Source organism: Gopherus flavomarginatus, chromosome 24 (assembly GCF_025201925.1).
Source record: "Gopherus flavomarginatus isolate rGopFla2 chromosome 24, rGopFla2.mat.asm, whole genome shotgun sequence".
Taxonomy (NCBI): domain Eukaryota; kingdom Metazoa; phylum Chordata; order Testudines; family Testudinidae; genus Gopherus; species Gopherus flavomarginatus.
Window position 1 is genome coordinate 11,022,035 of NC_066640.1, and position 141,398 is coordinate 11,163,432.

General features: G+C 51.6%; 4 protein-coding genes across 6 annotated transcripts; 2 read left to right on the forward strand and 2 right to left on the reverse strand.

The window, feature by feature from the left end:
• Window positions 1-257: 257 nt before the first annotated feature.
• PRSS57 (serine protease 57) lies at window positions 258-5,947 on the reverse strand. Its single transcript, XM_050934159.1, is given in 7 exon segments — window positions 258-750; window positions 752-797; window positions 1,389-1,471; window positions 2,335-2,595; window positions 4,234-4,378; window positions 4,752-4,905; window positions 5,693-5,947. Coding segments are annotated over 7 exon segments (891 nt in total). The 5' UTR covers window positions 5,736-5,947; the 3' UTR covers window positions 258-591.
• An 8,633-nt stretch (window positions 5,948-14,580) lies between these two features.
• On the forward strand, window positions 14,581-83,186 carry PALM (paralemmin). 3 transcript variants are annotated; one of them, XM_050934150.1, is made up of 9 exons: window positions 14,581-14,826; window positions 50,064-50,112; window positions 56,327-56,407; window positions 59,041-59,171; window positions 69,791-69,902; window positions 71,497-71,518; window positions 72,570-72,629; window positions 77,355-77,486; window positions 80,747-83,186. In XM_050934150.1, exons 1-9 carry the CDS (start codon window positions 14,822-14,824, stop codon window positions 81,364-81,366), a joined length of 1,212 nt encoding a protein of 403 aa, XP_050790107.1. In that variant the 5' UTR covers window positions 14,581-14,821; the 3' UTR covers window positions 81,367-83,186. The 3 variants fall into 3 exon arrangements, with proteins under 3 accessions (XP_050790107.1, XP_050790105.1, XP_050790108.1); XM_050934148.1 differs by having other exon boundaries at window positions 14,823-14,909; XM_050934151.1 differs by lacking the exon at window positions 77,355-77,486 and having other exon boundaries at window positions 14,823-14,909.
• A 12,326-nt stretch (window positions 83,187-95,512) lies between these two features.
• On the forward strand, window positions 95,513-115,634 carry MISP (mitotic spindle positioning). The gene is made up of 5 exons (XM_050934115.1): window positions 95,513-95,703; window positions 107,628-109,866; window positions 111,232-111,449; window positions 112,476-112,514; window positions 114,981-115,634. The coding sequence occupies exons 1-5, from the start codon at window positions 95,644-95,646 to the stop codon at window positions 115,068-115,070; spliced, it is 2,646 nt and encodes an 881-aa protein (XP_050790072.1). The 5' UTR covers window positions 95,513-95,643; the 3' UTR covers window positions 115,071-115,634.
• A 7,130-nt stretch (window positions 115,635-122,764) lies between these two features.
• Window positions 122,765-131,338, reverse strand: LOC127040002 (uncharacterized protein KIAA1958 homolog). Its single transcript, XM_050933690.1, has 3 exons — window positions 131,267-131,338; window positions 129,385-130,603; window positions 122,765-124,362 (listed from the first exon to the last, which is right to left on the reverse strand). The coding sequence occupies exons 1-3, from the start codon at window positions 131,267-131,269 to the stop codon at window positions 123,515-123,517; spliced, it is 2,070 nt and encodes a 689-aa protein (XP_050789647.1). The 5' UTR covers window positions 131,270-131,338; the 3' UTR covers window positions 122,765-123,514.
• Window positions 131,339-141,398: the final 10,060 nt, after the last annotated feature.

Genomic DNA, 141,398 nt, shown 5'->3' on the forward strand with positions numbered 1-141,398 from the left:
CTGGTGCAATGAAACCCTTCTCCTCAATTCCTATCAGTCCCACGTGTGCCGGGGCTGCAAAGACCAAGCACGTGGCTGCCTCTTGCACACATGGCTGGGGAAAGGCCTATGCAGGCTCCTTGTACGTCCATGCAGAGATAGCCCCAGTCTACATCCCCTCTGCCTACACCTCAGTGGCTCCACCATGCTGCCTTCTTAGGCTGGAAATCTCCAAAGGCAGCAGAGGCAAACAAACAGGGACCGAGTTTGGGGAGGAACCCTTTATTGAGGAGCAGAAACAAAGCAGAGCGAGCAACAATGGCCATTCCAGCTTCTCCCAGTGACGCGTTTATGTCCTTGCAGGGTGATGGCTGCAGGGATACTAGAGCACTGGGCAGGTGTCAATGGAGCATCTGCCAGGTTTTCAGGTGTCATCGGCGCAGAGGTTTGTAAGTGGAACGCTCCAGCATTGCAGGCCCAGAGGCTGATACTGATCAGGGGGAGAGTGGGGCCCACGCTGCCTTGTGGTGGCTGCCTGGACCAGCCCTATGAAAGGGGTATAGGTGTAACTCAGGCCAACAATGCAGGTCGGTGTCACCGCTAGTGGCTGGGCTACACAGAGGTTTGTGAAGAAGACACAGCAGTGGCTCTTCTAGCACCGTCCATAGAGGCCTCTGTGCTTCGATCCAAAGGTTGCAGGTTTAATCCTGCCCCTGTGGGCTGTTGTATTACATCAAGCAGCATATGAGGCTGGGGTGATGATCCTCCAGGCAGCCTGGGAAAGGCCACGTGTCCTTCTGTACACCCATTTCGTGAGGCTGCGTGGGACAGGGAAGCGTGGACCCAGAGGGGTACAATGCTACTGCAGAGCTAGGCTTGTCCTGAAATACCTCAGGCAAGAGGATGGGCATCACCTCTCTGCCCCTTTCCCCTGAGCATCTCCAAGCACTTCACAGATACTAACCCATGAAGCCTCCCCCAACAGCCCTGTGAGGCAGGTACCTTTCTACCCATGTTACAGATGGGGAAACTGAGGCACAGCGTGAGGCAGGGACTCAGCCAAAGTTCACTCAGTGGCCAAGTGGGAATAAAACACAGAAGCCCCAACTTCTAGGTGCCACTACACCACATGCCCCCCACAGAGCTGGGAATAGAGCTCATGAGTCCTGATGCACATCCCCTCCCCCCCATCCTAAACACCAGACCCTACAAACTTTATAATAAAATTCACATTAACTGCCCAATAGAGAACAATCCTTCCCTCCTTTTCATAGTCCCAACATCCCCCTCTTCGGAATCCCTGTCACACAAGGAGCCCCCACAGCTCTTGGCTCCAGGATTAAAAGCGCTTCAGAACGTCGTGGACCCAGGAGATGTACTTGGAAATGCGAGTGTAGATGTCTGGGTACCTGCGATTCCCGCACCTCTGCCCAGAGAAGGAGACTATGCCGTGTACCCTGCCCCCGCAGATGAGGGGGCCCCCGGAATCCCCCTACAATGCAAGAGGAAACCTGTTAGCACAGGACAGGCCTGGCTAAGTCTGGAGGAAGAGGAAAGTCTCAGGAAATCAAAACTAAGCCTGGAGCTGGCCCTGTATCACTTTAGGCAGAAGAGAAGGCTCAGGACTGGATTCCAGTGACTATAAAGGGAATTCTTTATTGAATGAGGCTCCTGGACACAGGATGGACCCTGGGGTTCTTTCTGGCTCCTTATTCCCCTGACTCCTGGCCTGGCCTTGAGAGAGACAGTGCTGCTGCCTGCACTCCAAATAGCAAGCCCCTGGTGTGGGGAACGTTTCTGTGGCAGTAGCTTTACCAGGTATGGGTGTTGTGGATGTGAAAGGCCACAGGGCACTATTCCACAATACTGAAGTCTAAAAACCACTTGGGTGACTGGATGGAAACTTGGAATTCTGGCTGGAACCAGGAGGAGAACTTCAATGTTGGAATTGGAGGGGGCATGGTACTGGTACTGTAGGTATCATGGCTGGCACAGAGAAGGCACTACTGTGGGGAAGATCACAGCAACTATGGGCTGGCACCAGAAGCAGCTTCAGGCTTCCCTCCAGAGCACTGCCATGGCTGGGTCTTGCCCCAGATCCCTAAGTGGCCCCTTCAAGGATTGAACTCACAACCCTGGGTTTAGCAGGCCAATGTGCAAACCACTGAGATATCCCTCCCCCCTTTTGGCCTGCTTTGAGCAGGGGATTGGACTAGATACCTCCTGAGGTCCCTTCCAACCCGGATATTCTATGATTCTGTGCAAAAAACCCTAATCAACTAGTGAAAACCTTAGATGGCTGGGTCTGACACCGTGGGCTCAGCAGGGGTGCCTGGAGGAGGAGAAAGCACTTACCGAGCAGACTCCCTGGAGGGTGCTGTTAAGGCTGGCGGCGCACAGCATGTCCTTGTTGACGTGACCCACCCACAGCGCCTTGCAGATCTTCCTGTCCACAATGGTCGTCTGGGTCTCCCTGAGCTCGGTGGGGATGGTGCCAAAATTGGAGGTGTCGCCCCAGCCCAGCACTCTGCAGACGACCCCAGGAGGGAGGTCGGTGTTGGGTTTGGGGAGCCTGATCCGCTTCACAAACTGGTTAAAGATGGCCGACGTGTTCAGCTGGGGAGACGAGAGCAAACGTGACCCGTGTTAATACTCGGAGGGGCATCTGTCTTGGTTGCTAGTGGCTGAATCTGGAATCTTCTTCCTTAGAGGTTTTTAAGGCCCGGCTTGTCAAAGCCCTGACTGGGATGATTTAGTTGGGGATTGGTCCTGCTTTGAGCAGGGGCTTGGACTAGATACCTCCTGAGGTCCCTTCCAACCCTGAGATTCTATGTAAAGAGGGTTATGAGCCTATTACTGTCCCCCAGCTAGTGGAACAGGCTGGGGGACGGTGATACAAACACAACCCCATTTCTTGGTTTGTCCAGACCCCACCCCTGCAGCTCTGGTTTTGTCTCTTCGAATGCACAGGAGCCTGTCTCAGCATCACATGCTATTGAAAGCAGCAGCCTTTGGAGTTTACCCAGCAGCTCCCGTTTGCTTAGGTTGCTGCCTAGATGTCACGCAAGGAGAACACATCGAATCTGATCGCTGCAGGGTTCGGGTCAAGCCAGCGATGGTGCAGCCATGCATCCTTCAGAGCCTCTGCTCCCTGCACGCACCGGGGCCAAACCCAGCCTGGCTGCAAAGCCATTGCAACTCCCCTAAAGCCCCCAGACTGGCAGCAGGCCGGAATATATTTTTTCCCAGAGCTGTAGTGCCCCCTAGTGGCTGATCTAGTTATTCCTTTCTGGAGATGTCCTAATTCCATTGCACTGGGGGCGGCGACTGATTTTTCCATTCCTATTCTGACCCACATCCTGTGCCACCTTCACCCAGGAGATGGGCTGGTACTGGGGCTGTTTCTGTCCTGCTGCTGGAGAACTATGTTGGGCTGTCCCATTGCTGCCATCAGAAATGCCCTTTCCTGCGTCCCGGGGAGCCCGGGCATTTCTGTCGCAATAGACCCTGGAAGGGGGACAGCGGGGATTGCACCATGACTGTGAAACCTACTCCATTTTTGTCCCTGTATTTCATCTCCTCCCCAACAGCCTCCCCTAAGGCCAATGCAAACCACTCGCGTTCCTTTGAACCCACCAGCTTTGAGCGGCTCTGATCTGCGCCCCATACAAATACCTGCCTCCCAGCTCTGTAGACTGCACCCTTGATGTGAACGAGACATCAACAGATTAGTCATTTACCCCTCTGGGCGGCGTTTGCTGCAGTGGGTCCATTTCAGCCCTGCTGTGACCTCTGCTGGCTTTAGTATGGTGGTCATATCGGGGGGGGGGGGGGGGGAATTTGAGCCTCATTTTCCAGTGGGGGTGGGGGATAGAAGAGTAAGAAAAAGACGATGGGAGTTTGATTCCCATCCCCTGTGTAAGGTTTGACCCCCCAAAAGAAAATTCTCTCTAAACTCTGAGAATTTTGGAGCAGCTGGAGGTTTTCATGAGGGTTGTGAGCTTCTCTCTTTCCCCCCAGGGATCTAAGGAAACTCATAGACTTTAAGGTCAGAAGGGACCATTATGATCATCTAGTCTAATCTCCTGCACAATGCAGGCCACAGAATCTCACCCACCCACTCCTGTAACAAGCCCCTAACCTATGTCTGAGTTACTGACATCCTCAAATCGTGGTTTGAAGACTTCAAGCTGCAGAGAATCCTCCAGCAAGTGACCCATGCCCCACACTGCAGATGTGACAAGGGCAACTCACTTCCAGCATGCGGATGTCATTGTGGACTGTCCGGGCGTTGAAGTGCGGGTGCATGATGGATTCCCGGATGCTGAAGATCTGCTGAGAGGCCTCCTGGTGTTTCAGGGAGTGAGCCCCCAGCACGATGCGCACGGCGGGGGAATGTCTGAAACGCACGGTGAGAGGGATTGAAATCAGTACAGGACTGGCCTGCCTGGTGCAGGGCTGTAGCCAGGAGCAGGCTGGAGAAAATAAGGGGACGGGAGCACAAAATGGGGTGCATGCCCACCCGAAAGGGGCAGGGGCTGAGCTGCCCCTGCTGGGATTTGAACCTGTGTCCCCAGCAAGGGTAGAGATTTCAATGAGGTGCTTCGGTTTTGTTGGGCTGGGGGCTCCTGGGAAGGTCCCTGAGCTGAGCAGTGGGGCAGGCTCTCCTCCACCCCTTGCAGTGACTGTCAGGGGAGCAGGGTTTATTTTACGTCCTAGGGGAATGCAGCCATCAAGGCCAAATGGGGCCCCCCCGAAGCGCCGTGACTTACCTGGGAATCACACAGTGAGCTGCCGTCATCACCCACTTGTGCCAGACCAGGAATCCCCCACAGACGTGCCGACCATCCAGCTGGATGGAAGCAATGTAGGGCCTGGAATGGGGCTTGACCTCCTTCCCCCCGATAATCCAGCTCCCCAGGGCACCTGTCCCAAACCAAACAGCTGTTTATGGGGAAGGAAAGAATCCACCCTCCAAAATGGATGATCTCGGGGTGGGGCTAGGCAAGGATTATCCTGGGAACCACAGGGCTGTGGGAATGGCTGTGTCAGAGCACTGGGGGGACACACCAGGGGCTGGATTGGGCAACCCTGACTCAGATGAGTCACCCTTTAGGGGTCAAATCTGACTCTTGCACACGTGGGCGTGGCTCCATTCACTTCCATAGGGGCTGTACCCACTGGTGGGGAGGTGACATCTCTCCCTCAGCCTGTGGCACAGACCCTACACACACCCACGGTCAGGGGGAAGACACTGGGATTAAAGCTCAGCCATTCCTGGCTCCCAGACCCAGGTGGAGGACATGAGCTCAGCCATCTCTCTAGGCACTTACGCTCATGAGCATGGGGGGAAATCCTGGCCCCACTGCAGTCAATGGCAATTGTCAGAATGCTGCTTGACATTTAAAGCATTTTTCTTCACACTTCCCTGGAAGGAGGGCTCTCATCCCTCCTTTTAAACTGGGGAAACTGAGGCATAGAACTGAAGCAACTTGCCTGAGGTCACCCAGCGCATCTAAGACAGTGCTAGGAATTGAAGCCAGGTTGACACCCTAACCACTAGGCTATGCTTCCTCCTCCTATACTTAGCCACCCATCTCAGCACCTACTTGCTCAGCCCAGGAGCTTCTGAGCTCAGACACCCTCGCCTCATGGGTCCTCCCCACTGAGCCCCTACTTCTCCAGAGGGGCATCATAGTCTGTTTTCCTTTACCTGCCGGGATGAGCACAAGGAGCAGCAGGCTGGTGTTCCCCATGCTGTCTCTGCTCCTTCACGCTGGGGGAGGATGGTGAGTGCTGATGACTGAGGCTCTGGGGGAGAGGGTTAAGTAAGGCTGGAGGGCGTGGGAGGGTCTTGCGATGCCACTATCCCACATAGCCAGGTTGCCGCTCGGCTCTTCGCCTGCCCTGCTCGACTTGGTTCCTCTTCAGTTTGCAGGCTTGTGCAATCCCTTCTCCCGGCCCCTGCGGGAAGAGCCCAAAGGGAGGAACCTCAGGGTTCATGCAACGGCAGGGGGGCGATTTAGACACACAAAGGGGGCAGGGGCTCTTGGCCTTTGCAAGGAGTGGCTGTGTTATCGAGCAGCGCAGAGGCTCCAGCCAAGGGGTTCCGCAGACGTTATTCAGGAGCTGGCTGATCACAGGGGTCCCATCTGGCCTTGGAATGGCGGAAAAGTCAAGGTCCCATTACACAGGGTCCTGCCCACACAAAGCGAGGAATAGTCCCCCGCCCTGAAGCATTCGCGGTCGAAACAGGTGCAGGATTCTTATCCTCATTTCACACCGTGGGACCGAGACCATCTCAAGGAGAGTCGGGGCTGCCAGGAACTGAAGTCTGAGCCCCAGAGCAGCCCTCCAGCACTCACTGCAAGACAGGGAGGGATGCTTTAATCTCATTTTCTAGCTGACAGCCCCTGAGACAGAAAGAGGCCAGGTTGAGTTTCAAGACAAACCCTGGTTATCTTTCAAAGTGAGCCTGGCTCAGTTTATGGGGTTTGGTGGAAAACAACCTCTCTGAGCACATGAAGGGAGGGACTGTCTCTTCCCACATGTCTGTACAGCACCTAGCGCAAGAAGGCCCTGAGCTCTCTGGCTGCTACTGTAATACAAATAAATAATGATAGAAAAGCATGTGACTATGGGAGGCTGCATTGCCTACTGGGTAGGGCCCTAGTCTGGGGCACAAGATGCTTGAGTTCTTGTCTGACCTCTGCTGCTTACCTGCCATGTGAGCTTTGCCAAGTCATTTCCCTTCTCTGTGCCTCAGTTTCCCCATCTGTAAACATTAAGATCATGAACCCAGTGCCTCTAAGGTATTTAGGCACCTAATTCCCATTGAAATCACTGGGAGTTAGGTGCCTAAATACATCTCAGGATCTAGGGCCTGGTACTTACGCCCCTCTGAGAGGCTAGAACAAGTAGAATAAACCTCTTAAGACTTTCCATAGCACCTTTCCCTGTAGTACCACAGCTCACAAATCTTTGCATTTTCCCGCCAATCCCAGGTGAGACTTGGTGGGTTTGGCTCAGTTTTACTTTATATATAAAACCCCCACTCCAAACCAAATTTAGGGGCTGGGATAAAAATGGGGAATAAGACCATAAGCATCAAAACTAGGGAGACAAGATTGCCATGGACCCCAGCCACACCCATGGAGCTCCCAAGACATCTAGTCAGTGGGTGACGGCTGCACATGTCAGCTGGAAGCAGACAGTCAGCCTGCCAGCCTCACCTCCACAGCACCGAGGCTTCTGCAGTCAGAACTTGGCTGCAAGCATGAGGCAGGACAGGATCCAGCTCGCTCTGCCAGAGCTGCACACACGCTGCAAGCGATGGGGAGGAGCCGTGATAAAGTGCGCAGCTGAGAACTGGGGACCTCAGAGAGCAGGTGGGAGGTGTACAAAGAGCCCGGTTTTACTCAGATGCTCTCCTGGCTCTTATAGGGGAAGAATTTTACATGTTTGGCCCGCAGAACAAACCTGAGCTCCAAATTTCAAATTCTCCCCAAGAAGTTGGGACCCAGAATTTTATTTCCGTTAGAGAAATAACGGGCTGCTGTGAATTTAGGTTCCCTGTTCAAATGCACCTGCAGATCTGACAACTTGGTTCAGCTCATTATAGAGATAAGGGCCAGCTGTGAAATTTGGCTCCAGCTTCCAACCCCACCCATTGGTGAGGATTTGGTCCAGTCCAGCCCATTCTAGAGATAAGGGTCAGCTGTGAAATTTGGATCCAGCTTCTAAACTCACATGCAGATCCAGGTTTTGGGGTCAGCCCATTATAGAGACAGGAGAAGTGGATGAAGGGGTTTGGGAAGTGTTTGGGAAGGGGGTTGTATTCTGGAGATCTGATCCTATCTCTGCTGATTGGCTTCAAAGTCAACCAGTGTTCTTAGGCCTCTAAAAGTGAAGTAATTCAGGCTCCTGCTCTGGACTTAAGGTTTGATGCTTTCACCATGTGGATTTCCCAACCTAGTGGTGGTTTTAGATTCACCATCTTGGCTTCCTGAGTCCGTTTCTTAAAGGAAACCGTTGTTCCGAGGGAGGGTTGGGGAAAGCCCAGACTTTCCTGGCACCCAAAATTTCTTTCTCCTCCCATGGCTGCTGCTTCCCCTGGGTTCACGCAGTATCCAGCCAGCAAGATCATACACTAGATCAAAGCGCTTAGTAGAACACGTTGCCTCAGCTCCCCGCTGGCAGAGACGCCGCTGTTTATTACGCACTTAGCCATTGCTGTTTGTTTAGATACTATACACACACCCACAGCCAACCCAAATTGCAGGTTACTAGGCCATCTTGGTGCTGGTAGGGATAGAACTCAGGTCTGCCTGTTTTTGCAAGTGGCTGAACAGTTCTGATTCCCTCCAGTAGAGGCCAGGGGTGCCCCATAAAAACGCACCCTCCAGTCCTTAAAACTGAAATGGTTTCAGTTCCCAAGGAACCACTGTCACCTGCTGGGGGGGGAGAAAGGGATGTGCTCTCAGGCAGTCCTGGGGAGCTAGATGGCTAATGGGGGACGGGAGAGCTCTCAGTGGTGGAGGTGGGGATGGACCTTAGCACTGCACGCCCAGGTGGGGCTCTGATTTGTAGCCGAGCATTGTCCTAGGCGCAGTCTCAGTGGCTGTCCAGCTGGGCTTCGTGGGGGAGAGAGTGGATGTCCAGTCGCCTTGTTAATAATAATAATTCTTCTGTCACCAGAGCAGCTGGTTGCCCCCGCTGAGGTTAGGACGTCAGTGGGCTTGGTGCTCTGCAGGACCCTGGTGAGGATGGCGCCTGCCCCAGAGGGCTGGCAGGATAAATACACAGGAGTGGGAAAGGAAATAAAGGCCTTTCCTTGCCCCAGGGCACTTGGCAGGGGAGGGGTAAACACCCGGTCGGCACAGGGGAGCGTCCAGCAGAAAAACTTGGAAGAGTCTCTACCTCCAGGCAGCCAGCTGAGGTCCAGTGCTGGCTAGTAATCACCTGAGAGCCGTCGGCACCCGACTTGCTCTGTGCCATTGCCTCTTTGTGGCCATCAGCCCTCCAGGAGGAGCAGAAGCAGGGACTGCTGTCCTGGGGAGGTCAAATGAGGCCCAGCTGGGACCACCCGGAGCATTAGCGACCCACCCCTCCTGTGGGGGCACTAGGATCCCGGTGGTGCCTCCCTTCACCACGTGTCTTTGCAGGGAGGAAAACGGAGAGGAGGGAGCCAGGTACTCCAGCCGGGTGGAGCAGAAACAGGCCTAGCAGGTACCCATCAACCATTCCGAGAATTTGCTGCAGTTTTGATCAGGCTTCTTGTGCTCTCTGCTAATTACTAAAACTCCCAACGTTTTCCTGGGGGAACTTGCCTTATTTCAGCACCTCTTGGGTGCGCCTGCCAGCCGGGGCCAGTTTTGGGCCCTGACTCTCTGTTTATGGCTGAACTTCCCTCTCTCGGTGCAGTCGTACTGGTAGGAGGCCCTGGTGGACGCGGTGTTACCTGTCGTGGTAAAAACAACCTTCCGGGAGCAGTGCCACAATGCTCCATCCCTCCGACGGTGACTGCTTGGGTCACAGGGAGCAGAAGTTGAAATTGCCTGCATGTTTTTGAAAGGCCTTTCTCCCTGCTAGCCCATGGGTCCGCGCAAAGCTACAGCTGCCTGGCCCAGGAAAGAAATCCTGGCTCTCCTCGGCCTGGCGGGGGGGCAGTGCAAACAGCTGTGTAATAACCACAGGAATAAAGACATAAAATCAGACACTGCAGAGGGGATGCAGCAACCAGGGTACGACTGGAATGAGCAGCAATGCCTGGTGCAAGGGAAGGAACTGGGGCAGTCCTCCCAGAAAGCAAGGGAGGTCGCCCAGAAAACCAAAGGCTGCACCCTCCAGCCTTGCTACTCCTGTGCGGAGCTCACAGTTGCATTTGCTGGGGACCCCCGCCCCCCATGGGTGACAGCGGATGCCTGGTGAGAACCGGAGAAATGAATCCAGCAGTGGCCAGTGACAAAGAACTGGCTGAGGAAGAGAGCATGGAGGATGCAGACCCTCTTCGAGAGCCAGCTGGCCCCCGGCCCAAAGGAGGAACCCACTGAGGAAGGACAAGGGAGCTCCGGTAGCTATTTTCTTTCCTGGCTTTTTAAAATAAAAAATAGCAGAAACGTTGTTTATAGGCCCCGAACATGAATCTCCCCTCTTACCCCTCTTGCCCGCCAAATGGTGTCCAAAAGTGGAAACAAGGAATGGCCTTTCGAAGTGGCCAGTTTATTTGAACGACATGCCCAGCAGGCAGGCAAAAAAAAACCCAAAACAACCCAAGAGAGAGCCAGGAGCCATTTGTAAAAAGCCAGAAGCCTTTCGGAAATGCCCCTCGCCCAGCTTGTCCTAGAATTTAAGGGAGCACTAGATCATCTAGCAGAATCTCCTTTGTATCACAGGCCACCAGCATCCACCCAGCAACCTTCCCACGCACTAAATCCAACCATGGGAGTTAGACCAAAGTATTACGGCCCACCAGAGATCCTGGCAGAGCGACGAGCACCAATGCCCGAGGTCCCTGCGATGGCAGGGAATTGGTTAAGGGAGATGTACCCAGGTAATCCCAGCAAGTGACTGGCCATCACGCTCCATGGAAGAAGGGGGGAAAGAAAAAAACCCAGGTCGCTGCCAATCTGGCCTGGGTGAAAATTCTTTCCCGACCCTACATATGGTGGATCATTTAGATCCTGAGAATGTGAGCAAGACCCAGCCAGCCTCGCACAGGAGAGTGAGAATGCCTGGTGCCACCTCAGAGCCCTGGTCCTCCCCATCAAGTGTTCCACCTCCAGCCATGGCCATTCCTGATGCTTCAGAGGAAGGAGACCAACCGCCCCTACCCCCCACCATACATGGGGTGGGGGAATCCCTTCCTGACCGCCTGCAAGTGGCCAACTAAAGCCCTGAAATATGAGCTTTAGGAACCCAAGTCATAAACCAGAAGGGCTCCCCCAGGGCTGCTGAGCCCTACCCCCACCATCTCAAGAAAATCCATCATACAGTCACACTCACCAGTGTATCCAGCTCTCTCTCAGAACTGATTAAGTTCTTTGCCCCCACAACTCTCATTGGGAGGTTGTTCCAGAACCTCCCTTCTCCAATGGTTAGAAAACCTGAATTTGTTCGTGGACTGTTTATACCCATTTGTTTTTGTGCCACCATGTCCTGTGGGTGCAATAGTTTTTCACCGTCCCTGGTATTCACCTCCCTCATGTATTTATAGCATGATCACATCCCCTTTCAGCCTTCAATTTACTACGCTAAACCTGCCAAGCTCTTTCAGTCTCCTCTCATAAGATAGGACCCCCCTGATCATGCTAGTAGCTCATCTCTGTATCTGTTCCAGTGTGAATTCATCTTTCTTGAACATGGATGGCCAGAAGGATGCACAGTATTTCAAATGAGGTCTTACCTGGGCCTTGTTCAATGGCACTAATACTGCTCCACCTCTACTGTAAATGCCTTGCCTGATACATCCTAGGATCGCATCTGCCTTTTTCACAGCCACATCTCATTGCTGGCTCATAATTGTCCTGTGATCGACTCACCCACCCAGGTCTCTCTCCTCCTCTGTTGCTTCCCACTGATGAGCCCCAGCTTGTAGCGGAAATTCTTATTATTAAACCCTAAGTCTATTAGATCTTGCACTCAGTACTGCTGAATTTCATACCATTATCTCTCCAGTCTTCAAGGTCATCCAGATCTTCCTGCATAATATTCCGATCCTCCCCTGTATTGACAATGCCTCCCAGCTCTGTATTGGCAATACATTTCAATAAGGGCCGGCTCCAACTTTTTTGCTGCCCCAAGCGGTGAAGAGGGGAAAAAAAAAAAAGCTGCACCGCTTCATTTTTCGGTGGCAATTCGGCATCCAGACTGAGGAGCCTGCCGCTGAATTGCCACTGAAGACCCAGACATGCTGCCCCTGTCCATTGGCCACCCCAAGCACCTGCTTCCTGCGCCGGTGCCTGGAGCCGGCCCTGTTTCAGTAGCACACTCCTACTTTTTGTGCATATGTCACTAATAAAAATATTGAATAGGATTGGTCCCCAGACCGACCCTGCAGTAACTCCTCTAGTCTGACAATTCACCTTTCAGAGCAACTTGTCACCTTCTCCCCTTTAGTCAGTTTCTTATGCACTTTAAAATTCTTGTATTAATCCCCCTCTTCTCCACTTTGACTAATAATTTCCCATGTTGTATCAAGTCAAACGCTTTACTGAAGGCCACGTATATTCGATCTACTTCCTTTCCATCTCCTGTATTGAAATGTATTGCCAATACAGAGCTGGGAGGCATTGTCAATACAGGGAAGGATCGGAATATTATGCAGGAAGATCTGGATGACCTTGAAGACTGGAGAGATAATGGTATGAAATTCAGCAGTACCAAGTGCATGTATTCCATTTCCTTTCCTGTTTACCTCCATATCGTTAATCCTTTTTTCCTTTACAATTTGTCCCAAAGCCTTGGATACTACTGAGGTCAGACTCACAGGTTTGTAATGGCCTGGATTCATTTGTTTTCCCCTTTCTTAAATATAGATCTGACATTAGCGATTCTCCAGTGATCCCACCATGTGGTACTACCTCCAAATAGGTAGATTTATTAAGAATCCTTACTACCGGCCAAGCAATCTCGTGCACCAGTTCTTTCCGTATTCTGGGAAGGCAGTGATCTGCCCCGCCCTGATTGGAGTTCATTAAGTGCTTTAAGTTTTTCTTCCACCTCAGGAGGAAATTTCCATTTTTGGACACTCCTTTCCATCAGCTGTCCTGCCTTCATGCCTGTGTTCCATGTTATCATCCTTTGTGAAAACCATGCAAAGAATTCAGTTGAGTTTTGAGGCCATACCTAGATTGTCTTTAATCTCCTTCCCATCCACACTGCATGGGGCCCAACCTCAGCCTCCCTTATTCTTTTTTTATTTCTGTCACTTAAAAAACCTCCTCTGATTTATATTCATTTCCTTGGCAAACACTAATTCAGCTTGACTTCTAACAATTCGCCCTTTATCCCTACGTTTGCTAACTCCCAAATGTCGCTGATCAATCCTTTCTTCCACTCCCTCCCAGCTGTCCACTTACCCCAATAACCTTTTTGCTGCAGTTCTTCATCCAGCTGAGTCTGGAGACTTTCCCTGCAATTTTTGCCCCTCGTGTGGGATGTAAATTTCAGGCCCTTTTTGTACAGTTGAAGAAATTCCAAAGTCCACTTCACATTTCAGCCCTTGAGGTCTTCAGTAGCAGAGCAGGGAATAAACCCTCCATTTCTTGAGTCCCAGCCCAGTGTTCTGGCCACTAGGCCACACTGCTTCCCTTACTCATTGCAGGTGACATTATGGTCTAAGTATTTCTTTTCAATTGCCCGTGGTTCATTGGGTTCACATCCCAACAGGGTCAACTCCTCCCTCCCGTGGAATGGTTTTTTGGATGATTATTGGTATAATAGCTGCGCCTAGAGACCCAAACTGAGCTCAGGGCCACATTGTGTTAGGCCCTGATTATTATCCCTGGTTTCCATACAGAAAAGCTGAGGCCCAGCAAAGGGAAGAACCTTCCTTAAGGCCATGCAGGGAACCTAGCGAGGTCAGAAATGCAGCCCAGCTCTTCAGAGCCCCGGTCGACAGCTCAGCAGTGAGGAATTGAACGTTCTTAAGGTGATTGGGGTGAGAACTGAGCTTTGCCCTATTTCCTTAACCCAAATTTCCCCTCACGCGCCCCCCCCCCGTTGTGCATGGTTTTAGCTCCCTCCCTGCCACCTCAGAGGTGGCTGCATTTCTGACTTTGTACGGATACGGTGCAACGCGCTGGGTTCCTTCTCAGCTCCTGTTTCTCCACCCCAGAGGTGGCTGCATTTCTGACTTTGTACGGATACAGTGCAACGCACTGGGTTCCTTCTCAGCTCCTGTTTCTCCACTCCAGAGGTGGCTGCATTTCTGACTTTGTACGGATACAGTGCAGTGTGCTGGGTTCCTTCTCAGCTCCTGTTTCTCCACCCCAGAGGTGGCTGCATTTCTAGCACTGTCTGGATAGGGCTGGTAAAGCACGCTGGGGTTGCAAGGAGCTCACGACTTTCATTTCAGAGCATCACCACCACTGCATTTCCCAGACAAGCTTGGAATGCTGGCTGCGGTCACCATAAAGAAATCAAAATAAACCCAATAGGCTTATCATGCCCCAGTCCTGCCTTCCCTCCCCTCTCCCTGGAGCATGTATGACTGAGCAGCCTGTGTCTGCACCAGGCTTAGTCAGGGCCGGACCTGCAGGCTGTCAAGTGAAGCTTGCTTAGGAATTTGGAGATGCGTCTGGTAAGGAAATGGGATGGGGGGGAGGGGAATAAGTCCTACTAACTCAGGGAGTGCATCCCAGACTCTGCCCCGGCTGGTTGCAGGATGCTAGGTCTGGGCTGGTGCTCACCAGCTTGTCAGGCACTTGGAAGGGATGCAGCTTCCTTACTGAACGTGTCCAGGCGCTGCTCAAGGTCCCCACTGAGCCTTATGCTCCTGGAGACTCTCCGAGCAGCGGCAGTGGCAGGCGACGCCCAGCAGAAGGTGCTGTTAGGATGCTGGAGAAGGGGAAGGGGAGGAAAAAAAAAAATCCCTTCACATCCCCAGCTCAGCCATCCACCGCCAGCCAGCCGCACTCTGGACAATAACACAGCTGGGGATGCTGCACGGCCACCAGCCGCTCGCCACCTCTCCCACAGCCTGCTGCCCCTGAGCGGAGAGACAGCAAGGGGGGACTCGCCCAGGGCTGGCGTTTGCCTTCCCCTCCAGAGCTTCGCCTGGATCCGCGCAGGGCTGCGAGCCAGAGGGTGAGGCAGCCAGGGGATTGCAGAGGCTGGGAAAATGGAGTAAGTACTGCTTTTCCCCTTGCCCTGGGCATGTGGTGGAGGCTATGGGGAGACCGGGTGCATCCAGCCATCTGTCTGTCTAGGTACTTATATAGCCTTCTGCACCATAGCATCTCCCCTCTCCACTAAGCCACCCTGTTCCCCCCCCTCCATCCAGCAAAGGTTGGATTCAGGGCTCATCTGCTGCTGACGCTGCCCCGGCCTCTTCTCGGGAGCTGGCCTATTGGGGCTGGCTTCCCCCTCCACCTGCATACAACCCCCCCCCCCTTTGCCCTCGTTGGTCCTGCTTGCCAAGGTGACAGCTTGGGGCTCCACGAGGCCGGGGAGCCAGGGGGCTGCATGCCGGGGGAGGTGGGGAGCGTGGCGGGGTCTTCCTCTCCGACCGTGGCCCATGGCATTTGCAGGTTGGAGAGAAGGAGCGGAAGGGCCTGTCCGACGTGTTGCCACCGGTCGGCGTGATCACGGGTGGGTGGGAGTTGACGCATGTGAGGGTGCAGACGCCCCCCCCCCCACCTCGCCTGGATATTTTTGCAGTGGCTCAGAAATCCGAGCGTGCCCTGCCTCTCTATAGTCAGGGCTCTGTGGTGTAGCAATGCTGACTTATTGTTTGCATATGGAAGCAGGGTCCAGAGAAGCAGGCTCAGGATCAGGGCCATGCTGAGTCGGGGGCTCGGCGATCCCATAGGGAGACATGGGTGCCTGCTGCAAAGAGCTTCACGTTTAGAAAGACAACAGGTGGAGGGAGGGGGGAGAAGCAGCGAGATCAGGCAACAGAGGGACTTGGCCTGGCACCGAGCGGCCCCAAATAGGCCTGGGAATTGTGCTTTCCCCCAGGACTCCAGCGGCGGCATCCCCTCGGAACCGCTGGCTCCAGGCATAATCACCTGGAAGGGGACACAGCGGGTTCGCCATGGCTCGGTGGGCTCCAGGTAACTGGCTGGAGTGGCTGGTGCCGGTGTGTTTGTTCTAACTAGCATCTCCCCTTCCCTGCCTCAGCTGCTCAGGTCTCAGCCCTGGGCAGGACGAGCGACAGGTTTTCCTGAGGCCATGGAGGATCAGTGCCCGTTCTGGCCCCTTCTGCCGTGGTTTACCGTCGGGAGCTGGCAGGCCTTGGTGAGCAGTGCCCAGCTCCCCGGTGAAATTCTGTCGGGTTCCCATCTCCTCCTGGGCAGCCCCTGCCTCAGCACTGGTGACTGACCATCTGGGGGCCAGATGCCAGGTGCTCAACAGGTCCCAGCCACCTGCTTGCCGTTTGGGTGGCTCCCGCCAGGCCTGCAGCATAAAGGGGTGTCCCCGGGCTTCCTCTGGCCGCCCTCCCTCCATTGTCAGCCTTTGATTCTCCCCTCGGAGCTATCAAAGGAACCAGGAGGTGGCTAATCTGGGTCAGTGGCTGGTGTGGGGAAAAAAGCTGGATCCTGGGGAGGCATTTGAGATGCATCTCTGAGGCCTGAACACAGATTCTCGGCAGGAGAGCTGGCTGCATGGGGAGCCCCCAGCTACTCCATTTCCAGTCTCTCCCAGCCGGAGGCCCTGTGTGGCGTGGAACTGGGGAGATGGTTGTGACAGGGGGAGCTCCCAGATTCTCCGCTCTCAGCTTTGGCTAGTATGAGGCAATGTCGGAAGCAGGACAGGTTAATTAGCTGCTGGGGGTGCTCCAAGCTACCCCAGTCTTGACACCGTCTACCAGGGGGCACCACATGCAGTGGGGCAGGAGCACTCGCTATAGGGAGTTGGCTGCGGATGTTCGCTGCAGGGAGCGGGGCCAGAGCACGATGGCAGGAGTTGATGGTGATTTTAGTCCCAGCCTCTTGGAGCAGGAGTTGCTGCAGAGAATGGTTGTGAGTGGGTGTGGGGAAGCCAAGCTGGGCTGGGGGGAGTGTGTGGACAGCCTGTAAACTCTGACACCCATCGATTCATCAGATCCCGGCCACACCCTGGCTGGGAGCATTTCCATGGCCCAGGATCTTGGCGCCAGGCCATAAGCACCTGCAGCTCCTGTTAGCTTCAATGGCTGTTAACGTTGGAGCCCCCTGTTCCGGCTGGCAGAGAAGCGTCAGCCCGCTGAGTAGCCGATGGGCTAGAAGCCCCTGTTTTCAAGGGTTGAGAACGTTGCTGTGGGCTGGATTCCTGGCTGTAGGAGGCCTCGGCAAATGCAAGCTTGGTGCTTTGGAAAACTCCTTAGCATGTCTAAAGTGGTTTCTCTTTCAGCAAGAAAAACTAGCACGTAGGCTGCAGAAACCCACCCTTGCAGACAGCACCCATTGTAGGAGGGAGCATTGTCTAGTGGGCTGGACAGCAGGCTAGGAACCTGGGTTCTATTCCCAGCTTTAGGGGGAGAGTGAGGTCTAGTGATTGGAGTAGGGGGACCTGAAATTAGGACTCCCAGGTTCTATTTTCAGCTTGATAAGGGCTGTAAGATCCAGTGGTTAGAACAGGAGACTGGGAACCAACCAGGGCTTCTGGGGCTAAGTTTCTGCCTCAGTTTCCCCACCTGTAAAATGAAGCTAATACAGTCCAGCCTTGTGGCACAGCTATGTAGATTAAGTGAGTATTATTTGTAAAGGGCTGTGAGATCCTGTGATGCTAGAGGAGGATGACAGGGATTAGAATCATAGAACTGGAAGGGACCTCGAGAGTCCAGTCCCCTGAACTCAAGGCAGGACTAAGTATTATCTAGACCATCTGTGACAGATGTTTGTCCAACTTGCTCTTAAAAATCCCCAGTGATGGAGATTCCACCACCTCCCTAGGTCATTTATTCCAGTGTTTACTATGACAGGAAGTTTTTCCTAATGTCCAACCTAAACTGCAACGTAAGCCCAGGCCGGGCTGGGGAGAGTGTGTGGACAGACTGTAAACTCTGATACGCATCAATTCCTCAGATCTCGGCCACGCCCTGGCTGAGAATGTCCTGGGAGCATTTCCATGGCCCAAGATCTTGGCACCAGGCCATAAGCACCTGCAGCTCCGGTTGGCTTTAACGCCTGTTAGCACTTCTTGTCCTATACTCAGAGGTTAAGAAGAACAATTTTTCTCCCTCCTCCTTGAAAACTGTTATCATGTCCCCTCTCAGTCTTCTCTTCTCCAGACTAAACAAACCCCATTTTTTTCAGTCTTCCCCCATAGCTCATGTTTTCTAGACCTTTAATCATTTTTGTTGCTCTTCTGTGGACTTTCTCCAATTTCTCCACATCTTTCCTGAAATGTGGCACCCGGAACTGGACACAATACTCCAGCTGAGGCCTAATCGGCGCGGAGTAGAGCAGAAGAATTACTTCTCGTGTCTTGCTTGCAACACTCCTACTAATACATCCCAGAAGGATGTTTGCTTTTTTTGCAGCAGCGTTACACTGTTGACTCATATTTAGCTTGTGATCCACTATGACCCCCAGACCTCTTTCCGCAGTGCTCCTTCCTAGGCAGTCATTTCCCATTTTGTATGTGTGCAACTGATGGTTCCTTCCTAAGTGGAGCACTTTGCATTATTCAAATTAAATTATTATTAAAACCAACCAGGCTGACTTAGTTGAGTCTTGGGAGTCAACTCGAGCATGATACGCCCGGGTGTGTGGAGGAGGCTCCTCCAGGCATTATCAGCACACGCTTAGAGAGACCCGGCCTGTCCTCACACCGCTGTAACTGCGTCGCTGACAGGCGAGTTGCTCCTGATTTGCATTGCTGTGTGTGAGAGGGGAGTCGGGCCTGCGGCAGGAAGGGAGAAATCGCCCTGCTTTTCCTGAGGCAGGAAGGATGGTGGAGTGCTTCGTTCCCTGGCTGGGGATACTGGAGAGCCGAGATCATTTCCCAGCTCTGCCACAGGCCCACTGGGTCACCATGGGCAAGTCTCTTAGCCTCTCTCTGACTCAGTTCCCCAGCTGTACAACTGGGGCAGTAGCTTTGCTCAACCTCCCAATGGCGCTGTGATCATAAATACACTACAGATTGTGAGGGGCTCAGATACTCTGATGACAGGGGTCATACAAGTGCGTTGATAGATGTGTGTCCACCCGGGGATGGCTGCCTCTGCAGGTAGATTATAAATGTACCAGCTTCTAGTATCTGAGAGGGAATGTTACAAGCGGCTGCCTGGAGATTAGTCCGTTCTTCCTGAGAGCAGGAAAGAGCAGTGGTGACTCCCGCCACCTGGTTATCAGCAGGGTTTGAACCCAGAGCCCAGACCTCTACCACATGAGCTAAACGTTCACCTCTCTCTTGGCTGGTTGCAATAGCAAGCTCTTATCCTCTGCCTGGACCAGCCTCTGAGGGACGGGACACACACTTTGCAAGCACGTTATACGGGCATTCGGCTGCTCTCCGCTTCTCCCCAGCACCCTCCTCTGGTGCTCGATCCTACTGGAAGTCAGTGGCAAAACTCCCATTGAAGCCAAGAGGAGCACAATCAGCACAACAATGAGACTGATGTTAGGATGCTCTTGCTTCCTCTCTTGCCCCCTGCCTGGTGCCAGCAGGATTCACATCAGCTGCCACGTCTTCCCCATCACTTGGTCTCTAATGGGATCTGTTTTGGTTTCCATATTGTGGGGGAGCAAATGACTGTCTTGGCCCGTCAGGTACCTGATGCGCCTTCTAAAAACCTGCACAAACTTTAGGTCAAATCTGGAAGCTCTCAACTTTGCAAAACTGCCACTGACTCCAAAGGGCACTGGGACTTGAGTAGAAATGGGGTCAGAGCTCTCGAACTGACCCACTGCAATGAAAATAGCCTGGTTGGTTTCATTTAAATTCCTAGTCAGTTTCACTCTCCGGCACTAGGACAGTGCTACAACGTGTGGGCTGCAGAGTGCACGGGGGGGGTGTGTTTGGTCTTATGGTCTCTGGATTTATTTATTTTTAATTTCATGGGCGTGTTTTCTGGTCTTTTTAAAAAGCAAAACCAAACCTAAATTTGAGGGGATGCAGTCCCCCCTCCTCCTCTGGGCAGACACTCAAAGGGCACAGAGAAGCCTGTTTCTAAGTATTGTGCCACTTTACAGGTGGATTCCCTGAAAAGCAAAGTTCCACAAAACACAGTGGTTTGGGGCGAGGCCTTTTTTTGGCTCAGAGCCATATGAGGTTTGAGCCCCGCTTCGGCCAGAGGTTCATTTTGAGTTGGAATAAACCCCCAAACTTGAAGGCAGATTCCCTTGACGCCTCCTCAGTCCATCCAACTTTGCCACAAAGCTGCCCAGACCCAACCACCCCACTGTTCCTCACAATCAGGCCCAGGTTTGACCAAGGCTCAGTCTTGTTTCACGAACCGTGGAGCACTTGGTATTGGAGCCCCAGTGCAAGGAAGCACTGAAGCATTTGAAGTCAGTTGTCACGGAGTGTGGGGGAGTCCGGCCCTGCACCCCTCTTCCTGGGACCCACAGTGACTCTCAGCCAGCCAGTAAAACAGAAGGTTTATTGGACAACAGGAACACAGGTTACAGCAGAGCTTGCAGGCACAGTCAGGACCCCTCCACCGAGTCCTTCTGGGCTTTCAGGGTGCTTGGATCCTAGCTAGGATACCCTGAATTCCGCCCACACAGCCCCAAGCCCAAACTCAAACTGCTTCCCTCCTGCCACTCCCTTCCTTTGTCCCCTTCCCGGGCAAAGGTGTTGACCTTTCCCCTCCCTTACCTAGCTCAGGTTACAGGCTCTGGCCTCGTCCATCTCCTAAAGTCCTCCCCTGCTCTCCCACTCCCCACACAGACAGTCCCTACTGCATCACATCTCTCCCCCCTTCGAGACTGAACTGAGCGGGGTCACTCTTCCCAGTGACCTGGGGAAGTTCAGGGTCCCCTCTCCGGGACAACGCATCCGCTGTCAGGTTGGCACTTCCCTTCACATGGACCACGTCCATGTCATAGTCCTGCAGGAGCAGGCTCCACCTCAGGAGCTTGGCGTTGGCTCCTTTCATCTGGTGCAGCCAGGTCAGGGGAGAGTGGTCGGTGTACACGGTGAAGTGTCGCCCAAAGAGATATGGCTCTAGCTTCTTAAGGGCCCACACCATGGCCAGGCATTCCTTCTCGATGGCCGCGTAGCTTTGTTCCCGGGGTAGCAGCTTCTTACTCAGGTACACGATGGGGTGTCTCTCCCCCTTTTCATCCTCCTGCATTAACACCGCCCCCAGTCCCGTGTCTGAGGCATCGGTGAACACCATAAAGGGTTTGTCAAAATCTGGGTTTGCCAGAACTGGGTCGCTAACCAGAGCCTCCTTCAGCGCCCGGAAAGCCTCCTGGCACTGCTCAGTCCAGATCACCTTGTCTGGCTTCCCCTTTTTGCACAGTTCAGTGATGGGGCCGGCTATGGCACTGAAGTGGGGCACGAACCTTCGATAGTACCCCGCCATCCCAATAAAGGCCTGGACCTGCTTTTTGGTTTGGGGAGCAGGCCAGTCTCTGATCACCTCCACCTTGGCTGGTTCCGGCTTCAGGCAGCCGCTCCCCACCCGATGGCCCAGGTAAGATACTTCGGCCATCCCCACCTTGCACTTCTCAGCCTTTACTGTTAACCCAGCCTTTCGGAGTCGGTCCAGGACTTGTTTAACCTGGGACACGTGGTCCTCCCAGGTCTGGCTGAAGACGCAGATGTTGTCAATATACGCCACGGCAAAACTCTCCATCCCCCTCAGTAGCTGATCCACAAGGCGCTGGAAGGTGGCCGGCGCTCCCTTGAGGCCGAAGGGCAGGGTCAAAAACTCATAGAGCCCCAGAGGGGTGATAAAGGCCGATTTCAGCCTGGCATCTGCGTCCAGCGGCACTTGCCAGTAGCCTTTGGTAAGATCCATAGTGGTGAGGTACCGTGCACCTCCCAGCTTGTCTAGGAGCTCGTCAGGCCTGGGCATAGGGTAGGCATCAGATACGGTGATGGCATTGAGCTTTCGATAGTCCACACAGAACCGGATTGACCCATCCTTCTTGGGAACCAGCACCACTGGCGAGGCCCAAGGGCTGGAAGACGGCTGGATCACCCCCAAAGCCAGCATGTCCCTGACCTCTCTTTCAAGATCCTGGGCAGTTTTACCAGTGACCCGAAAAGGGGAGCATCTTATAGGGGGGTGTGACCCCGTCTCCACCCGGTGGACAGTCAAATTAGTGCGTCCAGGCTGGTTGGAAAACAGCTGTCGGTACAGATGCAGCACCCCTCTGATCTCAGCGTGCTGGCCCGGGGTCAGTTGCTCAGAGAGGGGAATCGCCTCCAGGGGGGAACCAGCTTTTGTCCCAGGGAATAGATCCACTAAGGGGTCATCTCCCTGCCCCTCCCAATGTCCACACACGGCCAACACCACATTCCCCCTGTCATAGTATGGTTTCATCATGTTCACATGGTACACCCGACGGTGATGTGCCCGGTTTGACAGCTCCACCACATAGTTTACCTCATTCAGTTGCTTGATAACCTTGAAGGGCCCTTCCCAGGCGGCCTGGAGTTTGTTTCTCCTCACGGGGATAAGAACCATCACCTGATCCCCGGTGGCGAAGGCACGGGCCCGTGCCGTGCGGTCATACCAGACCTTCTGCCTCCTCTGGGCTCGGGCCAGATTCTCCCTGGCCAGGCCCATGAGCTCGGCCAGTCTTTCCCGGAAGGTCAGGACATACTCCACCACTGACTCTCCCTCGGGAGAGGCCTTCCCCTCCCATTCGTCCCTCATCAGATCTAGGGGCCCCCTCACCCGCCTTCCATACAACAGTTCGAAAGGTGAAAACCCGGTAGATTCCTGGGGTACCTCCCTGTACGCAAACAGCAGGTGAGGTAAGTACTTGTCCCAATCTTGCGGATGCTGGTTCATAAATGTTTTTAGCATCATCTTCAGCGTCCCGTTGAACCTTTCTACCAGCCCGTTGGACTGGGGGTGATACGCTGAGGCCCAGTTGTGCTGGACCCCACATTTCTGCCATAAGGACCGGAGCAGGGCCGACATGAAGTTGGACCCCTGGTCCGTTAAGACCTCCTTGGGGAACCCCACCCGGCTGAAAATTGTCAGCAGCGCATCTGCCACTGTGTCTGCTTCGATAGAGGACAAGGCCACCGCCTCGGGGTAGCGAGTGGCAAAATCCACCACCACCAGGATGTATTTCTTCCCTGACCGGGTCATCTTGCTGAGAGGTCCCACTATGTCCATGGCCACCTTCTGGAAAGGTTCTTCTATGATGGGTAAAGGCCTCAAAGCCGCTTTCCCCTTGTCCCGGGCCTTCCCCACCCTCTGGCAGGGGTCACAGGATTGGCAGTACTGTCGGACATGGGTAAAGACCCCAGGCCAGTAAAAGTTCTGTAGCAGCCTCTGCCTGGTGCGCCGGATTCCCTGGTGCCCTGCGAGAGGGATGTCATGGGCCAGGTACAACAGCTTGTGACGGAACTTCTGGGGAACCACCAGCTGCCTCCTGATCCCCCATGACTCTACTTCCCCTGGGGGAGCCCATTCTCGGTACAGGAACCCCTTCTCCCACAGGAACCTCTCCTTGCAACCTCTCCTCATGGTCTGTACCGCACTAAGGTCAGCCCGGTCCCTGTGCTTCCGCAAGGAGGGATCTTTCTGCAACTCGGCCTGGAACTCAGCAGCTGGGACAGGAATGGGGACCGGCTCTCTCTTGCTGGCTGGGTCTGAGGCCGCAGCCTCTCTGCACCGTGCCCCTGGGCGTTCCCCGCTCCCTGAGTTAGGGTCCTGCACCTCAGGTCGAGTACCTTCCCCGTTTTCGGGGTGCAGTGCCATTTGCCGACTCTGACTACGAGTCACGACCAGGGCACTCTGGGTGTTACTAGGCCAGTCCTCAAGGTCCCCTCCCATTAACACGTCAGTGGGCAAATATTGGTGTACCCCCACATCTTTGGGGCCCTCCTTGGCCCCCCATTTCAGGTGTACCCTTGCCACGGGTACCTTGAATGGGGTCCCGCCCACGCCCATCAGGGTCAGGTAGGTGTCGGGCACCATCCGATCTGAGGCCACCACCTCAGGCCGGGCCAGCGTCACCTCTGCGCCCGTGTCCCAGTACCCAGTGACCTTCCTCCCATCCACTTCCAGGGAAACAATGCACTCTTTCCGGAGGGGCAGCCCCGCGCCCACCCGGTAAACCAAAAACCCGGAACCGGGAGCATCCATAGGTGGTATGTTGCCAACCCCCCTTTCCTGGGAATGTAGCCCCTCCTCCGATTGGGTTTTTACCCAGTCCACCCTCTGCGGGTTGGGTCTGCTTGGTCTGTCCCTGAGCTTGGGGCACTGGGCCCGTATGTGACCTCGTTGGCCACAGCGATAGCAGCCCATATCTCGTGGGTCCCCTTGAGTGGGTCGGAGGGACCTGCCGCTGGATGTTCCCCTTTTGGGGGGGTTCTCCATAGGCCCCCTTTGGGAGGTCCCATGTTGACTCTCTCTCTGCGTTGAGGCAGGCCTGCTCCTTCGAGACTCCTCCCTGCCATCCCCTGCCCGACTGTCCACAAATTGGTCGGCCAGCTGGCCTGCATGCTGCGGGTTCTCCGGCTTCTGGTCCATCAACCACAGCCTCAGGTCGGACGGGCACTGCTCGTACAGGTGCTCCAGTATGAATAGGTCAAGCAGGTCCTCTTTAGTTTGGGCCCCAGCTGTCCACTTGCGGGCATACCCCTGCGCCCGGTTGACCAGTTGTAGGTATGTGACCTCACGGGTTTTACGCTGGCTCCGGAACTTCTTCCGGTACATCTCAGGAGTCAGCCCAAACTCGCGGAGCAGGGCCTGTTTGAACAGTTCGTAGTCCCCTGCCTCCGCCCCTTTCAGTCGGCTGTACACCTCCACGGCTGTGGAGTCCAGTAAGGGGGTGAGAACTGCGAACCTGTCTGCAGGGTCAACCCTGTGCAGCTCGCAGGCATTCTCAAAGGCCGTCAGGAAGGTATCTATGTCCTCCCCCTCCTTACGCCGGGGCAGCAAGTGCTTATCAAAGCTCTTTGTAGGCTTGGGTCCCCCCTCACTCACCGCAGCCGGAGCCTCACTGCTCCTCAGCCGGGCCAGGTCCAGCTCATGTTTACGCTGTTTCTCCTTCTCCTCCCACTCACACTGGCGCTGGTTCTCCTCATGTTTACGCTGGTTCTCCTCATGTTCACGCTGTTTCGCCTTCTCCTCCAGCTCTCGCCTCTTTAACTCGAGCTCCTCCCGTCTCAGCTCCCTTTCATATTCCAGCCGCATCCGCTCCACGGATGCCGAGCGTTGCCGGGAGGATCCCCTGCTGGGGGGTGGGCTTCGCTGGCAGGATCCCCTGCTGGCCGGGGGTGTCACGGTGCCCTCGGTATACACTGGGCTCCTCCCCGCCCTTCCTCTACGCCTAGGAAGGGGGGGTCTCGGGAAGCCCTCATCCGCCGGCTGACCACTCCCAGCGGGGACAGACACTGGTGCCTGCGCTGCATCTGCCCGGGTGCTTCCCTCAGAGACAGGGCTCCGTTCATTCTTGCAGTCTCCCTGCTCCAGCTGGGAAATCAGCTGGTCCTTGCTGAGCCTCCCTGGGTGCAGCCCCCTCTGCTTGCACAGCTCCAGCAGGTCGCACTTGCGCCGCTTGGCATACATCTTCCTGCTGGGCACTCACAGGCCGGGGTGCTCGCCGCTCCCCACGGTTTCCAGGGGGACCCCTAGTGCACCAGCCCTTCTTGAGGTCACCACCTCTCTGCCAGGGTCGAGCTGCAGACTCCTCCGCCCCTGGGACCGCTCGCTGCAATCCCCCGGGGGACCCTGTTACTGCAAAGTCCTTCTCACTGGGCACACACTCCCAGGGGTTAACCACCCCTTCGTTTTACTGCTCCCCAGTCACTTACTGCAGGAAGCGCCGTCCACGGGGTGCAGTATCTCCCACCGCTGCCACCAGTTGTCACGGAGTGTGGGGGAGTCCGGCCCTGCACCCCTCTTCCTGGGACCCACAGTGACTCTTAGCCAGCCAGTAAAACAGAAGGTTTATTGGACAACAGGAACACAGGTTACAGCAGAGCTTGCAGGCACAGTCAGGACCCCTCCACCGAGTCCTTCTGGGCTTTCAGGGTGCTTGGATCCTAGCTAGGATACCCTGAATTCCACCCACACAGCCCCAAGCCCAAACTCAAACTGCTTCCCTCCTGCCACTCCCTTCCTTTGTTCCCCTTCCCGGGCAAAGGTGTTGACCTTTCCCCTCCCTTACCTAGCTCAGGTTACAGGCTCTGGCATCGTCCATCTCCTAAAGTCCTCCCCTGCTCTCCCACTCCCCACACAGACAGTCCCTACTGCATCACATCAGTGAAATTTAGAATAATAAAATGTTGGGCTAGAAGTGACTTTCCCATTTGGATCATCAAGAGGTCATCAAATCCAGCCCCTGTGCTGAGGCAGGACCAGATAAAGCTAGACCATCCCTGACTGAGGTTCCTCCAACCTGTTCTTAAAAGCCTCCCATGACAGGGATTTCAGCCTCCCTTGGAAGCCTGTTCCAGAGCTTAGCTATCCTCAGAGTTAGATCCTAAATCTCCCTTGCTGCAGATTAAGCCCGTTATTTCTTGGTCCTACCTTCAGTGAACATGGAGCACAATTGACCCCTGTCCTCTTTAGAACAGCCCTTAACATATTGGAAGACTGTTCTCAAGTCTCCACTCCATCTTCTTTTCTCAAGACTAAACACGCCCAGTTTTGTTAACTTTCCAGCACAAGCCTAAAATTAAGCATCTGCTTAAGGGCTTTTTTCCTGAATTTGGGGTCTGGATTTGTAGCTGGGGCCTGGGGTTATTCCGGGGACTTTTAGAATGAAAGTTTCATGTAAAGTCATGGCAGCTGTCTGGGATTTGGGTCCTAGTTTATTTGAACCGCAAGTTGTCAGGCAGGGAGGGGTTGGCTGAAACGTTCCCTCACTCACTCAAAGGCCTGGAGAGCGCCTCTCAATGCTGCTTTTTCTTCCCTCCTCATGGCACCATCTCTGCTCTTAAGTAAATGGAGATTTTATTTCCCCTCCCCCAACTGCTCTGATTTGCCCCTGCTCTGCACCCACTGTGAATTCCCTTTGCCTTTCTGACCCCATCTGCATCAGTGAGTCTCATTAGAATCATATTCTCTGCACCTTCTCCACTGGTGACTCCAGAGCAGAGAGTCGTTTGTTTCATATGGGGGAGGAGGGTGTGATTTTTGCTGTTGAAGGCTTTGAAACTATGTGGGGAGGCTGTGGTTTTGCAAAGGAGCCTGGAGTTTCCTGTACCAGGATCATCCATTGGATCCACGTGGACAAACCTTTACTGAAGTCAGTGGAGCAATGAAGCTCTGGAGAAGTTGAGACCTCCAGCTGGGTCCCCATTTCGTGACCCAGGCCTGCTGAGACAGACCAACAGGTGTAGGAGTTATGCAGAGGACAGATGTGACAACTGGATGGATGGCTTCCCCGCCTGGCACACAAGTGGAGGATGGAGGAGAAGCTGTGAGGGCTGGATGGGAATCAGCAGCAGGAGATGGGCCAGCTGTGAATTGTGTTCAGATCCCCAAAGGGAGGGGGCCCAGCGGGCAGATCAGCACCTCCTGGCACAGCCCCTGTCTACCCCTGAACAGACCCGGTGGCATATTTTGCATTTTGCTCATTTCCAGCATGTTTTTATTTGAATGTCACATTTTGGCGGGTTATTTATTTAATTCATTAACCTAGGTTTTAAGAAGCTGAGTGAAACTGACACTGTCCATCTGATGTGGAGAGGGACTGATCCCACGGGGGGTCCCAGAGTCTGAGGATTTGGGTTTGGGGGGTGGGTTGATCCCAGCTCCTAACCGGAAATCTTGATCAAGCTAAAGGCTTAGCTCTTGCGGGGGAGGGGAGTGCTTTGTGTTACAGTAACACCTAGACCTCACCCCCCAAATGAGATCGGGGCTTTTGTCGTGCCAGGCATTGTGCACACCGTGGGAGACAGGCCCTGCCCCCAAGGGCTTACAGGACTCAGCTGACAACAGGTGGGAGGAGAAAGAGGCACAGGACATTGCGTGTCTCACTCCAGGTCACATAGCAGCAGAGGTATAGCTAGGAATGGAACCTGGTTCTCCTGATTCCCAGCCCGGTGCTCTGGCCCTTAGAGCACACAGCCTCTCCAGGTGCTAGCTTTGGATAACTGGGTAGGAGTTTGGACTGAAGCCACTTCTAGGGGAAGCAGTAAACCCCCGCCATGGACAAGTCCCCGTCCCTCCAAACGGAGGTTTCTCCCTAGCCCTGGGAAGTGTGTGGTTGTGGCTCGTGGCAGCAGACGGCTCACAGAAGGTTCAGAGTTCATACGCTCACCCAGGAGATGGGATGTTTCTCTGAAGCGGAGCAGCCCAAACCTCAAAGAGCTTGAAGGAGCGTAGGCTCCCCTGGGAAAGGGCTGGCACTGCCCCTTCTGGTCCTGGCGCCGGTGGGGAGTCGCCGTCTCTTTCCCTGGGGGATGGATCTGTGCGGTCAAGCTCACTGGATCTAAACTTCACCAGGGCATCAGGGAGTCCCAATCTGGGTGGTTTTGATCTGGCTTCATCTCTATCAGCTGCAGTGCCAGCCAGAAGCAAGAGCTGCCGTGGGTAGAGGGATCTAAGCTTTCTGGAACCCCAGACCAGGAAAAGCAAAACCAGGGAAAGGAACTGCAGGCAAACAATCCACTGTGGCCTCTGGTTGTGGGGGAGAGGTTCATCCCAGCCTAAGACATCCCAGAGGGGCCTCATTTTCAGAGTTTATCCTGGTTAAAGCTAACGTAAAAATTGGAAGACGTATGAAACCTCATGCTTCAGGGCATAAGCCAGTCTCTAAATACTAGGGATCAGGAAGTTTCTTGCTACTTCCACTATAGCAGTGGGCACTTGCCACTCTAGGGACTAGACAGGCCGTGGTTCTGATCCAGTGTGGCCATCCCTATGTTCAGAAGAGCTGAAATTCCAGTGGATGCCTTGAGGAGTGTGTTACGTCTAATCAGACCCAGGTGTCTCTGGTTGGGCTCCCCAACAATAAGATGCTAGGCCCAAAATCAGCACCCACATTGGTCTTAAATTCAGCCAGGGCTACCTCACTCAAAGGATGCATCCGCAATGCCGTGCCAGGGTGGGACTGCACCGTGTGTAGACATACCCAAGCTGGCATTAATGTAGTTAGCTCTGGTGCCAGACCAGCGAAACCACAGCAGCACAGGCTGTGCAAGCCCACCCCAGATCCCTTCCTGATTACTTCCCTGGCTAGCCCACACTGCCTCAGCTTCACTGCTCCAATACACAAGTCAGTGAGATTAAAACTGGCTCGGGGGGGTGGGGTGGGGGGGTGTGTGTGTGCAATACATGAGTGCACTCACTCTGTGCTACCCCGAGGGACACACCTAGTTCCCATTACCGTAGCACCAAAGCTCTTCACCTGGGAGTTGGGGCAGGGAAATGATCCCCATTGAACAGATGGGAAACTGAGGCATGGCGTGGCTAAGTGACTTGTCTGAGGTCACATGAGCTGGGCCAGAGCAGGGATCTGAACTCAGGTCTCCTATCTCCAAGGCGAGCACCCTACACTGGGCCCTCCTTAATTTCCCAGCCCGGAGTTCTTGAATGAGGTGGTGACAGGGTTAAGAGCTCGCAGCTGCAGCTCGTCTCATTCATAAACACTGTGGGTGTTTCTAGGCAGGGCCTAGCCTGAGCGAAGATCCTCTTACCAGAGAGGAGCTGGAAACCCTGGTGTGTCAAGGCCCCTGGAACCATTTGGAAACAGCTGTAATTTCCCAATCAGACTGGCTCCCAGAGCCTCTGGCATCAAATATTCAAGGACTCCATTTTCTCCTGGCACGCCCGGCCCACATCTGAGCTGGAGAATCAATCAGGCAACTCTGCTCTGCTCTGCTCTAATGCATCCTGCACTTTCAGGATCCTGGGGCCAGCTCCTCTCCCTCTCCCACCCACCGAAAGGCAGGTGCTCGGGGATCAGGGATGCTGAGCCCTTCTAGGTTGTGGTAAAGAAAAGGGAAAGCAGCAAACCAGGGAATAGCAGGAGCAGCTGATGGGAGGTAACCTGCATTTCAGAGCATCCTTCATCCCCAAGTGTCTATATAAGTAATTCCCATTGAGATGCTGCCACCTCTGGGGCAGGCAGCACAGAATGCAGCCCATTTCACAGGGGGTTCAAATGACTGTGGTATCAGGTTCATTAGTGTTTGTGCAGGGTGGAGGTTTCTTGTTGTCTGGACCCAGCTGAGGAAGAGCTGAGTTGACCCTGCTGGGATTTGAACCCACAGAGTCTGGGTGCAGAACTGCTGTTGTGAACACTAAGGGCCATGTTTCCTGGGTGCTGAGCTTGCCAGGTTTTCAGACAAGCTCCGCTCCCAGTTAGGCCCAGCTTTGGGATTTTCAAAGGACCCAAGGAAGTTAGGCTCCCCTCCCTGCACCCTGGGGGTAAACTGCACTGAGATTTGGGTGCCTCATTCCCTGAGGCTCCGTTGAAAATCTCATCCTGGGGTTTCCAAAAAGCTCAGCACCTGGCTAGCCCCCACTCGTGAATGTCTGGCCCGGAGGTGTGTGAGCAGCAGAGGCAGGGAAAGCAGCTAACAGGTTATTGATTAGATGTTTCCGCTGTGGGAATTTGTCCAGACTCCAGCAAGAGGAGCTGTTCTGGGCCCCGTCGGTAGCAGCTCTGGATTCTGCATGCTGTCCTATTTAGCTACCTATATGGTCCCCATCACCGTGGTATTTGAGCCCCTTGCAGGCATTACCAGGTTGATGTTCATCACGCCCCCGTCGGGCAAAGCAGTGCAATTGTCCCCAGTGTATAGATGGGCAGTGTGGGCCCAGAGAGACTAGGTGACTCACCCAAAGTCATACAGAGAGTGGGTAGGTGTCTCCCAAGGGCTAGGCTAGTGGCCCAAAAAACTGACCCATCCTCTTGCTCCAGCCCCAATGGGCGCTGGATATGGTGCGTTGCCGGGCGTGACAGGGCCACGGGGACGGGGGTGGGCGCTGGATACGGTGCGTTGCTGGGCACACGTGACAGGGCCACGGGAACAGGAGTGGGCGCTGGATACGGTGCGTTGCCGGGCGTGACAGGGCCACGGGGACGGGGGTGGGCGCTGGATACGGTGCGTTGCTGGGCACACGTGACAGGGCCACGGGGACGGGGGTGGGCGCTAGATATGGTATGTTGCCGGGCACACGTGACAGGGCCACGGGGATGGGGGTGGGCGCTAGATATGGTATGTTGCCGGGCACACGTGACAGGGCCACGGGGACGGGGGTGGGCGCTGGATACAGTGCATTGCCGAGCGTGATAGGGCCACGGGGATGGGGGTGGGCGCTGGATATGGTGCATTGCCGGGCGTGATAGGGCCACGGGGACAGGGGTGGACGCTGGATATGGTGCGTTGCTGGGCACACATGACAGGGCCACGGGGATGGGGGTGGGCGCTGGATACAGTGTGTTGCCAGGCACGTGTGTCTGGGCCACGGGGACAGGGATGGGTGCTGGATACGGTGCGTTGCTGGGCACACATGACAAGGCCATGGGGACGGGGGTGGGCGCTGGATAGGCTGGGCACACATGACAGGGCCATGGGGACGGGGGTGGGCGCTGGATATGGTGTGTTGCTGGGCACACGTGACAGGGCTATGGGGACGGGGGTAGGCGCTGGATATGGTGTGATGCTGGGCACACGTGACAGGGCCACGGGGATGACGGTGCTGGATAGGGTGCGTTGCCGGGCACACGTGACCGGGCCACGGGGATGGGGGTGGGTGCTGGATACGGTGCATTGCTGGGCACATGTGACAGGGCCACGGGGATAGGGGTGGGCACTGGATATGGTGCAATGCTGGGCACATGTGACAGGGCCACAGGGATGGGGGTGGACGCTGGATAGGGTGCGTTGCTGGGAACACGTGACAGGGCCACAGGGACGGGGGTGGGTGCTGGATATGGTGTGATGCTGGGCACATGTGACAGGGCCACGGGAATGGGAGAAGTTTGAAAATCTCTACATAGGGCCTGTGCGTTGGGGTGGGGCATCCTTTATTTTGACTGTGACAAACTGATCAGTGCATTAATTGGGGCCTGCTGCAGGGGCAGCGTCTCTGGGATGTTTTGCTGCTGTGTCCTAGTGGCTTTTCCATCCACTGCCTGTCCCGGAGTCTTCACCCCAACCAGCTGCCCCTGCCCCAGCTTAGCTCTTCCAGGGCTCCCTGGCCCATGGGCACTGCTCTTCCGGCCCTCCCTTCTCCCACCACATTAACTCCCAGTGAGACTTCTGCATGGAGTCCATCCACGGCCAACAGTGCCCCAGAGAGAGGTCGGGAACCCTTCTGAGTGCCCACAAAAGGAGCTTCTATGGGTCTCCAGGGTGCGGACAGTGCTGGGGGTCTGATTCCATCCCACCCCCCCAGACAGATCCATGCCCGCTGAGTCCTGTCTGTCCGCTGGAGCATAGGGAGCGATGCTGTCCACTGTTCCCCCCGCAATCCATTCTTCCAGTGCCCCAGCATGCTCCTGGGAACTAGTCCTCCTCCCGCGTCCATTTCTTCAACATTTTAACCCCCTCTGGAAAACCTTGGCTTCAGGCCCCATTTTATCTGCACTCTTGGGAGTTGGGGCTTGGAAGAACGGTCCTCTCTTGATCCATCTCTGCGCTGCGGTGAACTGGGATCTCTCCTCTTGCCTGGCCCTGCTGATTTTGATATGTTTGCTTTTGTTGTTGATTATTGTCAATTACTCGCCTCTCCACACGGCCTCCTCCCCCACACCCCCAGCTGTGCATCAAAGGCACTGGTGAGTCGGAGCAGTGCTAATCACCGCCTTGTCAAGGTGGATTTTATAGACTGCTCTGCAGACAGACCCGTTGTGTTGAAAAGCAACTGCAATTTGCTCCACCCCAGCAGCAAAAGGGGTTAGCTCTCGGCAGAGTTCGACAGCATGGGGCCAGATCCTCAGCTGGTGAAAGGCGGGGGAGCTGTATCCCCTTCCATTCTGCTAAACTGATTTACCCTAGCGGAGGATCTGGTCTATTGCATTTAAACCATCAACTGTTGCCAGGGCCCATCTACACTAGGGCGTGCAATATTGCGAATACCAGTGGAGCCAAACCAGTGTTCACAAGAAGGGGGGCTTTTGTGCAAAGTTTCCCTTTGGGAGAGCAGAACTGGCCACCAGCTCTTTTCCTGGGTACGGAGAGCAGTCGGCTGGGGCAGGGCTGGAATGCAGGGAAAGGGAGCTGGGAGAGAAATCTGAAACAGCTCTTTGCACATTTGGCCGCTACAAAGGGAAAAAGCAGAGGAAGGCAAATAAACATTATTGTTCCATGTCACGGGGAACGAGACAAAAGGTCATCGATTTTCCTTCTGAGCGTGGAAAAAAGGCATGGTCAGCATGGGTGAGAAGGCCAGGCAAGTGCAGTGTGTGTGTGTGTGTGTGTGTGTGTGTGTGTGTGTGTGTGCACGCACACACATGCAGCTGGAGACTGACTACAGGAGTGTGAGGGAATGGGGGATGGATTATGTGAGCTGGAGAGGCGGGTGAAAGTGGGGACGGGGGGCGAGATTGTGGGGATGAGGCTGCGTGGACGGGTGTGTGGGGTCAGCAGCGGGTGAGCCCGTGTTTGTACAAGGCGCGGTGGGGAGACAGAGGGGTGGGTGACACAGGGGGATGTGAATGTAGGCACTGGGTGGGACTTACGGTGGACACACGCCCTGGCCCCTGTAGCACAGCCTGGCAGTTCCCGGGCGGGCAGGCGGCTGGGTGGAGCCGTGCCCTCGTCACCGCTGGGTATATTTGTTTCCGTAGCAGACTCCTCGCTCAGCCGCAGATCCACCTGCCTCCCCTTCTGCGCATCAGCCGGGTCCCTTGGTGCCTGGTTAAGCTCTGTTACCATGACGATGTTGCCAGGGCACCCGCCTCCCAGTGGTGTAAGCTATAAATCACCAATAAGTGGCTTCCTAATGGGGAGAAGCGGGTCCACGGACACCCCCACCCCGCTGCATCTGCTCCAGTGGGGCTGATTCCAGGCCTATCAGAAGGGCTGAGATGGGGGGAGAGAGCCCAGTCCTAGAGCCCAAAGGTGATTAGTGATTTGCACAATCGTTTCCCTCCTCTCTTCCCCCGGCTCCGATTTGCCATCAAGAAAACGTCAGGAATCGGGCACTTCTTGCGGGGGGGGGGGGGAAGCGGCACAGGGACTGGCTGCCAAGGCAGACCCACGCTCCCACGTGCACCTGAGCCAGCTCCAGACGGCGCCTCCTGTTGTTCTCTTCCCCCCACTACCCAGCTACCTCCCCTCCCTGCTCAGATGCCTCTCTCCTTCCTACACTCCCCCACCCTTCCCTTCTGCTTCTCCAGCACCCCCTCTCCCTCTTCCCCCATCCGCCGCTTCCCCACCTCCCCTCTCCCCTCTTTCAGCGTCCTGCCCCATCCCCTCTCCTCCTGCTGCTTCTGCCCCAGGATGGAAAATTTCCCTAGGAATCCTATCAAATGGCGTGTCCATGGGGGACACCCTTAGCTACTGATGTGTCATCCCCATTGCCACCTCACCCTGCTGGGGACGGGACGGGGAGCTGGCAGCCAATGCATGAACGTGTCACCGGGTGTCTCTGTTTCCCCCTCTGTCAGCAGGTTGGATGGGTTTCCTGGCAGGCTGCAGGGATCTTGATGAGAAGCAGAGGCCAGGCACCACCCCTGCCCTGACACAGCACTTCCAGTAACCCACCTCTCTTATAATAAAACGGTAATTAACTTAGCCAGCCAGCAGCTGGCTGGAGAACAGAGGGCAGCCTCCCTGCTCAGCTAATTGCTTCTCCCAGCCCTTCAGCTTCTGGTCCTCCTCCTCCATGTCATGTCCACATGGGGTAGGCAAAGTCCATAGGAAGGATGTCGATGGATTTGCCTATAGCTGGATGCCCAATCTATGAGATAAGGCTGAGATGGAGACAGAGGGGTCGTCCCGTCAGGAGGGTGGTTCTGTTGGGAAGGGTGTTGGCTGGCTCTACTGTCAAACATGGCAGCTTTGGTCCATGGGGTGTGTGTGTGTGTGTGTCTGGGATCCTTCTCCCTGTTTTCCTTCACGCTCCGTGGGACTTGCTTCCCAGCTTCCCACGACACTCGGCCACGCTTGCTGTATGATGAGAATTTAGAGGATCCTAAGTGCAGGCTGCGGATGCCAGTGAACGTAGAGGTGCCAATCCTCCGTTCATCTCTGCCAGCCACAGATCCGATCCAGCCGCTCCAGCAAGCGGAAGGGAAGGGAATATCTTGGCAAGGTTTCTAATAGCGGTGGATTCTATTTTGACTGAATACATTTGGATCCAAATTAAAAATCCAGCAACTGTGAAGTTGGGGGTTGACAGTTGCCATCTTGACAGACCAGCAGGGGACTGAACTGGGAACCTTCAGAGCTAACAGCATGAGCTGTTAAGCTTGAGCTAAAATCCTCACTGGTGCTGGCACAGAGGCGCCCTGTAATACACATTCACCCAGGGGTTTCATTAACACCTTTCCTGAGCAGTAGAAAAGCTCCCAGATTCCCATTAACTTTAATTAACAAAGTTCCTAGCAACATAAAACAGCACAAAGGGGTTCTTGGTCCCTAGGGCTTCGCAACTGTCACTATCCTGCATGGGAGAGAGAACCAGGTCTGCCTGCTCCCATGTTGCAGATTCCTACTCGGATGAATGAAAGGGGAATCCCCGTGAGGTGTTAGCAGTACAGGACCTATGACACACAGCTAAGCAGTTCTGATGACATCTCCTAGAGCAGTAATTCTCAACCAGGAGTCCGTGACCCCTTGGGCAGCCACAAGTAGGTTTTAGAGGGGCCACCAAGCATGGCCGATATTAGATTTGCTGGGACCCAAGGCAGAAAGCTGAAGCCCCACTGCATGGGACTGAAGCCCAGGGTCCTGAGCCCTGCCACCAAGGGCTGAAATGGAAGCCTGAGCAACTTTGCTTTGCAGGAGGCCTCAGGCAATTGCCCTGCTTGCTTCCCCCTAACGCTGGCCCTGGCTTTTGTATGCAGAAAACAGTTATTGTGGCACAGGTGGGCTGTGGAGTTTTTATAGCATGTTGGGGGAGGGAGGCTCAGAGAGAAAAAGGTTGAGAACCCCTGTCCTAGAGGACAGTGGTCCGTGCACATACTCAGTAACTAGTTCCATTTTTTATTGCCTGGATCTGATTATTAAAGTCATGTGTATAAAAAAGCTGAAATAGCTGAGAATTATTGGATGGGAACAGATGGCAAATCCCAGTGATGACTGGAGCCAGTGAGATTCTAACCAAAAGCTCTCAACCATGCATGTTTTCATAACCTCACACTGACTCAACAGACATTCTAGGCTTCAGCTGGCACACAGAGTGACATTCCTGGAATCGTTTCCAGAGCAGGGGCTCTCAACCTTTCCAGACGACTGTACTCTTTCAGGAGTCTGATCTGCCTTGCGTACCCCAAGTTTCACCTCACCTAAAAACGACATGCTGACAAAATCAGTCATAACAGCACAAAAGCAGCACCGCACATTAGCACTGAACCATGGCTGACTTTCTCATTTCTACCATATAATTATCAAATCCATCAGTTGGGATGTAAATATTGTACGTACATTTCAGTGTATAATATGTAGAGCAGTATAACCAAGGCATTGTCTGTATGCAATTTTAGTTTGTCCTGACTTCACTAGTAGCCTGTTGTAAAACTAGGCACCTGTCTAGATGCGTTGCTGTACTCCCTGGAAGATCTCTGCGTACCCCTGGTTGAGAACCACTGATGTAGTGAGTTTCTTTCATCTTGAAAGACGCCCATCATTTAACAATTTCCCCACTTCAGGTACCTCTAAAATGTCGCTGCCTCTGGGGTGGAGCATGGCAGGTGTGTAATTGTGCCACTGCCAAATTCAGGACAGGAAAGGCACAAGAATAGTGTATCCTGGGGAGCTGTTTGGTTGGTTGTGGGGGGGTTGTAGTGTAGGGGGGCAGGTAGGTAGAAAGAAATTACCCAATTGCCCAGAGAGAACAGGAGTACTCGTGGCACCTTAGAGACTAACAAACCTAAAAAACCCACTTCATCGAATGCATAGAATGGAACACGCAGAAAGAAGATATTTATACATACAGAGAACATGAAAAGGTGGGAGTAGCCATACCAACTGTAAGAGACCAATCCATTGAGATGAGCTATCATCAGCAGGAGAGAGAAAAAAATTATGCAAGGCAGTGCATTTAGCTGTGTGGAGTGTCATGTTCTCTGTATGTATAAATATCTTCTTTCTGTGTGTTCCATTCTATGCATCTGATGAAGTGGGTTTTAGCCCACGAAAGCTTATGCTCAAATAAATTTGTTAGTCTCTAAGGTGCCACAAGGACTCCTGTTCTTTTTGCCGATACAGACTAACAGCTGCTACTCTGAAACCAATTGCCCAAGACTTCTGAAAGTGCCGTGGGCTCTTTAATGATGAGAAGCAGGTGGGCCCTTGGTTCTACATCTCACCCAGAAAGCAGCAGTGGACTCTGCCCTCCATTCCCACCCTCCTGCCCCCCCAGCGACTTGGGGTGGGCACTTGCGGAATTGCCCAAGGACTGACAATATACGTAGCGAGCTCTTTGTGCTTATCAGGCTTGATTCTCAAGGACCCTTTATGCTGCTCAGAGCCCATAAAAAACCTTGAAAGTGGGTGGAAATGGCCCCCTGAGAATCCCCGCCCCACACAGGGGGTCTCCCTAGCTGGTATTGGGCTGATGTAAGAGCTCTGCAGTGGCCTTGCTCCCAGACCTCCATGTATGGGGTGGATTGTGAGCATGTCCCAAGCGCCCTGCCATAATCTGACCTTGGCACGTGCCTCCCTTGCTGTAAAGGGTTTGAAGCAAAGTTCTGGATCCAACGATCTGACAATCTAAGGCAAGAGATTACAGGTGGATACGGATTGGGCAGCACAAGGAAACAAGGCATGAGGGCCTGCAGTTGTCCCTGCCTAGCTGTCAGGCAGCCAATGAGCGCAGCTGGGCCACAGCAGAACCACCCGACTGGCTAAGGTGGTCTGCTGGCTGACCTTAAACCGAGCAGCTGTGGAGGATCAGGGACGGCTCAGTGTATATGTCTGTGGGTTCTTAGCCTGCTCTGTACTCACCTTACTCCAAGCCCTGATCCAGCTCAGACCCTGCCCCAGCCCTGCTCTTGCCTTCCCTGACTCCAGGTAATCCAGTTCCAACCCTTGGCCCTGGTTCTGACTTTGTCTTGACCTGGGCTCTGGCTTTTGGACTCCGATGTTAGTTCTAAAGGTGGACTCTGACTCTGCCTTTATCCTGGGATCTGGTGTTTGGGCTCCGACCATTAGGCCTGACTTTTGCTGCGACCATGGGGCCTGACCACCTATGACCCGTTCTCCTGACAGACAGGCGATGCTGTCACTCAGACTCTAGTGCAGGAGGGAGGCTTCCAAATAAAACGCGGAGATAGATTTCCTGGTATCCCATTTGAATCCCATGCAGCCACATTTTCCCTTTACAAGTGGCCTTAACTTGAATCTTGAATTAGGGAGCCTCCCTCTCAACTGGAGAGACTTAGCAGGATCACATTTGTCTGCAAGGCTGCCACATGGGAAGGGACAGAGGATCTGAGCTTAAAGGTGACCTGCACAAGAGGAAAAAATAATTGGTGGGTGGGTGTTTTGGCTTCTTTCTGCAGAAAAAAGACACTGAAAAATATTTGGTTTTGTGGTTTTTCCTGCTTGTGTGGTGGTTTTTGCCTTAGCTTTTACCCTCTTTGGGAAAGTAACTTTTTGTTCTGTCTATCCAGCGCCTAGCACTGTGGAGTCCTGGGCCACGACTTGGGCTCTTAGGTGCCACCGCAATACACACCATAATAATCAGCAATGCTGTAAATGGACCCACCTCGTATGATTTGTGAATAAATCTGTAACAGCACAGTAAATCCACCTAGTGCTACGTGCAACCGACTCATCACGTCTTGTCCTGCCTCAGTTACAATCTGCCGAGACCGATTTTTACATTGCTGGGCATCAGTTTCGGCTGGTCACCTGCCCAGCTGCTAGTAGCTACAAGGTTTCTTTGCTGATGCCGTGGCAAAGATCAATGTGAATGAAGAAGGGGAAAAGTGCTGGCTAAAGGGATTGTGATGTGGAGACAGGGAACAAAGTTCAAAGGGGCACGTGGGTGAAGCAGTCTAGTCTAGCAGGCTGGGGAGAGGGGCGCAGCAAAGTGTAACAGTACTGCTCCACCTATATAAAATGGGTGGCGATCCCAGGATGGAAAGCCCAGTAGAAAGGTAATATAGTAAAACCCATGAGCTGTACCAGCCCCTAATTCTGGATTTCAGAGGTGTCAATTCTCGAGTCTTGCAATATTGGGTGTTTTTTTTTTCTTAAAGCCCCAGCTCCTGGAGGCTTGTGGTGATGGGAAAAATCTCAGCTTTCGTTTAAAGCAAAAGAAAAGAAAATTTCTTTCCCTAGTGGTGGTGGAGAAAAATGTGTATCAGTCAATGTCTACACTGCCTACGTCCCACAGACCCAGGCTGACTGACTTGCTATTTCCAAGTCTACGCTCGAGCCTTCACACTGGTGCTGGGTCTCATGTCTGTGCTAAACGCGTCCACACTGCACTACGCCGACCTTCTGACTCGTTCACACTGCAGACTGACAGGGCTTGGAGCCAAGTTGCAGTGGGACATAGACTCTGACCTACCTCCAGAGCAGGGTGCTAGGACCCAGCTCCTGAGTGCCGGCTGACCCATGTCAGACTGATTTGTGTGTGGGCAGAAGAGGGGGTTGGGTTCAAACATGGGTCGTCGGCCAGGCTTAGCGTGCAGTGTAGACACACCCTAATGGCTCAGACACCAGAAGCCAAATATAAAGAACCCAACATTTACTCTAGTTTAAAACAAAAACAAAAGCCCACATGATTTTTGCGGGGGGTGACAATCCTGGGATTTCTTTGCCTTGGATTGCAGGAAACTTTCTTCCCTGGGCTGTTGCAATTACTGGCTGAGATTGCTGCACTGACCTTTCTCCCTGCTCTGTGCCAGACAACAGCTCCTATCAAAAGGAAGCATTTGTAAGGTTGCATCAGGATTTATGTATGTTCAGACATCACGAGCTGTATTGGAAGTTGCGTAGAAGACGGGGGAGGGGGATGCAATCCAGAAAGTCCCCAAGGGGGAGTGGGGGGAAGGATCAGCTGTTCTCCACCCCTGTTGTTTATGTTCTGTAGCTTCTGCTCTTTACACAAACACTGGCCTTGGCTCAGTAAGCCCGGAGACTTGGACACCATTCCCCTCCCATGATCTCAACTAGCCAGAGTTCAGCAAGGAACAATGGGGGAAGAGAAGGGGACTGACCGGGCCTTGGAGCCGGGGTGTGTGTGTGTGTGTGGGGGGGGTTGTTTGTATTTAAAATGATTGAATTTTGAAGTTACTCATGTAGCAGCCTTGGAACAGAAGGTAGATTGCTAAGCAAGCTGAACAGGATAGGTGGGCTAGAGGGGTGGGGGGTGTACACACACTTCCCCAACACAATCCCAGCATTCCTTCAAGTCTCACACAATTAAACGATGCAAAAATTAACCCTTCTATTTTTATTTATTTTTTGCATTGATTTCACACCCTATAAGCATCCCAGAGCAGGGGAGAGGAAGGCGAGTTGTAAGCAGGGAGAGATTAATGGGTGGGGTTTTTTGAATAGCTCCTTCTTTTTCCCTGTTGCTGAGTCTGGTGACTTCACTGCAAAGCTCCCCCATTGCACACACAGCCCCAATACACCCACCCCTCACACAGACAAACATACGTGCAGGCACGTCCCTCCATTCCCGATATATCCTCTCTCTCTCTCCCATCCTCGCCCTTCCCTCCTCCTACAGCACATTTGTCGTTCTTTTCCTCCCACGGGGATGTGTGTGTATGCATGTGTGTAAAAAAAAAAAAAATGTATTGGCAAAACAAACACACACACACACACACACACACACACACACACACACACACATATTCTTTAATGAGACTTCTTCCCGTTCCCAACCCCCCCAGCCCCAGCCCCATCAGCTGAGAGCAGAACCTGCATTGTCTAGCTAGCAGCTGAAAGAACAGAAAGGAAGCAGGGAGGATGGCAGCCGGGGAAGAGCCAGCGAGATGGGACCAGTAGCCAGCTCCAGGCTGGGAAGGAGGGTCCCAGGTGTTCCTACCTCCTTCCAGGCCCATTCCAGCCTCTCCAGATCCTGCTCCCTGCTCGATCCTGGATGCAGCCCCACTGGGTCCCACTCTCCCGCCATCCCACCTCAGCATGTGCGAGTGTAAGGGGGATGTGTGGAGGCGCTATCCCCGTCCCCCCAGTTCCATCATCTCTGGGTAATGCCTAGTGGGAGCTGAGGGTGCTCAGCACAGGATTGGGCTCCCAGGACCTCCTCCTTTGAGGTGCTCCCCATTGGGATCTGAGAGCGCGCCGAGGCGTCCAGGATCGGGTCCTTAGCCCTTGGCTGGGCCGAGAGGAAGCTGATATTTTCAGTCATTGTGCCCAAAGTAACAGCAGCATCTAGGTTGCCCAGAAACGGGATGGAGCTTCCCGGCATCTGCTGAGAGGCCTCGAACAATAGTCCCAGCTAAATCCCTAGCACTGGGACGGGGCTTTTCAGCTGCAAAGGGCTTAATTAATGGATCCACCCAGCTCGCCTCACTTGACCCATCTCTGTGCCATTCCTCCAGCCCATGGCCTTGTAACAGTGACCGTAAGCGCTTCTGGATGGGGATTCTCCCGGGGTATGTGGACAGGGCCGGCTCCAGCTTTTTTGCCACTCCAAACTGTGAAGGGATGGGGAAAAAAAAAGGGAAACCCAACTGAGCTGCCGCCGAAGAAGGGGAGTGAAGGACCCGCCGCCGAATTGCTGCCGGAGACTCAGACATGCCTCCCCTTTCTATTGGCCGCCCCAGGCACCTGCATCCTTCGCTGGTGCCTGGAGCTGGCCCTGGGTGTGGATCATCAACAGAAGTAGGGGAGGATCCTTCTCTTGTACATGTCACCATTCAGCAAACTGCTGCTTCCACAAGGGGGGCAAGTGCAGCGCCGACAGACCCCGGTTGTCGGGATCAAACCGGGGACCTCAGGGCATGAGTCTCTGTGCATGAGCTAAAAGCCACATGGCTGTAGAGCAGACTCCTTAATCTCTCTCACTCAGTGGTCTTGGTGTCCCTACGTGAGCCAGAACCCCACCCCCAGGAGGTGTGTGGGCAACACAGGCCTCCCCCCTCCAGTCTTCTGACTGTGGGCTCATGCCGTCTGCATCGCTGCCCTGCAGCAGTCACGCTGCAGAGATTGGACTGAGCCAAACTGACCCTCTTCCTTTGCTCGCTGTGGGGAAGTTCTGATCCAGTAGCTTGGGCCTGTCTGTATAATAGGTCAGACCACAATCACACACCCACGTGAGAATTCAGAGACTTCTCACTTGACTACCCAGCGGTGAGTCAGACCCCAGGAAGACCTTGGCAGAGACGCCGCGACTGTATCACATTTGATGCCAAGACGTGCCTTGTAAATGCGAATAGCATGAAATCAGCATCTCCCTGTGCAAGCTCGGCTGAGCTGGGATCCGGAAACTGGTGGTACAATTAGCTGTAGAAAGACCCTCACGGGCAGATGCTGCCTTGCAGAAGCTGGACGGGATCAGCCAGCAAACGCACAAGGCTTGGTAACGGGGTCTCAGATGTAGCCAAGTCATTGCATCGCAGGCTGTTTAACGTTTGTTGCCAATGTAGTGGAAGAGAGAGAGGCATTTTACTTGCACTAAAGAACGAACAGGGAAATCTTTACACTCCCAAGCCCCGGCTGCTTTATCCACTCTGGGCTGCCTCAGCTCTGTGTATCGCCGGCTTTTGGGGGGACGTTAAGAACCATGCAGGCCTGCCCATTCCCATTGTCAGCGGAGGCCATGATCCATCCAGAAGGGATTTCTCAGTCCTAGAACCAGATCATGCTGTTGCCAAAAGCACACTATTGCGGGGGAGAGGGTTATTATATATTTTTCCCTCTAAGGACCAGATAAGGGGGTTAGCAACTGGGCTGGGGGTTCTACGCGGAGCCACTGCTGGAAAGACTGGCTCCTAGGGGAGCTGGCTAGATTTGTAACTGACAAGGGAGGAGAAGTGATTGTGCAGCTAATATGATCTCAGTGGGCTGAAGACATCAAGTTAGTTTATAATGACACCAGGAATTGGAATCCTTTCAGACAGCACCTGTAATGTGAGTCCTTCTTATTCATCTGGATTATGATGGTAGCATGTAGGGATCAACCAAGATCAGGGCCTTGTTGTGCAAGGTGCTGTACAAAGACGCCGTGGTAGCAGTCCATGTCCTGAAGAGCTGAAAGTTTAACTGGACCAGACAGCAGGTAGGGGAAAGAGATTTAACACACAAGCAGAGGGCTTGCGTGCAGCTTAGGTGCTAGAACTAGGGGTGCTCCCGCACCCCCTGGCTTGAAGTGGTTTCCATCATATACAGGGCTTACAGTTTAGTTCAGGGGCTCTCAGCTCCCCTGGCTTGCAGTTTGCGCAGCAAAGCAAACTAACGATACAGGGGATTTGATCCCAGTCACCTTGTGCCAAAGCACAGCAAAAAGAGCCCTGTATAAAACTACAGCTGAGTCAGGGATCAGGTTGCAGTGTGGTAAAAGGTGACTGTGACAGACCCAGACCAGTGGGGTACAGGAGTCTGGTAGAGGGCAAATATACTGGTCAGTGGATGAGTAGATTTCTGTTCCCTGAGTGACCAGTACAGGGGCTGCGCTAGAGTAAGCAGGAACCTGCTAGAACCAATTAAGGCAGACAGGCTGATTAGAACACCTGCAGCCAATCAAGCAGGCTAATCAGGGCACCTGGGTTTAAAAAGAAGCTCACTCCAGTCAGGGGGGAGCCAGCCAGTCAGTGAAGGGTGGGTGTAAAAAAAGATATATATATATATATATATATATGGGGAAGTAGCCCGGGGAGTTGTAGCTGTCATGCAGCTGTTCCAGGAGGCACTCTAGACAGCTGCAATCCACAGGGCCCTGGGCTGGAACCTGGAGTAGAGGGTGGGCCTGGATTCCCCCCAAACCTCCCAACTCCAGATCCAACACAGGAGGAGTTGATCCAGACAGTGGGGAAGATCACTGAGGTGAGAAGCTCTGCCAGTAAGTGCAGACCCCACCAAGGTAGAGGAGGAACTTTGTCACAGCACGTTGACGGGAGGTAGCTGTGGTAAGGCCTTGACCTGGCCAGGGTTTTCATTGGAGCTGGTTGGAAAATAACTATTTTTCATGAAAAACTTCAAAAGTAGGGAAAAAAATGTTTAATCTTGGCACAGATCTTCTTTGTTTAGTCTTCAACTAAAATGTTCAGGTTTTCTGACAAATGTTACCCAAAGCCAAACAATTTTTGCATTTTTGGTGCTGGAAAAGGACAATTATTTTTTTGTTTCCACCTTTTACTAAAAACCAGGCAAATGTCATATGCAATGAAAATGTTCATTTAGTTGCCTAAACAAGTAGCAAGGGACAATTTTTCAACCACCTCTGGTTTTAACTCTGTTCTGGGGTGATGGTTAGGTTCTGTCCTATCAACATTAAAGCTTTGAACCAGGATATAACTGAATCACACTGGCTTGATGAATAGATTTATCGAATTTAAGGGGAAGGGACTGTTAGGCTCATCTGGTCTGATCCCTGACACGATCAAGAAGATCAGATGAAGCAAACCTGAGTTTGCAGGAGTCAGATGAGTGGGGGAATATTGTCAAAGCAAGTTTGTTTTTTTTTTGTTTTTTTTTTTTTGCAGGGAGTGGTGCTGGGGTAGGAGGCACCCACAGCGAGCGTGGTTCAGGGATGTGGCTGGCATGCGGGAAGGTGCCCTTCTCAGGGCTGTGAGAAGACTGGAAAATGTGGAGGAAAATTGGCGGCCACTAGTGGCTCCTGTGTGTTGTGGTCACTGTTTGTTGTGATGTGACTCTGTGATGCTTTGCACTTTGAGGAGCAGGCCAGAGAACTTCATCCAGTTACTCCTGTACTGAACCCACTGACTTATGGTTGATTGAAATATCCTCCAACCATGCTTGCTGTTGTGTGCAGCGTAACTGGGGCTGCAGGCCAAGGTGTCACAGACTAGACACCTGGAATCAGTAGCCCCTTCTAGAAACTGGGCTGCTTTGTCAGCTGAACTCTGCAAGAGGGAGCCGGCTGGCTGCACGATTCTATTCCCCTGGAAACATATTAGTGTGAGGTAGGGTGTGGGTCACTGTTTTCCGTAGCTCACTTCACTGTAATGGGTTTTCCTTCTGTATCTCATAATGGGGATATGAGAATAAATGCTCATTGTATTCCCCACCCTCTCCCCTGGGAACAATTCCACCCCCAGGCCTATTAAACATAACTACACTCCACTGCCGGGTCGTTTTATTACTTATTAGCGTTACAGCAGCACCTGGTGGCTCCATCCTGCATGGGCACAGTGAATGTACCTGCCCCAAAAAGCTCACCACAAAGGAAGGATTATTACCCCCACTTTATAGAAGGGAAACTGAGGCACGGGAAAACTTCTCCAAAGGTAGCAAGAGCAGGGCTGAGAAATGAACCTGCTTCTCTAGGCTCCTGCCACAGGGCTGTAACCACTGCCTCATTCTTCCTCTCTGTCGTTGAGCACCTGATCTGGGAGTTTTCGGTAAGAATCGGTGTAGCATAGGCTCAGAGGTGAGGAGGCTGGTTATGAGGGAAAAAGGCCCAGTAACCTAACAGGCTGGAGTGTGGTGGCAGTGGTGGGCAGAAGTGGTGGACGTTATCAGAGCAGCCAGGAAATCCCGCCTCTTCTCCCAATGGATTTTGAAGCCTAGCCACTGTAAGCTTAAGCCCCAGACCTTAGAGGCCACTGGTCTCCTCCCTTCTGGGGTGCCAGCAGCAACACTAGCGCCTCCTGCAGGCTGGTGCTATCTACAGCGGCAGCCTGTTCTTTCAGCGAGCGCATTTCTCCTTCCCCTGTGGTCCATGGGGAATAACTGTTCATGGCCCATTTTGATTAAACCTTAAAAGCCAGCCAGCCTCTCCCAGCCCTAGCAGGGTGGGAGCCAGGCAGCTGCTCCTGGAAGGTGAACGGCGGGTGGATGTCACATGATCCCCCGTCCTTCAACTGGCCTGGCACCGGGGCTTGCGTCCAGGGCAGGAGCTCCTGGGACACACGTTAATGTATTTGCCCTTCACTAGAGGCATAAATTAAGACTACAAAAGCTTCCCCCCTGCTGACACATGCACATGGTCTCCCTCCCTCTGCCTGATCTGGAACTAGCTGGGCCCTGGGGCATCCACCAGCCGATAAATATGCAAGGCTGTGATTTCAAAGCAGGTCTTGTGATCTAGCTCTGGGGGTGGGGAGGGCGTGGTGCACAAGAAGCAGGGGTCCCTTTCCCTGCTGTTTCCTTTATCGCCCCCAGCGGGGTGAGCACGGATGTTCCCCACAGCCACAAATTCTGATTCTGGGCCAGACCATCCCTCCTGCCATGGCCCTGGGCTGACAAGATCCTGCAGCTGCAGCAGTGCAAGTGAGGCAGGATGGTGGATGGGCAGCTGCAGCCCTTGGAAGATGTGGGTTCAATTCTCCACTCTGCTACTGACTCCCTGTTTGACCCTGAGCAAGTCACTTCATCACTCTGGTTTTCCCCATCTGTACAAGGGAGGAGAAAAAAATCCTTCCTTGGTCCATCTTTTCCAGTGGTTCTCAAACTTTTGTAGTGGTGACCCCTTTCACACAGCAAGCCTCTGGGTGCAGACCCCTCTTATAAATTAATAACACTTTTTTTATATATATTTAATTCTATTATAAGTGCTGGAGGCAAAGCTGCGTTTGGGATGGAAGCTGACCACTCATGAACCCCCAGGTAATAACCTCATAACCCCCAGTTTGAGAACCCTTGGTCTTTTCTGTTTCGAGAGTGAGCTTGTCAGGGAGAGACTCTGTCTTCCTCGGCACCTGTGCAGCACCTAGCACAGTGCGGTCCAGAGCTCAGTGGGGTGGCACAGTCATACCAAGTGGAGAGGTGTTGAGGTCTGGGATTTGGGGAACTCCCCCAGCCCACCCACAAATTCTATGAAAACTCAGCCCTATGTATTCTGTGTGGCCCTGCCCGTAACTGTGTCGCTCGGTCACAAGTCTGCCTCCCCCGCCAGTAATGCTAATGGTCCTGGGCCTTTGGTGAACCACCCCCCCCAGGCCAGGGGGGTGTTTCCTGACTCAGCGGCGCTTCAGAAACCACCACTGGGGCTTTGGCCACATCAGCCGGCTCCACCCGTGTTAAAGATACAGCAGTAGCCGCTCCTGTGGGCACGGAGTCCTGGCCCTCCTGCTTCAGGCACCCACCCACCCGCCTTCCCCAGCCCCTAAATGCAATCTGCAGCCCCACCCCTGACTGCTTAAATCCAGGACTGAGTGTGACCCCGTGTGGTGACAAGAGGCAGTACAGGCTGGAACTGGCGAGCCACAGGACGTGTCTACACTGCAGCTGCACCCAGCCCCGGTCCACAGATTTGCGACAGCAGGGGCTTGTGGGAGCGGACTGAAAAAAGCTGTGCAAACATTGCTTTGAGGTTAGGCTTGAGCCTGTGAACAGCAACATCCACACAGCTATTTTCAATGCGTGAGGGAGCCGGCCTGGCAGATCTCACTGCCAGATGCAGTGTAGACATAACCTGAGAGAACCCCAGGATCTGTCTGTGTCCAGCAGCCTCAGTACAGAATCCCCTTTATATTCCCTAGAGCCGAGTCCTGTCTCTTCTCTGCACCTTTTACCGTGGCCAAGCAAACATCGGCTCCCCAAAGGAGCTGGGCAAAGAACTCGTTTTTCGGGTCACTGTCCAGACCAAAAACACAAATTCATTTTGGGTCCACCTCAGACGAAAAGTGTTTTTTTTGGCAAACAGAGAAGTTTTAAAAAAAAAGAAACAAAACATTTCATGTTTGAGTTTTTTTAAAAAAAAATTGAAGTGAATTTCTGAACAGTCACTTTGAGTTTTAAAAAAAAAATCTGAACATTGTCATTTTTAAAAGTCTATTTCTTTATTTTTAGGGTTTCCGTCCCCTCCCCCAGCCACCCCAATTCAGCAGACTCAGAGTTTCTTGACCTAAATCTGCATTTATTTATTTATTTGGCCAAAAAAATAAAAATTCCAACCAGAAAAGTCTGCCAGCTGCTATCCCAGCTTTGACAGGAACAATGAACCTGCGCAGGTGGGGTAATTTTATGTTAGTGTCAATGACCAACAAATGGGAGAAGCTGCAACAGAACATGTTGGGGTCTGTGTATCGTCACCTTCTCCTGAATTTGGCAGCATTTTCCAGGGGCTATAAATAGACAGACAAACGGGGACACACCTTTTATTGCTGGAGGGGTGGGGGCCAGCCGGCTTCCTGCAGGTGCAACGCCCCTCGCTGCGTGTCTGACTTTGGCAGCAGAGGAAGCCCAGGGAAGCCGGCTAAGCGGTATGTTACTGGAGTGCTTATGAGCAGGGCCCTGAGCATTACGCAGATCAGTCACAGCGAGGCGACAGGGGGCTTTCAGTGGGTCAGAGCCGCAATTTCAAGCTGTTTGACACAGATTTCTGCCGTGCCCCCCACTGAGCCTGCAGCCGCATTGCTCCCAGGCCGTGACGCTGTCCTATCGCACAGCTAAGCAGGGTTGGGCTTGCACCTCGGATGGGCGACCTCAAACCACAAAGAGGCTCATTTCACCGTGCCAGATCCTGTTGCTCTGTGTCTGACAGTGGCGCTTAGAGATCCCAGCTGAGCTCTGGGCTCCATTGTGCTTGCAAGCTGAATAGACGAGAGGGTTTTCCCTTGGCTGGAGCTGAGAGGGGTCCCATGGCAGGGCAGGCAATGAAACCAAGATCTCCTGCCTCCTACTCCAGTACCTTAGCCATGAAAGCAGCCTTTCTGTAGGGAGTGTTCGGATTTGGTTCTGACCTGAAACCTTGGGCTGTGTGTGCTGGCCCTGGCCCTGTCGTGAGACACAGCAGGTGTTTTGGCTGGGACGACTTCGAGCCCCCGGCAGAATCCCAAGGCAACCACGGGGTCTCTCTGCCCGCAGCATCGCCTGTTCTGGAGCTGTGGCAAACGCAGGCCGCAGCTGCCTGCCTGGGTGTCCTCTTTGCCTGCCCTTCATTGCCCTTGTTCAGAGACAGCGACAGACCTGATCCCAGCACTTGGTGAGAGAATCCCTAAGCACGGTGGCTCAGGGACGCAGTAGATACGCTCTCATCAGCAGAGAGGGCAGCAGAAGGGATGGATTGTCCAGGGAGAGTCGCGATCTGAGCTCTGGGACTGGTGTCCTTATGCCCCTGAGGGTCTCTTCTTTATTCCAAATGACACTCCCCTCCTCCCTTCGGGGAAAGCTCTATAGGTCTGGAGTTTAGGTTTGTCTGGATCATGTCTATCCAGAGGCTGTTTGAGCGACCACCGACCTCCAGGGTGCTGGGAAGCATCCGAGGGGGCAGCTTTCCAAGTGTTGTTTTGGCACGTCAGTTTCCATTCACTTCCTGGAGCTAATCTCCCCACAACAGTGTACTGAATGCCTCACAATCTTATTTAATGTATCCTCACAACATCCCAGAGAGGGAAAGTGCTCAGTCCCCATTGCACCAACAGCGGACGGGGGCCAAGAGAGATTAAGGGATGCAGGAAGCCCGGGGCAGAGCAGGGAGATGGGTTTGATTCCTAAGTTCCCTGCTACTGCCTGAAGCATTAGGCCTCCTTTAACTTGAGCTACACAGTTTGGCCCTAACATGAAAGGATAGCTCAGTAGTTTAAGCATTGGCCTGCTAAGCCCAGGGTTGTGAGTTCAATCCTTGAGGAGGGGGCTGGGGCAAAAATCAGTAGTCACTCTTGCTACTGAGGGTAGGGGGCTGGACTCAATGACCTTTCAGGGTCCCTTCCAGCTCTATGAGAGAGGTATATTTTTATTTATTATGCAGTACACTGGAGCAGGCAGGGAGTTGGCTAAGTCCAGCTCAGGGACACTAAGCCTGCAGTGACAGAGACATTGAAAAGGCTGCATGGGATCCGGTGGCGGCACTGGGAGACCCCCATGCATAGGCTGCCCAGCCAAGAAGTGCTCTGATTTCGCAGCGAGTGCACAGATGGGATGAACAAAGGGAGAAGGGAGGGCTGCAAAGGAAGGGGAAAGTTCAGCCATTGTCTGTGTGCTGTGTCCGGTTTGCTGCGGGCCACAATGATTCTATTCACGGACATGCATCCACAGCATGGGAGAGTCTCCCATTCCCCAGCTCGTCTCTTGTCCTGTGCGCTGACGCTCCCTGCGTTCGTTTGCTCTCGTTGCAGGATCGCGGAGGCTGGCACCATTCAGCAAGAGAGGCTGCAGGCCATAGCGGTAAGTGGTCCCGTCCCATCTCCTTCCATCTTCGTTATCATGCAATGAATCCACTGAGCCTCGAGCCGCGAGTCTGGCTGCTGGTAGCATTTCATGGCAACGTGACTGGCCCCCCGCTCCAGACCATGTGGTGGTAACGTCAATGTGCCAAGGCCCAGACCTGGGATGCAGACTGGAATGAGGGATGAACAGAACGTATTCGTGCAGCAGCCGTATAATGCTAGTGGGATCCCTTTCTTCAGGCTGAGTAGCTCTTTCTGTGACCCCAGGGCAATGGTCTGTTAGTTCTGATCTAAGTACACTGCCCAGGGGGACTAGATATACCAAGCGGGTGAACCCTGGGCGGGGTGGCAGAGGTGGCTGCACATGGGGGCTGGATCTTGCATATAGTTTATACAAGACTGTAGGCTCACTCAGCGCTCAGGGCAGCAGCCTGGCTCCTGATTCCCGATTGTGCTAAAGCCCCTCTGGCAGCACAAAGGGATCTTAAAGTGGGTGGAAACAGCCCCCTGAGATTATTACAACCCCACCATCACCACCCGCAGGAGACCTCCCCGCTCAGTGCAGAGCTGGCTGTATGTGTGAGGAGGTGTCATGTTGGTGGGGCGAGGCGGGGCGGCCAGAACATTAACGCTGTTCTCAGTTTCACAAGGCCCGTTGGAGGCCATAGGAAGCGGAGCGTACTTTAGAGTGACCCCGGGGCTGCTCTCCTAGGAAGCCAGGCAGGGCTCTGAACTGGCTCAGAATATGGGGAGTGCAAAGGTCAGCTTCATCCCCCTCTTTCTCCCCACTGTCTCTGCCTTACATGCAGGAACAAGGGAACAGAGCAGCAGACTCCCAGTCTTTCCAATCGCTGCCCCTCATGGGCCTAGTTATTTTCCTGTTTCTTCACACTGGCATTGCTCTTTGATAGCCAAGCATGGCCGTCCCAGAGACCAGTGCCCGGGAGGGAAGGAGAGGTGTAGACCCCAAGGGAGCCTGGGCAGAGAGAAGACAAGGAGACTCAGAAGATTAATCCTGCGTTCTTCCCGCACCCTTCCAAAAATGGTATCATCGAGACTACAGGGAAATTGTGGATGATTTACGCAAAGAAAAATAATACAAACCGCCAGGAACGGGTGTCACAGTTACCAGCTCTGGAACGATGGTTTTTGGAGCAGAGGAATGGGAGTGAGGGTTCCTGGCCTCTTTTCCAGGTTCCGCCACTGTTTCCTGCATGAGCGTGGGGAAATCGCCAGGCCTGGGTATCCCCAAGCGATAGCTACTTGTCTGGGCAGTGTGGAGGCCTAATGGATGAATTAACGAACGGCCTCCAAGAGGCTGGGGTGAAAGGCAAACGAATGTCTGACTGTTGATTGCTATTACTACTTCCCCGGCCTAGACAATGGAAAGACGCCCAGGGCCAGATCCTCAAACGTATTGAGGCTCCTAGCTTCTGGGGTCTGGGGCCCTTTGGATCAGGCCCCACAGGAGGGTGATTTCTTGCTTGCAAACAAGATCCCGGTGCCCACTCAGCGGATGGAGGTTTTGGCAGGGGCTGACTCACTCACTGGTGGCTGTCTAGGACCCTGAAACATGCCGGCTGAGTGGGTCTGACTCCAAACAGCTGATTTCCAGGGCGCAGGCATCTGGTGCCAGCCGGGCTGTGGGTGAGGCGAGAATCTCCTGCCTGTTGGCCGATGAGAGCTGATGGGACTAGAGCTGCGGTCATGGCTGGCTGGCTCCTTCCCAGTGGCCTGGAGATCTGGCGGATGGTGGAGTCAGTTGCTATGGGACTTTCGCAAGTGTGCAGAGGCATCCGGTCAATGCTTTGGTTTACTGCTGGGGGCCTGACTTCTAAAGCCCAGAGAGAAAAGGGCTGTGTAAGGGAGCAGAAAGGGGCATTATTGTCAAGAGAACAGGAAGCATCATCCAGCAAGGAGCTGAGCGCTCCCTGCAAGATGCCAAGCGCCCTCCACTCCCAAAGGATCAGGCCCATGGACATAAGGTCGCTTGTAATGGGAGCTCCCCGGCTCCGGGTGAATGAGGATGCAGATGCGGAGAGCCAGCCCGGAGGCGTGTAACTGCTGGGCTGTGCAGTCTTTGCCTGGCTGTCCTTTGAGACGGAGCCAAGCGTGATCCTCTCCCTATGGCCACATGTTGGCTTCCAGCCCGCACCTTTGTGTGGCAGCCTCGCCTGCCAGCTTTCCAGTCCCTGCTTGTGATCGGGCCGATCGCTGCCACGCAAAGGGCAGATTGTTCTGGGCCGAGGAAGAAAACGTGTGACGCTTCCTGGGATCGGGATGTGGCTGAGCCGACGCAGATGAAATAATCAGGACCGATCCCAACAATGGTGCAAGGATTGGAGGTGGCTCGGATCTTCTCCGAGGGCTGGGGAAATCCAGTTCCCATCTTGTTTCCAGGTGGAAAAAGCAAGGCCCAGCCTATGAGGCAGTGAGGACTAGTGGACAGAGGCACTAGACCAGCACCCAGGAAATCTGTTTTCTATTCTAGGCCCTCTCACTGATCTGCTACGTGACCTCGAGCAAGCTACTTCAGCTCCCCATCTGTGGACTGGGAGTAATCACCCTTGTGGGAGGTCATTCTGGCTTGTCCAGTCCTCTGTGTCCCAGCGTTGATGGGGTTAGAGCAGCACCAGTCCTCTGTGTCCCAGCGTTGATGGGGTTAGAGCAGCACTCTAGCCAGAAGTGCACTCTTGGGGTTGAAGACTTGAGAATCCTTAGGAAAGGGATAGATAAGACAGAAAATATCATATTGCCTTTGTATAAATCCATGGTACACCCACATCTCGAATACTGTGTGCAGATGTGGTCGCCTCGTCTCAAAAAAGATCCATTGGAATTGGAAACGGTACAAAAAAGGGCCACAAAAATGATTAGGGGTATGAAACGGCTTCCATGTGAAGAGAGATTAATAAGACTGGGACTTCTGGAAAAGAGACGACTAAGGGAGGATATGATGGAGGTCTATAAAATCATGACTGGTCTGGAGAAAGGAAATGAAGAAGTGTTATTTACTCCTTCTCATAATACAAGAACTAGGGATCACCCAATGGAATTAATAGGCAGCAGGCTTAAAACAAACAAAAGGAAGTATTTCTTCACACACCGCCCACTCAACCTGTGGAACTCCTTGCCGGAGGATGTGTGAAGACCAAGTCTATGACAGAGTTCAAAAAAGAACTAGACAAGTTCATGGAGGATGGACAGGTCCATCACTGGCTATTAGCCAGGATGGGCAGGGATAGTGTCCCTAGCCTCTGTTTGCCAGAAGCTGGGATTGAGCAACAGAGGATGGATCACTTGATAATCATCTGTTCTGTTCATTCTCTCTGGGGCACCTGGCATTGGCCATTGTTGGAAGACAGGACACTGGGCTAGAGGGACCTTTTGTCTGACCTGTTATGGCCGTTCTTATGTTCTTAAAGACCCAGAACTTGGAGTCGAGGTGACTGGGTTCTTTTTCCAGCTGTGGGGAGAGTAAGATCTAGTGGTCAGAGCAGGGAATTGCAAGTCAGGACTTCTGGGCTCCATTTTCAGCTCTGCTGCTGCCTCACTGTGTATGCTTGGCCAAGTCCCTCCCCGCGTCTGGGCCTGTAATGAGATTTTCCTGTCTCACTGCGCTGTTTAGGGGGCTTGACTCATTTCTGTTAATAATGGGCTTGGAGAAGGCATTATAGAAATGCAGCGTGATCTAGTGGATAGGACACCAGATTGGGAGTCAGGAGCCCTGGGATCTATTGTCCATTCTGCCACTCGCCTGCTGTGTGATGCTGGGTGAGTCACGTCCCCTGCCTGTGCCTCAGTTTCCCCTCCCACCCTTTGTCTGTCTCTATTTCATTTATAAGCTTTTTGGGACAGGGACTGTCTCTCATCATGTCTCTGTGCAGCGCCAGGCACGATGGGGCCCTGATCTCAGCTGGGCTTCTTGGCTTTATTGCAATAGAAATAATTCATAGTAATAATACTTGAGGTCCAAGTTCACTTTGGCCCTGGGAAAACAAGAATTCTGAGCATGTGTATGAATGTTGCCTGCTCTAATTTGAAGGGAACATCAGTTGCAAACAAGAGCCGTCATTGTCTGAGCAGCACAGGCTCCCATTTAGTCTGAAATACACGTGCTTCAGCCAGTGTAATTAAATTTAAAATTCTCCTGGGAGAACACGGGGGTAAGTGAAGGGCAAATATATTTCATGAAAACCCGTTACATAGTGCAAATACATTGCAGATGTCCGATGAAACCCGAGGCTGCAGCACGTTCATCCACCCATGCTTGGTCCTTCCAGCTGGGACTCCAAGTGGCTGAACAGCGAATACTACGACAGCAATTTATAGAGAGCCTCGCTGAGACCAAGGCCCCGTTGTGTCAGGTGCTGTACGTGCACCTAGTGTGAGACAGTCCCCTCCCCAAAGAGCTCACAATCTGAATAGACAAAGGATTATTATCCCCATTTTACAGATGGGGAGACAGAGGCACAAAGCAGTGAAGTGACTTGTCTAAGGGCAGGGGAAGCCTGTGGCAGAGCCAAGACTAGACCCGAGTGCTCCTGAGTCCATGTCCAGACCTTCCCTTTTTCCCCCACTAGGGCCCAAACTGGGGCAGCAGGGAACTGATTTTCAGAGCTGTTGAGCGCCCGTGACAGCAATCTCAGGGCTGCTCTACTTTATACGAGCTGCCAGCAGCTGGCCACTAACTGTGGATCCGCAGGGCTTAGCGATGCCGCTGGGCCTGTTGCAGCAGGAGCGAGACCGAACGCGTGGCAGATGCTCGGGTGATCGGAAGAGGAATGGGGAATTTCAATCACAGGTGGAGGGCCTGGGCCTCAATATTTGTTCTTTCCTTATCATCTTCCTTAATCTGAAAGGAAAAACCTCAAGCCGGGGAAAGCGGCATGTTTGCTCTGAGTGCATGGACTAGACACAATAGCTGCCTTGATATCAGCCGTTCAGATATACCTGGCTTCTGCCCAGCTCGCTCTCCTCTGTCCAGGCTCTCCAGCTCAGTCGCTGTCGCTCACAGGCTCAGGACAGCGAATCGATCTAGGCACAAACACCAATCCCAGACTGTGGGGCTTGGAAATGCAGGCCGTCGAGTCAGGCAGCCATTCCCTTTTCTCCAGGCATCAACGATGGGATTTAGGATGCGTTCTATGTGCCGTGGTCACACATTGTGCAGCTGTGGGGCATTGGCTATGTAGCTGCCGGGCACTGGTGGGGCAGCGGTTTAATGTAAATGCAGCTCTTGTGCATTGGTTGTGTAGTGCTGGTGTAGCTCTTGTGCATGGTTTGTGTAGCTGCTGTGCATTCTTTGCGTAGTTGTGCGTTGGATAGGTAGCCGGGCTGTTGTCGAGCGTTGCTTGGTCATGCAGCGGTTGTGCATTGTGGTGGTGGTGAGCGTTGGGAGTGTAGCTGTCCGGCTCGGTTTGTGTAGCTGCGTGTCGCTTGTTTGCATAGCTGTCCAGGCCTGTGAAGCGTTGTTTGTGTAGATGTGGAATGTATGTGCTGCTGTTTTGCATCGTGTGTGTATTTGTCGGGTATTGTGTAGCTACAATTTCTGGGTAAGAGAAAAATGAGGAGGGGGGGGGGAATGGAAGGAACAAACCCTAAAGGAGAGAGAGAAAAGCAGAAGAACGTGGAGGGGGAGCCTCTCTGGCCTGCCCCATCCACGCCTCCTGCATTCCACAGTGAAGGAGCAGGAGCAAGGGCTGAGACTGGAGAAATCTCAGCTGTTGAGCTGACTAACTTGCAGGGGGAGCAATCTTCTGAGTCAGTGAGAAAGGTCAGTCCACTTAAAATTGTCTCTGAAAACTTCAGGCCAGATCCCCAGCTGGTGTAGATGAGCCTCGCTCCCATTGGCGTAGATGGGGCTGTACCGATCTACACCTGCTAAGGACCCGGCCCAACACCTGCCCACTGCGTAATGGAAACTGTCCCACCCGCGACTCCCCATGAGCGCTGGAGCTCAGCGGCTTTGCAGATTCCAGGAGGGACTGACTGGGTCACTGATCCACGGGGGAAAGGGCTGGAGACCTGACCGAGGGCCCGTATTTATGCGCACGCCTGGCTTTAAACGGGTGAGCCAGCCCCCCTGAAGTCAGTGGGACGCCCCACCTTCTGAAAGCTTAAATCCTGGCACGTCTGTCCTAACAGACACGATTATCGTGAATTCATCCTTTTCTTTCCCTCCCTTCTTTGTCTTTTCCTTCTACTCTCAGGAGAAGAGGAAACGTCAGATTGAGATCGAAAATAAAAGGCGGCAGCTCGAAGACGACAGGCGCCAGTTACAGCACCTAAAGGTAGCAACGTGGATCTGGGCCCAATGCCGCAGGGCTGAACCTGAGTGGGGCCAGAGCCAACTGCAAAGCGTGCCCAGAATCTCAGCCCAGTGTCACTGAGAAGAGGATTCAGGGGGTCGCCTGGGGCTCACGAGACGTGGGGTCCGTTCCCAGCTCTGTCACAGACTCCCTGTCCAGCCTTGGGCAAATCACTTAGCACCAGATTTGTCAAGGTATTTAGGTGCCTAACTCCTGATTTTGGGGATTAAGCACCAAAATATGTTTAAAAAACTGGCCTGGAGCTTCTCTAGGCCTCCGGTGCTATCTGTGAAGTGGGGTAATGCTACTGCCCTTCCATGCAGGCTGTTGGGAGGTGAATAAAGATGGTGAGGTGCTCGGTAGAGCACAGAGGTGACACTTTTCACATGGTTAGTGGGGTGGGGGAACCATTTCCCCCAAAACTGTGCGACCCTTAAAATGTGCTTTATCCACCTTCCCCTCTGCACCCAGGTATTCAGTTCAGTGTTTCCTTGCACAGTCACCTCCTGGGGGCAGGTATGATGGACTCGAGCGGCGTTTCTCAAGCTGGGATCCGCAGATCCCTGGGGGTCCCCGAGGGTACTCCAGGGGGTCCACAGGCCCTGTTGATCCACTCCTCCCCCTCCCTCCCAGTGCCTCCTTCACACCGGGGAACAGTTCCCTGGCGTGAAGGAGGCATTGAGAGGGAGCGGGAGGGGCAGGGGCCCTGGGTCTGTGCTGCTCCTGGAAGCAGCCAGCATGTCCCTGCGGCCCGGGGCGGGGACAGGGGGTCTCTGTGCGCTGCCCTCAGCCCAAGGGCCAACTCTGCAGCTCCCATTGGCCGGGAACTGTGGCCAATGGGAGCTGCGGGGGCGGTGCCTGAGGGCAGGGGCAGCACACGGAGACCTCCTGGGCCCCCGCCTAGGAGCAGCTGCCAGAGGGATGTGCCAGTTGCTTTCAGGAGCCGCCCAAGGTAAGCGCCGCCCCCCTCACCTCCTCCAACACCCCAACCCCCCTGCCCCAGCACAGAGCTTGCACCCAAAATCCCTCTCAGAGCCCGCACTCCTCACCCCCTCCTGCAGCCTGTCCTCCTGCTCCAGCCCTGATCCCCCTCCAGCACCCAAACTCCTTCCCACACACACACCTGCACCCAAATTCCCAGCTCAGAGCCCACAACCCTTCCTGCACCCCAACCCTGTGCCCCAGCCTGGTGGAAGTGAGTGAGAGGGAGAGCAAGTGATGGAGGGAGTGGGGGCATGGCCTCAGGGAAATGGGAGGGGCAAGAGCTGAGTGGGGGAGCTTGGGCATCCCTGAAAATTTTAAATCAAAATGGGGGTCCTCGGGTTGCTAAAGTTGGAGAACCACTGGACTAGAGGGTGAGCGATTTTAATATTGCCATGTCTGGGAAAAAGCCATGAGAAGCTGCGTTGCTGCAGCTTTACAGATTCGGGGGGGTAACAGGAAAAGATCCAGGATGCAGATGTGCCGCTTTGAAGGGCTTCCTCTGAAGGGTTTCCGTAGCGGAACGAGCAACTTGGAGACCAGCCGTCTCCCTGCTTGCTTGAGCCAGGTGGCAAAGTCTGGGGACTGACCCCAATGACTCACATGCCCTGGCACGGGACATCCCGCTGGCCAGAAACAGCTGTGATCACCTGCAGACTAACCCACTGGGCTTTGGGTTTCCCCGAAGGCCTAATCTGAACACTGTGGCTTGGACAGGGCCTGGCTCTGGAGAAAGGAAAGCAGCATTTTCCCAGCACAGAGAACATCCCGTGTTCCTCACCTTCTGCACTGAGACTGCTGGGCTGTGCCCAAGCCCCTCTGACATGGGTTGGGAAGGCTCCTATGCTTTTCTGATGAACACCAGACTGTACGAGGTTTGAAACCACATCAGAAGAGTAGGCCATGGCTGTAGATAGACACCATGGTCATTGGTGGGGCTTGAATCTACAACCATGAGTACCCAAAACCTATGCTGCTACTGCTTGAGCTAAAGGAGCAACTCCTTCATTACTAGGAAAGTACTTTTGGATGAAAAAGTGTTAGCCAGATCTAACGGGTGGTTTGGTTTTCCTAGGTGGGAGGGAAGGAGTTAATGGAGAGTTTGACCCGAGTGAGAGGGAAGTGGTGAAATCACCCTCTGGATGTCTTCAGATCAAGATTAGATGCTTTCTTGGAAGTGGTTTTAGCCAACATGACTGGGCTTGATACAGGAGTGACTGGGTGAAATTCTCTGGCCTGCAGTATACAGGAGGTCAGACGAGCTGTTCTAATGGTCCCTTCTTGATGAAGACACCTGAGGATTCATGCTCACATGCTAGGATGATGGGCAGCAGTACAAATAGATTCAGCCCTATGATGCAGAGTGATGTCCTTGCTGGCTCATTTTCTGCAGGGCTGCTATCCCCTTGCTAATGTGTGTTCCTGGGAACACTCCACCCACACCCAGCGGCTCCTCTCATTGCAGGTAGCGGTATGAGGTGTCCTGGTACTGCTCCAGGAGACCCATTAGGAGAGACCCCAATGCTCAGCCTCCCCCCTGCTATGTTGGTGGTGCAGCAATGGACCCCAGGTGCTCCTTAGGGCAGAGGTGGGAAAGTAACCGGTCTGTTTGTTCCCCTCCCAACCCTACCCAGTCCAAGGCTCTGAGGGAGAGGTGGCTGCTGGAAGGAGCCCCGTCGTCCGCCTCCAAGGAAGACGAGGCCATGAAGAAGCAGATGCAGGAAGACGAAGTGAAGAGCAAGGAGCTGGAAGAAGCTATCCAGAGGTAATGGCGAAGGAGTATTTAGAGGGAGGGAGGGCAGCCCCCCGGAGGTGAGGGGAGCAAGAGGCCATTAGTGGGCACAGGATAGGTGGGAGCTGGTCCCGAGAAGAAAATAGCAGGATACCTACAGCTACACTGAGAGGCTGGAGGAAAATGAAGGTGCTAGTTGGCTTTGCACTAACAACTCACTTCCTCACCCCACCCCTGGTCTCCCTGCGTGCCCCTTCCCTGGCTGGTCTCTGGGATGTCACCAACATTTGTAGCCCCACTTGTGAGGGCCATGCAGATCAGCTGCAAGAAGCCATGTTCTTCAGGGCTAATGGCCCTGTCATGCACAGGAGACCCAGTTCCCTTTGCAAGTGGACTAGGTGGCTCCTGCTCAGAGAAACAGCCACCCGGAAAGGAACCCAGATTCAGACTGCACAGAACACACAATTCTGGAGCGTTCGTCTGGAGTCTGAGGCAGCGTGGTGTGAGCAGGCGCCTTTGAGTCAGGATGTTGAATGCTAGGCCTGACTTGGGGAGGCAGTGTGATCTAGTGGTTAAAGTGGGGTGAGGCACCAGGGCTCTATTCCTGGCCCTGCCACCGATTTTATTTGTGTGACCTCAGGCAAGTCATCTAATCTCCCTGTTTCTCCGTCTGTGAAATGGTGAACGGGTCCATCCCTACCTCACTGTGAGGTTTGTACGTAGGGCTGATAAGAGGAGGTAAATATAAGATATTACTGTAATGGGGCTAAATCCTGAGCTCTTGACTCAGATCTTACTCAAGCGAAGCCTCTGTGGCAATCACTGGGCATGTTGCCTGAGAGAGAACTGCAGGATTCATACTCCTGCTAGCAGTGAGTTTGTGCTGAAGCCCTGCAGACACCTCATGCCATTTCGGCTTCTCCAGTCCTGCAGTGTCTCGCGCTCCGGGGCCGGGTGTCGGGGGGGAGCTGTGCACAGCGGTGGGGGCTTTGGCGGGGGATAGGGTGGAGGGGAGCTGAAGGATTATGTAGCTCAACTTCTTCAGGTGTATCCAGCCGGCTGGGTGTTGCCTGGAAATACAACGGACTTGCGCTCCCTGTTTCCTGCACCGCCTCCCACACAGGACAGCGTCTGACACACACAGCTGAACATTCCCTCTGTCCGGGAGCTGCTGACAGCAGCAATTTTCCCATCCTCTCCCCTAAGCAGTGGCGAGTGAAGCCCCTTTGACTGTCTGTGCATCCGGGGCAGAGCCACAGCTCCATAGCTGTGCTACAGAGCAGGGCAGCAGGGACTCGGTTTGGTCTGCATCCAGAGCCCTCCTCCTCCTCTGTCACTTTAAAGCCTCTCTCCCTACCCATACAGCAGCCTTGACCTTTTGACTCTGGTGCGCTGGAAGGTAGGGTGGGTGGGAAATATTCCATCTAAACTGTTATTGGCCGGAAATCAGGGAATTCAATTAAATGGGGTTTTGCGCAAAAAGTTTCTGCAGGAAATTTCAGTTGAGCATCAAACCTCGATACCGTGATTGCAAAATGCTGCCCCAGTGCCTCAGAGGAGTTGCAGTTTGGGTGTCCTGGGCTCCCATTCGGCTATGTGGACCAGGCCTCTCAACCAAACTTCCCCTCCCCTGAGGCCTCCTGGAGGTATGACTGCCACGATGCACCTCCCTCCCCGCACCAAAATGAACCAGGGTTTGGAATAGCAGCCAGTGATCACAGAGGGGCGTCAGCAGGACTGAATGTAGAGAACCTGGGGCTAATGGGTCAGGACTGAGCTGCAGTGGAGAGGGTTGGTTGTATAACATCTGCCCTTGCTAACACTGGTCATCTCCAGCCCATAACTGTTCATAGAATCTCAAGGTTAGAAGGTACCTCAGGAGATCAGCTAGTCCAACCCCCTGCTCAAAGCAGGATTAATCCCCAGACAGATTTTTGCCCCAGATCCCTAAATGTCCCCTTCAAGGATTGAACTCACAACCCTGGGTTTAGTAGACCAATGCGCAAACCACTGAGCTATCCCCTCCATTTCTTAAATTCCCTCCCAGTTCAAAGGCCAAGCAGTTTGGTTTTCCCCCTGTAATTTTCTCCTCATGCAGAGGGGATTTCAGAACACACTTGCTTTGCCCTTGTGGGGGGATGCCGATAGCCGTGCGCCCAGCACCCTAGAGCACCCATCAGTGGCAATTAGAAGATGACATTATTTAAAGTGAAAATCCAATAGAGATTGGGAGGAGGGAAGGGAGAAATCGACTCCATCAGGAACTTGTGACGCTGTAATGCTTCCCCCGGGGAGTAATGCCTGAACACAGACGGCTTCGCTCTCCCAGCTCCCTCTCTAATGGCATTTGTGCTTTTCACATTGCTAGAGGCTGCGGAAAGCTTCCCAGCTAGACACACAAACTCAGGGCTGAGGGGCGAGGAGCACTTGGTGCATGGACAAGTAGTGGGAAGTCTCGCCTATTTCAAAAAGTGCAACAGTTTCCCCTTTGAAATCAAGGGGAGATTAAGCGGGGACATGAGAGCAGTCTTCAAATACTTGAAAGGCTGCCATAAAAAAGATGGAGAAAAGTTGCTCTTTCTTGCCATCAAGGGCAGGACAAGAGGCCATGGGTTCAAATGACAGCAGGGCAGATTTAGATTAAATCTCAGGAAAATGTTCCTGGCTGTAAGAACAGTGGGACGATGGAACAGACGCCCGAGGAGGCTGTGAAAGCTCCTTCACTGAAGGGTTTCTAAAGGAGGCTGGAGCCATCTGTCTTGGATGGTTGAGACACAACAAATCCTGCATTTTGGCAGGGGGTCAGACTAGATGACCCTTTAAGAGGTCTCGGGGAGGGGGCGGTCGCTTTCAGACTCTCAGTCACCTATCAGAGTACATGGAAGCATGTGTGCGATCTGATTGGCTAATGGCTTGGATAACATAGGGAGGAAGGTATGGGTTCCCTCACATGGCTGGTTTCAGACAGCTGCGATCTGGGATTTGTCTCCTCTATGTAACAGTGCGTGTGTGGTATCGGACATGTATTGTTGTTTAGCAGGTGGCATTGGCTGGATAGTCAGGAAGGAGTCGGATTTCTGTTCAGCTTCCTGGTGGATATTGAACACGGCAGCAACCAGATCTGGAGTGCTGGCTTTGCAGTCCTATATCTTAGGAGACTTAGATGAGTTAGAAGGAAAAGCGAGAAACTTTTACCCTCTCCCAGTAACCTCCTTCCTGCTCATTCAGCTGCCAAAGAGCAGAAAGAAAAAGCCAGCAGCAAAGAAGACTTGCTAAGAGAGGTATCCCAGCAGCCAGAATGCAGTAAATTACTCCCTCTCTGTCATGCTGGCCATTCATTACAGAGAATCAGTGCAGATATAGGTCAGATCCAAAGAGCCCATTGTCCCTGTTTAATGGCACAATGGATTTTTCAGAGACTGGAGAGGGGAAATGAGCTTTACAAACAGGAGACAGAAATAAAAATCTGCTGAAGGGGACACTGTCAAAATAAAAATTGTGTGTGTCCAGGCCGGATGGTGATCTAAGCTATACCGGGTACAAATCTGGAGGAAGTTCATTGACATCCCGGTTCTATACTGACAGAAGTGAGGTCAGAACGAGGCCTCTTTATTTAAAAATTCCCTGCCTGCATTGCTAATAACTAGAACTAGTTAGGAAATGGCGACAGCTTTTTATGAGAAATCGTGGAGCTTTTGGGGGCAAAAGCTCAGCCACATTTGTAATATTTCATCTGACTAATAACATTACAAATATTTCAGCTGACTAATAGCACCGAAAGCCCACGGAGCGCGATTTTAATCTGATCCAAAGCCTGGTGATGTCAATGAGAGTCTTTTCATTCACTTTGATTGTTTTGGGATCGAAACCTTGCACCCTGTTGGTTTCAGGGAGGCTGCTCAGTTGTAACAAGGCTTACATTTGCCCTACGTCCACTTGGCCAACTCTTGCAATTTAATTTTTTCATTTAATTTTATTGCAAGTCTCATGATGTTTGGAGCTTTTTCTTAAGTTGCCAGCTCCTGGAGTCATGTGAATATAGAAAAATCTTGGCTTTTATTTTTAAAAATTTTCTGTCCTTCACGCTTGCAGAGAAGAGTTTGAAAGCATAACCTATGTGTGACCTAAAGGCTCCAAAACCAGAAAGCAAATATCCAAGCTATATTATTTATTTAAATCTCATGATTTTAAGCTGATATTATGGTTTTATGGGGCCGGACTCCTGATTCTTGAATGCTTGGGCATAGCAATATAGCAGTTTTAAACATCTGATTTCATTCTCACTACTGATACTGTCTGTTTGTGGAGGATTTTTTTTGTTTTTGTCTTATGCATTTCACTCAGGGAGCGAAACTAGTCTCATTGGTTTCACTTCCTAGTTTTCGCCACATGATGCTTTTGTGATCAGGAGCCAGTTGCTGCAGGGTGGGATGTTCCAAGACTCCCCAAGGAACTGTTTGCAAAACTGATGCTTGTTTTAAACATTTTCACGTTAGGCTCAGTGCTTTGCAGAGGCAGGGAAGTCCCCGGAGCTTCATCACATTTGTACCAGGTATATTTTCATCTGTGAGTAAGGAGGGGAAAAGCACTGGACAGGGACTCAGGAGATCTTGGTTAATTCTCAACTCTGCCGCCAACTCCGTGTGTGACCCTGGCCAAGTCCCTTAGGGGGTGTCTACATCATAATGTCAGCCTAGGGTTAGCAGATCCTGGATTTGTTAACCTAGGGCTTAGCGTTTACACTCATTTGTAAGCACGGGTTAGCAATTATTAAACCCTGGGGCCCTAGCCTCTACACTGCCTTATGCAGGCCCAAATCCAACCACCCGTGTCCCAGACTTCCTAGTGCTCTCCCAAAATGTGGCCATTCTAGCACTTCGTTCATGGTGCAGTTTTGGAAAACATTATTGTCTACCAAACCTGATTGTCCACAGCACTGAGAATGTCAACCCGTGGGATTGTTGGATACTTTTGGCAGATTTCTAGAGTACGAGTCTGTGGGATTGTCTACACTGCAAGGGAGGAGGCCTTGATCCCTGGGTATCGGCTTGACTGAGGCACTCAGATCCTCCACCCCATGAGTTCCTGGGTTAGCACGATTTGTGTATAGATAGAAGGGGGGCTGGCATGAGCCTGAGTTTGAACCCTGGACTTACACTGGGTGCGTCTACATTGGAATGAAATACCCGTGGCCGGCCCAGGTCAGATGACTCAAGCTCACAGGGCTTGAGCTGCAGGGCTGTAAAATTATGTTCGGATGCGTGCTGGAGTCTGAGCACTGGGACCCTGCGAAAGGGGAGGGATGTATGTATCCAGAGTTCTGGATGGGCTTGTACAGCCCACGCTGCCCCATCTTCGCTGCTAGTCACATAGGCATGCTGACCCGCCCTGCAGCCGCACCTCCGCTGGCTGCGTAGACACACCCTACTGGTCTAGCCCTTGTGGCTGCAGCTCGAAAATGTGACCCCGGCAAGGTTCAAAAGCGAATAAGGCAAACAAAAGGATCCTGGGGCGTTTTAAAAAACCTCAGAGAGTCCTGTGGCACCTTATAGACTAACAGACGTTTTGGAGCATGAGCTTTCGTGGGTGAATACCCACTTCGTCAGATACATGCATCTGACGAAGTGGGTATTCACCCACGAAAGCTCATGCTCCAAAACATATGTTAGTCTATAAGGTGCCACAGGATTCTTTGCTGCTTTTACAGATCCAGACTAACAAGGCTACCCCTCTGATACTTAAAAAACCTCCTAGTTTCTAAGCCAGTCTCCTGAGTTTCGGGGACTTAACTCAGGAGTTCTGCACATTTGGGGTTGGCCGTGTTGGTTTCTTCCTCTGTAAAATGGGACGAATAAAACTCCCTTTCTCCCACTCTTTGCCTGTTTAAACTAAGCTCACAGTACAGGGGTTTTTCTCTTAGGAGGTATGGGCCTATCACTGCAGAGTTAACACGAGCTATAGCCTTGCTCTGGTGAGAGCATCCGCACTGCAAAATAACACCCCAGCTACATAGAGTGGTCATGTTAGCTGCAGATGAGTTCTGCTTACTCCCACTGGCGCCTGTGTCCCCTGGTGGGCCAGCCGACTTGAGCTAGAAGCAGCCCCGCCCTCGAGTTAAAGGGCTTTGTGTGTGGACAGGATCGAACTGGGGCACCACTCGAGTTAATTCTGCTGGGTTTAACTTCGAATTCAAATAGGAACTCGCCCGGGGATGTTCTCTGGCCAGGGCTGTGCAGAGGTTCGGACTGGATGACCGCAGAGGTCCCTTCAAGCCTTATGATCTATGAGTGGATGCCGCCTTGTTTGTACAGCTCCTGGCACAATGGGGTCCTGGACTGGCTGTGGCCTCCATGTGCTGTTTTATACAGATAACAAGAACAGTTCTCTGTGATCTATTGAGTTATCCTGGCAGAAGTGGAGTCCCAGAGAGGCGAGACAAGCGAGAGAGTTATAAAATCTTCAGCTCAATCGATGATCCAGTGGTCAGGTCATTAGCCTAGAACTTGTGAGACCTGGATTCAGCTTCCTCTGTGGCTCAGGACAAGACACTTTGCCTGTCGGTACCTCATTCTGCCCAGTGGGGATTACAACACTGCCCTGCCTTGCAAGGGGGCTGTGAGGATGAAAGATGGTCAAATGCTTGGAGATCTACTGAAAAGCACCCTATAAGAGCTAGGTATTTATTTCTACTGCAGGAATGCCTAGGAGCTGCCGTCATGGACCCAGAGTGCCAGGTGCTGTACAAATACAGTCCCTGCTCCAATGATCTTACACTCTTTAAACTTCCAGTGAATGGTGCAAAGCTATATTTTCTTCCACCCTTTGCAGCCCTCACACTGTCACCAAAATTTATCAGATTCTGTAGCTGCCACATTTCCGCCTTTTAAATCAGATGAATGATCTTCCCACAATAAATGGTTTTATGTCGTCGAGCTGGCTCTGTAAACGGCTGCCTGATTTTCCTGAGTGATTCAACCATCTGTGCAGATGGGAGGGGAAAAAAGGGGTTTGCAGATAAGTTGTTTGGTGATAAAAAGGCAAAATTGAGACAAATACTTGGGAATCCTCTGGCTGCAGGTTAGGGTGAGCAGATGTCCCGATTTTATAGGGACAGTCCTGATTTTGGGTCTTTTTCTTATATAGGCTCCTATTATCCCCCGCCCCCTGTCCCTATTTTTCACATTTGCTGTCTGGTCGCCCTACTGCAGGTGCTTGGGGGGAGATGGAGTGCGAGCACCCGTTAACACTCTCCAGTGTAATTCCACTGCTTTGCTTTCCGTTGAAAAATGACACTCTCAGTAATGCCAGCACTTGGTCATTCCCTAAACACCTATTGGCAGAGGATGGCCAAGTGCTTTGCAGCTAAGGGATTAGCTCACAGCTCCGCTGGGCAGTAGGTATCACTATTGACTGGTAGGTAAACTGAGGCACGGGACAGTGAAGTGACTTATCCAAGGTCACGTAAGGAGCCAGGAATCCAGGCTGTATATCCTGACTCCCAGTTTCCTGCTCGACTCACGTGACCACGCTCTCCCTCCCAGAGTTAAGATTAGAACCCAGGGGTCCTGACTTGTATTCAACTCTGACCACTAGGTCGCACTCCACTCCCCTGGCTGGGGCTAGAACCCAGGAGTCTGACCCTCAGTCCTATGTAGCCATCAGCAAACAGTCACCTTGCACAGAAAAATTGCAGCGGGAGATTGCCCTTGTTCTGACACATCACCCTCTGCCCATCCTGCCCCTTCCCCTTTCTCCCACCAGCTCCATAACTTTCCTCCCCCTGCAAGCTCTCGATCCCACTGAGCTCCAGCAGCCAGACATCACTGAGCAGCCCCGACCAGGGTGGCCCTTTTCCAAACCAGGATGGTATTTTTGTCCTTTTTTTTTTTTTTAATAAGCCGCAGGAGATGCTGTTGTCCTGGTGGCAGCGCTGTGTGACTGGTAAGTATGGTGAGGTGCAAAGCCTTGAAATAAGTGGCCCGTGGGATGCAGTGAGCGAGGGCCCCGATGCTGCACAGGCATCCACACAGACAGATCCAGCCGCAGGGGGTCAGCAGACAGAAGGGTCTGCCTGCCTGGGATCCCTTTGGCAGATCATAGCTTAAGTGATGCCAGTTCATCAATTTGCACAAACCACTCCCAAATGTATGCAGCTCTGCTCCAACACGCTCCGTTCCGGGGCATGAGATGAGAGATTCCAAAGTCTCTAGCCTCATCTTCAGAAAGGGCCAAGGCCCTGAGCCACTCTGAAAATCCCGGCCATCGAAAGTGCTTCGGTTGGGCCTCCAGAAATGGAAACACCCCAAATCACTAGCCACTTAAAAAAAAATCTTGTACTGCCAGCCCAATGGACTAGACACTAGAGCATCCACTCTCAGAGCCCTGGGTATTGGCAGAGAGCGCGTGGCTCGTGGACAGGAAATCTGCAGCTTCTTTTGCCTTCTTCCATCCACAGCCAACATCCTGCCTGGGAAAGTGTTGTGTGTTGTTGGCTCATTAGTTCAAGGCTTTGCACGGGTAGCTCTGATTTGTCGGTGGCCATTGTCCTCCCCTAGCTGTTGTAAAGATTTGGTAGAGGGAGTGAAAAGCTCCTGGACCTGGTGAAATCTGGAAGAGAAACAAGTGCAATCAACAGCCGTGTTGCTGTCTCTTGCAGCTCAGGATTGCTGAGTGCTGAGGCCAGCAACTGCTGCTGAAGTCAATGGAAATTAGGGGGGATTTGGCTCCTCTGAAAGTCAGGCTCTCGGAGCCTCGCCACTGGTTACACAGATTGCTGTTGTAACCCACTGGCTGGTGCGTGTCACGGTCCCTCCCTCTGCTGATCCACAGAGGATATGGGTCTGTCACGGCTCTTAGCCCGAGACCTGAACTTTTTAGCTCAAGCAGCAGAATTCATGTGATTAGCTCTGGAGACTCCCAGTTCAGACCCTGATGTTGGCCAGGATGGCCATCGGTGCCCCATAAAGCAAACATGGGGGTAAAGCTTTTGTCACGTAAGGGCCCTGATCCAGCCAGGCCTTCAGCATGTGCTTAGATCCCGTCAGCTTCAAGAGGCCTGGGTGAACGTGGAGGGCCAGCAAAAAGGGGTAGGCACCACAGAATCCCTCAAAATAGAACATAAACGGCGCCTAGGCCTTGTGCTTCCTCCCTTATCGATTCACTTCCTGTGGGCAAAGTGGCAGGAATAGATCTTGGGGAAGAATCTGAATGAGGACGGAGGGTGGGGGCTTGGCGGTCCAGAGCGAGGAGGCGGCTCTGTGCCGTGATGGGGAAGAGGTCACGGAGGTAGTTGTAGGAGAAATTGGGCATCATGGCTGGAGTGATGTAGGCAGAGGGCGATGCCCCCCCTACGAGGATTTAAGGAGTTGAATGGGGCTTTCTCCTTGGGGAGTTTGCTTTGCAAAATGGCAACATGGAAAGCCATATCCTCAGGTGTTGTAAATCAGCATTGGTCCATTGACTTCAGTGGAGCTTTGCCAGTTATACCAGTTGAGTATGTGGCCCATGAAACATCTATCTGATGGTCTCCGTACACACCTACCTGTCTGTCTGTCGGTCTCCATACACTCCCACCTGTCTGTCTAGCTCCTTCAGCCATGGGTGTGTTCCAGCAGTTAAAAGCAGGCGATGGGGTCCTTTCCACCCCTCTCTCTCCCACACCCACAGCCTCATTTGAATTTTAAGGCATTAGAAATAATAATCTGCCCATCCGAGGAACTCTCCAGCTCTAGATCACACCCACAGCCTTTAGGCAGTCACTCGCCTTCCTGTTTTGTGGGGGTTTGCGTCATACCAATTGGCCCTGTTCCGTGCGCTGCCAGGATAGCAAAGTGTGCTTAGAGTGATGGTGGAAACAGGTCCTTGCATGAAGCCAAGGAAATGAGGAACAACAAAACCCGGGTGGGTCAGTTTGACTCCGGTGTGAGTCCGCGGGTGGAGGTGGGTTTGGGGTTGGCCGAGCTCTGGCTGTGTCATACGATCGCCAGGTGGACAAGATCGGTGTCCTCTGCTTCGTATCCTGAGCCTGATTCTCCTTGTGCTTACACCAGCACCCGTTCTTTGGCTTCCATGAATTACAGCTGATTTGCCACGGAGTAAGGGCCCCATTGAAAGCCAGCGAAAAGGCTTCCCTTGGCTTCAATGAGCTTTGTCTCAGGCTATGTATGAGATCAGAATTGGGCCTCGGGGTGGGGGGTGGGGGGTGCAGTGGCAGAGCATTGTGGGCACTCGGGGGAAGAGCATGGCCGTCCTAGGTCAAGATCGAAGCACATGTTGGGAGCTCTGAGAAGGCAGTGGGGTCTAGTGGGTAGAGCAGGGGGGGGCTGGGAGTTGGGAGTTTTAACTGTGAACTCAGACCCCTCCCAACGATTTGCATGAGCTGAGGAGCCGGCCCTCTGCCTTTCTTTTGGTTCTGTCCCTCCATCTCCTTTTGCTCCCAGGACAAGCTGGCGGGGTGGGGCCTTTGGGTGGGTGGAAGGGCTGATCTTTGTCTGGATAACATAACCAGGCATTTCGCTCTCAGGTTCCCCGGGAGGGGTGAGGGGGTCTCTCTGGTACTTGGCTTTTTTGAGACTGGTTGGGCTGGCCCTGCGGGCTGCCCATGCTACCCCCTGCCATTGCACCCTGCTCAGCAGCCAAACTCTGTCTTCCAGGTTAGAGAGGGAGCTGGAGATTCTGGAGAACGGGGACTCGGCGCCTTCCACCAAGGAAAAGCTGGGGAAGGAGGTGACAGCAAAGGAGGAGAAAGCAGCAAACGCACAGAAGGTCAGGAGGAGGGGGAGAGGGGGAAGCTTAACCCTGGCTGGCCTCAAAACCTTCCCTTAAAGAGGTCAGTTCCATTAACCCCCTAGTACCGCGGAGCCCACAATAGCAGCGGTATCTCCATGCAGGAGCCCGCCCACTGCACAGGTTGGCATGGAGGGGCTGGGGCGGTTAAAGGGATTCCCCGGGAAAGCATCTCTGACTGTTCCCTTGAGACAGCTGTGAAAGGGCAGCAGGGACAGAACCAGCTGCCTCAGTTTACCCTCACCCACCCTTGCCCAAGTCAGGGTTTCTGCTGTTGTAATGCACCAAATGGCCTTGAATCCAGGCATTTGGGGAAACAGGCCTGGAATCGGTTCACCTGTCATCGCGTCGTGCGTGCGTGTAACAGCAGGTGCCCGAGCTGCAGTCAGAAATGTCTGCACATACACGAGGCCCCGGTTTCCCGGCTGCCTTGCGCCATCGTGTGCCGCCGGGGGGTAAAATGCCACCAGATCGGAGTGGCAGCGTTGGGTCTCCACTCAGCGCGGGTGTGAGAGGCGGTGCTGCTCAGGAGTATTTTACACGTGCACGGGTGCCAGCCGTGACACGCAAGCAGGCAGGGAATAGGGAATGCAGTGCTGCGTGGCTTTATTAACAGGGGAGATTGCAACAGGCGACAACCAGCACCTCTTCACCTGAAAATAATGCCCGTCTTCCCCAGGGCAGAGCTTTGCTGCCCGCCCACGTCCGCTCCCCCAAGAAAATCCTCACACCTCAGCCTCCGTGCTGGGGCCAGCCCCAGAGTTCTGCCCGGTGTCCCCCCGCCCTGCCATCGCAGAGCTCAGCAAGGACAAGGCCTGCTGGCCAGCAGCCTGTTTGCGCAGTTCATCGGCCGCATGGCCCAGTCTGGCGTGGAAGCAGACGGTGGTTTGCCGGGGCAGCTGTGGTCAGCAGCTGTGCTCAGCCACGCCCCCTGCTGGATCAGAGTGGACACTCAGAGCCCTCCGCACGCCCAGCCCCGTTGATGGGGATGTCAGGCCTCGTGGGGAATTAGCAGGCGATGATTGGCTGGTGTTTGTCACTGGGTGGAAATCATGGTGCTGATGAAGACAGAGAATGCTGGAAAGAAGCTGGAATCCGCCTGACTGGGGTCTGCAAATCCATTTGCATTCCTTCACCACCTGGCTGGGGAGCTCGGCCCCGGGTGACGGACAAGGACTCGCTGCTGTTAGCCCTAATGGGTCTATGACACAGCAGCTGAACGGCCCTGATCCTGTCCGTGCACATACACGCTGGCCAGTTCCTCACCGTATTCCCCTTTCGAAGTGCACCAGTTCGGGGCTCTCCTTTATCTCTGGGCGCACTGACCCCACGTACTGTGATTTGAGCTAATGAGTCTCGAGCCACATGGTTAGAGTGAGACGTTCCCGCCGGGTCTGAATGCTGCTAGCTGGCAGACAGGCCTGCAGCGGCAACCAGCGGAGCAGGGGGGCCGTTTGCCGTTCTGGTGGTTGGATTCGCTAATGCGCACTCGGCTCTGTGGAGGACTCAGGTGCCACAGAAAGGCTGGGAGTTAGAAGTGTTACTTGTAACCTCTCTTTCTTCTGTTTTGCAGACTCCACTGGGCACAGCTAAAGGTGGGTTCTCTCCTGTCTCATCCATGTGATCCAATTTTCCTTCTGTCCTGGGCACAACCCACGCTTCCCTCACCTAAGAGCGAGCTCCCCGGCGCTGCTGCTCTGAGTGGTGGCCTCCTGTGCCGGAGAAGCAGAATGTGATGCCCGGGCTTTGCAGCCCTTGGTCCCACTGCATGGCTGGGCAGCGCTCGGACAGGCTTGGCCGCTGGATGCCAATCTGTGCTGAGCTTCCACTCGCCTCGCTCTGCAGGGAGTGGATCCCCAGGAGTGGGAATGGCTCCTTCCGTCACTAGATTCCCCTTTGCTTGCGTGTCACCCAGCCCTGGAAACGCCCCCAGCCCTACGGCTCAGGGTGGGTTGCTGAAGTCAGTCACCTTACCCTTACCCAACTCTTCCTTTCCTCCAGTGTCCGCTTTCCTACCCCGCTTCCCCTCTCTCCACTAAACCCAGGGGCAACAGCTATCAGCCTTCTCTGACCGCGCCTGCTTTCTGCGGGGTGAACTAGGAGCAGACCTAAGCCATGAAGGCCCATTTGCAGGGGGCAGCACCCTCCTAGGCGATGGGAAATGCCTCCCCCCAGCTCCCCAGGGCGCGGGGTCGAAGAGGCGAGCGGGATGATCCTTGCCTTTGCGAGCCCGGGGCCTGCCCCTTCAGCTGTTGTTATGAGCCCCCGTGGAACGGTCCTGGCGCGTCCCCTGTTGTGGTGGACATCATGGAGCGGGGCACGGGGCATGGCTGGGAGCAGGGCATGGTGGGGAAGGGCATCCCTTGTTGTGGTGGACGTCATGGAGCAGGGCACGGGGCATTGCTGGGAGCTGGGCACGGTGGGGAAAGGGCACGTCCCCTGTTGTGGTGGACGTCATGGAGCGGGGCACGGGGCGTGGCTGGGAGCAGGGCACGGTGGGGAAGGGCATCCCCTGTTGTGGTGGACCTCATGGAGTGTGGCACGGGGCGTGGCTGGGAGCAGGGCACGGTGGGGAAGGGCATCCCCTGCTCTGGCAGGTCACCTGGCTAGAGAAGTCACTGCTTTTCCTCCTCTTTCCCAAAGCAGAGCAGAAGATCTGCAACAGCCCCATGAAGTCGGTGGAGGGCACTGACATGATGAAGGCAGGTACGTACGTCACCTCTTGTCCCGGGGAGGATGCTCGAGTCCTGCTGCCCCACGGTACTTAGCGCTGGATGGGGGCGGGATGCCGTTGGGCTACACCAGGGTTGCATTGTCTCGGAAGAGAAAATCGCAGCAAAGCCGCAGTGCTCTGAGCAGGACTGCAGGTGTCTATCAGCATGAGTTGGGGACCGGGTGTACGGCACGGGGGTCAGGGATAGGGTTAGGGTTAGGAATGTGCAGGGTCTGGTGGGATGTTCAGCCAGGTGGGTTGAGGTTACTGGTGTCCATCACGCAGGTTTAGAATTGCAGACAGCCATTAATTTGATAGTCCATCAATACAAGTCATATGCTCTGCACATGGAACCGTTCCCCAGGCCTCTGATGCCCAGGAGTGGCGCCAGGGTTTCAGGCACCCTAGGCAGAATTCAGGGGGCAGCATTTTGTGCGCTCCCCACAGGGCGCGCGGGAGCTTCCTGTTCCACTCCCATTGCGCTGCCGAAGAAGGACCCGCCGCCGAAATGCCGCAGGCAACAGAGGCAGTCACTGAGCTGCTCAATTGCCTGCTGCTGTTTTCCGCGGCATGTCAGCAGAAGGTCCTTCTTCGGCGGCGCAACGGGAGCGGAACTGGAAGCTCCCGTGCGCCCTGTGGGGAGCGCACAAAATGCCGCCCCCCCGAATCCTGGCGCCCTAGGTGACCGCCTAGGGTCGCCTAGTGGAAGTGCCAGCCCTGCTGATGCCAGCCAGATCTTATTAGGGGCAGGCTGAAATCCACCTTGTACCAGGCAGTCAGCACTTGGAGCAGTGCTGGGTACCCAGCGTCTGGCGCATCCAAAGGGCGGTGCCCCTGGAAAACAAGAGTCACACACTTCTCATGTGAGACATGGGGTCTCCCGATGCAGTGCTGCCAATCCAGCCTCTTGTATCCAATCCTGCAGGGACCGGTCTGTGGGGACACGTACACACCCCCTGCGCGTTGCGCCTTTGGCCTCTGCTAGGTGATCGTGGGACCCGGCTCATGACACGCTGGCTCCCTTTGGAGTCAACAGAGGCTGAGGGGACTCCGCCCCAGCGGTGTCATTCTAGAAAAATTCAGGGGGGCCAGGGCTCAAAACTGAATTGGCATATAGACCATTATCTGTGATTGTTATTCTGGGAGGGGGAGTGGAAGACAGAATGGAGCCCATGAAAAGTTGGAGGAGGGGCAAACCAAGGTCTTGCAAACTGCCCCCCCCCACTGCCCAATAGCACATGATGCCCCTGCTCAGCACCTTGCAGGATTGTGGCCCTAATAGTGCATTTCAATCACTAAGGACTGTGCTGCTCAAAGCCCATTGTAGCAAGGCTTCAATGCTGGCCTCTGCCTCAGTTTCCCCTCCCTCCCAACCCACAGTCCTTTATGAGGGCTTCGCCTTGCTGGGACCCCTTATCCAGCAAGCTCCTGCTTCCTGCAGGGATCTCTTTGAGGCCTCCTGCCTGGGAGCTCTGAAGGGCTGTCACCTGCCCTTGTTCCAGCCGGCTCCCTCCCCAGGCCCTCTGCCCAGCAGCTCATCTGGCCCTCCAGTTCCTTTGGGCTTCTCCCTGGACTCCCTCACACTATACTCAGGCTGCCACTTAGCTCTTCCAGCAGTTCTGCGTCCTCCGCGCCCATCACCTGATCCCCTGCCCCATTCCTGTCTCCTGGGATGGTGGGTTACACTTGGCAGAGGCCAGGCTGAGCCCCAGCCTTTTAAAGGGCCAGCTCACCCCGTACCACTCTCACAAAGCAGACCCCACGCTTTTCCAAGCTGTATTGTCACATAGCAAAGGTGAGCTCCGCAGGTGGGTCCGACCGAACCGAACGGAACAGCGTGAGTAGATTCTATGGCCCAGACCCTTGAAGGTGCGGAGGTGCCGAACGTCCATTGAAATCAATGGGAGTTTGGTGTCACAAGACCTCTGAGGATCTGAGCCAATACTCTTGTTCTGTTCTCTAGTGGAGGTGGGTCTGTGATGTCCCCTCGAGAAGATGGTTGTCTCAGGAAATGAAGACACAGAAAATTCAAAGTGTTGGAGCTGTTTCCATTTTGCAGGGCTTGAAAAGGATCCATTTGGCACCAACATCTTTGGTGCTTTTTCACCAAAATTCAAAACAGTTAACAGAATATTTTTGTTTCCCAAAAATACTTGGCCTTGGTGGCTTTTCTTTTTTTAACTGAAAACCAGGTTTTGGGTAAATGGAAAAATGTCAATAATGATCAGGCTTAAAAATATCAGTTCAAAACACCACCGGAGAATTTTGTGCAAGACAGAGAGTTTTGACCGTGTTGAAAAAAAAAGTTTGCACAAATTTCAGTTTAAAAAAAATGACAATTTTTCAACGAAAAAAAATAGAGAGGCAAAGAATGTCAAGCCCCCTATGAGAGAGGAAAGGGGCTTTCCCAGCCCTCCTGTTGCAGTGCATGCGTGTATTAAAGTCGCAACAAATGATGGTTGGGGGCAGTTCTCTGGCCTGGTCAGACACGGTCACAGTGCTCCCTTCTGGCCTTGCAATCTAGGAATCTAGGAACAATTTTTTGGGGCGATTACTCAGTTCAGTCACCAAACCGAAAAATCAATTATTTGCCCAGTCCTAGATCTGGCTGTGAACCCAGGCTTTGAGCCCAACGCTGATAACTATTAGAAGTCCCACCCACTGCTCCTTCTCTGCAGGATTGGGTCAACTTACCCCCCGGGGCGTAGGGAAGATGGAACTCGGAACTTGAGCAAGTTTGTATCTCTGAGAGGCAGGTGGACGGGCACCTGCCCATGGGATGGGCAAAGGACAGGCCACTCCCCGGCTCACCGTCCCGCAGCTCCAAAAGCATTGCTGTGAATTTCAGTCCCTGACACTGGCCAGGCATAAAGACGACGCGGCTATTTCTGAACTGCCTCCATTGGGGCCGTTTCACACTGAGTGGGCACCGCCCACATGCGGCTCCTGGGCCAGCCCCAGCCCTGCTTTGCCAGAGCTGCGCGGAGAACGGTGGCGTGAAGGAGCTACATCTTGAGTCCTACAACACAGTAAGGTTGAGCTAAGGCCAAGAACAATCCAAGCTTTGGCCCCAGACCCTCCGCCTTCCAAAGTGGAGATATTCATTCACTACACACTTGTTACATACATGTAAACCCCCTTAATGTCAAGCGCGATCCATCCAGCTCAATTCGTTTCCAAGCCCGAGGCAGAAATGTTATTTATATAATCTGAGATGCTGTTTCTGGCCTTACCCTTTTACCCTCTTATTATTTGAAATCACACTGCAGCTGCACTTGTTTGGGTTGCCTGTTGATAGAAATCCCCTCACTTTCCCGTGGGTTGATTTCTTTCTTTCTTTGCCTCCTGCTCCTTGTGGCTTGTTGGCTCAGAGGGAAGGACACATTGACTCATAGCATGGCTCGTCTAACCCCCCCACTGCAGCCTGGCTGCTTAGATAAAGCCAGCTGGCTAATCTAAAGTCTGCTTGCAAGCCAGCACAGCTCAGCTAGGAGCGCTTAGCAGCACGGCTCTCTGTAGGTCCATGCCGCCATTCTGCAGGCGCTCTGGTGTTTGCAGGTGAAGTACAACGGGGCTTAGCAATGGTGCATGAAAGAGAAGCTACATTCCTGTTGCAAATGATTGGCTTTAGCCCGGTGAGTATGGATCAAGCCTCAGAGTCCACGGCTCCCTCGAGGAGCCACCAAGAGAAGGGGACAGAGCAGGCCTCGGAGTCCAGGTGTAGCATGTGAGAGCTGGGTACGAGGCGCTCTCAGCGACGGGGATCCAGCGGTCGAAGCGCCAGAGGAACTCAGATGCGCCCAAAGCCAGGAAGCGCTGCACAGATGCCACTGGAGCTACGGCATTTTACGCCAGCTGAGAATCTGTCCCAGGGCCTGATTCTCCACTGCCTTGTGTTGTCACGGACACCTACGCAAAGCAGGGGTGACACACTCCCAGCCACGGGAGTGGGTTCCAGCTGGGGGACTGTTTTGCACCCACTTTGCCCAGGGGGGAATAATGCCACAGAACACAGGACAGAGGGCAGTTGGGTTCCTGGGGCTGGTTGTTCATTGGAGAAGCCGAGTCCTGTGCATCTTTGATTCCTATATGCTCAATGGACTGACAGAAACAAATCCTAGATTCTCTTCTGCTGCCTGCATCCGTGTGAGAATCCGAGAGCAGCTGCTTTCCTGCCATTCTTACTACAACTGAATTTGAAAGTTGGGGTTTTTACTAAATGCACAAAACTGGAGTGAGGGTCAGATCCCTGCTCAGAGTCCTCGGCGGGGCCCGATCCCGCTGGCCATCTGCTCAGCGGAGAGAGGCGAGCTAGGCCCATCCCTCGGCTCTCTGGACAGAGAGGTGACAATGGAAGCAGTTCTCTGTCCACAATGTCACATCAGCCACCAAGAGGGGGCACGGAACAGCCCCAGAGGTAAGGGAGCTCACGGCAGCACTGGAACGGCCTGGGCACTAAGGGCGCTGGAAGGTAATGTACATCCTGCTGGGAAGGCCGTGCCTGGGACGTAGGGGCTGCCTGCCACGCACTCCTCCCTGCTGGAACGCACACTCCCGCCTCTCCCCGCCTAACATCTCCGAGCTCACCCACTGGCACCCCCTCCTCTCCATCATGCACACACCCCCCACGCTAGCTGCCTGCTTCTGAGCACTGGAGCCTCGTAGCGGGGTGGGAGACGGGGGCTGGGTTAACTCTCACTGTCCTGTTTGTATCCCAGCCATGTACTCAGTCGAGATCACAGTGGAGAAGGACAGAGTAACTGGCGAGACCAAAGTCCTGTCCAGCACCACCCTGCTCCCCAAGAATCATTGCCTGCAGGGGGTCAAGGTGTACGAGGATGAGATGAAAGGTACGGGCCCAAGGAGTGTCCCTCCCTCCCTCCCCAGGCATCCTGGAGGCCAAGAGGGAGGTGAAGGGAGAAGGTGGCTGTAGGCACTGCCAGAGGAGCGTCACTGTTGGTGGCAGGACCAGTGACCGTTCACTGCTGTCTACTGGTCCTCAGCTTTCCTGGCGACTGGCAGATGGGCCCCCTGCCATGGCTGCAGTGAGTCATTGGCACCAGCCTCTCAGGGTTAGCAGCTAACAGCCACCACGCCCTGCGTCCCCGCCCAATACCCAGCGAGATGTTGCTCTCCCGGAACCAGTAGATTCGATCTGCAAGCCCCTGGAGAACAGTAGGGTTCTAAGGAACAGCCAGCAGGGATTTGTCAAGAGCAAATCATGCCAAACCAAGGTGGGTGCACAACTGCTTGAAAAACTGTGCTCAGAGGGTCATGCTCAATGGTTTGCTGTCAGACTGGGAGGGCGTCTCTTGCAGCATCCTGCAGGGCCAGCTCTGGGTCCAGCACTGGCAATATTTTCATTAATGCCTTGGGCACTGGAGTGGAGGACATGCTGATAAAACTTGCAGATGACATTGAGCAGGGAGGGGTTGCAAGCACTTTGGAGGGCAGGATTAGAATTCAAAATGACCTTGAGAAATAGGAGACTTGCTCTGAATTCAACAGGGTGAAATTCAGCAAAGACAAGTGCAAAGTGCTTCACTTTGGAAGGAAAAATCAAATGCACACCTACAAAATGGGGAATAGGTGAGGTGATAGTATGGCTGAAAGGGATCTGAGGGTCCTAGTGGATCACACATTGTATATGAGTCAACAATGTGATGCAGCTGTTAAAAAGGCTGATATCATTCTGGGGTGCGTTAGCTGGAGTGTGGGATGTAGGACATGGGAGGTGATTGTCCTGCTCCACTTGACATTGATGAGGCTTAATTTGGAATCCTGTGTCCAGTTCTGGGCACCCCATTTTAGGGAAGGTGTGGACAAATTGGAGAGAGTCCAGAGGAGAGCAACAAAAATGATGAATAGTTCAGAAAACCTGCCCTCTGGGGAAAGGTTCACGAAACTGGGCACGTTTAGTCTTGAGAAAAGATGGCAGAGAGAAGATCTGATAACAATCTTCAAATATGTGAAGGGTGGCTGGTATACAGAGGATGGTGATCAGTTGTTCTCTACGTCCACTGAAGATAGGACAAGAAAGTAATGGGCTTAATCTGCAGCAAGGGGGATTTAGGTTCGATATTAGGAAAAACTTTCTAATTATAAGCAGAGTTAAGCTCTGGAACAGGCTTCAAAGGGAGGCTGGGAAATCCCCGTCATAGGAGGTTTTTAAAAGCAGGTTGACGGAACCCCAGTCGGGGATGGTCTAGCTGGTCCTGCCTCAGCACAGGAGGCTGGTCTTGATGACCTCTCGAGGTCCCTTCCGGCCCTGCATTGCTCTGATTCTCTCTCGCGCGTTGGAGAATGTTAGATAAGCGCTTTCATGTCCCGGGGTGGCCCCAGGAAATGGAGGAAAGATTCATAGGATGCATGACATAGTCTAGAGTTGATGCATAGACGTGTGTGGGAGGTAACATGATTTAGGTCAAAGCTGTGTGGTGCCATGGCTTGGATGCTGGACTCTGGGTCCAGTTCAGTCCCTGGCTCTGCTACTTAATTTGTGCAACCTGGGGCAAGTTGCTTTCCTTGCCCTGTGCCTCAGTTTCCCTAATGTGTGAAATGGGGTCTCATAAGACCTGACTTCCTAAAATGCTTTGGGGTCTGTGTTACCTTGTTTCTCGTTAAGAGCCTCCATGACTGCAGATATCTTTTGCCTTTTGTGTTGAGCCACCACATCAGCTGACAGCCGCTTCCTGGGACTGTGAGCGAATAGCAAGAGGGTGGTACTAACTATCTGAACTCCTTAATGATTTGCTGCCTGCAACCTTCCCCTCACTCCTTCCCAGTGTGGCAGAAGCCCCGTGGATTGCTGGGCAAGGCAGCTGAGGTGTGACGGGAGTGACCCAAACACGTTCAGACTCTTTCAGTCAAGTGCAGCTGGGGTCTTGCTTGTCGCCCGGCGGGTGCAGGGAGGCATTGGGGCTGAAACAAGCGAAAGCGCCTTTAAAAGTCACTTGGCCCCTTGTAGCGTTCTGCAGATGTTGGGGGATCGGTTTACAATCGATGGGCAAACACAGCCCCATTTTCAGTGAACGTCAGTCCCCGTGAATGGCTCTTACCGAGGGTGTGCTGCGACCTTTCCTGTTCCATTGGTAACGGACCCTGGCCCACACCTACTCCACACACTGGGCTTGGGTGTGTCTTCTGCTTCAATAGGTTTGTAACAGCAACTCCACGGGATGCCGACAGGAGCTCTGAGCTTGGGGCTCCCCTGGTTTGTAGGCTGCTCATTTTACTCTGATCTGGTGCTTTGGGTTTCTCTCCTGGCCTGTCCCACGAGCTGTGTGTGGGTTGCACTGTTTCGCTGCCTCGCATTATTCAGGGCAGCAGTCGGCGAAGCAGCACGCACCCTTGGCTCCTGGAAAGAGATGCACCAAGCTAGCCACATAATAACCAGCAGAGCCACCTTCCATAGGGACAACATGTCCTCACCCCCATGAGGAAATCAAACCCAAATGCCTTGGTATGGAGCAGTCTCGCCACCTAGTGGCTACGTATACTAATCTCAGGGGTGGGGATTCTTTCTTACAGATGCCCCAGGTCGTCACCCCTGTACTGAGGATGATCTGGGGATGTATTCTAGCTGACCAAATCTGGTTTCCTGTTTAAAGAGTTTTTTCCTTTGTGGGTGTGATCCACCCCAAGCACTGCTTTACAAGCCTTTGGTTCTCTTCACCTGACTGTAGATGGGGGGTTACTGTGGCTCATCCAAGGAATAATTCCCTGGACGGTAGCAAGTGCTGACCTGGGAGTGTCACTGGATGACAACTGCTGTTTCTGGTGATTGGGTCGAGGGTGCAGCAAACAGCAGAGTGTGGGGCGTGTCTGCCTCTTTGAAGGGCTCAAAAGCTGCCTGATCCAGAAGGGGAGTTCTGGGTGTGGGTCAGATCCTAAACCAAGTTGCAGCCAGCTTCAGATGGAAGCGATAATGTGAGATTAGCTCTGTAGGTTCCTGCCATCTGAAACCTAAGCCCCCAGCCTTGACTTGGTTCCAAGCCTTCGTCTCAGCCTATCCCAGATCCAGGCACCACCTCTCATCTCTAGATCAGCCTGGCACATGTCCCCTTGGCCTTCCTCTGAGTCCTCACTGTCTTCTCTGTCTCTCCCGCAGTGGTGCATGCAGTCCACATGGAGGATGGAGCCCTCGAGAATGGGGTGCAACCTCTCAGCTCCTCCGAGGTGGACGAGCTGATCCACAAGGCAGATGAGGTGAACCTGAGCGAGGTCTCCCAGAGGGACTCGAAAACCAAGGAGCGTGAAGAGGCCAAGAAGGAGGGTCCCGGGAGCAATCTGCCCAGCCAGAAGACCACTCCCCGGAAGGAGATCACTGGGGTGCAAGCCAAGCCAGTGGACAGCCCAAGAATCCTGGCCTCCAGTGAAGGGGCAGAGCCTAGCAAAGAGCAGCCAGTTACCATGATCTTCATGGGCTACCAGAACGTGGAGGACGAGGACGAGACCAAAAAGGTGCTGGGCCTGGGGGGCACCATCAAGGCCGAGCTGGTGGTGATTGAAGATGCCGACAACAAGCCAGCAGTGGCCGGAGCGGCAGATTGCACGGGCAAGGACCACGCCCCGCCCAACGGCAGCACCGTGGAGCCCGTGGCCACCCTGCCACAGAAGGAAGATGGCCAGGTCGGGGAGATGCCAGGAACCAACATCACGGATCCCAAGGGGGCCGATCAGGACCTAGACATGAAGAAACAGCGTTGCAAATGCTGCACGGTGATGTGAAACATCTGCCGGCTCCATTGTACAGCCAAAAAGAACTGCCTTCCCCACCTTCTGTTGCCCCATCCCTCATAGTTCCCTAGGTTTCACCCACAAACTCCAAGTGACACAGGATTTTATTTACTTAACCAGACACAACTTCTTTTTCTTAAGAGATTGGGGAAACAAATGCAGTGTTTGTAAAGTGTATAATAGGCAGCACCATCTCCCGGCCGCGGCATCGCTCGTCTGACGTCCGCTTCCATGCAATACGCCACCGGCGCTGAATATTATATTTATTATACACGCTTATTTTTCCCCCTGCCTTTGTCTCTCCCCCCCACCTCCCACTCCCCTGTGCCATGGTGGGGTGTCTCAGAGATCCTCAGCCCACTGGGGATGGCCATCACAGAACTCTCCTGCCTGTAGGACTCCCGTTTTTTAAATTTTACTGATGGCTTTCCCCCTCGTTAAATGACACCCTCCTCTGTTATCCAAAGGATGCTGGAGCTGATCTCACTGATGGGGGGGCTCAGGAGAGGGTCATAGGACTAAGAAGCCTCCTTAGATGGTTCTTCAAGAACTGGCTGTTGTTAGGACTTTTTTTCAGGCCTTCTGGAAGGGGAAGGAGGGAGGCCACCTACGTCCCAGCACTTTCTCCACATGTCCTGGTGTCAACAGGCCACGGTTTAGAAACACCCTGGCCACCTGCTCCAGCAAGACAGAAGCTCCTGTATCATCTTGGTGAGGCCACAGCCAGCCGACAGGGCCCGCCTATCCAGCGACAGCTGAACTATCCCCCTCACCCTGGGTTCGTTCCGATGACAGGTCTGGGGAAACCCAACAAGGCACAGACACAGCGCCCCAAACCACAGGTCCAGAAGAAGTTTGAAGCAGAGGTTTTGGCCGGCAAGTGAGCTGCTGGGCCGAACTTAAATTTGGCCCAATCGTGCTGCTTAGAGTTTGTAAGCACTGACCTGAGCCTTCAAACCAACCGCAAGAAGGACTGTTTCTGCAGCAAAAGGAAAAGGACACTCCCCGGGGAGGAGACCTCTGCAAACGCATGTGACGTACCAACACAGCTTGGCCATGGTCCGTGGGGGTGGGCTGTGAGATGGACCTGTTGTTTCAACACCTAAAGTTGATCATTCCTGTGGTGCCAGGGGCAACGCTCAGTTCCGGAAAAATGCAGCAGTGTAAAAAATAAACAGGTCCCTGCTGGATTTCTAGGCAGCAGAATCGGTCATTCCGGAGTCACTCATTCTCTGAAGGAACTTCTCAGTCTGGCACTTACAGTGGTGACCACAAGCCTTAAGGTACTTTATTGACCCCGCTGGTTTGAATGCTGGAACCGGGGCCTATCAGCTCCCACACCCCTGTGATGTCATGTCCTCTGCTGGTTTCTACAGAAGAGCAGCTCCTTCATTTCTTAGCTGGCTTTTCTCTGCTGGAATGACAAGGCCATGACAGGGCGAGGTGGTTGGAAGGACATTGACTGCGTTTCCCCTTGCATGAACGTTTCCCTTGTAGACACCATGCCGGTAAGGATATCGGCCACTGCGCTGTTGACCGAGATGCTCCCAGCCCTGGACGGTGGGTGAAATTGGAAGAGGTTGGCCCAAGTCTCAGCCAGCGGGAGACGGGACTGCTCGTCGGGAGTTCTGGAGGGTTGTTCTGGACATGTTCATGGTCATTAAACTGTGGAGCCCTGGTTAGCCACAGGTAGGGCCCTCGTCCCCTGTCAGCACCTCCACCCACTCAGCACCGGCAGCCCCATAGCATCAGTGCTGTCGCCTTCCCAGTCCAGGGCAGCCCTCCCACGCAACATGCTCATCTGGACAAAGTCTGAGCCCTCCAGTCCCTGGGCATGTCCTATTGCTGCACGGGTGGGGGCATTATGATTCACCTTTGGCATCACCTAGTGGCATTGATGGGTCCCCTTGAGTCAGTTGCTTATTCAGCACATTTGGCCCTGGCAAAGCAAAACGGTTTTCATTTTGGGGCCAAGGAGCCCAGCAAGGGACCCGATAAATGGCTCTGAAGGGGTGCAGAGTTTGGCAGCTGCCTCAATTGCTTGGAGACACCCCTAAACCAGACCCCAGTCCTGCCCTCCTTGGAACCTGTGCAGGCCTGCTGACCCCAATGGGGTTGCACCGGCTGTACCTGAAAGCAGAATTTCCCCCTCCCCCAAGTAAAGAGATGGGGCTGGATTTGACTCTCGGCTACCCGCTGACTGGTGTGCGTCCACCCCAGAGCTTGGGGGGTCACTCACAGAGGTTTCCGCCCTCAGAATATCTCTGTTATTTAACTGTGTCCTGCTGAAGGAGGGCACCTGGTTTTTAAAGCAGCGAAGTGAGTGGTGATGCTTTGCTCGGCTCAGAGCAGGAGCAACTTTAGTTCTTTTGCTGCTCCTGGTTCGAGTCTGTAGCTGGCCACTGGGCCTCAGCCACCGCCAGGGAGCTTCTGATTCTTATCCGGGCTGACGTCCGTTCTTGGGAACACCTCGCGAGGGAGCTCCTCAGAACAGATGCCTCCCTAATCCCGACTCTCTTTGCTTGCACCCACTCTCCCTGCAGCGTAACGCTGTGGGTGTGGCGAGATCAGCCCCTCGCTCCCCTGATCGCGCCCAATGAATTGCAGGCCAGACCCCATCTGGTGTAAACTGCCAGAGCGCCGTCGACTGCAGGGGGGAGACGCCAGCTCACTGACACCAGCTGAGGATCTGCCCCAGGCTCTGCAGCAGAGCATGACCCGGGAGGCCATTCTGCTCCACCACAGCCAGATTTGCAAGGATGCTGCAAGTCCCCCAAAGGCAGCTTGTTGGCTCACTGCGTTTGGGCCCCTGTCCGAGTGGGCGGCCCTTTACTGGGCTCCATAGGGGAGGCAATGAGAGTACAGGGTAAACCCCGTCCAGCAGGACAAACCAGTCAATGCGCCATGACCCAGGGGTGCCACTAGAATGCAGGCTTGGTGCTAGTGGTGAGACTTCCCGGCTAGACAGACAAAGCTACTGGGTGTGGGTCTTGGGTCTCCTTTGCTGTGACAGGGGCTGAAATAGGACAAGCTGCAGGGTTAGTGACAGGACTAGACATTGCAGCTTATGTAGCGCTCACTGTGCGAGGAAAAGCTGGCTCCCAGTTAGTGTTTGGTTCGGGACGGCAGAGTCAGGGATGCCTTGGAGCTGGGTCATTTATCTGCAGTGAATCATTTATCAATCCGACTTTAGACCTTTTTCCCACACGCCCCAGATAGACTTTATTACAGTTTTGCTCGTTACTGGAAACGGTTCGACGAACGCTCAGTGAAAACGCTCCGGGAACTCGGCATTAAGCAGGGCGTCAGGTTGCGGGCCGGAGTCTTTGGTATCGCCTCTGCCCTCCAGCGGGAGCGTTGAAATTTGTTACGAGCGGGGCCGAGGGAAGGGATTTGAGGAGGTGTCCCTGGGAACGCTTCCTGCACGGAGCACATGTTTGCACGTGTGTGAGGGAGCCGGGAGCTTCCCAGGAACTTTCTGGCAGGCAGACAAACACAAAAGTTTGCGGGCGTGTTTGTGGAATTCACGCCAAACGCCCTCCAGATCAAGTTGAGGCCAGATCTCCATCTTGAGTAAGTCAGCCCAGTTCCATTGACTCCAGTGGATTTACGCCTTCGGAGGGCCTGGCCCTGGGAGATGATGAATGCTTTTTATTTGTTGAAAATGTTCATCCAGCTCTAGACATATGGGGCCAGATCCTCACCTGATGTAAATAGGTGTGGTGCATCAGTGCCATTGCCGCCATCTTTACACCAGGTTGGTCAGTTAATGCGGAGGTGATAAAGTGTGGGGAGGTGGCCCTGGGCTCCCTTGGTTTTCACCCTGTTCTCTCACATCATCCTTAGAGGCTGATCTCACCCAGGTGTTGCCCACTGGCAACAGCATCTTCTGCCCGGGCATGAAGGGGGATGTCATCCTGGCTTCTCTGTTATGTGAAAATTACCACTGGGCAAGATTAACAGCATGTGCCCTGTAGGCTTAACTGGACTCAGCAGGTGCCAAGACTACTTGCTTTCTCTCTGCAGAGGGGTAAATTTTACCTTAATGTGATCTCTCAAGGATTAACCAAAGATCAGGCCCTGACTGCACATAATGCTCTCCCCTCTTCCCCCGTGATTTGTGTAGCATTTGCTGTTAGAGCGTTTCCCCTTGATAGGTTCCTGTGCTTGATGTCACCCTACGGCTACTCCCTGCCACACCCTTCCACTATGTGTCGGCGGTTCTCATCCCTGGCGTTAGTCCTTGTTCGGTCAGTCGTCCGAAGAGGACTCGGGCTCGTGGCAAAGCTCCTGGGGCACAACACATGTAGCAGCCTGCGTGCCCATGGGAATATACCCACCCGGGGCCATGCCCATGGAAATATACCCACCCGGGGCTGTGACCATGGGAATATACCCACCCAGGGCCGTGCCCATGGAAATATACCCACCCGGGGCTGTGACCATGGGAATATACCCACCCGGGGCCGTGCCCATGGAAATATACCCACCCGGGGCTGTGACCATGGGAATATACCCACCCGGGGCCGTGCCCATTCTTCCTCCTAGCTCCACTGACTTTGAGAGGAGCCCAGAGAGAGGCAGCAGTGAAGTTGGCCCCCAAATAGAAACCAAGAGGTTAAAAACTATGTGCCCATGCACATGCGCGCGCACACGCACACACACACACACACACACAGACATCACAACCCGAGGTCTAGATCAACAGGGACTACATTTTACAATCAAATTGTTACTGCCTCTTCTAGGCGCCGATCCAGCAAAGCAGTAAAGCCCATGTGTAACTCTGCACATGTTCTTTGCTGGACCAGGGATCCGTCCTCCATCTGCAGCCGGTTCCATTTCCAGTCTCCTCACGTTCCTGTTCAGAGATTCTCGTAGCGGTGGGAGGGCCGGATCCACAGAAGCAGATCCTGGTTAGTCACCTGCTTTTTCCCCACTAGGCTGCCCGGTTCCCTTCAGCCTGTGACAATCATTTCTCCAGGGGCAGATGGAGGCCGACGCTTTCCTCTCCGTGCTCAGCCTCCGACCCTTGGCCTTTGAACACAGCAGCATCACAGCTGCTTCTCCCCTGAGATTGGGGTACAGACTAGGTTCCCCTTGTGACCCCTGAAAGAGGCACCCGGCTCCCCAGCGTTGGGTTTGGTACAATCCAAGATGGACCCGGGAAAAGCTTTCGATTCCACCACCCCTCCGTTTTTTTGTTTAACCAACAGTCTTAGCCCACATGGCTGAGATCTTTGCCGACGAATAACCTTACAGACCCTGGGGCTTTCTGTGTAATCATGTCTGTTCTCGAGGGGGGTGGGGGGGAAGAAGGGGGTGGCGGGGCGGTGTGAGAGTGACCCAGCTGTACAAAGAGTGACATTGCCTGCCCGGCTGCCCTTGCCAGGTGTACGTTGTCCTCCTGTAGTCCTTTCTTTGGTCCCTTCCCAGCCTGGGGTGGGGCCAGGCTGCGCCCCCTCCTCCACAGCAAGTGGCTATCAAGAATCAGCTGGCTTCGTGCCACCTCCTGGGTGGGGATCTGGCTCCTAGGGCTCCATGGATCCAGCCTTAGTCCAGCCCCGGGAGCTCTTGCTGGTCTGGGGGCAGCCCTGCCTCCCCAGTCTGTACATGGGGCAGATGGGGAGTTACGCTACGGGGCAGACCTCCCCCACGTTCCAGTCTTAAACCAGACACCAGCCTACAAGTCTGCTCCTGATGGGCTTTCCGCTGCTGCTGTTAATGGGCTCAGGATCGGGCCCTTGATTCCTCAGCTGGATCAGGGTAGGGGTGGCTTGAGGGGGAGAGAGCAGGCACCCAGCACACTGAATGGGAGACTGGTGTGCAGCCCCCTCCTCTAGCCCCTTCCCCCCACATCTGCCTGGCCCCTTCCCAGCCGCTGTGTGTCCAGGGCGGTCCCTCTGTGAGTCCACCCCCCCATTCCTCCCCGCCCCCCGCTGCGTGACTCAGCTGAAGTGCACTTCCCATGCTCCTGTGCTTTTTAATTGTGACGAGCCGTTTGAAGTTACAGCCCCCGTTGTTTGTAATACACCCGAACTAAGCCAATAAACTGTGTGACTAATCAGACGGATGCCTCTGCCCTCTGCTTTGGGGCCAGCCCCAGAGGCCCGCGGGCCGCGCGGGGAGATGGGTCGTCACCTTGGATTCTTCGCCACCCTGCTCCTTGCACGGAAGTGGCCGGAGGGTGACCAGATGTCCCGATTTTAGGGTCTTTTTCTTCTATAGGCTCCTATTACCCCCCACCCCCTGTCCCGATTTTTCACACTTGCTGTCTGGTCACCTGCAGCAGGGTGGTCACCCCGCTGCTTCCCAGAGCGGTTAAAGCAGCCCTGGAGCAGGCTGCCGCTGGGAAAAGGCTGATTGGGGGAAAGCAGCCACAGGTGGGGCCACGCCCCAGTCAGACTGTGGCTGCCCCTGCAAGAGGGCTGAGGGCCAGAGACGGGGAAAGAGACGCTCTCTCTAGCTTTGTGAGAGAGCAGGACCTGGCTGCCTGGGAAGCTGAGGAGGGTAGCTAGGTCAGAGCAGTGCTGGGGAAGGGCAGAGGGAGCTGGGGCGCTCCGGCCTAGCAAAGCCCCAGGCTGCAGGCCAAGCTAAGGGCCCACAACAGGGTACTAGGGCTGCAGAGGGGCAGCCTGGATATAGGCAGAGGCAGCTGGTCCAACCCCTCTTGCCGATGATGAGTGGTTTACAGACTGCAGCCTGCCCTAGAGGGCGGGGACTAGATGGTGACTGGCAGTAGCCACTGAGGCAAGGTGGGGGTTCCCCTGGGAGGGGAGACCCAGACAGAGGGGGTACTGTGATGGGCAGAACCCCTGGGCAAAGGGCACTGGGGTCCGGGAGGGACAAGGGGCCAGCGGCAGGCGAGACATCAACCGGCCTGCAGAGGGCGCTCCAGGCTGGAAAGAGCTAATTCCCTGGACGACCAGCAGGAGGCGCCAGGCCAGTGAGTCGTCGTCCCACCACACACCCTACGTGTCCGAGAGCTCGATCTCGGGATTTGCATCAAAGGCTGAGAGGCACACAGATGCTGCAGTAAAAGGGGGGGCCATATAAGTACTATAGATAGAGGGGTGTGTATGGGGATGGATGGGTGTGATTAGGGGTTTTTCCCTTCCCCTGGTTCTTGTCATGCAGACAGGAAGCAGAAGCCCAGAAGTCCGAAGTGCAGGCAGTGCGATGTTTATTGGCGTTCGTTTCAAGCAAGCACATGCATAGCTCTGACGAGGACGCAGATCCTTTTTCCCAGGGTCCCAGTCCCTCCCCACCCCCCTTGGCAGGCATAATTATACCTGTAGTGCTCGTCCCACCCCGTACCATTTATGGTCATGTTCTGTTTTGGAGAGTGGTGAATCTGGGGGCTTTGTATCACCTCTTTCGTATCCCACGGAAGGGGTAAAGAGTGAGATTGTGCTTCAGTCACTGAGATGTAAATGGCCTGTTAGTTCCCCTCCTCTGTCTCCTGCAGGTTCTCTGCATGATGGTCTCCTGCTAAGGGCCATATCTGGTCTCGCATGGAGCACTGGGCCTTCATGAGAGGCCACTCCCCAGCCCGAGCTAGCCCTGTGACTGTTCCAAGGGAAAGCGCTAGGTAGCCAAGGAAGTGGGCATCAGGAGGGGAAGGATAATACAGACCTTAATCTCCTTTCTGTGCAGATAACAATCTAGGCACACGAGAAGGGGAACCGCGCTGACCAGCTGGGAAGCCTGTGGATTCTGGCAGTGACAGCCGCCCCACGCCCCATTAGCGCTGACGGCAGTTCTGCTGGAGCGATGCTGGTATTTCCAGCCACTTGTGCATGGTCTCTGGCGGGGGGACAGTCTGGCTCCTATGAAATGGGGAGCAGAATAAACTGGAAGCTAGGGGCATAGCAGGATAAGCATCTGCATAGGTCCCGCAAGCCCTTTGCATGCTCCGCGGGGGGCTTTCTTGGCAGGGTGGGGCTTGCTGGCTTGGGCCCTGGAGGTGTTTGTCTCGGGTGAGCTGCACGCTACAGGTAGGTTAAGGGAAGCATTCCCCACCACATCGCTCGCTGCTCCCTCACCTGTGCTGGGCTTTTCAACAGCCGCTGCACCCCACCCCAGAGCTGGCTGCATGTCAGAGGCTGGGGAAGTTAACCCCGATCTGTTGCTTCATGAGGATGGCCGTGATAGGGATTATGAGGCTTCCCTGGTATGTTCTATAGCGTGACCATGACTTAAGCTCCGTGGCTGGAGGGCGCTAGCAAGATGCTAAGCGTGACAAGTCCATGGGCTCACTACGCTGCATGTCACAGTGGGGCCTGAACGTGGCTCCTTCTCTTGTGACGGCACCAGGCCTCCACCAGTTTGAGCTTAAGGAGAATCCCTAATTGCTATTAGCAGTATAGGGTGTATGACACACACCGAGAGTTAAGCAGCCCTGATTCTGTCCAGTAGAGGGCAATGGTGCCACCTACACACTAGCCACTTCATGACACACATTACATTTTCCTTGCGTGGTCTAGGCTGGGGCGTCCTGTCCAGCTTCTCCTGTTCTTCCCCTCTCTTGGGGGCTCGGGGTGAAGGAGGATGCGCCCGGCTCTGGCTCTTCCTGTCCTGGTGCAGAACTTTCCTGCATCCCCTTTTATCCTGATGATTTGTTTGTTCCAGCCAAGGGAGGAGGGGGGTTGTCGATGCTAAAGCCCTTCCTTTGATCTGCAACATTCCTGTGGCCTCGCTGTCAGCACCCGTCTGCCCCATTGTCCACCCTTCCCTACAGCACCCGGGCTGGCATTTCCACCGTCAGCTCCTGGGCCTCTGCCCAGCCACCAGCTATTGTTGCCTGCAAATCCCAGCTATTGTTGCCTGCTTTCGCCGACAGATGGTGCAGAACCTCAGGCCTGCCGAGTCCTGCAGCTGCGGACTGAGGGCTGCAGGGCCGTGATCCTGGAGGTGCCGGACCCCCTGCCTCCCCATGGGAATCCCCAGAGATGCTTCCCTGCGGCAGGTGAGTGACTATCCGGTGCAGCAGGGCGGGGTGGGGGATCCGTCTGGCTATTGCTGCTCTGAAATGGTTTAAGATCCAATGTGTCCATCCTGCTGGGCTGGGCTGCTCCTGACTCACAGAGGCGGGGATGGGGGGGGGCAGGCAGAAGTATGTGGGGAGCTCTTCCATTTGGCTTCTGCCACCTCCCGGCCCAGGAGACCTGGCTCCTGTCTTCATTGCAGGGCGTTGCCAGAGCCCCTCTGCCCCAGCACAGAAGGAGAAGCCTCCATCCTTGGCTAGTTCTGCTGGGCTCCTGCAGTGTCTGGACAAAGCTGGAGTTCCCCAGATGCACTAGGGACGCAGAAGGGAGCTGCCCATGGAGCCATGGGATTGGGCTGAGCTGGCAGGATGGGCAGCCCGGTGAGCTCGCCTGCCTCCTCGCACAGGCTGCTCCCTGCCTGCAGGAGCCGCTGCCAGGACTGAAGGAGGAGCCCTGTGGGAAGGGAGCTGCCCTCACCTGGCTGGGAAGAGGGGCGTTCTGGGGAGCCCAGCCCCTCACCCCAAACTCTGGGGGTGACTTTCCCAGTGGCCCAAATCCAAACCCAAGTTTTGGGGGGGGCTGAACCCCAAATCCAGTTCCACCTTTTGCAAATGGCCCCTTGTCTTCAGAACGGGCTGAAGCCAAACCCAATTCTGAAAACATTGGGGGGGTTCAAAAGCCAGAGCTGACCCCTGCCCCTGCTGGAGCCAAAGAGGGTGTCTGGCTAGCCGGAAAGCAACGTGGCTGGTGGCAGGGGCCAGCCCTGGTATCAGCGATCCCAGAGACATCTCCAGAGCACTGCACAAGCTCCAGTGGCCTAGTGAGTGGGGCACAGCGCTGCCAATCCTCTGCACTTCTGATGGGTGACCATGGACACGCGCTGCCCCACTCTGTGCCTCAGTTTCCCCAGTTACAAGATAGACTAATGCAACCGCCCCTCTGCGGCACATTGAGGCCAGGGGACTGGGAAAGTCAAGTGTACTGAACCAGGAGCTCAGTCAGCACCCACCCAGCCAGCGTCTGTTCATTAGGCTCTGACGGGAGGCCAGGCAGCTGACCGAGGGTGTCAATGAACCAAGCAGGGCTACAGCTGAATACAAACTGATGGGATGAAGCAGGCAAATGCAGATGCAGTCTGGACTGTGTCCTGTGCTAGAAGCACGTGGGGAAGCCAGCTGGGCCCTGTCACACGATGTAACCCCCACTACTGCTGGAAGAATACAGTGAAAAGCCCCTCCGAGGACCAGCTATGACAGGGATGACAGACGGGGCCTCCTCGGTGTTACCAAGTCTGGGTTTATCTTGAGGGGAGAAAACAGCTCAACTAAACCCCGGCCCGTTTCTAGGTGCAGGACTCCCGTGTGAACAGCGCGGGAGAGCAATTGGTGGATTCTAGGCCCAGCCTCTGCCACGCTCAGTTCAACTCTATTCCCTTCTCGCTCTGGGCAGCTGGAACTCCCCGACGGGCTGATCTGGGATTTCCAGCCCAGCTCCATACCCGCAGCAGCAGAAACCTTCCCCAAAGGGGCCTGGTTTCCTGCTCTCCTCAGTGGGAGGCGATGGCACCTCTGCCTGAGCAAGGACTGCAGGATCCAGCCAGATTTCCAACCGGGAGCAGCTTCGTCCCTGAGTCCCTGCCCTGAGCCTTGTCAGGGTGACAAATCACTGAGGTCTCTCCTTCCCTGGGGGAGCTACATTGACCCAACCAGTCATGGCTACCCCTTTCCTCCGGCGGCAGCTACAGCTCCGCCCGCCAGCCCCTGGACACAAGGCTCACACAGGCACTTCTGGTGCAACAAAAAGCATCCTGTCGGCTGCCCCGATCTCTCTTCCCCCAGACCAGACCTGGCACGGCACCGCCAGCTCCACACTGGTCGCACCCCAAATCAGGTGCTGCAACTGCTGACACAGGCGACAGCTGCCTTGGGGGCTGCCCTGAATTGTGCCCCTGCTTCAGCAGCCTCTGGACGCAGCCGGTGGTGCCAACTCGTGCGATTTTCTAAGGAGTTCTGCAACGCTGGGATGTTTTCCTTGCAGCCCCAGCTCCTGGAGTCCTGGGATTATGGGAGAGTCTCCACTTGCATTGGAACAGATGTCCATTCCTAGCCCTCCAGCCTGCAGAACTGTGACCCTGTGCCCCTCCCCCCCACCCACTCACACACTGGAGGTTCAGAGAGCGCAGAAGGCAAATAAAAGGAACCCCCCACATTTATTACTGCTTTAAAATTGTGTGATTTTTAAGCCAATCTCATGATTTTGGAGCAGGCCAGACTCTCGGTTTTGGAACCCCAGAGGCTGGCAATAGCCTGTCTCTGGCCCGTGTCCATCCTTTGGCCAGCTATGGCCTTTCTCCTCCAAACAGCTCCCGACCTAGAGCAGGGCTTCTCTAGCCGGCTTCCCAACCCGTGGGGTCCTAGGCACTCCCAGGCTAGCTAGCCTACCAGGGACGCACCCAGACCCTGTGAGGGTAAGAATACCCCTTTCCGTTTCACTTTCCATCCCCTTTCGAGAGGCTTTTGCATTTCCTGGAACTCAACACACACAAAGCAAAGGTCAGTGGTGCAATCTCTGGGGTTTGCTCGGCGCCAGCAAGGCTGCAAACAGCCACCAAGTCCAGCACATATCTTGTACTGAGCCGGGCTCAGCCTGCTGTCCAGGCCCTGAACCCAGGAGTAAAGGCTCCTCTCGGCTAGGGTCAGACGCTCCCTAGAGCTCCCTCAATCCTCTTGACCTTCAGCCTCCCACCCCCACCCCATTGTCCTGGGCTCCTCATGTCCTGCTCTGCCAACGCACCTCGGACCTGACCAACAGCCCTGGACTTCGGAGCCAGACGCTCTTGGCTCTGCTGTGGCTTTCTGATGGCGACAGACGTCCACTGGCTTGAGGATGAGAAAGTCCCAGCTGCTCCCACCCTCTTCTGTCACCTTTCTTCCGATGGTTTCCAGCCAGGCGAAATCACATCACGGCAAAGCAGAACGTCATGTCCGCTTGTTTCTTGCTGCTGCACGAGCCAAGCGCCATCTGCCCACTGGGCCATCTGGAGAAGGCTGCTGGTTGTAACCAAGCCTCTAAGAGTCTCATGGGCTTTTGCACCACAACAGAGCGACTCTGCTCCTGTTCAGAGTTTTCCCAGCCTGTCCACCCACTGGTTTCCAAGCCAAGCTCAGCGGATTGACCAAACCCAGAGTGCAATGCCCCTCCACGGCACCATCTGCAGTCCAGCAGTGGTATCTCCCTTCATTTCAACCTTGCGTTTCTGCCCCGTCGCTCCTTACAAGTGTGGCCACGGGGCAGAGGAATCTCGGGTGTTAGTGGTCGTGGGGAGCGGCTGTCGTATCGCAGACATGTACTAGCCTAGGGAGAAAGGCCATCAGCCTGCCGGAGGAGACAGAGGGGAATTCCCCCCAGCTAAGCTAACTTCAACCACAATCAGGATGCAGGAGCAACTGCGGGTGCCTGTGTGAGCCGGGGCTTGCCCTGTTTTTGTTTTTTTTTTTCCTTGTGCATTTGTCAGACAAAGGAAGAAAGAAGAGACTCCTCCATGTGTCTGGGGTGGCGGGAGCAAATCTGTCACTCAGGACAACGGTCCAAGATTGTTTCATTCTCCCAACACCAGGGAACAATTTCTCCCTGGCCCTGGCAAACAAGCCATGATCTAACGCCACATTCTGCCCTGTAGGGCTTGGCTGGGGCAGGAAAGGGCTGGGGCCAGGCTGGGAAACAAGGAAAAGGACACTGAGCCACTAGGGGAGCCCCCATTCCTTGCAGGGGCTAGAAAAGGAGCTAAATTCCAGGGCTGAATGAATGAAAGCGATTTTCCAAAGGGTTAATTTCTGGATGCCACTGGATCTCTCTGCTATTGAGGAAGCAACCTTAAGGTAAATTAGATCTGATCATAGGAATGTCAGACAGTCCAGGCCTCTGGGCCACCAGGTGTTTCAGATCATTGGATCCCAGTGGCCCAGGAATTCTAGGGGCTTTCTTGTAAATTTCTATCCCTGAACCTGGAACCAGATCCAGCTCTGTGTATCATAGGGACACACATGACGCAGGCATGTGCAGGAGGCAGGGAAAGCTGTGTAAGCAGACAACTTCAGCCTGTCTCTCACACACTCAGGCGTCATACGTGTTCGCAGGTGCACGTCAAGCACATGTATGAGTGTGACTCATAGGATCACGCCACTGAGGGCTGGGAAAGACCTGTTAGTCTATCCCTGTACAGGGGACGGATCAGAAACTGTGCCGCGCCTTCGCCCAAAAGCTAGCTGGGCGTTCCTCTGCACAGACACCCTGTTAAAGCACATAAGCCCTAAACCCTCCCCAGGATCTAGGCATGGGAGAGCCAGCTGAGCCCCTGTTAGACACAGCCGCATGGGAGCCCAATTGTCAGTCCATCCTTCCAGGGGCCTGCGGGCTCACATGGAACATGGCCTGCCACAGAACCATGCACAAGAAACAGGTGTAAGTGACGCCTCCTCCAGGTCTAATGCCTGGAGCCCCTTGTCCCCTGACCCCGGGGCAACCAGATGAGGCAGTCCCAGCACTTCCCTCTGTTTCCCTGTCCCGCCTGCCCCCTGCAGCCAGTTCACCTCTCCCAGGGACACTCTGTGGCATTAGTGCCACCCGCCTGCTGCCTTTGGAGATGGCAATCTGGGGTCCAGGTTTCCCAGGGAGTTGTGTAAGCCCAAGGGAGTGTGTGTGTGTGTGTGTGTGTGTGTGTGTGTGTGTGTGTGTGTGTGTGTGTGTGTGTGAGAGAGAGAAAGAGAGAGACACACACACACCCTTAAGCAGGCAAACTGGTGGTGATGCCCAACCGGATGAGCGGCGGCTCAGAGAACTGGATGGGAGCTCAGAAGCACAAGGGAAGGGAGTAGGCAACCATAAGGTTCACCTGGCTTTTCCTCTCCCCCCCCATGACCCACACCTGCCTTCCCCATTCCTGCTGAGTGTCATGCGGCTCTTGCTTAAGAGGGTGCAGCCAGCTCCCTGCAGCGCCTAGAGAGGAAGTGGAAGGAGGAGCGCTCGCCAGCTGGGATTGGCTCCAGAATAACTGGTCGCTCCCCAGCCGGGTGTAAACAGACTAAATCCCCTTTCTCTTTCTGCTCCAATCAGTCCTACGTGCTGATGGATCGTGGTAACCTGCAGAGGCTGGGAGCCTCATCACAATCAGACTGATAGCCGAGGGTCTGCCCTGGACTTCGGCTTTTTCGCCTTGGACCCGGCATTGTGTGCCACGGGGCAGCCTTCCTAGCACAAGCTGTGATTCCAGGGGTGAGAGAAGATGTTTAAATACACCCCACCATGGCAAGTCCTCTGTGCCACCCTGGAGCCCAGGGCACAGGTAAGCACAATGGTGATAGATTCTTAGGCTGTTTCTTCATGTGAATTTTCACCCCTGGTGCTAAGAGGAGGCTGTGTGACCTAGTGATTAGAGCAGGGGGGAGATGGAACTGTGAGCCAGGACTCCTGGGTCCTACAGCCTTTCCATCCCTGGGCTGGAGTGTGCCCTAGGGTTAGGCTGGGGATCTGGACTCCTGGGTTCTGTTCCTGGTCCTGGGTTCTGTTCAGTTCTTGAGTACAGTATAGAGTTTAGTGCAGGGGTAGGCAACCTATGGCACGTGTGCCGAAGGCAGCACGCGACCTGATTTTCAGTGGCACTCACACTGCCCGGGTCCTGGCCACTGGTCTGGGGGGCTCTGCATTTGAATTTAATTTTAAATGAAGCTTTTTAAACATTTTAAAAATCTTATTTCCTTTACATACAACAATAGTTTAGTTCTATATTATAGACTTATAGAACAAGACCTTCTAAAAACGTTAACATGTATGACCGGCACACGAAACCTTAAATCAGAGTGAATAAATGAAGACTCGGCCCAGCACTTCTGAAAGGTTGCCGACCCCTGGGTTAGTGATTAGAAAAGGGGGGAAACGGAAGCCAGGATGCCTGTGTTTTCTAGTCCCATCTCTGGGAAAGAGTGCACCCTCCGGGGTTCAGACTGGGAGCCAGGACTCCTGGGTTCCATTCTTGGTGAGTGTTCTCTAGCAGGTTAAGCAGGGGACTGGAAATCAGGATTTCATTGTTCATTCCTGTGCTGGCCCAGTGCTTGGCTACATTCTACATCAGCTGTTGTTACCTCCAAGTGACCCTGGCTGTCATCAGACAGACTGGTTAGTTCACCGCTCCCCTGGAAGCTGCTGGTGTAAGAGGAGAGCTGGTTGTCCGTGCAGGAGCACCTCCCGTGCAGGGAGCCCTGCTGGGATCAGGACTATGTGAACATCAACATCCCACTCATATCAGAGGGATGTGAGAGCCTCAATCGCCTCTCTGGAGCAATGCAGCATAATGGGTGCGTCCTTCCTGGACTTACCGGCTGCAGGTGTGTTCTACCCAGACTCCGCTGGCACGCTCACCAGGGCAGCAGGAACCTTCCACCCGCATTCACCTGCTGTATTCAGCCACACACCAGGTACCTTCTGTCTGCCCTTCTGTGAAACACTCAGCAGTTGGGAGGTGTCCTCTGCCTGCACTCACTTGCTGTGTTAAGTAGCTGCGCTCTCCCTAAAGCTGTCTGAAATGTCCAGCAGCCACTAGCAGCGTTCTGTGACACACCCCAGGGCTCTGAGACTCAGAGCATCGGTGACACCTGCTAAGGGGTACAAGAAATCTCAGCGCCTGATTTAGAACTAGACACACCCTCGTCCTGAGCGTGCGGTATCTTTCTTGCCTTTGTTAACAGACAGTGGACTTTGTTTCGGATCCATTGGGAGCTAGATCCCATGCTCCCTGCCCAGAACACATCTGCTTCTGCACACTGGAGCCTGAGCCCTGGTCTACACTACGGGTTTAGGTCCAATTTAGCAGTGTTAGATCGATTTAACTGGCACCTGTCCACACGACAAAGCCATTTTTGTCGATTTAAAGGGCTCCTGAAATCGATTTCTGTACTCCTCCCCGATGAGGGGATTAGTGCTGAAATCGACATCGCCGGGTCGAATTTAGGGTAGTGTGGACACAGTTCAACGGTATTGGCTTCCAGGAGCTATCCCAGAGTGCTCCATTGTGACCGCTCTGGACAGCTCTCTCAACTCAGATGCACTGGCCAGGTAGACAGGAAAAGCCCCAGTGAAAAACAAGAGCGACACTCACTAAAAAAACCCTCCCCGAGCTGGGTGAGACCTGGGAGGGGGGAGTGTTTTTCCACTGGGCTCACAGCAGAGCTGGTCAGTCACAGGGCGTGAGCCTGCCCAAAACACCTGGGATTTTCAACTACAGCTCAGTAAACAAGCCCCGATCTAGGGTTTCGGCATTGTTTCTCCCAGGCAAAATGCTTTAAAATGAAAAGGAGAGGCTGGATTCTGCTGTGAGCGGGGATCCTAGCCCGGGAGCGACGCCTAAATCTGACGCCGGCAGCAGTGCTGGGCGCTCTGGGCGCGTTGTAGGAAGTGATGGGGGGGGCATTGGCTGGGGAGGGGGCATCGCGGTGTCGCTCTCTCATGCCCAGTTGCTCTCATTTACACACACTGAGAAGAGCTTTGGCCCTGTCTCTCTGCTGAGACACCACTTCGATGCTCAGCAGCGTCTCCCTAGCCTGGCTGGGGGAGAGGCCAGGGCCCAGCAGAGGGTGAGGCGTGCCCGGCACTGGTCTGAACTTGCTGTTTTCCCTTTCCTCTGCAATGCCCCCGTGGGGAGCGGCTTTTCCCCTCTCTTGTTCAGCTTCCAAATGGGGCAGGAAATCAAAACAGGGACGGGATTTTTGTTCGGTGTTTGTGCAGCACCTGGCACCTGGCTGGGCTCTTAGGTGCCAGAGTAATAAAAATACTAAGTAATAATAATAATCATAATTATAAAGCAACAGAAGAGGCCACAGAACCACCACGGATCAGCTGCTAAGAAACACCAAGCCACTTGGACAGCCCCTGGCCCCGAAGGCATTAAAACGTGGGGCTTCTCTGGCCAGGGAGAAGCACAGTGGTGGGGCCGGCCTTAAAGGGGTCAAAGCAATGTGCCGTTGTCAGGAGGGGGCCCCGGACGGCAGTATCCGGCAGCCGCGCTATGTAGCAGGAGGCGCTTTGGCTGGTGCCACTGTCAAGTGGAAGACGACATGTGGTGCTGCCGTTTACTGCGCTAGACAGCACTTCCAGAGGTGGTGCTATGAGCTTCATGAGGCTTTCCCCCAACCCGGGAACTTAAAGGATGCCAGAGAACACCCCCTGCTCCTGCGCCTGCCGCTGGCTCGTCAGATGGAGGATGCACAGGGGTCCTCTGCAGAGAACGAGCATCAGCATGCCTGTGGAAAGGGGAGGCCTTTCCCCTTAGTCTGACTTCCCCTTTCCCCTTGCAGGACTTGCCTCCAGGAGACGTGATTTGTTGCCGCGGTTTAGTACGAGCTGCCCAGAAGCACCTCCTGCCAACTGGTCCTTGGCAGAGCAGGGTGTTGGTGACAGCGCCAGTCCCGGGGGAGGCTTCTGAGTTAATGCACCATCCTAGGGGGAGGCAAGAGAGGCTAGAGTTTGATTCCCAAGATCCCCAGGATGGCATGGGCTGGGAGCACCAAGGCAGCCAGTGAGAGACTCCCGAGGGATAAGCCTTCTCCCAGGAGGCTTTGCAGCTGTTGAGCTGAGTGGTCAGGGGCTAGGTACCATGCGTTGGCGAGAGCTCCCATCTCAGCTATGCAGGAGCAAACACTTGGGTTATCAGACGTAATACACAGCTGGGATGGGAGGAATCCTGGCAGGGGGGAGACGCCCATAATGTAAACAGGACAATGCTCGTGCCTGAACCCACCTCCTCCTGAAGTGTTTGCTAAGGAAGGCCAGTTTGGTACCCTTCAAGGGCTCTTGGGCATAGTCCTGCCCTTTCCAGGAATTTGCTTCCTCCTCAGCAATAAGCCACAGGCAAGAAGCTCTGACTACCATGCTGAGGTGTTGGGCCTTTGTTCTGGCATCTCCCACGCACTGGCTGATGTGGCAATGAGCTGTATGATCTCCCAGCCTTTGGGCAATTTATATTACACAGGTGACAGTTACAAGGGTGCAGGTGGCAAATTCCAGATCCAGCTTTGGATCCAAACAACCGTCGTCCTTCTCCGGTGCCGGTGCCGTGTGTCGGCGAAGCTCCAAGCACTTTACATAGAGAGAATGTAGCACTTGGTTGGACAGTGGCCACAGGGGCTGCTAAGTAATAGAGGATGTGGTGCTTGGCTGGGCAATGGCCCCAGAGGCTGCTGGGTAATAGAGAATGTGGCACTTGGTTTGGGCAATGCGCTGTATTGCACTGATGAACTCATGCTCACAACCCTACTTGTGCAATGGGTCAGCATCATCTTCCCTTTTATACAGATGGGGAAACTGAGGCCCAGAGAGGGGAGGGGACTAACCCAAAGTCACAAGGCAAACCTGTGGCAGAGGTAGGGAAAGTATTTTAGCCACAAGATTTCCCTCAAATGCCAGGATGGTTCAGATCTAGGGCTTTGCTAGGGTCGGGATCTAAGAGGGGCTAGTTTGCTGCTGACAGAGAAGGTGATGGATGGTAAGGGATGGCATAAATCTTGGTGCCCGTGTCTCTGACAGGGCTGGGAGTAGTTTGCCCAGCAGATGGCTCAGTGCATTCCAGGCTGCAGGACAAAGGATTGAAAGCCACCTCTCGACGCCGCCAATGCGAGGCCTGCAGGAGAAGGGCTGGGCCTGTGGCCCTGGCTCCTGCTCGGTGAATCCCTGCAGTAACTCAACAGCCTGATAGTTCCAGGGTGCTGCAAAGTGCAGGTCATCACGATGAGGTGCACGTTGGGGGAGGGAGCAGGGCACTAGCCTTGCGTTCAGCAACCGTTTGCCTCCAACAGTGAGCCAAGGCGAATTCTTGGAATTCCTCCACTGACTTGGGGCCAGGAGCTTATCAGGGCAATGCAGCCCGTGGTCTCCTGGCAGCTCCGGCAGCGTCATCCCACCCTACCCCCAACCCATACCTACGTAGTTCAAAAACACGCTGGTTCACAAACACCAGCCCAGCCGGATGCCCCCTAAGAGGTCTCCATGGGGAACTGGAACGCCCGTGCTGGAGGGTCCTTTTGACAGTACGTGCATTGTGCTCTGGGTGGGGTGGGAGGGCTGGATCGGGGTGGGGCCTCAATAGACTTTGCAGCTCCTGTATAACGTTCTACTGCTACTAGTAATACAGCCTAGCTCTTCTATAGTGCTTGTAGCCAGGAGACGCCAACGCTTACACTGTACTGCGTGCGTCGTCTGTACACCAGTCCAGTGTGTGTGAAAATGCTCACGTGTGTGCAAACGGGTCTGGGTGTGTGCTTATGCACGTTTGTGTCTGTGTGTGTGTGTGCACCTGTGGGTGTGAGTGTCTGTGTACAGATGCCTGGGGGTGCTCTGTGTGTATGCTTTGGTCAGTGTTCACGCATAAAAGGAGCAAGAACCGCGCCAGCTGTGTTTGTGAAGAGCAGGTGGTGTTCAGTCTGGGGAGGGACCGGGGGCTGCTGGGTAATACAAGATGCAGTGTTGTGTATGGGCAGTAGGCCCAGGTGGTTCTGGGTAATACAGCCAAAGGCCGCAGGGACTGTTGGGTACTAGCATGTGCAGCACTTGCTCTGAGCAATGGCCCCAGGGAGTTTGGTGCCATTTCTAATATTCGCAGGGCAGACCCTGAGCAGTTCATGGACGCTACAGAAATGCCAGCTCTCTGCCGGGTCGCCCCCTGCTCGTCCCTCCCCAGGAACGAGGGGACGGGGCTACTTCTGGCCTCTCCTTGCAGTCATTCTACCGACCAGGAGCTGCAGGACAGGAGAAGAGGGCAGTAGGGAGCAGGTCTGGGAAGGGCTGGGTTTTGCCCCACTGTCTCCTTGGTTTCTCTCCCAGGCTTGGGAAGCAGCAGTTCAGGTCTTGCTTTTCTTGTCCATGTTGCTGGCAACAATACATTGCTGAGAAAATTATTACAGAGAGTGGGGGCTGCTGTGGGCTGAGTGTGGGGGGGGCCAGTGCAGCCCAGAGCGATGGGCACTGGGTGTCCTGGGGCCGGCGCAGCCCAGAGCGATGGAGACTGGGTTGTTGGGGCCAGCACGGCCCAGAGCGATGCGGACCGGGCGTCCTGGGGCCGGCGTGGCCCGGAGTGATGGGGACCAGGCGTCCTGGGGCCGGAGCAGCCCAGAGCGATGAGCACCGGGTGTCCTGGGGCTGGTGCGGCCCAGAGCGATGGGGACCGGGCATCCTGGGGCTGGCACGGCCCGGAGCGATGGGGACTGGGCATCCTGGGGCTGGCGCGGCCCGGAGCGATGGGGACCGGGCATCCTGGGGCTGGTGTGGCCAGGAGCGATGGCGAGGAATGTGCTGTAAGAGAAACTGGCCCTGTGACAGGAGGCCCTTTAAATATGAGAAGCCACAATCTCTAATGCTCCTAAGCGTTCCATGACTCACAGCTGCACCCACCTCTGCCCATCCTGCTGTGCCCCAGCTCTCCTGTGAAGCTGCAAGGGGTGAGTCACTGGGCATACAGTGGTGGGGGCTGGGTCCAGCTGCACTGGGATTGACACCCTGTTTTTGCCCAGCACCCATGCGTTATGTAGCACGGTGTGACTCTGCCCTGGCCAGAAGATGAGAGTTTCCCCAGACAGCAGGGTCACCGCCAGGCAGGGATTCCCTCCCTCTAGGCTGTACCAAATTCTCCCACTGAGGGGGTATGATTTGGTCTGTGGGCTCCTGTTCATGGTCTCTCATCCCCTCCCTCCTTCTCGCCTAGGCCGCCAGTGCTCCGCTCATTCTGCCCCCCCAAACTCCAGGGCAGTGAACCCCACAACTAGCAGCAGGGCCAGCTCTAGACATTTCACCGCCCCAAGCATGGCGTCATGCCGCGGGTGGCGCTCTGCCGCTCGCCAGTTCCCGGCTCCGGTGGACCTCTCGCAGGCACGCCGCCGAAGGCACCCTACCTGCCGCCCTCCCGACGACCGGCTGGGGCCTGGAGCCGCCCCTGACTAGCAGAGGCTTGCCCCAAATCTTCCCATCCCCAGCCACCTGCTTTAGTGCTCTCCAGAGAGACTCCTCTTTCAGCCCTGTTTGGAGCCACAATGCTACCCAGTGACCACTGCGGGAATCCCCAGGGTGAGGGGGACCTTCCTTGGGGAATCCCACCATCTGCTGCCGAATCCCACTCTTAGCATCACCAGACTCCCATTCGCTGTCTGTCCCCTCCCCTCTCCTCCTCTCTTCTCATAGGAAGAGCCGAGAATAGAACCCAGGAGTCCTGGTGCCACTGTCCCTTACTGTAAGCATAACTCATATCCCTCCCTCAGCCCCCTGCCCCCAATCCTTTGCTTGATCAGCTCCCCTCACAATGTTCCTCCCTCTGTCATTGAGAAATCTGGCAGGACTAGCAAAGAGCCCTGTTGCTTCCAAAGACAATGGAGGTGGGCATGGGCCTTCCTCGGACGTAGGTACTGGATCATGACTATCCATCCAAGGGTTAGTGCTTCTTCTCATGCGCCGTTCCCCGGGCTCCCTGGGAGTGGGGCAGGGAGCTTAGGAACCTGACCATTCATTCAGGGGCTGTAGAGGGTGCAGGCCAGGAGTATGGTTGTGACATTGTCCCCTCTCAAAGCACAGAGTGCTGCATGTGTGGCTCCCGTGCAGGTGTGACATATGGGGAGCTGTGCGTGAATCCTGGGTAGGAGATCATACAGGGACATATTTCCTGCCTGCCCACCCCACTGCACAAAAGCCAGAAGCAAGGAGCCAGAAGCAGCATAAAACTCTCATGCTCTTTGTTGAGGCTTCCCTTCGTAGACCTCGCAGCACTTCAGAAAGATGGTTAAGTCTCATTATCCCCATTTTACAGATGGGGAGACTGAGGCACTCAGCTGGGACGTGACTTGTGCGCAGCCAGCCAGCAGGTCTGTGGTAGAACTAGGCAGAACATATTTCCTGCCATGTCTCACCCCCTTGGCCACGTTGCCCGTGGACCAAGATTTTCAAAAGAGATTCGGGACTCCAAGTGCCCAACTTCAGACACCTTACAGGGGCCTGATCTGCTGAGTGCTGTCTGGTAATCGGGCTCCTTTAACATGTCTAACGCTGAGCACCCCAAATCACTAGTCCCTCTGGTCCTTTCCCATCCAAAACTGCATTGCAACAGTGGGGAATGTTTTCAAAGGCCCGCTTTGGAGTCCCCTTGACTTTCAACAGGACTTTACCCCCTGAGGTGCAGATCCTCAAAGGGATTGAAGCGTTTGACTCCCGCACACTTCCCACTGAGGCTCTGGGCTTTGGAAAACGTTCCCGCTCCAGGTGCCTGCTCCAGCTGGCTGCTCACTCCGTGGCAAGGCCGTTGGAGGAACGTGGCGTGTACAATGACGTGTCCTGAGCTGACACCCACCCACATTCCACAACAGCAAAGCCACTCCCAGCAGGGACTTCTGACCCCTGGACAGGAGATAAGCTGCAGGTGGGTGATAAGTTTCCAATCTCCGTAGAGTCAGGCGCTATAAAGGAAGGATAATTACCCGCCGGTATGAAATGAGAGAGTCATATAAGAATTCAGCGGCGCATAAACTCTTGGGAACTGCAGCTCCATTGGATTTCGGCACAACGGGCCCAATCCATCCCTGGAGTCAATCACCTTACACCTGCTGACCTAGGGACTCTCTAAGCAGGTCAGTATCCGTGCAGTGAAAAGCCTATGGGAGCCATTCAGACCTGCTAGAAGCAGAGGTGGCTTTGGTGCCAGTGCATTGCCCCAGCTTTCTCCAGGTGCTGAATTTGACCCTTTCACCTGGGGGCAGGGGCTTCCCAGAAGCTTTGCAGAAATGGCTTCTGAATGAGTCTGAAATAGCTCCAGGGAGTCTTCTGCTCGGAGCAGATGTCCTGCACCAGTCACGCAGTAGGAAGGGCTGCAGCTACCATTGCCAGAGAGGGGGTGTTGTAGTTAGAGTAAGGGACTGGGAGTCAGGACTCCTGGGTTCCCCTTCAGGGAAGAGAATGGAGGGTAGTGATTTGGAGCGAGACTCCGTTCTGGGAGGAGAGAGGGGTCTAGTGGTTCGAGCAAGAGCTGAGGCATCCTGGGTTCCATTCTATACCCTAGTATCTTGCGCTAATCTGTCAATCTATTTCCCCCACTATAAAATGGGGTGTCATAATATTTACCTAACCTCCAGCTGTATTTGTAAAGCACTCAGCTCCCGAGAGGAACGGCTGTGCAAAGTTCTCTAGTGGCTGGCAGACCCGTCCCTCACATAACTCAAACATGAGGCTTGTTGCTTCTTCGTGCTTGACATGGTTAAACCCCATGCAATGTCTAGCCTTAGCAGCTGACACCATATTACTGACCGCAGCAACGTCACAGCTAGGAGAGATGCGGCCGCATCAGAGCCCTTTCATTGAGCTGTACAAGGCATTACAAGATTCAGTGGTTGGAAGTTGAAGCTGCAGGCCCGAAATAAGTGGAAATATTTTAAAGTGAGGGGCACTAATCATTGAAACAACTGACCTATGGCGCTGGGGAATCCTCCAGTGCTTGAAGTCTTTATATCAAGACAGGGTATCTTTCCAGGAGTTTCTGGGTGAGTTTCTCTGGCTTGGGTTATACAGCTGGTCACACTAGATGACCGTAAGGGTCTCTGATGGTGTCAAGACAGGGGTGTAGCCAGGTGGAGGGAACAGGGGGAGTGAGAAAAAAAAAAGGTGCCACTCGCTGCGGCGCTTTTACGGATGGAGTGGCGCTCCGGGTCTTCGGCAGTACTTCGGCGGCGGGACCTTCACTCGCTCCGCAGGTCTTTGGCGGTACTTTGGCGGCAGGACCTTCACTTGCTCCGCGGGTCTTCGACGGTACTTCGGTGGCGGGACCTTCACTCACTCCACGGGTCTTTGGTGGTACTTCAGCGATGAAGCTTCAGTGCCGCCGAAGACACCCAGAGCTAGTGAAGGGCCCGCCACTGAAATGCTGCTGAAGACCCAGAGCGCCGCCCCCATCAGTAAAAGCACCACAGTGGGTGGCAACTTTTTTTTTTGCTCCTGGGTGAGTAAAATTAAAAAGGTGCCACTTGTGCTTGGTGGGGAAGCAGCCGCCGCCCCTCCCCAGCTACGCTACTGCGTTAAGAGCCCATGAACCTTTAGTCAAAGTTGTGAAGAGATGTTGTGAAGGCCAAGACTATAACAGGGTTCAAAAAAGAACGAGATATTTCATGGAGGACAGGTCCTTCAATGGCTATTAGCCAGGATGGGCTGGGATGGTGTCCCTAGCCTCTGTTTGCCAGAAGCTGGGAATAGGTGATGGGGGATGGATCACTTGATGATTCCTTGTTCTGGTCATTCCCTCTGGGATACCTGGCATTGGCCACTGTTGGAAGACAGGATACTGGGCTCAATGGACCTTTGGGGTGACCCTAGGGTGACCAGATGTCCTGATTTTATAGGGAGACTCCCAATATTTGGGGCTTTTTCTTATATAGATGTCTATTACCCCCTACCCCCTGTCCCAATTTTTCACACTTGCTGTCTGGTCACCCTAGGTGACCCAGTACGGCTGCTCTTATGTTCTTCTTATGTTCAAGGTGCAATATACTTACTTTGAGCCTGATGCAAAACCTCCTGAAGCTATTTCTATTAACGTCAGTGGGCACTGAATCAGGGTTTTACTTGATACATGTAATCATGTCTCCTTCTAGTGTCCCCAGCTACTATACCAGCTGGCTACTTACTACCCCTGGATGGAGCGCCCCCTTTAGCTCAAATGGAGAACTCTATTTTTGGTGCTGAACAGTTTAATTCCTGCTAACGTGTGTGGCAAGGCTCATTACATAGATACATTGGAATCCCAGCCACACCCCAATACATAAATGAACGCAGTGCGTAGATATCCATAGAGCACCCCACCCCTGAGAACTCTGTGCTCCACTAACCAGCCCAGGATGCAATCAATATATCTCCTCCAATGACAAAGGAGGTAACTGGTTTACAGTCATCGGAGGATCAGCATAGACTCTCCTGCTGCTGTCGCCACCTTCAGCAGGTTTCATAATGAACAACTGGCATGAGAAGGTATAAAAGCCAAGGTCAAGGGCTGGAATTTATTTCTGTTTTGCACGATACTTGGGTTAAAGTTCATTGCATTTTATGAGCCGTTGAACTGTGTTTATGATCCGCACCCTTTCGATCATTTCAAATATATATCCTAGTTGCTGGCACTTATCTTTCCCCAGCTTGAGAGGGGGAAATCTGGGAGAGCTACAAAATGTGAACGCTAAATGACATGTGTTTTCCATTCACAGTTTCATTCCCCTTTGCTGTCTGAGTTTGGTTGTCTTTCCCCGCCTAGGTCTTCTCTAAATATGATCCCCTCCCCTGGTGAGATTCTGTTGCCTGCATTGTGCAGGAGGTCAGACTAGATGATCATAATGGTCCCTTCTGACCTTAAAGTCTATGATTCTATGATTTCTAAACATCCTGTGTTCATAACGCACCCATGGGCTAACATAATCATTGTGCTAAGCACCACAGCCACAGAGAACTTTACAGAAGTAGAACTCAGATCCTCCTGCTCCAGACACACAGGTCTGTAGCACTGAGCTAAAGGAGAATCCCTTGTGCCAGCAATGCAGGGCCTATGACACATAGTTGAGCAGTCCTGATTCTCTCCAGTAGAAGGCAGTGATGCTACATACACACCAGCCACTTCCTCAATATGTTTTCATGATATGGTGCCCCAAAATGCCTTCCACAGCATTATGTGGGTTACAGCAGCTGTCACCAGGTGGCGCTGTTCCAAGTTCTGAGTGTACGAGCAAGTTTTGAGTCTTAAGAAGATATGCAGTGTTGTTGTTAGTTTTGGCTTATGCAAGGTTTTTGTGTAGGGACAGCTTCAGGAGAGAAGGGGCTGTGAGAGCAGCACAAGAATTTGCTGCCTGCTGTGGACTCTGATTTTAGGCAATTCTTGATGCAGAGTTGCTCCCGGGGAAGCAGACATTAGTATTGAGTTGAGATTCCTGGAGGATTGCCCTGCATGCTCTTTGACCACCTCTGTTTGGGAACTGCTGTATATGTGTAAATAAGACAAGTTACACTTAGAATAGATCCATATTCTGCATTGCTGATTTTGCCGCCACTAGGAAGCTGACCTGCAGGGCCCTGGACATCAGCTACTGATCAGCAGAGGAGTAACTCTGGGATCAGAATGGAACACTGGTGTCAGGAGAACAAGCAGCATTTTCATACTCATTTGTGACTTCTGCTCCTTGTGTTTCTCTCTAACATGTGACTTCTCTCCTGCTTTAGGGACAGCAAAACGTCTTTCATGCAGAAGGCCTTCAGGTGTATGAGGACCCCGCGATTAACCCCACAGGTGAACTGCAGCTCAGAGTCCAGGAAGACGCTTCTGAAGAGTTGACTGAGGAATCGCCCCAGGAAATGGACAGAGTCACCAGAAACCTGATCTTCCATATCCCTCACACAACTCCTGAATGCAACACTCACCAAGCCAGCTTGTCTGCAGAACTGAGAGCCAAGAGCAGTGATGACGTGTTTGCTCCCTACAGCCAGGGCAACCAGAAGGCTGAAACTGGCCACGACTGGAGACCCAGCTATCTGCCAGAAGACAGATCTGAATTAGCAACAAACTCCCTGGCTGCTGGAAGGGATCTCTGGACTCCACCTCCAGACAGAGAGTCCAAACTAGAGCTCGTGAAGTCGGGGATGTTGTATGATGTCAGGGCTTATAGAGAGGAGAGGAAGCCATCCAAGCTGTACTCGGATGATGAAGAAGACCTGAATTACCCGCTCACCCATTTGGACATCTCCCCCGAGAAAGCAAAAGAACTCAAAGAGGAGAGGAAGAAGGTCATCCAAAGCCAGGTGGTGAGGAGAAGCTCCACCGTGGCTGAGAAGCGGAATTCCATGGAGGAGCTGGATTCTCTAAGCACAGGCTCAGCTGGTAGGCATGAGGCTAAGCAAGGAGGAGGCTATGCCACCAGCTTTGCCCTTTGCTTTGATAGCCCTTCCCCAGTGCAAGTGAGGACGCCCGTCGACCCTGAAAACATAGACAGTGAGCAGATCAACTTTGCCGCTGCCCGGCAACAGTTCCTCACGCTGGAAAAGACTAACCCGCGCGTCCTCTTCAGCCCGAGGCAGCAAGTTATGTCTCCAAAGCCAGAATCAATTCAGAACGCCTGTGAGGGAGAGTGGCACAGCGCTGAGGCTGTGGTGAAGATGTTTATGGACTATGACGATGCCAACGCACCCAGCCAGAGAGAGATCAACGGGTATGATGTGGTGTACAAGTCACCCATGGCTGAGGAGCTGTATGCTCCCAAAACGGCTGGTATAGAAAGGGAAGAGCCCAATGGGAGAATGGCCAGCTTGACCAAAGCATCTTCCAGAGATGACCTGGACTCCGGCTTGGGTGAAATGTCCAATGAGTCCAGCGCAGGTTACATTAGCGATGGAAGCATGTCCAATGAGGTCTTCGACAATCAGCTGGATTTCAAAGCCAGCAACCAGGATCCCGCCAAAGAGCTGAAGGCCAAGAATGAGACGCCCATTGAACGGGAAATCCGCTTGGCAATGGAGAGGGAGGAAAGCCTACGGAAAGAGAGAGGGATCCAGAGACAGACTAGCAGCAATGAGCTGGTGGAAATCCAGACCAAGCCCCTCCTCTCCACATGTCTATTTTCCTCCAGGAAAGTGAAAGACAAAGGCCGTGTTTCCTTCTACGTCCAGAGGGAGATCGAGCAGGAAACCAAGCGGGAAGAAGATCTGAAGAAGGAAGGGAAGCTACTGGGGATGTATGATAAGGGGACGCAGCAGGAACTGGGTGAGCGCAAGAAAGTGTTTGAGCAGGAGGATGCCTCCCCTGCCCCACACAAAACAGCGTTTGCAAAGAAATCAGAGGATCTAACAGGGCCCCTGAACGGCAAATTTGCAGTACAGCAAGCCATGGGTGGCAGCTTCGGCCCCACAGAGAGCACCACAGATGGAAAGAGAGTCCCTAACCACAACGTGAATCTAATAAGCTTCCAGGTTTATCAGCCATATTCTACGCTAAACACCAATAAGGGAAACATGGCGGATGAGCTGCTGTCATGCAATCAGCCGTCTGGCAGCTGCAGCAAATTGGTGGATGAGGATTCCTTCGGGGCAAGGCGCCCCAGCACTACAGAGAGGGCAGATTCCACACCAAGTCCGGAGGAGAGGGTCAGGGTGCACAAGGAATACTTTGCCACTCCGTTCTGGAAACCCAAGATCTCCTTTGTGACTGAGCAGGGGACACAAGGCCTGCTCGGAAAGGAAAAAATGCTGGAGCTAACGGGCACCCAGGAGGACCAGTATACCCTGAAGAAGTGCAAGCCCCAGACATCTTGGCTGATCAAGGAGGAGATCCGGAATGCTCTGCAGAGGGAACAGGAGCTGCAGGAACAGCGGAGGCACAGGCTGCTGACTGACAGCTTCTCTCCAGCCAGCAATGACAGCTCTGCCTGGGAGAAGGGCTTCCAGCCTCAGCTTTCATCTCAGAGTTCAGGTGAGGCGAGAGAGACAGAACTATGGGGCTTCCCTCCCCTGGGTGACATTCACCCCCCTGCAGAGGGCCAGCGTGAGTCCTGTGCATCACTAATGTCCTTATGTCCTGGGATTCTTGGTGACAGTAGGGCCCCTTTTATCTGCTCTGGCTGTATAAGGGGGCCTTAGAGTGAGCGGAAACAGCCCCAGGAGGATTATTGCCCCCTGAACACACTCAGGCGACCTCTCCGGCTGGCCCAGTTCCCAGTGTAGCAGGTGGAGCCATGGCCAAGAGCTATTATGTGCTTCCAGAGGCCCCTAGGGGACCATGGGAACCATTGGGCAGGTCCCTGCACAGCCCCAGAATTGGGGGAGCACAACCAGCCTATCTCACCTCCCCACCTCCCATCCTTGTCCTAAGCCCAGGAATGGAGTAACTGAGAACCAGGCCTTTAGGCTTTAGATGGTGCACAGAGGTGGTGCTGGCCCCCTGAGCAGAGAGGAGTTTTCCCCTCAATGGATATCCAAGGAGCCTGCAGCCTAAGAGAAGGGCTCACAAGGGGTTAAGCTCTGGGCCCAAACTGGGACCCCAGATCCTTGTTCCCTTACCCCACCCCCACCCCCCACTTCCCACGTTTGAATTCAAAGTCAAAGTCAATTCCAGAACCAAAGTTCATGGCTCAAGCCCCATCTCCGGCGAACACGCATCTCCCCAAGGACGCCTCCTGGTCTGACTCAGGCAGATGCCACGCCAGGGCACCTTCCCCTGTTTGCTCATTCCTCTCCGGTGTCAGCCTCCCACACCCCTGGGAATCCAGTCACGGCTTGCAAACTGCCCAGCTGCGAGCAAACAAACAGAGTAAAGGTTAAAAATGCCATGTCCCCTCACACTTCTGGGGCAAACATCCCTGAGAAGGGGGGGCGGGGGCAAAGAAACTCCTCCCTGCAAGGACTTGCTCGGCTCTCCAGTAGGATCCTGTTAGCAAACAATGCCTGGTGTCGCTACTACACTTAATCCTCCTTAGGCAGGGATTCCATTCCTGCAGCACAGAGCGGCTCGATCCAAAACCCACTGACGTCTGAGAGTCTTTCTGTCGATTTCAGTGGGCTTTGGATCCAGCCCAGATTGCCTGGGCGGAGGCTGTGCTGGGGTGGAGAAAGCATAGTGGACGGTCTTAATAGAATTAGAGATGGGTCAGAGCAAGAACATCCACCCAGGACTCCTCTGGAAGCTGGGGGTGTTCAGGTGCGGTTCTGAACTCTGGGCCCAGACCAAAGGAAAACTCCTGAGACCTTGCTCCTGTTTTTTATATCCTATGGGCCCAGAGACCTCTGAAAACGCATCCCCGGTATCTGCTCCCTTTGCACGTGTATCTTTCTCTTTAAGCCGTCTCAGGCATCGCTGACAGCTACTGGATGACTGAATCTGCCGTCTCTGTCCCTGCCTCGCACCAGTCAGGGACGCCGGGGTCGGCCTCTCCACCTAAGGTGCCCAGTCCCTATCAGGGCTACACAGGCAGACACGCCTCTGAAACAGCCCATGACGGTCCCACGGGGCCCCCGTGGGACGAGAAGAAGAAGCTGAAGCTGAAGGAGGACAGGAAGGTGAGCGCCCCAGGGCCGGCCTGGATCACAGGCACGTTCTAGCAGTGGGCTGGGTGTGGGAAGCATGGCCGTGCAGTTGGTCAGGTATAAAAGGCAATGAAATTTTGTCACCGTTGCGTGTGGTGCTGACTGTGAGAGGAGAGGCTGAGCCTCCCATGCTGCCCTATTTTATCTGCCACTTGGATGGTTGGAAAAGTTGTAGGTTAAGGCACCAGACCAGAGCTTCGGTGACCTGGGTTCTGTTCCGGGCTCTGCTGTGGATTCCCTGGGTGTGACTCAGCTCAGCTCCCTGCCTGTGAAACCTGCCTACTTCCTGGGCCTGCGGGTGCCCATATCACGCAGGGAGGGAGGCTGGCTAGATGGTGCAGCAGCTGCGCTGCCTGAGGGTCTGTCTGTGCCACAATCAGAGGGGTGATTGCACATGGAGACCTACCCACGCTAGCTTTGATTTCGCTAGCAATAGCAATGAAACTGTGGCAGTCTGGGCTAGCCGCTTGACTACGTCCCCAAGGGGCTGGGTGGGCTTGTACCAATGCTGCCACATCATCAGTCCTGTTGTTTTTGGAGCTAGGTAGAATCATAGACTATCTAGGGTGACCAGATGTCCCGATTTTATAAGGACAGTTTCGATATTTGGGGCTTTTTCTTATAGAGGCTCCTATTACCCCCCACCTCCTGCCCCGATTTTTCACACTTGCTATCTGGTCACCCTAAGAATATCCAGGTTGGAAGGGACCTCCAGAAGGGATCTAGTCCAACCCCCTGCTCAAAGCAGGCCCAACCCCAACTAAATCAGAGCTAGATCAGAGCTAGCTTGGCTACGTCCATGCATGCTGCAGTCACGCCTCTGATGGCAGTGTCAACACACCCTTAGCCAATGCGGCGGTGTGGGTTCTCCTCCACACCCAGCGAGCTCTGCAGCTGGATCTCTGCCTTGGCCCTGTTCCTCCCCACCCACTTTGGGAGGGCTGGCAGTGGGTGGGGTCTGTGCTCCTTTCGTCTGACCCTTTTTTCCCCCTCTTGCAGTATGCGAGCATTGAAGCAAGCGATGACGTCAACGCAGAGGTAAATACATCAGACGCTTAAGCCTTGCCTCTGGACTTCCCCTGTCTTCTCAGACCTGCCTCCCTCCCCCCAAATATCCACTTGGTCCAGACCACGTCTGCATTTCTCCGACACTCATTTCCACAGCCCCTTCTAGCCAGGAAGATTCCAATCACTGAGCTGGCCTCCGAATGTCAGGTCCCGCTCCAACAGGCACTTCAGGAAAGAACTGTCAGGGCACCTCCGTGTGTGGCTGTGGAATGCAAAGGGCAGGGAAAGGGTTAACAGCCTCTCCTTGCGTAGTGTAGCTGCTTCGCTGGCTTTGCATGGAGGAAGTTATTCCATTGTGAGAGGAATAGAATAGAAGTTTTTTTTCTAGCCAGTCTCTCACTCCAAGGTCAGACTGTGCTAGGAGCCAGCCTCAGCTGGGGTGAAGGGAAACTCCAGTGGGTTAACACTAGCAGTGAGTTCATTAGAAATAGGCCCGATCCAAATATCCTTCAGCATTGGGGAACATCAAATGGGAATCCAGCCCCCGGAGGCCGAGAGCCTTCTTGGCCGAGTCCGGGTCTCTGAACGACTTTGAGAAGTCCTGATCTGAGTCTCAATCCAACCCTAGGTTTAGTTTTGTGAGCTCAGGCTGTGGGGAGCCTTCATTTCTTGGTCCTCTTGGGCATGCATCGCAAAGGCACCATGTTAAATTCCTGAAGTTTCAAGTCATCCGATGGAAAAGGAACTTTACTGAAATATGCCCGAAACAGACAGGGCGTTGAGTCTCTGCTACTCTGCACCTTGTGCTGTTGTTGACATCTGTGCCAAAGGGATGTAAAGGGCTACTCAGCCAGAATAGTAGCAGATTATACCCATCGGCCACTGGTGTCAGAGACAGGGCCACCTAGAGATGGGGGCAAGAGGGGCAATTTGCCCCAGCCCCTGGGCCCCGAAGGGGCCCCCATGAGATTTTTTTGGGGCCCCTGGAGCAGGGTCCTTCACTTCTTCCGCTCCGGGTAGTTGTCAGCAATTCGGTGGTCGGGGGTCCGTCTGCTCTGGGACCCGCCACCGAAGTGCCCCAAAGACCCGCGGTGGGGGATCCTTCCGGCACTTTGGTGGCGGGTCTCAGGGCGGGTCTTCGTCAGCAATTCGACGGCAGGGGCCCCCCACTGCAAAAGACCCCAGGCCCCCTGAATCCTCTGGCTGGCCCTGGTCAGAGATGGCGCAAGGTTCTGGGCAGCAGTGAACCAGGCCTCTAATGTTCGGTGCCTGTCCACGCAGTGGCTTAGGCCTGATGTACGCTGGAATGTTGCAGAGAGCTGGTCTCTGCTGGGGATGGAAAATTCTTCTCCAAACTTCATTGATTACTAAAGAGCATCTTCAAACAGCTGAACTGGTCTGACTAAACACAGCACTTAGGCAAGAAAGATGAGAGAGGGGCCTCATGGGAGAGAGGAGTGGGCTGACAGAGACACATCCAAGGGCGAACGCTCCCAGAAAAGAAGAGGAAGGACCGTCCGGTGGTTAGCAGCCTGCAACTTGGGAGTCATGGAGTTTAAAGCCAGCGTGGTCCACTAGATCATCTTGTCTAAACTCCTGTATATCACAGGCCAACACCAACACCAGCACACTAACCCAACAATCGAAATGAGGCCAAAGTATTAGAGCTTACAGGAGACTAGACTGTTATGTGCCACAAGCAGAGAAGGAGGAGCTGAGGTGCATCAGTGCCTGAGGCCCTCACAATGGCAGGGAAATAATTAAATGAGACTCGGAGTAAATTTCCTTCTCTGCCACAGACTTCCTGCATGACCTTGGTCAAGTCACTTAGTCTCATTTTGCCTTAGTTCCACATCTGTAAAACAGGGATAATAGCACTGCCCTGCCTCATAGGGGGTGTTGGGATGATAAATACATTAGAGTGTGAAAAGCTTAGACACTACAGTGTCCAGAGGTTTATAGATACAGTCACAATTATTCTGACCTCACTTGCTGTCAGTCCATCTGCCCTGTGCAGTAACAGTTAATAGCAGGGTGGGAAATTATTGTGATTAACCCTATGGATGTAGAAATGTGTAACTAGCCGGTCAGTCTGGCAGATATGCCTGCTTCAAAAGCAAAACTCCCACTGATTTCAATGGGGGCAGGCCTGGCTACCTTATCTCCACCTTCCTCTGTAAGGGCCTGATGTTGGGACTTTTTAAAAGCAGCCTCCAACTTAATTCTCAAGTGCCCAACTTGAGTCACCACGAGTCACATTTTCCATAAGCTGTGGATGGTCAACTCTTCTGAAATCAAGACAGAAATGTGTCAAACTGAGCACTCAGAACTTAAGACAATTCAGATCAGTGTGTGCTGCTGAAAATGTTAGGCCTGAGATTTTGGGGGGAGGGTGGAGAGGGTGGGAGGAAGGGAAGGTTAAGGAACAAACACGGTCTTATAAAAATAAAAAGCCAGTGCATAGGCATCAGTCTATAATTTTGCGTTTAATTTTAGATTTTAGAAAGCACCAGAGTGACTCGCCACAAGAATGCCATGGCCAAACGCTGGGAATCAGGACAGTTCTTCAACAAAGATAATGCCTGATGAAGCTCTCGCAGCCAAGGGAAGAGCAGTGACCTTGCCAGACGTTGCTTTGTATTTACATTTATTCCGCTTTGGATTCAATCTCTGCTAAGTACAAATCATCCAATCGTTTCTCCACGTGATGATTGTTAAGACTCAAGGACTTCTGAAAATTGCATATGTTTCAATCTAAAAAGACGACTGTTTAAAAATTTTAGCTTGTGCTTTTATCCCCACCCGCCAAAGGAATATTTTTAAGGTGGCGAAATGGATCACTTTAGTTTAATCTTCTCTGCAAGTAGATACAGGCTAGATGAAATGAAACGCGGACTGTAATTTAACTCCGAGCTGTGTCCCCATGGCTGGCAAAAGAAGTTATTTCTGAAGCTGTCTTTAGGTGCTTAGCTACCACGCCATTAGAACTTCCCTTGACAGAGAGATGGCTTTGGATCTTCACAAGCTTCGAAATGGGAACCAGAGGAGAAGCTGATATGATCTGCGGAGATGCAGTGCTATATAAAATATATATATTAATGCTGTTGTTTATTTTGCTAATAATTTATTAAAGAGTCATACCTCTCCTCACTCTTCGCAGCCTGTCTTGTCAGTAGAGATGTTCAGGTGAAGTTGTGTTGGGGATTTGAAAGTGTGCGTGTGTTTAGGGAGAATGAGGGGAGGGGAGGGAAAAGTAGGGGAAAGCCCTTGAACTGCAGGGACAAGCTTTCCTGGAGGAAGGGGTAAATAGGAATTCCCAGGAGGCCTCTTTGTGTCTGGCCCAAGGCATTCAAAAAGCAGAGGTGCTGCCCCACTCACAGGAGTGGGAAAATATAAGCAAACCTCAGGATACTAAGCAGGGCTGTCGAGCGATTAAAAAGAATGAATTGCGCAATGAATCGCGGTTCAACAATAATAGAATACTGTTTCTTTAAATATTTTTGGATGTTTTCTACGTTTTCAAATGTATTGATTTCAATTACAACACAGAATACAAAGTGTAAAGTGCTCACATGATACTTATTTTTGATTACTAATATTTGCACTGTAAAAAACAAAGGAAATAGCATTTTTCAATTCATCTCCTACAAGCACTGTAGTGCGACTTCTTTATCATGAAAGTTGAACTTTCAAATGTAGAATTACGTACAAAAAATCACTGCATTCAAAAATAAAACAATATAAAATTTTAGAGCCTACAAGTCCACTCCTACTTCTTGTTCGGCCAATCACTCAGGCAAACAAGTTTGGTTACAATTTGCAGGAGATAATGCTGCTGGCTTCTTGTTTACAATGTCACCTGAAAGTGAGAACAGGCATTCACATTGCATTGTTGCAGCTGGCATCGCAAAATATTGATGTGCCAGATATGCTAAAGATTCATATGTCCCTGCATACTTCAACCACCATTCCAGAGGACATGCGTCCATGCTGATGACAGGTTCTGCTCGATAACAATCCAACGCAGAGCAGACTGATGCATGTTCATTTTCATCATCCGAGTCAGATGCCACCAGCAGAAGGTTGATTTTCATTTTTGGTGGTTTGGGTTCTGTAGTTTCTGAATCAGAGTGTTGCTCTTTTAAGACTTCCGAAATCATGCTTTACACCTCATCCCTCTCAGATTTCGGATGGCACTTGAGATTCTTAAACTTTGGGTCGACTGCTGGAGCTATCTTTAGAAATCTCACATTGGTACCTTCTTTGTGTTTTGTGAAATCTGCTGTGAAAGTGTTTTAAAACGAACATGTGCTGGGTCATCATCCAAGACTGCTATAATATGAAATTCAAGTAAAACAGAACAGGAGACATACAATTCTCCCCCAAGGTGTTCGGTCACGAATTTAATTAAAGCATTTTTTTTAACGTGCATCATCAGCAGAGAAGCATGTCCTCTGGGAGGGTGGCCGAAGCATAAAGGGGACATATGAATGTTTAGCATATCAGGCATATAAATACCTTGCAACGCGAGCTACAAAAGTGCCATGCGAATGCCTGTTCTCACTTTCAGGTGACATTGTAAATAAGAAACAGACAGCAGTATCTCCTGTAAATGTAAAAACAAACTTGTTTGTCTTAGCGACTGACTGAAGAAAAAGTGAGACTGAGTGGACCTGTAGGCTCTCAAGTTTTACACTGTTTTGTTTGAGTGCAATTATGTAACAAAAAATTACATTTGTAAGTTACACTTTCAGGATAAAGAGATTGCACTGCACTACACTACTTGTATGAGGTGAACTGAAAAATACAGTTTCTTTTGTATATCATATTTACAGTGCAAATATTTGTACTCAAAATTAATATTGTACATTTTGTCTTCTGTGTAGTAATAGAATAAATATATTTGAAAATGCAGAAAAAAGTCCAAAAATATTTAATACATTTCAGTTGGTATTCTATTGTTTAACAGTACGATTAATCATGATTAATCTTTTCAATTGTGATTAATTTTTTTGCATTAATCGCGTGAGTTACCTGCGATTAACTGACAACCCTAATACTAAGGGCTGGTCTACACTACGGGGGGAAATCGATCTTAGATATGCAACTTCAGCTATGTGAATAACGTAGCTGAAGTCGAATATCTAAGATCAGATTACTCACCCGTCCTCACCGCGCGGGATCGATGTCCGCGGCTCCCCCTGTCGATTCCGCAGCTCCGTTGGGGTTGGTGGAGTTCCGGAATCGATATAAGTGCGCTTGGGGATCGATATATCACGTCTAGATGAGACACAATATATCAATCCCCGAGCAATCGATTTTAACACGCCGATACAGCGGGTAGTCTAAACGTAGCCTAGCATAACCACTGGCATGTCCATCTTCCAGAATAAGGATCCCAGTGTGGTGGCCTGACTGTGTTATGTACATCTCACTAGGGGGCTCCAGAGCAGAAGCAAAAGCAGGATTTTCAAAAGGGTGGATACATTTCTTGAAGCAGCCATAGTAGGGAATTCAAGGGCAATAGTAAAAAGTATCCTTACTTAGGGTGAAATTCACCTCTGTGGAGACGGCCCGGTGACAGAGTCAATCTCTCACTTGGCACTGGTGTAAATAACTACACACAGCCCAGAGTAATGGAGAATGGGGCCTGTGGCCCATCCACCAAATTGTCTCACCAGGGAAGGGAGATTGTGGAACAGGCAGAATAATTCAAGAGAACTCCTACTGAAGCACTGGCTTGTCACCACTAGAGATTTGCATCCAAATTCTGACTAGGGGTAACATTTTCAAAAGCACCCATGTGATTTAGGAGCCTAAATCCCATTGGTTTTCAATGAGATTTAGGCTCCTAGGGCCCAGATCCTCAAAGGTATTTGTGGGCCAACTCCCTATGAAGTCAATGGGACGTCGCTGACTAATACCCTCCAAGAGCCTATGCAGCTTGTGAACGTGGGACTCAGGCTCAAGTTAACGGACATCACAAGTGAAATGAGCATGACATTCTCATTCAAATCAACGCTGCTTCACTCTCTCAAGCCCACCATGCAGCACGACACTGGCTCTATTTCCGAGGCTCTGGATGGAACTGCTTGGAGGTCAACGGTAGAAATGAATGGGGGAAGCCAATACACCATCTGCTTGGATGAGCCTTTGTCTAAGCCAGCGCTGTCAATCTCCGCTCTAAAGTCAGGCAGAACTTGACAGGGAAGGACAGACTCATGTGGTTCTGTTACTTTGTGTAACCACTGAGGGCGAACATTCCCTTCTTTCACTGCCCCTTCTGCTTCTCAAGTCCTAAAAGCCGCACTCGGGAGGCCTTGTTTTATTAAATGCCCCACACACAAAAAGAGGAAGGGAAGCTGAGTGTTGCCTGAACTTTCGGGTGTTCTGCTGCAAAGAATGAAATTGTTGTCTCCATTCTGCCCATATTAAACTCAGCAGGGCTCAGAGTGGTAGCCGTGTTAGGCTGTACCAGCAAAAACAACGAGGAGTCCTTGTGGCACCTTAGAGACTAACAACATTTATTTGGGCATAAGCTTTTGTGGGCTAGAACCCACTTCATCAGATGCATGCTTGCCTCTCCTCTGAGCCAGGAATATGTGTGACCAGTAGGGGGTGTCAAGCCCTATTTATATCTTGCTCCACCACCTGTTCTTCCCCACACAGCAGCTAGGAAAGCACTGCGTGAGTCCTGTTCCGCATTGTGTGCAGGAGGCTATGTGACAGATCTTTTCTCCATCAAATTCTTGAGCCCTGTGATTGGCAGGGAGCCCAATCCAGTGGCCAGGGAACTAGATGGGGAATCACAAGACTTAGGTTCTTGTACCAAGTCTACTACTGACTTGGGCAAGCCAGTTCCCCTCTGTGCCTGTTTCCACATTTGTAAAATGGGGAGAATGACACTGCCTGTGCTTTGAGATCTCTGTATGACAAAGCAGCCATATAAAAGCTAATTTACTGTAAACATTCCCCATTTCCTTTACAGTCCAATATTATAGCATTTGTTTCCTTTTTGGATATGTGAATTATACAGACCGGAAGTACTGACAATTAGTCAGAACAGTGTATCACTACAAATCCCTAATCTTCTCTGTTTAGGAGGTGGGCAGCTAACAGGTGCAGCTTGTCTGTCTGTAAGCCTATCAGTTCATTTGGGATCACAGGGTATCCTGAGAGAGAAACGACTGCATCACAGCCTTGCAGTATGTGGATGACTGGCTCATTAGCAGATCAGAGGTGGAAATATGAGAAAGCTGCAATACCGCAAAGTTTTTCTTTGGAACTATTAGTAGGATGGACCACTATTTATATTTGGGAGTCAGTGCCCTAAAAATAATTTTTTGAGACATTTGTACTTCAACCACTTTAATTTGCAACTGTGTACAACTTGGCATGCAAGCAGGTATTGCCTTTTTTAATTTAGATGAGAGCATTTCAGTGATTTGTGTTTTGTTTTTTTAGATATACACAAACTAGAGGGAATTAAATAGACTTTTCAAAAGAAAATAAGGAAGGTAAATTTAATTCTGGGCCTCATAACCCAGTCTGAGTCCCTTTAAACCTGCATCCTCATTGTTCCCCTTGAAAAGATGATCTTTCATCAGCCAAGGAAATAGAAAAAAAAATCCCCTGTAATAAATTAAATTTCCTCCTGGAATTCCTCTAGCAATCCTATTAGTGGATCACAAGGATACCCAAATCACCTGTTATCCAAGTACTCTGATTCTCTACATATTGTATGTAGCTCAGAGGCTACCTCTCCTGACTGCGTGGTGTCTGATAGTTCCCCCATCCCCTCAAAAGCTTTAGGAAACCAACAGGGGGACAACTGACATCACCTTCCAATGCAGGTAACCATTTGTAAACATTCTATCTTGCGTGCACAGAAATCCCATTGACGTCAATGGACTAAGGATAGAATGTCATGCCCTAAAGAGTAATGTGGAGGAAAGTCTGGAGGTAAGAGACGGTTTGAACAGCATAATGGTTTCTTAGGTATGAGATACAGTATCTGACTTGATTTACTCTGGATAGAGTAACAGAGAACATCTGTGCAACAATCTAAGGGAATTATGTTATTTTGGTCCCCCTGTGTATTCAGAATTGGATGTATTGACATAGACAAATGCATTCCTTTTGCTTAACTTCTTACTCGCTTTAGCCTACAGAGCCAAAACAGATAGAAGAGTGACTTGGAATTCATTATCGGGGGGTAGCCGTGTCAGTCTGTATCCACAAAAACAAAGAGGAGCCTGGTAGCACCTCAAAGACTACCAATTTATTTGGGTATAAGCTTTCGTGGGTAAAAACCCCACTTCAGATGACTCCATGCATCTGAAGAAGTGGATTTTTTTTACCCACAAAAGCTTATGCCCAAATAAATTGGTAGTCTTTCAGGTGCTACCAGGCTCCTCTTTGTTTTTTTAATCCATTCATAGATTGTAGGGCTGGAAAGTCCAGTCCCCTGCTCCTTGCTTACTCAGTGCTTGGCTACACTCGAAACTCCAAAGCGCTGCCGCGGGAGCGCTCCCAGCGCTGCAGGTACTCCACCTCCCCGTGGGATTAGCTTGCAGCGCTGGGAGCCGCGCTCCCAGCGCTGGGGCACTGTTTACACTGGCGCTGTGCAGCGCTGTAACTTGCTGCGCTCAGGGGGGTGTTTTTTCACACCCCTGAGTGAGAAAGTTGCAGCGCTGTAAAGCACCAGTGTAGCCAAGGCCTCAGTACCAATCAGTAAATTTACTGACAGCACTGAGACTGCACAGGTGCTAAGTGGCTTAACTGGATGTGTGAATATGCTTATTTTCTCTTCCACAACAAGTAGCAATTAAACTCATGCTATCTACTTCAGCAAATCTAAACAGAAGGTGACCAAGGCATGTGAAGTGCACTCAACTAGATGTTTCGTTTAAGAGCATCATGAGGGTTGAAGAGATGTGATCTGTGACAATCTATATACAACTGCCAGCATATGGAATCAGAAGAAATAAGGTTTGTTAAATGAACTAGTGCTTCTTTCACAACCGTAGCTCCTTTTTGCTACTTCTAGGGCTCTCTTTATGCTATGTTTCCTACCGATAGAAGTATAAATTATGAAATTCCCATAGAGGTTACTATATTGCCCCCATCACTGCTGTATCTGAGTGCCATCCAGCCATGCATTAAGTGACATGACTGACATCTGCCACATATGGTTTGTTCTTTCTTTCATCCCATCCCTCAGGGGAGGTTTGTGTATGCAATGTTGGAGGGTTTTTAGATGAACATGCTGCTCTGTGTTTATACCGGAGAAGTTAAGGTCAAAGTGCATCTTGGTCTTGGAGCAGAAGTTTGTGATGATCCTCCAGAAAAAGGAATGATCTTTGCTTTCTAGAGCCTTTCTCTAAGTTACCTGTACAGGCTGGCAGTGACTTGTAACAGCCTCCATTGTTAAGTGGGCTCTGATGACTCATTGCCCCACCTGGATGTAATGGAGGTAGGAGTGGCTCTAGTCTTTAGGGAGCGGCTATGGAGCCTGGGGAAAAGTTTTGAGCTGCTCTTTATCTTGTTGTTGGCTTAACCTCATTAATAAAGCCAAATCCCCCTGAAAAAGGGGGGAGTTTGGATTTCACACTGTGATTGCAGAGCAATTTGGCAAAGGTCCCTGGTTACGCTGCCACATATATAGAATCTATATATATTAACTTATGTTGATGAGATACTAAAAATGCTCCACGCTCTTTTTTTTCAAAACTAAAGGGGTCGAGATTCTGCCATAATGACTCTCCCATCAATACTGCAGGCTACGCTCTATAGCATAGGAGAGTTAGGAAATATGAGATATACCCCAAGCTCTGTCACTGATTCGTTATGTACCTTTGGGTAAGTTAGTTCAGTTCTCTCTTTCAACCCCTGCAGAAAGGGAAGAAAAATTCTTACTCAGCTTTGTAAACTACTTTGGGATCTATGGATTAAAAGCTGCTATGTAGAAGACTGGATCCTACAATGGGATCCACCCACGCAGATCCTCATGTCTATGTAGAATCCCACTGCAGTCAGATGGACTTCATATGGCTAGATTCCTTAGCAGGATCGGCTCCAGAGTACAAATAATTGTTAGATATTGACTTTTCTTCAAGTGACTGATTATAGTGATTTGAATGACAGAAATGAAGCGATGCCAGTTCCTGGTTACTGGTTTCACCTTCTTGGAACAGATTGACAGTAATGAACTAAAATTTTGTTTATTATGAAATGCCAACAATTATGACTGGACATAAGAAAATACATCTGTTAAACAACTTTTGAACTGAATTACAGAATTTGACTACTGACTCTAATCCTCTACAGACTATGGTTATCGCACAGAGGAAAATAGCTGCTACAAAACTTTTCAGTGCTATTAACTGCATTTGGGGGGTTGGTAACTTACTAAAACACATTCAGAACTTCTTAGATGTAAAAATTTCTTCCTCATTTAGAAAAATAAGAATTGATCAGAACACGTATGTATAAAACATTCTGATTAGCTATAGATTAGTAGCTGGCAACTAGTGTGATCTTTCATCATTCTTCATTCACAAAGCCAACTCCACCTGTTTATCTTTTTATTGTAAAGAGAGACAGATAAATTACACATTAGACCACAAGCTTGGTTTACAACAGGATCAATTTCTCCCTGCCTCACCCCCACTGAACATACCTATAATTCTCAAGCAGGGTATTCAAACACAGGTTCTTTCAACATTAACATTACTGAGCTAATTCAGTAGAACGTTAACAGTGTTTTAAATCCAGGATTCAGATATAATTCAGTAAATAGAATGTAAGAGTGAATTCTATGCTTGGTCTTTTTATTGATGGAAGTCCTTCATGTTGAAATGAAGGCAGTGGTCAATTTAACAACAAAACTTTGTAAGTACTTTGGGCAATCTGCTGAGAAGAGAGGTTCCCTCGCTACCTATACTAACTGCTGTCATTTTAAACAACTCCAAAACTGATTTAAAACATACTTATACGAAAATAGGCACAGCAGAAATCAAACTGGTAACTTATTTCATGGACTTTTTTTCAGATCCTTTAACTTGCTGGACGATGACTTTCATCATTTTCTCCATTTTGGTTTTTGTCAGTGATTTTCTACAGTACCATATTTGGTCCCATATGCAGCACAAAGGTTTAGGAGATAAGTAAAATGGATCGCGGTCATGATGCATATCCAGTGGCCTTCTCTTAGCATACTCTTTATAGTCCCTGACTGGACAGTTGCCTGGATTATCAGGTTTGGCATAAATACATAGAACTGACTCTTCTGTGCTTGCCTGTGTGTTCAGATCATCTTTCCACTCCAAGTACTCTAATCCCTCCTCGTTCTTTTTTAACACAATCTGCCCCCACCACAGATTTGGAGACTGACTGTGTGTGTTTGTCCCAAAGCCTCGGATGATGTTTACAAGCATTAGGTGCAGAAATCCTTCCGGATGCATTCGACTCAGTATGCCCTTTTTACGAAGATCCTCTACATCTTTATCTGTCAGGTTTTCCAAAATATTCCAATCTCTCTCCCTCTCCTTCTGTGCTAGATACTGGCATTTTACTTTTAAAGCTTCCTGAGATGCGGTGAACTCAGGCCCTTTAATCACATTATACTCATATTTGTGTTCCTTGAGGTATCTGTCTATACTGCTCTGGAAGAAGAATAAAGAATTGGCGGAAAACTCTGTGCCATTCTGCTTCCTGACTCTAGTATAGAAGGAGGCTAGGTAATTATCAAGGTCTGCAGGTGGCAGTGTGAAGATCTCCCGCATTTCAGAAGGATAATGCGAAGCCAACCAGTCTCTGAACATTTTTATATCACCAATATTACGAATTCTCTTACTCTCCGACTTCTTCAATGCCTCTAAAAGATAAGAGACAACTCCGTGGATAGAAAGCACTACAGAGGCTATCAAAGGCATGTATAGGCAATGCAGAGCCATGTTCACCTTCCTTTTTAAAGCATTCAAACATTCTGAGACTATTATGATCCTGCTCCCTTTTAAGTTTTTTGTGATAGCATCCTCCCACCCATCCCACTGTTTTGTCCACCTGTTACATCCTGTCTGACACCTCAATTGTAAGTTCTCTGGTGCAGGGAACTGTCGTCTTTGTTATTTTTTTGTGCAGTGCCTAGCACTGTAGGGTCCTGATCCTTGACTGGCATTCCTAGGTGCTGACATATCAAATATTAACAAACTCATAATTCAAGGGCAGCAGGCTTAGGCCTTAATGAAATTTTACACCGCTCACTGAAACTATGAAATTCATCCCTATAGAGAGAGACATATGCCACACTTACAACCTCAAAATAGGGCTTAAGGTGGAACTTTAATTTATGGGTTGGGAAGGGGGTGAATTTCACCCTGTATGATCTAAAAATTGAGGCCTAAGGCCACAATCTACAGCTCTTCCTTATGGAACTAGTCACATCACTAAGGACTGCATGATTGGACCTGAAATGTGGACTCTGAAACTGGAGCAATCCCAAAAGGGATAGCCTGTATAAAAATATCTTAATTTGCAACTATTGTCATGTGTATATTTTTATAGTTAAATAAGGCACAGTACATAATCAAATTTTGTTCTGTTATGCTCAGGCAGTCCCCGGGAAATCAATGGGAGCTGGCCTGTGTGCAGATCTCAGGATTTGGCCCAACATTAAGCTGCACTTATTTTACATGTTCAATGTGCTGCACAAGCCATTAAGCAGAATACACTTCAAAATGGCCTCCAGCACAGAAGCTTCTTTATTAAAAAGGAGCTCTAGACATGAAACATAAATGTCAGCTGAACGTTAGCCCCAAGGCCTGAGACTCAGGAAAAGCCCACCTGTTTAAAACGGAACAAGTAAAAATATCTCTTAAAAAGGATTGCCAGGATTCCAGCAGGGTTATTTCTCATATTATGTGGTTGTCACATCTATATAGTTCCATGTAGCCTAGGAAGAGAATCACTCAGGGTGAAATTCATCCCCTAGGCAGAGGGCCATCCCAAGGTCTATGCATTGCCTAACTCCTCAAGGTGGTATGTAAATGGCTTGAAGAGTAGGGAGAGGGAAAGCAATCTCAAAAAATAGTGGAGATTTTATCGGCACTCCTGTGAGTGAGTATCCCTGCCATCAGCTACACAGGCATACATCCTAGCGGGCTTATTGGAACCCTGCTGCTGCTGCTGGATCTTTAGGTAGCACTTGGCAAGGAGGCCTTTTCTTTCAGATGCAGACCTCACCACAGTCACCCTCACGTTTCCTACCTAACCTTCAAGCTGGATTACTGGTAATGTGCTCTGAGGAGGACACCTTGCTTAAGACCATTTGGGAACAGCAGCTAGTGCAGAATGTAGCTGCCAACCTACTGAGGCCACGTCTACACTACAGCATAAAATTGAAATTATTAAAACCAGTTTTATAAAACTGGTTTTATAAAATCGATTTTACGCGTCCACACTAGGGCACATTAATTCGGTGGTGTGAATCCATGGTCCTAGGCTACCATCGATTTCCGGAGTGGTGCACTCTGGGTAGCTCAGTAAAAGAATGAGACCAATAACTTCGATTTCTGTCCACACTAACCCTAAATCGATATAGTAATATTGATTTTAAGGTTACTCCTCTCGTTGGGGAGGAGTACAGAAATCGATTTTAAGAGCTCTTAAAATTGATTTAAAGTGCCTTGTAGTGTGGACGGGTACAGCGTTAAATCGATTTAACGCTGTTTAAATCGATTTAACGCTGTAGTGTGGACCAGGCCTGAGTGGCATTTCTCATATGTAGCACGCTACACCGCTCAGTCCCATTGATTACACAGTGGTTTTCAGATGAAGTTTCAGGTGGGTTTTCAAACCTGAGCAGCCTTAAATAGTTTGTGCTCCCCCCTACCTTTCTCTCTCCTCCTATGACTTCACTTCCCATAGCCCAGGTTTGATTGCCTTCAGGGTATGCTGCAAAGGTCCATGTGCTCTCCTGTGGTTTTTTTCCAGGTGTGAAGAGGTGGATGGTGAGTGGGGTTCTAGAGCTGATGGCTGTGAATGTCTCTTGTTGGCAGTGAGTCATTTGGTACATGATTTTTGGTTTCATTACTATTGTTTCTGCACAGAGAATATCGACCTACAAACTTAAATATTGCTGCTGCTTTTTTACGAAAACTATTGCATGGTCTACTTGAAGAAATAAATGGGCTGTAAATCAATAAACATTGAGACTGCAAGCTAAGGCTGAGATTAAGATAAAATGGCTTATGACTCATTGTTCAGCAAACAGAATTCTTGCATAAATGTCCCCAGGTGCGTTTACAGTGGCTGTTGATGAGATACACTATCAAGTCAATTTCAAAAATACTCTAACAATATATTCACCAAGTGTAGTCATGCTGCAGAGTTTTAGTTTTGTAAGGGCTTGTCTAAACAAACACCCTGCCTTCCTCCAAATTCACTTCCAAGAGTAGACAAGCCTTAAAACACTGTTCCAGTACTCTGTTCAGTCAAGGGAGAATTATATCCAATGTTCTGCATCATAGAATCTTACAGCAGCTTTTTTCTGTCTTTACTGTACTAGCTAATTTAGCAATATGGACATCTACCCCCAACCGGATGAACTGAGACTCATTCAGGCATGTCATAAGCTCTAATAATGGTAGAGCTAATGACTATATTTCTCTTAGCTCAAGTGGCTGGGGATCCGTAACTCAAGAGCTATCCATGTTCTATCATGCCTTGCTGTCACTGAGACATCTCACGAGTCACAATGTGCAGTTTACTGGCAACCATGAACTCCTAAGGGGCTCTGGATCTGCCACAAAATCTAGATATACATTTATTAAGTACCACCCTAAATTTTCATATTGCTCTCGATGACCATCAGTCAGATAGAAAGAGTCTTCACACCAAACAATGGTGGAAAATTAAACCTACAATCCCGACTTTTTGGACTGTTTGCCTGAACATTCAAAAGATGGCTCTATATTTGCACCTGCATTTTTGAATGCATAAAAATTATTTGCATACAGATCAGGTAGACATCCAGCTGCCTGATATTTTATGTGAAGCACCGTTTGCAAGCAACAAAAAAATCAGATGCAAATTTATTTGCTCTACTGAATCTTCTTTAAAAACTTGGCCCTTTGCTGCTGCTTTGATGTTTTTAATCACTAAATTAAATCAGCATGTGTGTAACTGGCACTAAAAATCCATTAGCCACACCAATGCTAAAATCACAGTTGTGTTCTGGTTCACATCCAAAATGAAGCAGATCCATTTATTAATAGTTTCCGATATTTGGCAAGGACAGTTTGTTTAACAGTTTATACATACCCTGTACGTCATCCATTTTTTTTTCTTGCACAAGGCAGTAACTGTCTTTAAAGGTACTATAATCACATGCCACATTTTAGTTATTCATCAAAGAGCATATTCTTATGAGGAATCTTATGACATTGTCTCATATAAAAATGTGCTCTATGCTGACACATGGCATGAATGACAAGAAGTGAATTTTATTTTACAAGTAAAAAAGTCTGTCCGTTTTTAGTTACCAAAAAATTTTAAGATCCCAAATTATAACGGGATACACAAGACATAAAACTTTTAAATAAATTGCTTTAATATCTTTGCTCCACTTAGGAAGGAACAATCAGTTTCACACATACAGAATGGGAAGAGACTGTCTAGGAAGGAGTATGGCAGAAAGAGATCTAGGGGTCATAGTGGACTACAAGCTAAATATGAGTCAACAGTGTGATACTGTTGCAAAAAAAACAAATGTGATTCTGGGATGCTTTAACAGGTGTGTTGTAAACAAGACACGAGAAGTCATTCTTCCGCTCTACTCTGCGCTGGTTAGGCCTCAACTGGAGTATTGTGTCCAGTTCTGGACACTGCATTTCAAGAAAGATGTGGAGAAATTGGAGAGGGTCCAGCGAAGAGCAACAAGAATGATTAAAGGTCTTGAGAACATGACCTATGAAGGAAGGCAGAAGGAATTGGGTTTGTTTAGTTTGGAAAAGAGAAGACTGAGAGGGGACATGATAGCAGTTTTCAGGTATCTAAAAGGGTGTCATCAGGAGGAGGGAGAAAACTTGTTCACCTTAGCCTCTAATGATAGAACAAGAAGCAATGGGCTTAAACTGCAGCAAGGGAGATCTAGGTTGGACATTAGGAAAAAGTTCCTAACTGTCAGGGTGGTTAAACACTGGAATAAATTGCCTAGGGAGGTTGTGGAATCTCCATCTCTGGAGATATTTAAGAGTAGGTTAGATAAATGTCTATCAGGGATGGTCTAGACAGTATTTGGTCCTGCCATGAGGGCAGGGGACTGGACTCGATGACCTCTCGAGGTCCCTTCCAGTCCTAGAGTCTATGAATCTATGAATTTAGCGCTTTTAAGAAAAGGGGTGAAATTCTGCGCTCATTGAAGTCAATGGGAATTTTGCTATTTATTTCAATGGAGCCAGAATTCCCCTGCAGTTACTGCACTAAATTATTTTAGAGATCAGTTCCTCTTTCTCTTTCCTGGGGAAACCTGAGTTCATACTCCTTGTTACAGTTTATTGCAGGGATCACATTTTAAGAGGTACAGTGTGTGGTGCTATTGTGGTAAAATCAACATCTAAAATGTTCCAGCTTAGGTGGCTAGCTTTAGCAACCCAAATGTATATTATAGGGCATCTAAATAAGTGGCTTGAGCTTCAGAAGTGCTGATTGCTTAAGGCTCCTATTATGTCCGTGGGAGATTAGGGTGTTCAGGATCTTTGGCAATCAGGTGCTTTTATTTAGGTGCTCAGATATGGATTTAGGTGGCTAAATGGAGCTGCCCAAATTGTAATACTCTGGCTAAAAGAGACATATACTAAAAAAACCCACCCAGGAATAAAACTCCAGAAATTCTTACTTTTGTTTGAAGCCACAGGCAGATTGTCCTCAGAGTTTTCATTCTCCAGAGTAGGCAGGCCTAAAGAATTTGCAGAATTCGGTGGTCCTGGCTGTTTGTTCTCCTCGGTAGGTATTTCAGCACAGTTCCCAGCTAGTCCCATTCCTGATGAGGTGCACACAGACGGGCACAGCTGGAGCTGCTGATGGACAGCTCCAGTGAGTGCAGTGTCATAGAGAGCCAGGATTGGGGTGGGCTCAAACTGGGCCTTTGTTTCCATGCTGGAGACAGGGAATAGCTGTAACTGTTCTTTGGATGCTGTTGATTCACCGGAATTCCCTGCTTTAGAGGTTTTGCTTTTGGACTTTGTAGGATGAAAAGCTGTTAACTTCAAGCAGTTGCTTTCCAGGCTCCGATGATGGCTGTGTTCTGAACTCTCCTGTAAACAGGGAATTACTGCAGCCTTTTCTTTAAAGACAGAAACTGATCTCTGGGTGGCTGCTCGTTTGCTAATGACCTTACTATCTCCATGCATTTGCAGTTCCTCCTCAGTAGATGCTGCTTTATTCTGGAATACTCTTTCAGAATCACAATTACTTCTGCGTAGTTGGTCTCCTGTATCTGTTTCAAATTCTTCTTCATCAGAGATGTCTTGCAGGTCCTCCCTGCTTTCTGGCTCTTCATTACCGTGGTCAGTTTTGGCATGATAGTCAGTTGATGGAAGACTCAGTTCTCCAGCAAAGCATGACCTCATGGAGTAGCTGTCTTTCTGAGGAACTACTCCACTCTGCTTTTCTTTTGTCATTGTATCAGAGATTACACAGAACGTGTCCTCTTTCTTCGGCATTATTTCAGGGGATCTGCTGCATGAGCCCATGTTAACTGAATCAGCTTTCTTTTTTTCAAAAGGTGAGGCTACTCTATACTTCTTTTCACTTAAATTATGTTCCATTGACCAGGAGTCATAGCTTCTGGACCTCTTTTTCCGTTCTGCAGCTTCCTCCCTTTCCTCCTGGCTTCTGAAGTATAATGCCCCACAGGGCCAATGATATGCATGTCCAGATTCACATATCCACAAAACAGAATTGTCCCTGGTGGGATTTCCCATATTCTGTATAATTTCCAAGCTTGGGATTTGACTGCATATAGTTCCATGAGTATGTGCCCAAGTCACTAAATTAGATAGATCCATGGCAGCTGAGCTCACATTGTTGTACATGTCATCACAAACGTTCTCGTTCTGAAAAAGGGTTAGAATTATCTTAAGCTACGTAAGAAAAACAGGATGATTTTAGCAACAGTTAGTGGGAGCTGTTCTCAATCCCATCTATTTAAATGTTAAATATTAGAATAATTAGCTTGACAAAACTTGTGAAATTTTTCAAATGATTTGTTTGAACAGTTTCTTTGCTCAGCTATAAGAGATAGAAGGGAATTTGTGGATGTATTTATTAACTTATTTGATGAATTTCACAACAGACACAACATACAACTTGCACGTGTATCCAATGATCTGAGCAAACTCACGGCTGAGGGGTTCTTATTCAATTAAATGGGAATTCTGAATGGAAGATGCATGTATTGGATGAAACCATTCAGGTTAGCATTCAGCCAGTTTACCATCCTGAAAATAATTATACTCATTCAAAACTAAAAAATATTTTAATTTATAAATCATCCCCCATGCACCAAGGTGTTCAGTGGCCCTGTACAATAACTTCATAATTTTTATATAATATGTATTTAATAAAAAAAACTCAAAACTACTCACAAGGATAAACAGCAGGGAATTTTTACATAAGAAAAAAGGCAAAGGATTTTTTTTTGAGTTCACATAAATATATATTTAAGCAAACACAGTTGAATGTGCAATTATCTATGAGGTCATTTAAAGTGTACTCACCATGCTGCTGTTTTTATTTGATGGAATATGCTTTCAATGGGGATTCAAGGGATAAATGTCTCCATATCTTTAAGCAGTCCTTTCTTTCACAGAACCTAAAATAAGTATCATATATATTTTTACTTTTTTATTTTGGAGGCAAGCTCCATTCCACTAAACTTTTCAATATTCACTGAGCACAAACTAAATGGTCCCAGTCCTGCAAATACTTCACTTATGTGAGCAGTACCATTAAGCTTAATGGGACTACACACAGGAGGGGTCACTCAGGCCAATTTAAAGGGAAACAAAATATTAATTATGAAAACAGAATTTTTAAAATTTAAACGTCCCTCCGGACTACTGGAAACCTGACCACAATAGCACTGTGATAGGTCTTGTTTAATTCTTCAAGCTGAGGAAAAAGCAGAAAAAGAAATATAAACAGTGAAAAGCATATTAAATTTTAATAATTTAACTTTTAATAAAGTTGCTAGCTACACAAGTGAGGAATTTTCTGTGTAATTCCTATTTATTCCAATAGACTTAGAAGAATCTCTTAAAAGTTGCACCTGTAGCAACAAGGAGTCCCGTGGCATCTTACAGACCAACAGATGTATTGGAGCATAAGCTTTTGTGGGTGAATACTCACTTCGTCTATACATAGGCTCTTTTGAAAATCCTAGCCTTAATTCATTAACACTTGTGTGGTGGGATGGAGAAGAGCATCAGTTAAAGTTACTGTTAGTATGTACAAGGTGGTAGAGTCAAGAGCAGCGGTTCTCAAAATCTGGGTCAGGACCCCAAAGTGGGTCACAATCCTGTTTTAAAGGAGTCACCAGGTCTGGTGTTAGACTTGCCTGGAGCTGAAGCCAAAGCCGTTTGCTTTGATGTTCTACCTCTGGCTCCTTGCTGAGCTCACTGGCCTGGTTTTGGGCAGCAGGGCAAACGGAGCTGGAAAACTGACATCAAGGAGTATTTGCTGGATAAAGGTAACACCCGCTCTAGGGTGTTTGGGGGCTGTTCAGGGGAACAAACCCGCACAGACACAAACCGCTGTAGGGCTGAAGATGGTAAGCTGTCCTAGGTTCACCATAGAGGGTGGGGATGGTAAGCCTCTAGGTAAGTCAGGCGTGTGTATAGACTATTTTACAAAACCTCTTCCTCTAATGCTGGTTCCTCCTGCAAAGATTAAACAATACTTTGGGATCAGAACGCGGCGTGGTCACTGCCTTCCCCAGTGAGCAGACTCCTGAAGGGGTACCGAACCCAGTCGGACTTGCTGGGTAAGCACGTGCATAGTACCGTAGCCCACGGCCTGGTCTGAGCGCGGCAGAATTGCAGGATTCCACGGCACGCACGCGCAAGGCGTGAGGCCTGACAGCTGTGGGTGTGCCCTCAGAGAGGGTTCAGAGGTGCAGCTAGCCCTGTACCCATAAAAAGCAGGTAGTGGGAGGGGGTTGGGGGAGCCAGGGCCTTTGTGGGGCGGGGGCTGGCAGAGACAGAGGAGCTGGGGACGGGGGGACTGGAGGGAGCCTGGGGCATCCAGGGGAGGCGAGAGGGTTACCAGGAGAGTGACTGGATGTGGGGGGAGATCCTGCCCCTGCTCCCTCCCCCACTCGCTGCCTGGCCCCGGCCTCCTCCCCTCCCTGGCAGGGGCAGGGGCTGCCCTGCCCCCCGCCTGCACCTCCACACTGGTGGCTGGCTCCAGCCCAGGGAAGTGGTGGGAGAGGAGGCCAGCTCAGAGGCTTGCAATTCCCCCGCCGCAGCAGCCCCTGGCGGCCAGGAGGAGGAACTGACGGGGAGATCTCTGAGCCCGGCTGCAAGCCATTCCAGCAGGGCTCTGGGGCGGCGCCACTGGAGCTGCCCCATGGGATGGATGTCATGCTCCTGGCCTGAGATTTGGCACAGACTGGGAACAGATGAATGATAGCAGTGCAGGCTTCCCCACAATACCCTGCAAATGTGCCTCAAGCATGACCTGAAGGGAGCCCATGGAGGGTGAGAGAGTAGCTCCATCTTATTCAGTGGTTGGCCTCTCCCTTGGGACTGCCCAGCAAGGGGCTTGTTCGTGCTGGCGAGGATGAGCGTTCTGTGATATATGGGCACCTGTCCACTGGGAACTGGACTGAGATCTACCAGACTCCTAACACTTTTTCTTTTCTTTTTTTTTTTTTTTAATCGCTGCCCAAATCCAATGGGCCAAGCCCCTCAGAAGAGTGAGTAATAGATACACATTTTACCAATCTATAACTTCCAAATAACTTGGTTTTGATGCTCTCGCAGTGTAAGGCTCTGAACTGGCAAGGCAATGAAGCGCTCATTTAAAGTTAAGCATGTGCTTAAGTCCCTGTGATTCAAAAATTAAGCATGTGCTTTGCTGAATTCAGGCTCAGGGCTAAAAGAGGGCAAGATCAAAAACACTGAGAAGTGTTAAAAGCCCTTTGTCACAAGGGGGAAGAAGGCTTTAAAAATGGCCTAAAACAATTAATCAAAAATAATGAGTGATCTTGTTCCAGATGATGGGGACTAGGGTTAATAACCCAATGACAAATACCTGAGAGGAACATTGAATGAATTAGCAGCAGCTCAGCAAGGTAACTACAGTTCTAACAAGGAGGGAAACAAAAGTGCCACTGACAGTGCTGGGTCAAATTCTCTCTTCCCAAGTGTATTTTACCGCCTAACAGGGAATGGGTAATAGCCAGGAGAACTCTTCCTGCTTAGGTGTGAAAAGTCCTGTATGTTAGCAATGCTGTAACATTGCTGCACTGGGGCCCCTTGTAAAGCTCTTTTACACAAATGTATCTCACTAGTGTGTCTCCCCAACTTTTCCTATTTATGGCTTTCCAATGATGATAGGGATAGCTTTAGCCTGCAATGCTGTTTCTAACAGGGTTTTTGCCTGTGCTGGGCATTTGAACCACGGTAAGGCTAAGATTTTCAAAGGTGCTTGAGGGAGTTAGGTGCCCATTCCCACTAAAATTCATTGGCTTCTTTGAAAAGTGCTGCCTAAAACATTTTAGCTGAAACCATGTTTAAACTGAGTCTTATACCACTTCAGCCAATACACTTTGAACCCCGGGCCTGTCTTAATTTAGGGGAGGCATTACATTGAGCCCACCATGATCCTTGTCCCATTCTTGCCTATGGGTCTGCTCCTATTCCCATTGATGTCGGTGGGAGTTATGACACTGACATTAGTGAACAGTTTCCCCCTAAAGGGCTGCACTACCTGGACAGAGCAAAAGGAACTTCCACGTCAATACTTTGGCATTTACAGTTACTGTGGAACAAGCGTAATAAAAACAGAAGCTCTGCCTGGTCGTAAAGCATGGAGTTATTAACTTGGCAGCTGAACTTCTTGATTGCTATCATGTCCTTCTCGAAATTGGACCTTTTGATCTCCCTCTATCTATAAGCATGTCTTCCCTTTCCTGATCTCTCCTGAAAAGCCTTTTCTTTTGATACTTCGCTCCTAATAAAACTCCAGTGATCAGCTATAGTACCTTCAGAGTCCAGATCTGCTCTGATGTTGGTGTCAATCTGGAGTAACTCCATAGAAGTCAATGGGGTTACTCTGGATTTACACCAGTGTAACTGAGAGGAGAACTTTGCCTTTACAGTTAAATATTTACTAAATAAAAATGAGTCAGATCTGCACCTGGTATAAATCAGCAAAGCCACTAGAGCACACCAATGTACCTCAGATACAGATCTGGCCCGATGCCTATAATTTAAAAAAAAAAAAAATCTTTATAAATAGCAGTTGCTGCTTCAGTATCTCTGTAACTGTGAATACTGGGGCATTTTAATGATATTCCAGCAAGCACTTCCATTTGATAATGGGCTTCAGAGTGTGAAAACGATATTCCAAAGTTGTAAGGCAAATGCTCTTTTCAGATGAAATGAGCAGGGGTTAAAACTAGTATTAAATAAACCCCACCCTCACCAAGAAATGAATTTACATAAATAAAAAGAATGAACCTTCTTAAGATTCTTACAGTCCTACTCTGAATAATTGAACAGTCAAGATGTCAGTTTCTTATTCGGTAACTTTTTCCACTCAGTATTAAAGATGGCTGAGTGTCCCTAGCCTCTGTTTGCCAGCAGCTGGGAGTGGATGACATGGCATGGATCACTGAAGCACCTGGCATTGATCTGACCCAGTATGACTGTTCTTATGTAAGATAATTTAGGCTTGGCATTTTCAAAGGGCCCTAAATGAGTTAGGCACCCAGCCTCTGTTGAGTTTCAATACCAGTTTTGAAAATCTCATCCTTAAAGATTTTTTGGCCTAAATTTTCAAAAATGGCTAGTGATTTTGTGTGCGCGATCATGCCCAATTCAACACATTTCAAAGGGGCCTGAATTTCATAGGGTAGGTGCTCAGTGCTTTCTGAAAATCTGTCTACTGCAAGGTACTACAAAAACTGAGGCACCCAAAATCACCAATCACTTTTGAAAATGTGAAACTGTGATTTATTCCACTTTCGTAATTAGATGACAAAGTCATTATGGTTCATAATACATCAAAGGTTCCTTGAAATCTCCTATAACAGGCTTATAGTTTCTTTATTTGGTTATGCTTCTTGCATTTGTACAGATCTTAGAAATCTCCTTAAGTGACATTTGCTTTGGTTTTAGTTCCTTTTCCCCCTCCTTTCCTAATAGTCTTGGTTCTATTTCTCTTTGGTCTTTTATTGTCTATTTCACAGTTTTAGTTCAAGAGGCAGGAGCAGATCCACCTCCTGACAGGACAAAACAGGAAACTGGAACAATCCTAGTAAGAAAAAATAGGATTTAAAGCCTGTCCACTTAGTCCTGTGAGGGACAGCAGCTTCTCACTGCATGTGCCAGCTTTGGGAGACACTCCGCTGGTAAGTGCTACTCCACAGAAACCTCATTATGTGACTTGATATATTTTCATAGAATCAGGCACTATTTTGTTTTTACTTCCTTCAGATCCCACATCATCTTCCCCACAGTTGCCCTGAATTACATCTCCTCTCTCAAGTACCTGTTACAGAGACACTATTCTTGCAGTGCTCCCTGAGGCAATTATTTTTTATTATTATTATTACTTTAATTTTTTAAGTCTGACAGACACTAAAAAACAGATTTATGGGGGAAAATTAATTACAAAATATCCACTTATATAAACAGAGCCTCTTATTTTATCACACTGAGAAGGAGCTTGAAGGAAATTGAAATTAATGGGAGACAAATCATGAAGCAGCTTGTCAAACATTTTTACTAAAAACTCTCAAATGTAGAAAATAATTTCAAGTCGTGATCCTGCAAACACTTACACACGTGAGTAACTCCATTAATATGAGTAGTTGCACAAGGGAACAACTTGTGTTATGTAAAGTTACATGTAAGTTTGCAGAACTGGGTTTTTTTGCATAAGATTTTCTCTGGGCATCACTCTTGGAGTGTTAGGCCCCAATCCTGTACTGTACGTGAGCATACCCCCACAGTGCTCATTGCAGGATCAGGGCCTTACTTTGTTCTTCAGACCCATATATGCAAATAGTATCATAGAACTGGAAGGGACCTCAAGAGGTCATCTAGTTCAGTCCCCTGCACTCAAGGCAGGACCAAGTATTATCTAGACCATCCCTGACAGGTGTTTGTCCAACCTGCTCTTAAAAATCCCCAATGACAGAGATTCCACAACCTCCCTAGGCAATTTATTCCAGTGCTTAACCACTCTGACAGTTATGAAATTTTTCCTAATGTCCAACCTAAACTGCTTTGCTGCAATTTAAGCCTGTTGCTTCTTGTCCTGTCCTCAGAGGTTAAGAACAATTTTTCTCCCTCCTCCTGTAACAGCCTTTTATGTACTTGAAATAATCCATATTTCATCACTGAAGAACTGGAAGAGGGATATCAGATGTCAAAAGTGCATTTCTCAAAGACATTAAAGAAGTGTTGTCAACTCACAATTTTCAAAAATCTCATGATATTTTATCTGCCTTAAAGCACCAGCTTCTGGAGTCGTGTCCTCCGCTTTAATTTATTTAAATAAGCTTCAGTCCTTATGGTTGCAGAAAAACGCTTGAGCTCAAAAGGCAAATAAAAAAACCCAAAATGCATACATTTTTTTTTAAATCATGATTTTGGGGACTTGACTCATGGTTCTTGAATGCTGGGGTTGGTAATCCTGCAGTATTAATTTGTTTTCTGAAAACAACAGATGCTAACTTAAATTTAAATTCAAGATATCTTTTGTATTTAACAATTTAGGTGGCAAAGTCTAGCTGAAATTTACAGCTGAACAAAGCTGTGAATTAACAGATCTTCTCCACCAGAGGCTGCTACATTGTTAACAATAATAGTGAAACCTGGCTAGGAAGAGCCAATTGATTTCAGTCCTATTTTAGGCTCACACCCAATCCAGACAGAAAGCATTCCGTTTGTGCAGGGTAGGCTGACTGAAAAGAGTGTTTACACATTTCCCTTTGGCCTAGGCCTAACAAGGAAAGCAATGTCCTGATCCTGAGTCCGAGAAAAATCTTACTACTAATCCATGGTCCACTCTTCTGCTAAACATAAACTTTGCAAGGGTGAAAATACCCTCCCAAAATACTGTTCTCCATAGCTGCGCCAAAAAAAAAAAAAAGCTTGCTATCTTAATACTAAAACTACAATGCAATTCTAGGTTGACTAGTAGTGTTATTTTAGCTGAATACAGAAGCGACTCCATTTATAATCCTTGTATGCAGGGGCGGCTCCAGGCCCCAGCACGCCAAGCGCGTGCTTGGGCCGGCAAGCTGTGGGGGGTGCTTTGCCGGCACCGCAAGGGCGGCAGGCAGGGTGCCTTCGGCGGCTTGCCTGCGGAGGGTCCGCTGGTCCGTGGCTTTGGAGGACCTCTCTCGGGACCAGCGGACCTCTGTAGGCAAGCCGCCAAAGGCAGCCTGCCTGCCGTGCTTGGGACGGCACAGTACAATGGCCTCATAACACATGGAGTGATAGGAAAGCCTTGGAATGAATAGGGAAGAGTGAGGGATTTGGTTACTGTCCTTCAGAATGATAAAACAGCTTTCCCATGTGCTGCTCAAATGATGTAGGAGTGAAATGGGAAGCAGAAAAGGAGGCAGTTTCTCCACACTATGGCCAGCATTTTCAAAAGTGTGAGGAGAGTTGCCCTAATAGAAATGTTTAGTTATTAAAATTTAGTTTGAATTTTTAGTGCCAAAACTGCCTGAGTACACAATGCTGGATGCGGTTTTCAAACATTCTCTTAGAAATTCCCTGTTTTGGGTTGAATAGAAATGCCCACAAGGTGCATATTCACTTATGTAACTAATCGCTTTACATATGCCAGTTAGGCCTGGATCTTCAGTTGCGAGCAAGGCTCCTGAAAATCTGCCTTTCTATCTTTCTCCCCTCAGCTCAGCACAGATGTGCTGGTGGATGGCTTCATGTGTGAGCCTGTGCATCTGTATGACCCATGCTTCAGTGAGGGTGAAGAATGTCCTATCAAGCTGAAAGATCCTCTGACCCTTTGCTTGCCATTTTCTTTCCCTGAGATGTCTCATGATGCTCAGACCATGTGGTTAGACACTGTCCCTCCTAACTCTTGCCCCTTCCAGCTTTATCTGAGTTTCAGCTCTGCCTCTCCTTCCCTGGAGCTAATCTACAACTTCCTCAGTAAATCCAGTCTGTCTGTCTTTGTCCTTTCACGTCTGTCCCTCTCTTGTGTGGACGTGGTGGCAAAGGAGAGGGTCCTCTCATTGTGATGTCTGTTTTCAGCTTTGCACAGACTGCAGAGCAGTCAGTGAGAATATTACTCAAGAACCTTAACCTGCATCATCATGAGATCAATTTAAATTAATTGAGGAGTGCAAACTCCTGTGTGGGCACTCTTATTTTGGTTTGAATGTTTTGGAAGGGTTTTATTTTGTTTTTTCAGTTTAGCTTAGGATGATTGGGAGCAGGTTTAAGTAAACTCTAAAACACTGAAATTAATGTCCATACAGGGATTTGCACCACTTTAATTAAATCACTTTGAAATACTGATTTAAGGTAAATGGGTACAATCTTCCAAAGTAGACAAGGCCTTAGTTGTGTCTCTGACGTGACTACCTTTGAGCACCTGGACCAGCCTTCAGTGTCCCAGGCCCTTCAGAAAATACAGTTTGGCCACTCATTCTTCTGCCCACAAATCCACACAACCCTGCATCTGGACTGCTTCAGCCAACAGGCTCACTGATAACAAGGACATAACTAAACATCAGTTTCAAAAATCACCCAGGCACTCTGCTCAAAAGGCTATTTGTTTTTAGAAACACAGGCCTTATTTGTTAGAGGGCTGCATTGTAACCAGAGGGATGCTCTTTCTGTTCATGTAAAACCCTTTTTGTTTTTATGACCACTTGTGTACTGAAGTCCTCAGGTATGAAATCGAGAGAGAACCATTACCTTGCTGACTGACTTTTTATTGTTGCTGAAGTATCTGACCAACTTACAAGTACAGAATTAAATGTAGTGCTACACCTCTACCCCGATATAACGCGACCCAATATAACATGAATTTGGATATAACATGGTAAAGCAGCACTCCGGGGGCGGGGGGCTGCACACTCCGGTGGATCAAAGCAAGTTCAATATAACGCAGTTTCACTTATAACGCAGTAAGACAGCGTTATATCGGGGTAGAGGTGTATTATAAAATGTAGCACTTTTAAAATATAACTCTTATGGTCTGATTTTAAAGTAATTAAAGCAAGGAAATCAATTAAAATAAATTTAAACTAAACTAAAATTACATTAATTTAGCCTCCTGGAGAAATATTGTAGCACTATTGCATTGGCAAGGGCATCCTGTTATCTGAGAAACCTGCAGAACATAGATAATATGAAGTCAAAGACAGACATACACTGTATTTAAAGATACCATTTTGATTTTTTGGTTTCAATTGTTAGTTATGGTTTCAAAGTTTAATCTTACTGATCTATGCTGTGCCTGCAGAACATGCACAAACATGTAATGGTATGTACAAACCAGGAGACCGATCTTACAAATGACAGTTGTGGAAACACATACCAATTTATTGATGCAATTACCTAGTTTTGCACACACAGATTAAGCCCTTATGATTGACATTTCAGGCCCAATTCTGTAAGGTATTAAGTACCTCCTGCATGGTGCTATCTGTCATTATGTTCACATTATACTATTGCCAGAGTATCTGAGCATCTTAAACATTCAAGAGGATATTACGATGTTTTTCATTCCTTTGGCTGTTGAAGTCTGAGTGCCCCCAATTCCCACTGACTTTAGCATCTTGCAGGATCAGTCCTTTTGTCAATATTCTTTTAATGCTCTAAAGGTATTTTAATACGCAGCAGAATTGGAAATATGCACTACACTAACTTCAGATGAGTTAAAAATTCAGCATAAACTAAATAACAGCAAGGATTCTTAGCATGAGGCAAGCAGCAGCATTCACTTTCAGAGACTATCTGGAAATGTGAAAATAATTTAATGAGAATATATGGCCAGCCTCTCTTGATTTAGACCCGTTGCTTAATTTATTTATGACACAAGCCATTTCTCTTAATGCACTTCCTTCTAGATAGTTCAAGTAAGAGTAATGATAGTTTAATTATCAGACCAAAATTGGAACATTAGTTCTCAACATTTTTCAGCTGAAACATAAGCAAGTCCTCATGCCACAACAGAAAAACTGCATAGCTTTGGGAACGAAGCACCACTGTGTTTTTCCATGACATAACATCCTTCAGGAACATATGGGCCGGCAAATAGAAGATGCCCGCTGCATAATTAAGGCACTGACAAACCAATTGAACCTCAGCAGCTGCCGCTGGGGAGGTTTAATTCATTCCTGGTATTCTTGCCTTTTAAACTTAAGTGGCACTGGAACAAACCCATCTTTGATCCAAGTAGGAAATCACTTGGAGCTTGATGTTTAACAGCGCTTAAGATCTGAGAAAATGATGTCTTTATTAGCCTGTGTGACAATGCAGGACTCATGGCAGGCATGGTATACACAAAGGTTTGGTGTCTGAACTGAACTCTATTACTCTTTTGGACATACTTGAGTAAATGCGTTACTATATCAATACAGAGATGATTACAATAATACATTGTGTTTCATTAGCACATGCACTGAGCATCCCT

Excerpts from the sequence above, each read along its gene's own strand:
- LOC127040002 (XM_050933690.1), bottom strand. Across the intron at positions 124,363-129,384 it reads GCCTGTGGCTTCAAACAAAA|AGGCATTGAAGAAGTCGGAG; the intron begins GTAAGAATTTCT and ends CTTATCTTTTAG.
- PALM (XM_050934148.1), top strand. The coding sequence starts at position 14,857 with ATGTGGTGGAGGCTATGGGGAGACCGGGTGCATCCAGCCATCTGTCTG. Across the intron at positions 50,113-56,326 it reads AGAGGCTGCAGGCCATAGCG|GAGAAGAGGAAACGTCAGAT; the intron begins GTAAGTGGTCCC and ends TTCTACTCTCAG. Across the intron at positions 77,487-80,746 it reads GTACGAGGATGAGATGAAAG|TGGTGCATGCAGTCCACATG; the intron begins GTACGGGCCCAA and ends TCTCTCCCGCAG.
- MISP (XM_050934115.1), top strand. The coding sequence starts at position 95,644 with ATGTTTAAATACACCCCACCATGGCAAGTCCTCTGTGCCACCCTGGAG. Across the intron at positions 111,450-112,475 it reads AGCTGAAGGAGGACAGGAAG|TATGCGAGCATTGAAGCAAG; the intron begins GTGAGCGCCCCA and ends CCCCTCTTGCAG. Across the intron at positions 112,515-114,980 it reads GCGATGACGTCAACGCAGAG|ATTTTAGAAAGCACCAGAGT; the intron begins GTAAATACATCA and ends GTTTAATTTTAG.